The sequence below is a fragment of the Acinonyx jubatus genome, chromosome B1, assembly GCF_027475565.1.
Source record: "Acinonyx jubatus isolate Ajub_Pintada_27869175 chromosome B1, VMU_Ajub_asm_v1.0, whole genome shotgun sequence".
NCBI lineage: Eukaryota > Metazoa > Chordata > Mammalia > Carnivora > Felidae > Acinonyx > Acinonyx jubatus.
Window position 1 is genome coordinate 104008739 of NC_069382.1, and position 144179 is coordinate 104152917.

The 144179-nt window shown below is 34.2% G+C and overlaps 1 protein-coding gene across 1 annotated transcript; it reads left to right on the forward strand.

The window, feature by feature from the left end:
* The first annotated feature begins 128563 nt into the window (after positions 1-128563).
* On the forward strand, positions 128564-130641 carry TRAM1L1 (translocation associated membrane protein 1 like 1). The gene has a single exon (XM_015084772.3). It carries the CDS (start codon positions 128706-128708, stop codon positions 129816-129818), a length of 1113 nt encoding a protein of 370 aa, XP_014940258.1. The 5' UTR covers positions 128564-128705; the 3' UTR covers positions 129819-130641.
* The last annotated feature ends 13538 nt before the right edge of the window (positions 130642-144179 follow it).

Sequence of the window (144179 nt, forward strand, 5' to 3'; positions counted from 1 at the left end):
CCTGCATTCTTTTCTCTTTCTACTGACGATGTTATTTTACGAATTGCTCTTTTTTATTTTTTTAATTTTTACTTTTTTAAAGTTAATTTATTTTGAGAGAGAGAGATAGAAAGAGAGAGAGAGAATCCTAAACAGGCTCTGCACTATCAGTGCACTATCAGTGCAGAGCCTGACATGGGGCTTGAACTCGCAGTGAGATCATGACCCCAGCCAAAATCAAGAGTCTTGAGGCTTAACCAACTGAGCCACCATAGTGCCCCATGCATGGCTTTTTTAAAATGCAGTGCTCACACTTGGCCATGGTTCCCTAGATAAAATTTTCATAGTGTAAAATGAAACTATTTTTGAGTCCTGGAGATAATATGAATAGTGGCTACCATATGTACTATTTATTGAATTCCTACCAATTGACAGAAACAAAATTTTGATTGCTTAAATACAAGCAATACTCATGCTCTTTTGTGTATATCAGAGACCCAGAATATGTAACAATCTCTTCAAAACACACATCTGTGAATGAAAATAACATGTATACATAGCACAGGGTACACAACATAGATTGAGGAGGGAATCTCCATCCTGTTGCTACTAGGTCTTCAGCCCTTTGCCTAAGTAATAGCCGTGACATCCAGTGTTTCTAATTACTTTTGCAGTCAAGAAATTTTTGTTCATATATATCTAATTTTTTAGAGTTAGTTTACTTTTTCTTAATTTTCAAGAGATCAGTGATTAAACACAGTGCCTCATTAAATATATCAAAATATTCCAAGGCTATGCTTAGGTTAACATATGTGGCTTGAAACATTTTTATTAAAAAGAAAAATAGAATACATCTTCATCAATTAGATTATCCAGTAAAACAACCTACAAAATGAACAATGATGCAGCCCTGAGGCAAATATAAAGTTTTAGTATTTATTAGATTCTCTAGATAATTTAAATAAGAATATTTGAATAAATACAATTAAAATTTTTAAAAATTCAGATAAACAAAAGTTGAGAATGGGGGAAATAGATGAACACAAGTGTAGCAAAGCTATTTTCTTTTTTCCCCCAAGTGTTTATTTAAATTCCAATTAGTTAATATACAGTGCAATATTAGTTTCAGGTGTAGAATTTAGTAATTCATCACTCTCATACAACACTGGTAGAGCTATTTTCATATCAAGGACACACATGTAATCAAATTCTTATATGCTAAGTATTTTGAAAGTCTTGACATGTGACTTCTAGGTAAATAAACTAACATATTGATATAAGAAGTATGTAAGGTGATAGATTTGTTAGTTAACTCAATGTAGGGAATACTTTTACAAGGTATACATATATTAAATTATAACATTGTACACTTTAAATATTTTATAATTTTATGTGTCAATTATACTTCAATAAGGCAGGGAGGGGGAGAGGGAAGCAATAAAACGACTGACATACTTGAAAGTCAATTGTACTTTTACTGTAACTTTTATTTTCATAAGGAAAATTCAAGTAGTTTAAAACTTTAAATTCCTACATTTTCCAATATTTATTGGAAATAATAATGATCCAGAATTATTTGTACCATATAAAAATTTTATATAATTTAATGAAACACATGATTCAATGCTAGTGCTTTTGAAGTATATTCAAATAAAAGGAATATTGGAAAACCTGGAAAATTGATAAATTTACTTAAAACTTATTTTTCAGGTGAAATACAAGGATTACAAAAAAGTAGATAAATCACTTAAAAATATATCAGTAAAATTTTCAAATAAGTATTTCAAATATATACTTTCAGATAATAGTACGTATATAAATGTATCAAATATATTTTTCAAAATTATATATTGCAATATATTAAAAGACTAATAATATGGCAAATAAGGTGATGTTAACTTTTGCTTAGGATTGCAGGAATAACTTAATATTAGAAAGTATTTTTAAAATTTCACTTCTTTTGAGAAAAATATGATTAGCATGACAAGTGCTATATGTGCATATAATTACATTGAACTATCTCTTTAGTGATTTAATGGGAATCACTAACAGCAACTTTGCCTCATGATCAAGTAATTCAGACATCTTCATGCTGAGGGTTAAAACCACCTAAATCAACCTCATGTAGTTACTGAGACTGAGAACTGTGACCTGTCAGCATAGCTTACTTTATTCCAAGAAAGCATTGTCGTGGATGATAACAATGTAAACCAATATATAAAATCTACTTCATGAACCTCCTTCGAATACATTTATCCAGACACCATTTGCTCATCTGGGAAAACGGTTCTAAATTATTCATGTGAATAAGTATTTCTCTTTTTAAAATTTGCTTCAATGCCCTCACCTCCCTTGTTCAACAATTTTTACTGTATCTTGAATTTCTTCCAGTCCAAATCAGACTCTTGCCATGAAAGTCTCACTCTAAACTACTTAGGCTAAGAGCCTCAAATTCTATTTTCCACTTAATTTCCACTGTTTTTTGTTTTTTTGTTTTTTTCTTTTCGGAGATACCAATGAAAATTTGTTAAGATAGTGTTTGTTCTTTTTAATGGCTTAAAAGTTTTATTTGACCAAATTTTTTTTTTTTTTTTTTTTTTTTTTTTTTTTTTTTTTTTTTTTGCTGGTAGTCTTTGAAGGGGGAGGGTTGACACTTATTAGGTCTCATGAAGATTCCTTCACCATATTCAGAGCTCTTGACATGAAAACATTGCCTTCCTAGGCACCTGTTTTTTTCCTCCAGTTTTATTGAGGTTTGGTTGACAAAAATTTTGTGTGTTTAACGTGTACAACATGATGTTTTGATATAACTATATAATGGGATTACCACAATCGAGCTTATTCACATATATATCACCTCACATAGTTACTTTGTGTGTGTGTGTGTGTGTGTGTGTGTGTGTGTGCTGAGACTTAACATTTAATGCCTTAGAAAATTTCAAGTATATTCTACAGTATTTTTAACTATAGCCACCACATTGTGTATTTTCTCCAGAACTTATTGATCATAAATCAATAAAACTTTGTGTCATTTGACCAACATCTCCCCATTTACCCCACTCCATAGCCCCTGGTAACCCACCATTCTACTCTCTGTTTTTAGGAATTCAATTTCTTTTAGATTCCACGTGTAAATGAGATTATACAGTATATGCCTTTCTGTATCTAGCTTATTTCACTTAGAATAATGTGCTCCAGTTTCATCCATGTCACAAATGTCAGGATTTCCCTCTTTTATTTTATTTATTTTAATTTTTTTAATGTTTTATTTATTTTTGAGACAGAGAGAGACAGAGCATGAACAGGGGAGGGGCAGAGAGAGAGGGAGACACAGAATCTGAAGCAGGCTCCAGGCTTTGAGCTGTCAGCACAGAGCCCGACGTGGGGCTCAAACTCATGAACCGTGAGATCATGACCTGAGCCGAAGTCGGACGCTTAACCGACTGAGCCACCCAGGCACTCCAGGAGTTCCTTCTTTTTAAACACTTCATTATAGGAGCACCTGGGTGGCTCAGTTGGTTAAACTTCCAACTCCTGATTTCACCTCAGGTTATGATCTCATAGTCATGAGATTAAGCCCTGCAATGCTCACACGTGGGCACTCTCTCTATCCCTAAAAATAAATAAATAAATAAATAAATATTCCATTATGTATTCTATTTTGTGTGTGTATATATATGGGGATGTGTGTGTACATATATATGTATATGTATATGCATATGTATATGTATATGTATATGTATATAATATCGTATTTTCTTTTTTCATTCATCCACTGACAGATACTTAGGTTTTTCTACATCTTAGCTGCTGTAAATAGTGCCACAATGAATACAGAATTGCCAGTAACTCCTCAAGATCCTGATTTTATTTCCTTTGGTATATACCCAGATGCAAAATTGTTGGATCATATAGTAGTTCTATTTACAATTTGTTTTTAATTTTTAAACTTTTTTTCATTTTAGACAGAGAGAGAGAGAGAACATGATCTGGGAGAAGGGCAGAGAGAGACAGAGAGAAAGTGAGAGAGACAGTGTATGCAAGTGGGGAAGGGACAGAGAAAGAGGGATAGAGGGACTCCCAAGCAGGCTCCATGCTCAGCGCAGTCTATCACAGTGCTCAGTCCCATAACCCTGGGATCACGACCTGAGTTGCAGTCAAGAATTAGATGCTCAACAGACTAAGCAACCCAGGCACCCCATTTCTAATTTTTTGAGGAAACACCATACTAGCTTCCACAATGTCTGTACAAATTTACATTTCTACCAACAGTGTACAAGTGCTTCCTTTTCTTCACACATTCACCAACACATGCTATATCATCTTGTCCTTTTGATAATGGCCATCCTAAAAAGGCAAGGTGTGATATCTCAATTTGGTTTGATTTGTACTTCTGTGATGACTAGAGATGTTGAGCATATTTCCATACATCTGTTGGCCTTATGTATGTCTTCTTTTGAGAAATATCTATTCCAGCCCTTTACCCTTTTTTAAACTTTTTCTAAGGAGTTTTTGGCAGTCCTTATGTACTTTGAATACCAATTCCTTATCAGAGGTATGCTTTGTAAATATTTTCTTTCATTCCATAGATTGTCTCTTCACTCTATTGATTGTTTCCTTTGCCATGCAGAAGCTTTTCAGTTTGATGAAATACTGCTTGTCCATTTCTGCTTTTTTTGCCCATGCTATTGGGATCGTATCACAAAAATCATTGCCAAGACTAATGTCAAGAAGCTTTTCCTCTGTTTCTTTTAGTATTTTTACAGTTTCAAGTCTTACATCTATGTCTTTAAGTCATTTTGAGCTGATTTTTGTTTACAGTGTGAAGAGTCCAATTTAATTCTTCTGCATGTGGATATCCCGTTTTCCCTACACCATGTATTTCAGAGACTCTCCTTTTCTCATTGTGTGTTCTTGGAAACTTTGTCAAATATTAATTAACTATAAGTGTGTGAATTAATTTTGGGGTTCTATTGGTCTATGTGTCTGTTTTTATTCCAGTACCATATTTCTTTGATTAATGTATTTTTGGGGCACCTGGATGGCTCACTGGGTTAAGCCTTTGACTTGAGTTTAGGTCAAGATCTTACGGTTCATTAGTTCCAGCTGTGCTGACAGCTTGGAGCCTTGAACCTATTTCAGATTCTGTGTCTCCCCTTCTCTCTCCCCCTCCACCACTTGCATTCCGTCTGTCTTTCTCTGTCAAAAATAAATACACATTTAAAAATGATAAATGTATCTTTGTAACATAATTTGAAATCAGAAAGAGTGATACCTCCAAGTTTGTTCTTTCTTTAAAAAAGTTTATTTATTTATTTTGAGAGAGAGAGAGAGCACATAAGTGAGTGCGGGAGGGGCAGAGAGAGAGAGAGAGAAGAATCTTTAGGTTCGGCGCTGACAGTGGAGCCGGACTTGGGGCTCGAACTCATGAACATGAGATCGTGACCTGAGCTGAGATCATGACCTGAGCCAAAATCCAGAGTCAGACACTTAACCAACTGAGCCACACAGGTGTCACTCCAGGTTTGTTCTTTTTGCTCAAAATTGCTTTAGCTATTTGGGGCCTTCAATGGTTCCATTTGAATTTTAGGATTGTGTTTTCTATGTCTGTGAAAAAATGTCATTGGAATTTTGACAGGGATTGCATTTAATCCGTAGATCACTTTGGGGAGTATGGACATTTTGACAGTATTAATTATTCCAATTTCTTAGGCTCTGTAAATTTCTCACACAGGGGTCCCCTTGACCTGAGAAATAACTCTTCACACCTTGTACTAGTTTTTATAATACTCCTGTACTTTCAGTGAGGAAATCCAATGGAAGAAATTTGTTAAGAACCTCAGGGCTATAAACAAAATAGTCAATATTTACTTGCCTGTGGTATTGAATCCAAATACTATTTTGTAGTCAGGATCACTTGAGGCTGTATATTTTACAGTTGCAATTATGTGTTGTGCTTACTTTAGTGACCCTTTAGATCAAGAGAGCTAATACCTGCTCATTATTTCCTAGGAAGTCACAATATTTCTAAAACTTCAGTCTCAGAGGTTGACTAAGTCTCTTATTTCTTAAAAGCCACTAATGAGGAACTCAAATATCTTTGTAACTCTACATTTATCCAGTATGTGAATGATCAGTTGCTATTTTTTAAAGGTGAAGTAAAGTCTAAGATGGATTCCATTTACCTATTTACTATTTTATTTCAGAGAGACATAAGTTTTAAACAAAAATAGATACAATTTTCTAAAAAAAATAGATAATTCATGTGAAGAAGGCAACTTCCTCAATCTGGACAGACTATATGCCATTTAAAGTTTTCCCAGGCTAATCATTAGAATCAATTAAAAGTATTTGTAGGATTTATTAACTACTATAACAAATAGTTTCTCACCTTCTCTGGTGTTTCTTCAGTTCTGAAACTACTTGATGATCAAAACATGAGCAGATATTTTCAGATTTAAAATAAACTCTTCAGTACCTTTCTTCTCCGAGCCTAGCTAATTATCATAAATCTTTCCACCTATACACACATGAACAACCTGGACAATTGATTTAACCTCACAGAAATCATCAGAGACCAGTAGGTTACTAAAACCTCTCTCCTGACCCGGTGTCCATAGCCAGCTAATAATATCTGAGGACCAAAGCATGTTTATCTTCCCAGGATAGAGATTCAGGGACTGAAGAAATATGGTAACTCAAGTAAAGGAAATGTTGATGTTTGGGGCTGCTTTTATTTTTTTCAATATTTTATTTTTGTCTTAAGTTGACATTGAAAAGCATCTCATCTCCTAGAAATTTTTATTGTACTTATTCATATATAGTGATATATTAGTGGTAACTCAAGATGCTTTATGGAACAGTGATTAAATTGATATTTAAAATTGTGCTTTGTAAGCTGGTGCACACTTCTAAGGGTTTTATACAATTTTTACATAACAGTTATCAAGCAGGAGACTTAAGGGAACACAAGAGCAAAATTTGTGACAGCTTACAGCAACAATAAGTATTTTTTTTTTTTTTTTGCGTTTTAATTCAAGTCATTCGCAGTATTTCAAGAAATATATCAGGCAATATAGAAGCGGGTAAAATATTTTTTTAAATTTCTGATGATCTCAAAAGATGGTCTTTCTGTTCCACTTTGCTGTTTTTATGTATATGTAATAAACATTCATGCTACAAGCTCTGAATTACATCCCTACTGAAAGAAACTCTGTCAAAGTGATACATAACAACTCATTATTTACAGCGGCTACAGATTAGGCCAAGAATATCATTTCCACATCATTGCTCTCAGCCAGCCAAAAATGGTGACAATAAATCTTGCCTCACTTTAAAACCTCCCATAATGTCCAAAGTGCTAAACAGCACCAGTTTTACCTTACTGAAGCCAGTTAAACTTTAAAAACAAAAATTAAAAAATAAAAAAGACTTAGGGTGAATTTGCAAATGAGCGTTGCGAGCTTTCTAATTTAATTAAGAACTTCTCAATAATTTTGAATACGTCCATGGGTTTTTTTTTAAGTTTAAAGAGCTTTTTTACTTAGCACTATAAATAGCAAATCTAATATTAATAATGATAAAATCCTCATTAAGAACAATTTAAAAGAATAATTTTTAAAAGGTCATGCAAAATTTCAGTATTCTTGCAATATTTTCATCAAATAACCAGGATTCAGTAAATGTGTTTGAGAGAAAATATTGTTTTCTGTAACATAAATGTCAATTCCTTGTCACAAGAATTTTAATATTATATATATATACATACATACATACCAGAAGTTATAATAATCCTTTAGAAGAAATCCTAGTTTATTCAAGACCAGTGGAAAAATTTATTAAATTTCACTGCTATTGTATATACACATATTTATGCAATATATGGGATTTTAAAGACATAGCTGAACTAGGACAGGTATTCCATTTTTATTTTAAACATATAACAACAGTGAAAATATGCAGCCACTATAGATTCTAAAGCAATATAAAAGTATTTGAAAATTAGCATGTTCTTTTTCAAAAACTAAAGGGCTTTTTATATCTTTTATATTGTTTCTTCATCCTTTATATTTTTTGAATTGATACACATACCTGCCAGCACTGAGTTTTAACATGGAACATTTTCATACTAATTAACTGTGAACAGAATATTTAAGTGCTTACTACAAAGTTCCCAGACTTTCACATAAAATCCTAACTAACAGCCACACTTCATTAAATATAAAAAAGTAAGCTTAAGACTTTCATCTCGATATTAAATATCGAACACTGACTAATCATATAAAATGGTGTTATTTCACAGTGATTACAACATTTATAAAAAAGCAACTCAAGTAATGATGCAAATTAGAACAACTTTTGTTTTGGGAAGTTTTTTGTTTTGTCTCTTAATTTGCTCTCTGTTTCTCTTAGTTTGGAGAATTCTTTTGTAGTGGAAGTTTATTAAAAATTTCCATGAAAATAGCAAATACTATATATATATATATACACACACACACACATATATATATATTCCTGAAAGAGAAACTATATATATATATATACTATATATATATATATATAGTGTATATATACCATAGTATATATACACTATATATATATACTATATATACTATAGTATACTATATACTATATATATATACTATACACTATAGTATATATATATATATACACACTATATATATACATATATATACACTATATATATATAGTGTATATATATGTATATATATATATTTATATATCAGATAAAATAACAGACTATTAGAGAAACTCATCTAATTTACCAGTTCTAAACAATTTCCTGCTTGGACCAGCGATGACCCCACTGAAGCCTATTTCTTAAATTTCTACAAGTCTCTGTCCTGGCTATCCCCATCCAGACACTACTGAATCATTGTCAGTTATTCCTACATTGCTTTGCATGCTTGGTAAACAGCTTGTAGTCTACTGCCCTGTCACCTTTGTGGGAGTTGAACAATTTTTGGTTGTAAACAACTGCCAGGAGTCAACAGAGAAGAAATGACATGAAAAAGCAAGAATTTAATAGTAACAAAAACATTTTTCACTCTTATAGAAAGAGTCAATGGGGGCGCCTGGATGGCTCAGTCGGTTAAATGTCCGACTTCAGCTCAGGTCATGAACTCACAGTCTGTGAGTTCAAGCCCCGCCTTGGTCTCTGTGCTGACAGCTCGGAGCCTGGAGCCTGCTTTGGATTCTGTGTCTTCCTCTCTCTCTGCCCCTCCCTTACTCATGTTCAATCTCTCTCTGTCTCAAAAATAAATAAAAACATTAAACAATTAAAAAAAAGAGTGAACAATAAATTAATAATATTACACAGAAATTTTAAGCATACAGTTCTGGGTATCCTATGGGAATAATTTAAAAGTTTTCATTTATGACTTAATTTCTTTCTTTTCTAAAATGAAAATAAAACAATTACCATCTATTTCACTTAAAATCTTTCCCTCAATGAAAACTGAAGGGTCTTTACTTACAAAACATTTTTGACAGAAAAAGGACCCCAAAATTGGATTAAAGAGCAATTATATGATAATTGATTTAATCTAATTTGATCCAATTCAGGGAGCTAACCTCATGAGAAATTTAAAATTGACCAGGGAGTGGTAATTTTTCTAATTTATGCTCAGAGATTCAATTGTGTCTGTTATTATGAAATATGTGGTAAGTTTTATTTCATTATTTAACAAAAATTCTACATAGTTAGACTTTAGAAAAAGAAAACATGTATTTCAGCCTACATTAAGAGGAAGAAAAAAAAGCAGTTAGAACTTTGTATATAATACTGTGGTAGGCAAGCTCCTGGGACAAGATTGCTGTCTCCTTTATTTCTTTTGCATAGGCAGAACCTGTGAATATAATGAGCTGTCACTCCTGTGATTATTTTATGCTATTTGGGAAAAGGGATATTATTCTTGGTGCAGCTGATAATCAAAGCAGAGAGATTTCCTTGGCTGGTTTCACAGGAAGAAGAAAGAGGCCCTGTTTTCTTAGAAGAAAACAAACAGCCATGTTGTAAACTGCTGATGGGGAAGGGTAGCTTCTAGTCTCAGATAACAGTTCCAGAACAGTAGCTGGCCAGAAAACAGACAAGAAACTGAACTCTGTCAACAACCAGTGATTTGTAAGGGAATCCTGTACTCTAGATGTGACTCACAGCATTGCCAATATGTTGGTTTCAGCCTTGTGAGACTCAGTAGAGGACCCAGCCCAGCCAGCCTATCCCTGGACTCCTGGTTCATGGGAACTGAGATAATAAATTTGCTGTTTTAAATAGAGACATTTGGGGTAATTCTATATACAATGTTAGAAAACAAATATAAGTGCAAAGAGAATAAAATGTAAGCTAGACTGGCCTTTCTTTTGGCTTTTGTATAAAGCTTTTGGCTCTTTGTCCCTACTTCTTTTTTTTTCTTAATGTTTATTTATCTGAGAGAGGGAGAGAGAGAGAGAGAGAGAGAGAGAGAGAGAGAGAGAGAACGATCAGGGAAGGAACAGAGAGAGAAGGAGACACAGAATCTGAAGCAGGCTCCAGGCTCTGAGCTGTCAGTATAGAGCCTGATGCAGGGCTCAAACCCACGAACTATGAGATCATGACCTGAGCCAAAGTCAGACACCCAACTGACTGAGCCACCCAGGCGCCCTGCTGTGTTCCTACTTCTTAATGTATGCTCCTTGAAATGATAAGAAGACCCCAACACAACATTCACAGAAATGAGTAATTTTAGTGCATTTGCTCATTCTTTGATATTTGGGTTTACACATTTAGTGTTTGGAAAAGAACTGTCATGTTGTGGAGGCTTGCCCAGAAAAGCCAAGTTGTGTAACTGCCAAAAAGTCTACAAAATAGCCCCTAAACTGGTATTTCCCAAAGGATCAGGCATCTGTTATTGAACTGATTCATTGGCTGACAGTGAAATAACATATGAGACTCATATATTAACCAAAAATAAGTTATCAATTTATAAAACATCCAGTATCTCTTCAAATAACTCAACAATGATTGAGTCCCTTACCAAGATGATGCTTGTCCCTGTACCAAGACATCTAACCAGCAGCATTTGCAATTGCTTGTATAGTAAACATGGAATCAGAGAGAAGAGGTGCACAAAGTCCTGAGCATGGGTTATAAAAAGCTTGGGATTGCCTGATGATATTTATGTGTCTCTATTGAGAATACCAGTTCACCTGTCAAATCCATGTCTTCTAAAGATTGATTACAACATGCACTCCATAGTTTATTTTATGAATCCTATTAACTTCTGTATTCCAGTCTTAATCATTTCTTCACCTGACCACTTGATCTTTCTTTAGATATATTAATATTGTGTTCAGTAGATCACTGGTCTCAGTAAAGCAGCCAATACTTTAGATATGAAGACATTTCCTGTGCTTTTAATACGTACTGAAAAAATTACTTTAACCTTCAAAGGTCATCCACATAACTCATTTCAGGAAATAGAAGTCATTCCAAATATTTTAATTAAGAAGAGATTTAATACATGGGATTTCAAGCGTACAACATAATTGGAGGGATGAGGAAGCAGGTTTAGTGTTGAATGTTCAGCACACATGCCTGAAGCACATACCAGCTGTTAATGAAATTGCCTTTAAGTATCCTAGAAATTGGTGAGTACTCATCAGAAGCTTCAGTACAGGACTTTGGACCATAATGTGAATGAGAAATGAAACTTTATTGTGTTAAGCCACTGAGATATGAAGGTGTTTGTTATAGAGTTATATTAGTAGGATTGATACAAAAATATATACTTGTAGACATTATTACAAAAAATATATACTTTTAGACATTATTAGTATAATTTTTAACCTGTGGTGTATTTGAAAATATGAAAAATATATTCTTTTTAATTTTGAGATGATATGTTTGATTCAGGGTGTTTAAGTATAAGATCAAATAATGGGCTTATACATGCAGCCCAAATCCACAATCTTGCTTTGTATACCAATGTGTTATACATGGCTTTTATAATTTAATAATCTGAGAAAGAAAAAAAAACTTTTGTAATAATTCTGTAAATATTACAAATAATAAAATAATTTTATTACAGTCAGTCATATGTTCAGGTGACCCACTCACTGAATCCATTCCTCCTTGGGCCATCTTCATGACTACACATTCATCAAGTTTTCAATATAAGTAATTAAGTGTCAGTAGTGTATCATACTAATTTATATTCCTCCAAACCAAATTTAATCTAGAAATGTAAATAATCCAAGCAATTCTATGTCTCTCAATTGCATTTAATTTTCAATATTGTGTCTCAGCAAATTGAGACAGTATTTAGGATGACCATCAGCTTGAGACTGCATCAGACCCCTTTATAAATTGTTCTAAATTAGTGTTTCATAAATTGAGATTGTTTTTTGGATACTCAAACTTTTCTGAACATGGCCTTTGTTATTTGATTTAAAAAATATGTAAAATTCCAGCTCGTATTGCCACAAAATATCTGCATACATGCTTCTATTTGTCCTTCCATTTGCTTTGGATCGGCATAAAGCCAAACCATATGTAAGTTTGGTAATGGTTTTCTGTTTCAAATGGTAAATTAAAAATAGTAAAAGAACTGAGTCTTTGTATGATACATGAGTAGCAAGCTGAACTCGAGAGAATCTTTGCTATATAATCCAGGCCCTGTTAATTTTGGAACAAGAGATATTACAATTTTTTTTATTGCACTACTTTATAATAGGTCATTATATGATACTGAAATATGATAAAGAGAAAAAATTGGTTTTGGCTTCTAGCAATAATTGAATTAGATATCCATTTAATGAATATTTCAATTAGAATAAAATGCTATCTTTTTCTGAAGTGAAAGAGACAGCTTTACAAAGTTATTAAGCCATATATCATCAAAATGGAATTTGAGAATTGATGACTTAAAAAGTATTTTGTTTAGAAGTACTTATAAGGGTGCCTGGGTGGCTCTGTAAGTTAAGCGTCCAACTTCGTCTCAGGTCATAATCTCACAGTCATGAGTTTGAGCCCCAACATAGGGCTCTGTCAGCACAGAGCCTGCTTGGGATTCTCCCTTTGTCTCCCCCTGTCTCTGCTCCCCACACCAAAAACAAAACAACACAAAACAAAACGAAACAAAACAAAAAAAACCAAACTTTTTTTAAAAGAAATAATTACTTATTTCACCTAACTAACAAGTAAACACTGATTTCATTAATATTTGAAGCAGCATATTTACAAACACAGACATTTCCTGCATTATTCTTACTTCATCACATAGAGTAATAGGTTGAATGGATAGTTGCACCTTAGGTTACAAGATTTTACCATTATTACCAACATAAGTGACAATGTACGAATAGGTAACATCATCCATTACACTGTACCAGAGTGAAATGAAATTTAACTGATTACATATTTTTGTATTAATATATGCATCAATATTATTTTCCTTACAATTGATTAAGACCTAAAAGCATAAGAAATTGACAGAGTTTTATTTTTTGATGTATGTATGTAAATTATTACTATGTATAGTAATAATTTAAAAATATCAGCTGTGGGATTTGGGGAAAAAAATCTTCGCTTCTGGTATAAAAACTACTAGTTTGCCTTCCATCCATCATCCCCCAGATCCATCTTTCTTCTACCATAGTAACATATTCATTTATTTTTGGATGGGCTCAAAGCTGTCCAATGATTAACACTCCTTCTTAAGTCCCTTTGATGCTGGATATAGCTTGTGTCTTGTAGCCAAATGACTAACTTCCGTACAATGTGATGTGAATGGAGGAGATATGTACAACTTTTGCACCATGACTTTAAAGTGAAAGAGCAGACCCTTATTTCCTACCTTCCCTGTTATTTCTGTATTATATTGCAGATTATGTGGTGACCACAAGTCTCTTGTACAGTGAGGACAAAAGTAATGAGTAATGTTAAAGAAGCAGAAGTGGAATAGTCTGGGAATCCAAGGTAGTGGAGCTTCCATATCAACCCTGGAATATTTAACCATAAACTGTAACATTCTAGACAAAATTTTCTTTTATTTTAGCCACATGTTGTGGTCTCTATCATAGTAGCCAAAACTAGCTCCTAAGTAATACAGATTTTGGTACATAGTTGTAATATTGAATGGAATATAACCTAAAAGTGCCATGAGGTCGTAGAAATTGCAGGCTGGAAAATGATACTTATTTCACTGTGGAAAAAATACCTATTGGTAAATTTACCATAAGTAAGTTTTATACACTTTAAGATCTACAAATTTGGAATGCCTCTCATATTTGACAGATTTTCATAATTGTTTTCAGCTAGAGGGGAAACTTGGCCAGGTTGTTATTGCCTATGCCCCTGGATCAAATAGAAATTTCTGTATAACATTCAACTATCCTAGTCTTAGATTTGAATTAGTTGATCTGTAGAGAAAATGGATAGTTGACCGATGCAGAGGGGTTTTATGGTAGAAAACACAGCCTTGGCAACTTGAGGGGTAGTGCCGTGATGGTTCAGCAGCCAAAGAGTGGTCTGGGGCAGAGGCTGACAGTTGTCCCCCATTAGTTCTGAAATTAACTTTCACCCATAAATTTTAACATTTCTGGATGGCATTATCTTTTGGCATACAAGAGCAACACTCTAGGGAAGGCAGGTCAATGTGATAAAAGTGGTTTGGGTCTCCAGTTCTATTGGTCTGCCAAAGCAGCGATGGGCTGCTTACTCTGGAACTGTGCCTTGAGCTAGATAAATTATTGAGCTTAATTAATGGCTATTTTAAAGTCTCTTTTAGAGCAGTAAGCTATAGCCCCAATAATGTACCTTTTTACAAGGGTTCAAACATTACTCAAAGTTAACAAGACAATCAAATTTTCTTGATATTGTTATAAATGTTTTAAAAAAAACACTAAGAATGCTCAAAAGTCCAAAACAAATGATAGTATGATAATCCTTGAATGTAACAATTATTATTATTAGTAGAATAAGTTCTCCAATCATTAAACAAATTTATAAAGAAGTGATAAACCAGATATGTTGTGATTCTAGGATGGCAATTGTCTGTTTTAGGATCTGATGGTATTTCCAGTGTAAATACCAATTTTAATAAGCTTATTTATCTTGTTATTTTACACAGATTGGCTTTTTGAAATGAGAAATGTGAAGCGTTTTTGGTCCCACAATTAATTAGTGCATTCTGATCTATTCTACATGTTATCAAAAATCATAGACTAATAGCACTGAGAACAACTCATAACGCTTGTTTAACTCTTTCTTATTACTTTGATAGGAACAAAGCCATACTTAAGTTAATGTAAATGGTCACCAGAAATTTAATAATATTCCCCTCAGAAATAGTGTATATGCATTATTTGAGAAATTTCTTCTGGGGAAAGTAAGCCAAGTACATGTAAAAGTATTATTTCCTAATTTGTTGTTATGAAAGAGATATACTGATTCAGAAACTGGGAATTGTGGTAAAAGGAAAGGAAAATTTCAAAAGGAAAGTTTGATGTCACGGCAATACTGTAGGTAATAACAAGTGTGACCTTGAAGGATAAATTTATTACCAGTTGTGGCAACAACTGCAGCAGATGAAAGATATGCCTTCTATATTGACAAATCTACAGATGTTTCTAAGAAAATTTTGGTTAATAATTTATGCTTACAATTGCAATCATCAAAATGACTTCACTGGTGAAGGTATAGCATTAAAGACTGGACAAGAATATAAGTGGAAGAGAGTTTTTTTAAAAACTTGGACAGATTTATTCAAGGTGATATGGTTTTCACTGAATATGGCATATAAAAAGCGCTATGGAAAGGGATATTAAAGTGATGTGGCACAAGAATGAATTGAATTGTTTTTCTCCATGCTTTAAACTTGAATTTGGGAATATCATTATATGCTTATATAAACACTAGTAAATACAAATTTGAAATCTCATCTAAACAGAACAGTTAAAAAGGTAAATGTTATTAATTCCAGGGTACTGAATTAACTATTAGCATTTTAAATATTGTGTAAAAAACGAAATTAACTCACCACTTGTTGCTTTATTCAGAAATGTATGGAGTATACGCACACGCGCACACACACACATATACACGCATACATATATAATGTATTTATATTTGAAATACAAAATAATTTAATTTTGAAATCTGAAGTCGAACTTTATATGGCTAATTTATTTTGTAATTAGGGCTGACTATGCAAATTAGATTAAAGAGCAAACACCTCAGGGCACTTGGGCAGCTCAGTCAGTTAAGCGTCTGAGTTGAACTCAGGTCATGATACTGCAATTCATGAGTTCAATCCCCACATCAGTCTCTGTGCTGACAGTCTCTGTCTCTGTCCCTCCTTCCCTCTCTCTCTCTCTCAAAATAAATAAATAAACATTTTTAAAAAAGAGCAAACACTTCCTATTTATTTATTTATTTATTTATTCTCTAGTTAACATACAGTGTAGTCTTAGCTTCAGGAGTAGAAACCAGTGATTCATCACTTACATAAAACATCCAGTGCTCATCCCAACAAGTGTCCTCCTTAATGCCCATCACCTATTTAACCCAACCCCCCACCCCCATCAATCCTCAGTTTGTTCTCTGTATTTTAGAGTCTCTTGTGGTTTGCCTCTCTCTCTGTTTTTATCTTATTTTTCCTTCCCTTCCCTTGTGATCATCTGTTAAGTTTCTCAAATTCCATATATGAGTGAAATCATGTGATATCTTTCTCTGACTCATTTCACTTTGCATATTACCCTCCAATTCCATCCAAGTTGTTGCAAACACCTCCTGTATATTGAATAAGCAAAGGCTACTGGACTATGATTTTGGTACAAATAAATGTAAGAAAAGTGATAAGGCAAAATTAATAATCTGAAAATATTCCACTGACAAGGATGTATTCAGTTTAATGATATTTAAATGTTCACTCTTCTTGAGTATATCAACTTCAATAAGGGCTCTATAAGTGAACGTGTAAGTGGTCATTTTAAGAAACTAGTAGCTCAAAAAAATAAATAAAAGTGTAGTAGCTCTTTGATCAGCATTAGTAACATTATTTGGCATTCATCACAGAAATTGAAAGAGTGAATTATTGCAAAATTCATGTATTTTCCAATTAGTTTCCAATGGCTTGTTTAAAAAAATTTTTTTTTTAATTATGTCCAATTGATTTGTTAGGTAAAAGGTCATTGTATCAATCAGGACCCAGTCAGTAGAACAAGCCCATGGTCGTGGTGCAATAGAATGAAATTAGCCCTTCTACTTATGAAGGACTTAGAAGGGCTGAAAAGCTAAAGAGAAAACAGGAAAGCATTAGACACTAGCAGCATTAGAATACTGTTAATACTTCTAGAAGCTGGAAGAACAAAGGAAGGAGTTGTGTTAACTAAGTAAAAGCTGCCACTAACGGCTTGCAATACGCCACTTGTCAGGGGCCATTGAAATACATTCCACGACAAAGTGCAGAAAATGAATCTGAAAGCAAACAGGCAAATGGCTGGCATAATTTGCACCTTTTCTTCTCAGCATCCATTTTCTTCCTCCTACATTTATTTGACTCTCATTCAGAACAACATCAAATTTTTCCTTATCCTACTGTAACTTTCCTTCATACTTACTTTCTCATTTGTAGTCCTCACAAGATGACGGGGTCCTTCCCACCATCTTCCCTGGCCTACAAAGAATAACCACCACAGACCTTCACAAGGACACTGGCACTTCCCAAATAATCTATTTAAAGACACATCGCTGAAGAAACTAACCAGATAATATAGATAAAAAATATGTTTCATTCCCAACTTGTCATAAGGTCATGTGCCCTACCTAACGTTTACAGATCATGTGTTTGTGGATGAAGGGCAGAAATCAAAGTGAAGAATATATGACAAAATGCAATCTGTGTCAGTCTGGGTGTCACTTGGTGCACTCACATATCTACGTCTGATGGTCCCAGTGCTCCACAAGGGCAGCTTTCGGAAGCTCTTTGGCACAGTTGTGCTGAAGTATATTTGAAGAAGTATATTTGAAGTATATTTGGTACTCGTATGATACCATCCAAGGAAGCTAAAAATTTTTAGCTCCAAAATATATACCCAAATTGGACAAAGGCAAAAATCATTCATTAGCAACATGTTTCTTGGACAACAGAAGCCAAAATGTCCTTCAAGAAACTTGAGCTAAGTTGGCACAGGTCCAGGACTCACAAACTGAAGTTCCCTTAACTGAAGAGAGACATACTGGGGAAAATGACTCATTGTCATCTATTGGTTGCAGAAAATGTAACCAACCTCTTTCAGGAAATAGGGAGAGTGTGGCAAACAGCCTGGAAAATATCACACCTTTAAAAACCATATGAAACAATCTCAACAGATAGTTGGATAGCATGCTGAGGAAGAAAGGTGTAAGCAAAAAAAAGCCCAAGTATCTTCACAGCAGAAATGCAAGGAATGAACTTATGGGGACGTATGATCCTTCTAGTGCACCAAAAATATAAATGGAAAACCCGAATACAAAGTACATTCTGTACAACTGAGTGAGGATTGTCCGTCTGCCCCGGCTAGTTTTCAGATCATTCTAAGACTGCCTATACTTTCTACTCATTTCACCTTAACCTTTCTTAGGGCTTTATGTAAATATACCCTGTGGAGTCTAATAAGTTGAGCTGACCCTGTGGAATTAGAGCAGTACTGATTGTGTAGTTCTTTGGAGTCATTTCACAGGTGCTCATAGGGAATATGTGATCCTTAAATTAGGGATGCAACAAATTAAGATAATCAAGTTGATAAAACAGTCAACATTCCTCATTTATATTAAAGTCATATTCCCAGAAAATATTATTCCTAAGAGAAAAATACAAGAATTCTCCCTACTTCCTTGTGAGCCTGTGGAAAATGGCCCAAGCCTACTATTATACCTAGAGGTGTCTAAAAATGAATTCAGGGAGAATATCCTAAGGGAAATACTTAATTATTTCCTAAAGTTGAAGAAATTTGTCAAGAATAAAGCAAAATTTCTTAAAAACTAATAAACTTGTTATTTGAAATAAGTGTGCGAACATTATTAAAACAATGCACCAAAAAATAAATACCTTTGCATGTATTTGTGTGATCGCTATAGCATTTTCAACCCTAAGCTGAAAACAACCAATTTTTCCATATCTAAATGAGTGGTTAGATAAATTTTAGTGTACTGATATTATGGAGAATTGTACAACTATTTAAAATGAAAGTTATACTGAGATAGAAGGAATTTGAGATAAAATATGGTAAAGATAATATAGCATAGAAATATAAATGTAGTGTTTTACTTTATGTTGGAGAGTTTATATATGCATGTGTATGCATTTAAATATAGACCAATATCTGAAAATATGTCTATATATTGCTTGAATTTTATAGAACAGGGATATAGTAATAAGATATATAATGGTATAATAAAACTACTAAAATAAATTATTTCTTTTAAAAATATGTGCAAAGGGGTGCCTGGCTCAGTCGGTTGAGCGTCCGACTTCAGCTCAGGTCATGATCTGACGGTCTGTGAGTTCGAGCCCCACATAGGGCTCTGTGCTGACAGCCCTGAGCCTCGAGCCTGCTTCGGATTCTGTGTCTCCCTCTCTCTCTGCCCCTCCCCTGCTCATGCTCTGTCTCTCTCTCTCTCTGTCAAAAATAAATAAACATTAAAATTTTTTTAAATAAAAAAAATAAAAAATGTGTGCATGTAGCTCTCTATAGATGCGCAGAGAAATGTTGAAGTATATTATTTATAATATATATTATATATAATATAAAATGTGTTTTTCCTAGTATTATACTCTAGGTTTATAAAAATGATACAGAAGATCTGTGTGTGGCATGCGTTTATTTAGCTTTTACTTTATTTTTTATAGTTTCCACATTATTTAATATTTGAAAGCCTATGTTGTATTTGTAATAAAATATATTTTTTAGTGTGTTTTCATTTTTTTAAAACTACATTTAACATCCTTATGCATATTTTTTTTCCTGGAGAAACTTTTATTATATCCCACAGGATATACTGAAGAACAGTTTCTAGCTCAAAACATTTTACTGTTGGGGTGCCTGTGTGGCTCAGTCAAGCCACACAGTGGTTGAATCTTGATTTTGGCTCAGGTCATGATCTTATGGTTTGTGAATTCAAGGCCTACATTGGTCTCCACATCGACAGTGTAGAGCCTGCTTGTGATTCCCTCTCTCTCTCTCTCTCTCTCTCTCTTTGCCCCTTCCATGCATTCTCTCAAAATAAGTAAATAAACTTAAAAAACATTTTACTGTTTTTAAAGTTTTTATTTATTTTTTGTCAAAAGAATATACCATCTCTTCCTGTCTGATCTACTAGGTCACATGTATCAGATTACATCTTCTTATGTCTGAATGGGTTGTGTGAGGTTATGTGACTTCTCTTACATTGTCCTGGGAGATAAGTGTAACAATTTTTTTTTGTTTGCTTATAACTGTATAAAGGCAGCTCTTGTGTGCAAAATGTAAAGGATTGTGAAAAGGGGATGCGGGGTGTCATTAGAACAATGAAGCCTCCTGGGAGATGAGGGATACTGACCACGACTAGCTTTGTTAAGTATAATATTATTTACAATACTGGTAGTCTCCAGAGAGGTCTATAGTAAAAAAAATGGCCTCTAATGACCTCTAAAGGGTAAGGAAGAATTGAAGCTTGGGTTCTGGGTTCAGTGACATGATCTAGAACTTCATGGGAAGAAACTAGCATGGTTATAGTATGTGAATGATAGAGAAAATCCTCTAGATCCACTTTGTTCTAATGAACATGTTTTGAGAAAAATGAGCAAGATTTTTTTCCAAATTGGTGGTTATGTTGGGAATTCAAAAGTGGGAGCCACTGTGGTACAAGCATGGGTCTGGATAATCAAGGCCATTGCCTCAGAAGTGGATAGAAATACAACTCAAAATGTGGCAATGATATAAAAAAACAGTGGGCTAATCATGGTCTCCAGATGTCTCTGTCTCTGAATGACCTTCAGAAAAGGGGCTCATTCACACAATAGTAAAAGTATTCAGCACTCTTGTAAGATTTAAGACAGTGAAAACCTTGAGAGCGTATCTATTACTATCAGAATGGTTTAAGAAATGTATTAGTGATATCGCAACAAGATAATAATGATTCTAGTTCTTCCTATGATCTACAGTTGCATAAGAATGTCTAGAGACTTGGGGCGCCTGGGTGGCGCAGTCGGTTAAGCTTCCGACTTCAGCCAGGTCACGATCTCGCGGTCCGTGAGTTCGAGCCCCGCGTCAGGCTCTGGGCTGATGGCTCAGAGCCTGGAGCCTGTTTCCGATTCTGTGTCTCCCTCTCTCTCTGCCCCTCCCCCGTTCATGCTCTGTCTCTCTCTGTCTCAAAAATAAATAAAACGTTGAAAAAAAATTAAAAAAAAAAAAGAATGTCTAGAGACTTTTCAGTAATGGTTGTTGTGATCGTTATCTATCATATATTATTCCTCAATTTTATAGTATTGATTTATTGCTTTACCATTAATTTATTGTTAACTTTCTTTGAGATTAAGGATCCATCAATCTACTCCTTGTTTGGCAAAAGTATAAAGTAAAAATAAAGGTTGACTTTATTGCCTTTGACGTATTTATTTCAAATTAGAATAACTAAATAATTGTATTTATTAATGCATATACCAATGTTAAAACATTCATGATTATATGTGTATTTTATATATGTATATAATTTTTATGTACATTATAAAATTTTTTCTCCACCACTAGAACATAAACTGTGAAATTCCATGAGAAGAAATACATTGCATACTTTGATGAATTGTTTTACTCCAAATTTAAATCAGAATCCTGACCATTTAGACACTCAAAGATATACATATAAGTGATTTAATTATCATTTTACTGTGATACTAGATTTGGCTTTCTGGTATTATTTTAGTTTTCTTTTAATTTGTATTATTATTAAATAATTGGAGTTTAGGGATACCATCTTCATCAGATTTAACTTGAATTATATTAAATGCATTGAGACATAAAATTGTTGTACCTTCTCTTTAGATTTTATAGCTTGAGAAAATATTTTCTTTTTTTTTTTTAACGTTTATTTTATTTTTGGGACAGAGAGAGACAGAGCATGAACGGGGGAGGGGCAGAGAGAGAGGGAGACACAGAATCGGAAACAGGCTCCAGGCTTTGAGCCATCAGCCCAGAGCCCAACGCGGGGCTCGAACTCACGGACCGCGAGATCGTGACCTGGCTGAAGTCGGACGCTTAACCGACTGTGCCACCCAGGCGCCCCGAGAAAATATTTTCTAAAAACACTTAGAGACTTTTATCCATCAAACCACTTAGATTGGAGATATTTTCAAGATTTCCATAAAAAAATTACTTAATTATATTTTACATACAATTAATGGCACATATTTAAGTGTGCCATTTGAGAACTTGCATAGAGATTTCCTTGAAGAAGACAGGCAATAAGCACACGAGATGAGAAGCCACTTCACACCCATTAGGACAGCTATTACTTTAGAAAGAAGAAAATAATTGTTGCCAAGAATTTGGAGAAATTGAAACCCTTGTATATTGCTCGTGGGAAAGTAAAATGGTGCAGCTCTTATAGAAAACAATATGACAGTTGTTTAAAAAATTAAGAATAGAGTGCCTATATGATCCAGAAGTACACTTTTGTGTCCATTGCCCATGAATTGAAAGCAGTAACTCAAACACGTTTGTACACCCCTATTCATAGCACTATTATTCACAGTAGTCAAAGGGTAGAAGTTATCTAATGCCTATCAGTGGATGAATGGATCAGGAGGGGCGCCTGGGTGGCCAAGTTTGTTCAGAATCTGACTCTTGATTTCGGCTCAGGTTATGATGTCATGGTTTGTGAGTTCAAACCCCCTGAGTCCAGCTCTGCTGTCAATGCAGATTCTCTCTCTCCCTCTCTCTGTGCCCCTTCTTCTCTCTCTCTCTTTCTCTAAAAATAAGTAAATAAACGTTTTTAAAAAATGGATAAATAAAATGTAGTATGTAAATACAATGGAATATTATTCAGCCTTAAAAAGGATATAAATTCTGATGCCATCTACAACATGGCTGAATCTTAAAGACTTGATGTTAAGTGACATAAGCCAGTCACAAAAAAGACAAATACGCTATGATTCCATTTATACAAAGTATCCAGAGTAAGCAAATTCATAGAGTCAAAGTAACATGACGGCTGCCAGTCCTTTGGAGAGGTGAGAATGAGAAGTTATTATTTAATGACTACATAGTTTCAGTGTAGCAAGATGAAAAAACGTTCTGAAGATGGATGTTAGTTATGGATGCACAACAATGTGAATGTACTTAATACCACTGAATTGTACATCTAAAAGTGTTTTTAAAGCAAATGTTATTTTATATACATTTCACTGCAATTAATACATTTTTAAAAATATAAAGGAAAGAAATATTTTTATTTATTATGATAGCAAAAATATATACATTCAGGTTTCTTAAATTTTAATTAAAATTTATTATCATAAAAGCTATTTCACCTAAATTATTTATTGCTTTTGTATCTTCTTTAAAAATTTTTTTTAATGTTTATTTTTGAGAGACACAGAGAGTAGAGCATGAGCGAGGGAGGGGCAGAGAGAGAGGGAGGCACAGAATCTGAAACAGGTTCCAGGCTCTCAGCTGTCAGCACAGAGCCTGACGTGGGGCTTGAACTTGAAAACCAAGAGATCATGACCTGAGCTGAAGTCAGACGCTCAACCGATTGAGACACCCAAGTGCCCTGATTTTGTATCTTCTATTGAGGCATATTTTCATTTTATTCATCAAGAACCATGTTCCACATTTGTACTTTTTCAGTCCACATATGTCTATCACACAGGTAGTATGTACTGTCTCATATATTTAGGTAATTACTGCATCATGTACTCTCTCCTTTCATCTTGTCTTGTCTCACCAACTGTGTTACATGTCTGCTACTGGTGATACTTAGTTTTGATATTTTTCTGTAAGCAGAGAGAAGTATATTGATATTCACGGTGCATCTAAGGAAAACAAATATGTATGCATTTATTCTATACGATTGTATTATGAAACCCTTAGGATTGTCAAATTCCAAATCAAGCAACAATATTATATTACATATCTATAAAAGAGAAAGACTCAAACTATTTAAGATTATTTTGTGAATAAATAATGACAAACTGCCGATAGCATTTAGGAAAAAAATATCTGAATATGCACAAGCTATGATATCTTGCCTAAATAATAAGGAGGCATGAAATTGTTTTATTTCCTATGCATAAAGTTTACCTCATCTTTTAGTTGCTTTGTCTTTGCCATAATTTCTTCTGAGATTATGTCTTAGAAATTCTCAATCCAGAACAATTGCTGCCAACTGCTTTTTTTTTTAAATAGCAAGTGAGGCCTATAGTCATGGGAAATTTTTCATGAGTCTTTTGGTGGCTTTCATTTTAAAGTTTTTTTTTTTAATGTTTATTTATTTTTTGACAGAGAGAGAGGAAGAGCATGAGTGGGGAAGGGGCAGAGAGATAGGGAGACACAGAATCCAAAGAAGGCTCCAGGCTCTGAGCTATCAGCACAGATCCGGACACGGGGCTCGAACTCACAGATTGAGAGATCATGACCTGAGCCGAAGTTGGACGCTCAACCGACTGAGACACCCAGGTGCGCCAGTGGCTTTTAATAAGTGATCTTAATTTTACACGTCCTAATGGACCAGTGTACAGACGAAGAATTAACTCAAGGATCATAAACGTGTAGCCACTAACATTCAAGCACATGCTACATATTAATTAGATATTTTTATAATCTTTATCTAATTTAATCCTTACAAAGAAAACGTTATATCCTTCATTCTATAGATGAGGAACTCGAATTCTAAGATTAAATAAATTGCATACACACACAACTTTTGCACCTTAGATTTGTAATAAAGGGCTTTTAAGATTATTATTGTTGCTTCTGGTGTTGCTAATCCAAACTATTTGCACTTTGTACCACATTCACCACTTCCCTCAGGTGTATCAGCATGTGTGTGTGAGTGTATGTGTGTGTGCGCACACATCATGACAGCCCCCTTGAAGATATTACTTAGGAATTTCTAAATATTTTCTAAAACTTCTATACCAATAGATGGTTAGCAACAGCAACATTTATCTTTAATTTTTTCTTGAATGATTTATCTCACTTATGATATACTAGTTAGTGACTAATAGCATGTCTTAACTTGGAGAAAGTGATTCTTTTAAGAAAAAAGTATTTTTAGTGTCAATAAGCAACATATAACATGCTTAGTATTTGCTTCATGCAACTTTTAATTTAGAAGTGAAAACTTATGTTCCCAAAGGAAATGGCTCACTTTCTGCACAAAGTATTACATTTTTGTGATTTACTGAGATATTAACATGGAAATGGTGATGTTAAACAATACTTTTGATAGCTCTAAAAGTGTAGTGGGAATCATGATTTCATAAGAAGTAAATTAGTTATGTAGGTAACATTATTGTATAATTTCCCACAGGATCTATACATTGGGATAGGTTTTATTATATCCTAAAACAAGTTGCCCACATTCACTTTAGAGATAAAGTAATACTGAATACAACAATATCATAAGGCAGCTCACAGTGCCGAGAGAAGACATCTGTTAATGGTACCATGAATAGTTATGAACTGAGGTGCTCAAATGGTTTTGCCAGCAAAGCGTTGCCTCCTAATTTATTTTTATAGCAAATGGAAGCCTCATTTTTCATGGTTGGGTAGTTTGCATTCAAATGTACCAATAACTTCAAATGCAATCACTTCTACACAGGATGTTTTATTGTAGAGCATAAGACGGAATTGCTAGTGGTCTGTTGATGGGTAGACATCTCCCCCATCAGCAGTTTTGTCTCAGTCTTTATTTTTCTGTGTTTAAAATAATTTTAAAATAATATGCATTTATTTGTGGTAATATTTTGAAAAATGGATGTTATATGGAGATTTAGTATAATTTCAAATTGTGTAAATCTGAAATAAAGTGTAAATGTTACTCTCTTTGACCTGAAATTAATTAATATTTAACCCATCGTGTTCTACTTGAAACACGCTGTGAAAGAATTTTTATGTAGGAACAGGTATCTATATGCTACGGACTACATTGTGTCCCCTCTCAAATTTATGGAAGTCTTATTCCCAGTATGGCTGTATTTGGAGATAGGACATACAATGAAGTAATTGAGGCTAAGTGAGATTCTAAGGGTTGAGCCCTGATCCTATGGAACTGGTGCCCGTAGAAGAGACACCAGTGAATTCCTCTCTGCCCCCTGTACTCATAAAGAAGAGGTCAAATGTGCACACAGCAAGAAAGAACTGGCCTCAGAATGGAACCTACCTTGCCACACTGTGATCTTAGACTTGCAGCCTCCAGACTATGAGAAATAAATTTCTGGTTTTTAAGCCACTGAGTCTGGGGTTATGCCTGTGGATAAGTTTGTGTTCAACAGTCTGAGCAAACTAATATGCTATTAAAATATATTTAAGGTTAAAACTTTACTGAAGTCAGGGCTCCTGAGTGGCTCACTCTGTTGGGTATCTGACTTCAGCTGAGGTCATGATCTCATTGTTCATGAGTTCAAGACCCACATTGGGTTCTTGGCTGTCAGAGCAGAGCCTGTTTCAGATCCTCTGACCCCTCTCTCTCTGCCTGGATCCCACTCACACACACACTCTCTCTCTCAAAAGTAAATAAACATTTAAATAAATGAATAAAACTTTACTGAAGAGAATTTACTTATAAATAAGTCATGAATATGAAAATTTCATTCATAGAACAAAGCCATAGAAGCTCAGACAACTGCTACATTAGCAAAGGTAAAAACTTTAAATATTTTAATAGGTTACCATTCCACCATTTTTGAATCAGTATTCAAGAGAAATGATTTGAATTTTCACATATATGTGTCTTCATTCCTGAATTATAAAAAAAAATACTTTTAATTCTGAACCTATAACTCATGACTATCATTTTCTATTTTTTTTTTCTTTTTTATAGAGACAGAGTGAGAGCATGAACAGGGGAGGGGCTGAGAGAGAGAGAGAGAGAGAGAGGGAGAGAGAGAATCTCAAGCAGGTCCATGCCCAGCACAGAGCCTGACATGAGGCTTGATATCACAACCGTGAGATCCTGGCCTGAGCCAAAATCAAGAGTCAGAAGCTCAACTGACTGAGTCACCCAGGCACCCCAGATACTATGTTTTCTAAGAATTTTATGTTTTTAGCTCTTGTATTTATATTATTTGTCTATTTTGAGTTGATAGTGTGAGGTAAGGGGTTAACAAGTATTTGTATGTGCATTCCAGTAGTTCAAGCACTATTTGTTGCAGAGACTTCTTCCCTCATTAATGAATCTTGGCACCTGTGTTGAAAATCAATTGACCATATATGTATGAACTTATTTCTGTGTTCTTCATTCAATTTAATATGTTTGTATATGCCTATTCATATACCAATACTACACCATTTTGATTCCTGTAGCTTTGTAGTAACTTTTGAGATTTGGAAATGTGAGACCTCCAACTTTGTTTTTTCTCAAGAAAGAGATTATTTGTGACCCCTTTAAATTTGATGCTAACTTGAAGATTAGCTTTTCTATTTCTGCCAATTTTGATAGGTATTTGATAGGAACTTTAATAGGAATTGCCTTAAATCTATGGATGGCTTAGAGTAGTATTTTTATCATAATAATATTAAGTATCCAACCCATGAACATGTAATAAGTTTCTTTAGGTCTTATTTAATTTCTTTTTACAATATTTTGTAATTTTCTTTTTTTTTTTAAAGAGACAATTTACTTATTTATTTTTTAATGTTTTTATTTATTTTTTATAATTTTTTTAACGTTTTTTATTTTTGAGACAGAGAGAGACAGAGCATGAACGGGGGAGGGGCAGAGAGAGGGAGACACAGAATCCGAAACAGGCTCCAGGCTCTGAGCTGTCAGCACAGAGCCTGACGCGGGGCTCGAACTCACAGACTGCGAGATCATGACCTGAGCCGAAGTCGGCCGCTTAACCGACTGAGCCACCCAGGCGCCCCATTATTTTGTAATTTTCAACACACAAGTCTCCTTGGTAAAATTTATTTCTAGGTATTTTATTCTTTTGTGTACTATAGTAAATAGAACTGTCTTCTTAACTTTCTGTTCAGATTGTTTATTGATGATATACAGAAACATAACTGAATTTTGTGTTTGACCTTGTGCCCTATAATTTTTATGATTTTTTTTTTTCAGCCTGGTTTTCAGTCTGGTAGATTTTTGTAAATTCTCAGGGGTTTTATATATATATGTATGTATATATATATATATATATATACACACACACACACACACACACAATTCAGCATATATATATATGTGGATAGAGTTTATATATATATATGAATTTATCAGCAAACAAATATAGACCTACAAAAATCTATCTATCAATCTATGATTTTATGTACATATGAACTTATCAGCAAACAGCTACAGTTTTACTTCTTCCTTCCAAATTTGGATATTTTTTCTCTTGCTTAATTGTATGAGCTAGAAATGCCTATAAAATATTGGTTGAATGGAAGTAGTGCTAGTGGGCATCCCCATCTTATTCCTGATTTGGGGGGAAAAGTTTTTCATCAATAAGCATGGTGTTAGTATTGGTTTTCATAAATGTCATTTACCATGTTGTGGAAGAACTTTGTATTCACAGTTTTATAATTTTCTTTTGTTTCATTTTTTTAGGTTTATGTTTTGAGAAAGAGAGAGAGATTGGGGAAGGGGCAGAGAGAGAGACAGAGAGAGAGAGAGAGAGAATCACAGTCAGCTAACAGTACAGAGCCCAAAGCAAGGCTCATTCTCACAAACTGAGAGATCGGTTTGTGATCACTTTCAACTGAGAGATCACGACCTGAGCTGAAATCAAGAGTGGGACGCTTAAGGGACTGAACCACCCTGGCGCCCCAATTTTACTTTTTTCAAAGGGTGTTGGATTTTGTCAAAGGTCTTTTCTGCATCAATTGAGATAGCCTGTTTTTGTTTTTCCTTTGTTCTACTAATTTGGTGTATTTCCATTGACTGATTTTCTTACATTGAAACACCCTTGCATTATTGCATCCCTAAGGAAAATCTCACTTGGTCATGGCCTATAATCCTTTTAATATGCTGCTGAATTTTGTTTGCTATTGTTCTGCAGAGAATATTTGCATCTATATGCATAAGGGATATTGATTTGTAGTTTGTAGCTGAAAGGGGAAACTATAAGAAGCTTAAGTCTGACAAAATGTCTACTAGCAGTAATATATGGTTTGGATTTAAAAATATAATCCTGAGTAAATTACCTTGTTCTTTGAATCAGAAAAAAATGAATATGTCATCAAAAATTTTGAAAAGAAAAAAGGAACTTTGGCTCAACTTCATTCTCAGTTTGTTGCCAGTAGACTGTCCATGCTGCATCAACATCAGATAATGGTCCACCTAATGCATAAGGTTATCTTCAGTGGCAGCTGGAATTGTCTTCTTTATCTGATCAGAGCCTTTTCCCTTCTCAGAAAAAACAAGCACTTATAAAAATCTTAAAATGGTTGAGTATAAAAGCAGGAACACCTTGGGTTATATTTTTTGAAGATAATATTTTTTTATGAGAGCAAATGCAAAAAGCGTCCTATTAACAGTGGATCCTAGGAAGTTTAGTGCTTTAAGTTTCACACCCGTGTCACAGATGGAAGACATACTATCTGCTTTTCTGAAATAGCTGCAGAACCCAGCTCCAGTCCCATCTAAGTCTAACAAAATCTTTCACATTTTGTTCCTAATAAATATTCAGTTAGGGGAGACTGGGGGGGCTCAAAAGCGTTGGACTTGGGCTTAGGTCATGATTTCCCGGTTCCTGAGTTTGAGCCCCGCATCCGTCTCTGTGCTGACAGCTCAGAGCCTGGAGCCTGCTTCACTTTCTGTGTCTCCTTCCCTCTTTGCCCCCCACCACACACACTCTCTCTCTCTCTCTCTCTCTTAAAAATAAATAAACATTTAAAAAATCAGTTAAACATTTTGAACATCAAACTTCTACCCTCAGCATATACCCAAAGACGGTGAATCTGACAGCAGTGATATAGATCAGGGGTTGGGATAATGAGACTCCACTCTTTTTTTTTTTTTTTTTGGCAAATTTTAAGCATTATAAATAAATCAAAGAGAAATAAATTGAGGAATTTGAATCTGTTGTACCATACATAAGTTAGGGTCAGAGAAAAATCATGCCTCATAAAATTACTAATACTAAATTGAAGATTTTTTTAAATTAAGTACTTGGAAAATGTGCATGGAATATAGGATTAAAACAATAAGTGTCCAGAGGACCTCGGTGGCTCAGTCAGTGGAGTGTCCAACTCTTCAGCTCAGGTCATGATCTTCCAGTTCATGACTTCGAGCCCTGCATTTGGCTCTGTGCTGACAGCTCAGAGCCTGGAACCTGCTTCAGACTCTGGTCTCCCTCTCACTCTGCCCCTCCCCCGCTCATGCTCTGTCTCTCTCAGAAAAATTAAATTAATTAATGAATTAAAAAAACTAAAGTGTCCATGTTCCTACCTCTAGTTTCATAATCCCTATATATTTTACATATAATAATTATCAAGCTTCTTGATAGCATCTCAGTAATCTAGAAGTCGCTAAAGACAATACACACTTGGTTCTCTGGTAGCATAGATCATACCCTAATTCTTAAGTTTTTTGGATACTTTTGGTAGACTATATCAAGAAATGTAATGCTGTCATTTATAGGTCTATTATCTCTTGATTTTTAGGCAAAATTGTTGTCTTAATACCTTTGTATATGCAGTTCTGCAACAATATATGTCCACATGGGGATTTTATACGTTTTATATGTTGTGGCATAGAAATGACAATTAAACTGAAATAGACCCATTTTATATTCACATATCTATTTTGCTTATATGTAGAAAAAAATAATTATGGTTAAATTAGGTGGTCAATGCTGATGCTTCATATGTAATTTCACTTGAAGTTTTATTGGAACCTTTACACAGTTGGAAACTGTATAAAATGAGTTAACTTTTCTGAACTTGTATTGCCTGGATTACAGTTCTTCAAAAGTCTTTGCTCTTAGTACAATCTGAAATTCCAGGTTATGTACAATCAAACTATTCCAGAATTTTAATTTTATCAAATAGTTTCTCTAGACTATGGCTTAAAGAACGATTTCTGCTATATATATATATATATTTTTTTTTTTTTTGGGGGGGTGATGGATGTAGGTTTATCTTCCTCGAGTTTAGAGCAAAGAACAAAGTTGTTATAACTGTGAAAGACAATGACCATACTTAATCAGTGCTAGTTATAGTCTACCAGGAAATGATTAAAACAGATAATCTCTGTCCCTATTTTGTGCACCACCAGTCAGGATGTGTTTATGTGCACCACCAGTCAGGATGCAGGTCAGGACCTGCATTTTGGGTCTTCAAACATTTTGAATAAATTTAAATTTAAATTAATCTATTATATAGAAAAAATAAGTAATCTGAAATAGCAAAAAAGTAATATTTTGTGTAAATTTTGGATGAGTATGAATATATTTTGCATATAATTGATGTTTAGCTCTACACTTTTGTATTCCCAAAGCATAACATAGAATTTTTTAAATACAGGGATTTAATGCTATAAATATAACAGATGATGCTTATTTTATACAGACAATCTCAAAGCAAAAAATAATAAATGAAACAAGCCACGTGAATGCTGTATATTAGTATTATTGATACAAATAAGTTTATTTTATTATTTTTAAAAACTTAAGTACAGTTGACACACGATTACATTGTGTGCAAGGTTTCGGCCTTACGACATAGTGATTCAACTTTTCTATATGTTATACTATGCTCACCAGAAGTATAGCTATATCATCTGTCATCATACAATGCTATTGCAATATCATTGACTGTATTCCCTGTGCTGTGACTTTTATTCCCATGATACATTCATTCCATAACCAGAAGCCTGTATCTCTCATTTCCCTTCATCCATTTTGCCCATCCCACCAACCCTTCCATTCTGGCAACCATCAGTTTGTTCTTTGCATTTATATGTCTGATTATGCTTCCTGTTTGTTTATTTGTTTTGTTTTTGTTTTTAGATTCCATATATGAGTGTAATCATATAATGTGTCTTTCTGTCTGACTTGTGTCACTTAGCCTTATATTCTCTATGTCCATCCATATAGGTCAAAAATGGCAAGATCTCATTATTTTTTCTGACTAATATTCAACTGTATGTATGCCACAACTTCTTTATCCATTCATCTATTGATGGGCACTTAAGTTACTTCCATATCTGTCTATTGTAAATAATGCTGCAATAAACATAGCGGTGCATATATATGTTTTCAAATTAATGTTTTCATTTTCTTTGGGTAAATACCCAATAGTGGAATTATCAAATCATGTGGTATTTATATTTATTACTTTTTTAAGGAAACTCCATACTGTTTTCCACAGTAATTGTACCAATTTATATTTCCACCAACATGCAGGAGGGTTCCTTTTTCTCCACATCCTCTTTATCAACAAAACAAAAAGGCATCCTTCTTAATGGGAGAAGGCATTTGCAAATGATTTATCTAATAAGAAGTTAATATCCAAAATATATAAAGAACTTGAACTACTCACACTAAAAACACAAATAATCCAATTTAAAAATAGGCAGAGGGCCTGAATAATTATTTTTTTAAAGAAGACATACAGTTGGTCAATAGACACAAGAAAAGATGCTCAACATACTAATCATCAGGGAAACACAAGTCAAAACCACGATAGGTATCACCTTATATGTGTTAGAGTGGCTAAAATTAAATAAAATTATTTTTAAATATTGCCTACTGGCATTGAGATTTCAATTGGATATTATTAAAATAAGTCTAATATCATTATTTTATATAGAAAATGATGATTATTTCTTCAATTATCATGACTTCCTTTAAATTAAATCATTTAAGCATAGATGGAGATTTGTAGTACTAAAATTAAATAAGATACAAAACTGGAAAAACATCTAGAACTTTTGACTTTTTAAGTTGAAGTTGGTTTTCAATTCTTATTATTTTTTTATTTCACAGGACATCTATAATTCAAACTTTACCAACATTGAAGATATCTCCTATTTTTCAAAGAAAAGTAGATTAATTTTTTTTAAGAGTAAAGGCAGTGCACACATTATAAGATTTTAGATTGATTCTGTTCTTACTGCTTTCTGAACTTTCTCATCTCCCATCTTTTCAACTATTGTATGTGACAATGTCTGGTGAGAGTGCGAACATTTGAAATGTCAAATGCTCACCATCTATCACAGTGGCCATGTTATAGCTATGTAAATACATAGACAATTTCTGGTTCAATGTTAGTGTGCTTGGTGGCTTCTAAGCTGAGCATAAGATCTATCACAAAATTTTATACTTTTCCCAGATGTTTCTTGTTTTAGTGACAATTAAATTATAGTAATACTTTCAAAAGAATGTTTATGTAATGTTTGTAAATGTAATGTTTAATATGTGAAGTACCAAAATATGAATATCTTAAGATTTGATATCTTGGTGTATTCGTATCGTATGGCAGTTTTTCCTAGTTAAGGAACAGTCATCAGTCTGTCATAAAATGTTAGTTCTGTTGTAACCAGAGCTTGTTAGTGACATTAATAAAACCATAAATTCTAATGGTGCATTCAAATCATAAGAAAATAACCCCACATTAATCCTAAACACAGAAGAAAATAACAGTAAAATTAAAGCAAATTTTTAAGATAATTCAATTCAGTACACTTAAATAGTAGCCTTACAATTTTTAGAATGCAATTTCTTTCAACTTGGTCTACTATTAAATATCAATTAGTTTTATAGCACTTTTACCATGCTTCATTTAAAAGGAATTTTTTTAAAAAATTTAATGTTTCTTTAAATTTATTTTTGAGAGAGAGAGAGAAAGAGAAAGAGAGAGAGCAAACTGAGGAGGGGCAGAGATAGAGGGAGACACAGATCCAAAGCAGGCTCCAGGCTCCAAGCTGTCAGCAAAATGCCCCACGCGGGGATCCAACTTATGATCTGAGAAATCATGACCTGAGCTGAAGTCAGACGCTCAACTGACTGAGCCACCCAGGCGCCGATAAAAGGAAAATATTTTAGTGTTTTCCCTTTGAACACAAATAATATAACAAGAGGTACCTTACTTACTCTGAGAAAGAAGACTGTATCTCTGATTCACTTTCTCCTGAGAAATATGTATTCATAAGAATATTTTGAACATGTATTTTTAATTACTTATATTTCTGGCATAGTATTTAAGAAATGTGTTTATTAGTAACTTTTTCATTCAATTTCTGCCTTGTCAGTTTTATGCTTGAAAGATCTAAAACTTTATAAAAAGAGATATATCTTACAATAGTAGTTGATAGGTTGGATGAAGGATCTAAGTGTCTATCAAAATGCAGAGCATAGTATGAAATAGTCTTAATTTTTACTTTAATGTTAATCAATTTGGAATTTTAATTAATAGTTTTCTGAGATAGAACAAGATTAGGCATAGAAGACACTCTACTACAATAAATAAGTAGATGATACAAGTGCATTTTGACAAAGTAAACAAACACCTGAACAATATGTTTTCAAAGAAATTTCAAAAAGAGAATTGTAGACATCTGTCAAAGGAAACACCAACGTTTTTAAAGATTGCCTTTGATCAACACTGATAAATAATAATTTTAATCTAGAAAGTTGAAAAATGGAAACAAGATGATGTAAAAATAGATTACTGACAGCTCATTAAATATGTTTCACACTTTGCTTATTAACCTCACCCTATTCATGGTCCCCCCCCACCCCCACCCATTTGTAGACAGCTTTGGCTCTTCAAGTCAGTGGAAAATGACTAGTACATAATCATACCACCAATTCATTCCACCCCAATAGAAAATAAGTGTTTGGACAGCTGGGCCAGATTCTTCAGGAATTTAGTACACTGTATATGGGTCCCCACTAAGACAGTGAAAGATCTCTATGTAGAAAACTTTAAGACATTAATGAAAGAAATTAGACACAGGAGAAAAAGGAAATATATCCGTGTTCATGTAATAGAAGAGTTAATATTGTTAAAATGTTTATACTACTCAAAGTGACCTCCAGGTTCAATGGAATTCCTATCAAACTTCCAATGGTATTTTTTTTCCACAGAAATAGAAAAACAATCCTAAAATTCATATAAAACCACAAGACCTCAGATAGCCAGAGCAATATTCAATAGGAAGGACAAAGTCGGTGGCATGACATTTCCTGATTTCAAATTACATTATAAAACTACAGTAATCAGAAGAGTATAGTACTGACATAAAAACAGATATAGACCAATGAAAAAGAATAAAGCTCCTAGAAATAAACTCATAGTTCAAACTATGGTTTATTCTTTTTTGACAATGGTGCCAAGAATAAACAACAGGGAAAAGGTAGTCTTTTAAATAAAAAGTGTTGGGAAAATGGATATAAGAAAGAAAGAAAAGAAAGAAAGAAAGAAAGAAAGAAAGAAAGAAAGAAAGAGAAAGAAAGAAAGAAAGAAAGAAAGAGAAAGAAAGAAAGAAAGAAAGAAAGAAAGAAAGAAAGAAAGAAAGAAAAAGAGAAAAGGAAAGGAAAGGAAAGGAAAGGAAAGGAAAGGAAAGGAAAGGAAAGGAAAGGAAAAAATAAATCAGAGAGATGCATCAAATGCAAAAATTAGCTCAAAATGAATCGACTACTTAATTGTAAGACCCAAACGCATAAAACTGGTAGAGTAAATCACAGAGGAAATCTTGACAGTGGTTTGGACAATGAGTTTTTGTATATGACGCCAAAACATAGGCAAAAAATAAGCAAAAATTTAAAAAGTGGGATTACATTAAGCAAAAAAGCTTCTGCACAGCAAAAGAAACAATCAGCAATATAAAAAGGAAATCTATGGAACAGGAGAAAAGATTTGCAAACCGTATATCTTTTAAGGAGTTAATATCCAAAATATATAAGGAACCCATACAACTCAATAATAATAATCTAATTACTGTGGGCAAAGGATCTGAATAGACATTTCTCCAAAGAAGACATACTAATGTCAAATAAGTATATGAAAAAGCACTCAATATTAGTAATCTTCAAAGAAACATAAATTAAAACAATGAGATATCATCTCATACTTGTTAGGATGGCTACTATTAAAAAAAAGCAAAAGATAATAAGGGTTGGAAATGATGTGGAGAAAAGAACACTTGTACATTGTTGGTGCAAACATAAATTGGCACAATCATTACGGAAAACAGTATAGATGTTTCTCAAAAAATTAAGAATAGAATTACTACCTGATTAGAAATACAACTTCTGGGTGTATACCTAAAGGAAATAAAATCAGGACCTTAAAGAGATCTGCACCCACATATTTATTATAGCATTAACAACAGCCATGACAGGGAAACACCCTAAATGCTCATTGATAGATAAATGGATAAAAAAATGTGATATATACATGCAATAAAATATTATTCAGTCCTAAAAAGAAGTAAATCCTACCATTTGGGGCAACATTAATGTACCTGGAAATTATTATTATAAGAAAATAAGTTAGAGAAAGACAAATAAATAATTGTATATATTAATTTTAGTAATATAATATTACTAATACGTGGAATCTAAAATAGTCAAACTTATAAAAGCAGAGAGTAGAATGGTGATTTCTAAGATCTGGAGAGTAGGAGAAAATTGGAGGTGATGCTTAAAGGGTACAAAGTTTCAGTTATGCAAGATAAACAAGTTCTGGAGGTCTGCTATTCAGTACAGCTTTCAGTTAACAATATTGTTAAACTTAAAATACATGATATATGGGGGCACCTGAGTGGCGCAGTTGGCTAAGTTTTGAACTTCAGCTTGGTCGTGGTCTCACAGTTCGTGGGTTTGAGCCCTGTATCATGCTTTTTGCTGACAGCTTAGAGCCTGGAACCTGCTTCGGACTCTGTGTCTCCCTCTGTCTCTGCTTCTCTCCTGCTCATACTCTATCTCTCAAAAATAAATAAAACGTTAATTTAAAAAAAAATATGATATATGACATATAATAGATAAAATATAAAATATAGATGATAGATTTTAGGTTGTATTTTACCACATACATGAAAAAATATATATGTAAATATATAATAATAATTAAAGGGTTGAAAGATACTTTGAGAGAGCCAAAGCATAAGAGACTCTTAAAAACTGAGAAGAAACTGAGGGTTGATGGGGGGGTGGGTGATGGACATTGAGGAGGGCACCTTTTGGGATGAGCACTGGGTGTTGTATGGAAACAATTTGACAATAAATTTCATATATTGAAAAAAAATTAAAAAAATAAAACATAAAAAAAGAAAGATACTTCGAAAGTTGATAGATATGTTTATGCCTTTGATCGTAGTGACAGTTTCATGGGTGTATAATTATACCCAAACTCATTAAGTTATATATATGAAATATGTACAGCTTTCTGCATATCAATCATACCTCAATAAAATGGTTAAAAATGAGGTAAGCCACAATTTTAGGGGAGTTTGGAAGAAAGTAGAGTCAGGAGCTGGTCTATATACTGATTACAAACAATATATTTGTCTCTACAAAGTTTAAGTTATATGTGGTGGGAATAAGGAAAAAATAACAAGAAAAAGTGGATGACATATGGGTTAAATTTTTATGATTTCAGACTTTAAGTGATGCAAGTTGAAGACATAGGAAAGTTAGCTAAAGTAGGATTGAAGTGAGACACTTTAAGTTTTAAGGCATGTTTAGTCTAATGTTAGCAAAATTATCCAAACTCTTAAAAAAAAAAGGCATAAGAAATTATTGCCCAGTACAGTTCTGAGCATGACATTTTATTAAATAGGCAATTTAAAACTCTTAGGCAGAGATTAACTTATAGATTTTGTCTGGTAGAGATTGGAATAATACTGAAACATGGAGCCAAATACATTGTGATTTACTGTCCTATTAAACATTATGTAAGTTTGTATCCAACTCAGTAAATCTTTCTTAAAATTTATTGATTAAATTGCTTGCATAGGGGTGCATGGGTGGCTCATTCGGTTAAGCATCTAACTCTTAATATTGGCTCAGGTCATGATCTCATGAGATAGAGCCCCACCTTGGGCTCAGTGTTGACAGCAAGGAACCTGTTTGGGATTCTCTCCCTTTCTCTATGCCTCTTCCTTATGCCTTCTCTCAAAATTAAAAATAATAATAATAATAATATACTTTTATTTTTAAAATTTTTAATGTTTATTTATTTTTGACAGAGAGAGAGAGAGAGAGAGAGAGACAGAGCATGAGCGGGGGAGGGGCAGAGAGAGAGGGAGACACAGAATCTGAAGCAGGCTCCAGGCTCAGGGCTGTCAGCACTGGGTCTGATGTGGGGCTCGAACTCACAGACTGTGAGATCATGACCTGAGCTGAAGTCGGACGCTCAACCGACTAAGCCACCCAGGCGCCCCTATAATAATATACTTTTTAAAAAGCAAAGTAGCTACATGGTTGTTATTACAGTCAGATTTGTATACATCATTTTTTTTCTTGTTTGCCTTCTCAACAAATAATTTAAGCATAATTGAAATAATTAGCTTACATACAGCCCAGTGCAAATATGTTGTGGATTATTTGAGACAGAATTCATTCTAATTTTCCATTGGAAAGACAAATATTTCCTAATTTGGATTATGATAAACACCACCCTATCTATAAAGGATATTTGTATACCATCTCTAGTGTCAGATTTAGATTATTGCTAGCAGGATTATTTGAAAATAGTCTAACCTAGTCTAAGAGCAAAATGTAGTAAACCTGTGGTTTAGACTTTTCATTCTAAAACAAATACGTATAATTGGACACCTGGCAATATTCACAATTAGTTTCACTTCACATAATTTCTTTAACATTTTATTATCATCAACACCATCAAGTAACTTGATAACGATCTTTTCTGTTGTCACACAGTTTGAAAAACGATCAATTTCCATGTATTTCTAGCCTTCATGGGACAAAAATTATAAGACAAGCACAGTAATATAGAGTGAAAATATGTTTTCACTGTATCTTGTTCTAATGTGTTTTATTATATATATATATGTATACATATATGCATATGTCTACATATACATATATGTATATATGTATACATATATATGTCTTTAAGGCCTGTAAATTAAAATTAAAATTAAAATGTTTTATTACCTGCAGAACATTATTTAAGCTATAAACATTTTTTTTATTTTTTTGATATGTTTATTTATTTTTGAGAGAGAGAGTCAGAGCATGAGTGGGAGAAGGGCAAAGAAAGAGAGAGACACAAAATCCAAAGCAGGCTCCAAGCTCCGAGCTGGCAGCACAGAGCCCAACTTGGGACTCAAACTCATGACCCATGAGATCATGACCTGAGCTGAAGTCGGACACTTAACTGACTGAGCCACCCAGGCACCCCTAAATTTTTTTTTATTTTTAAATGTGTTGAATAATAATCCAAAGATGTATTGCTTTCTCTCTGCCCCTTCTACCTTACTCTTTCTCTCTTATTAGATAATCGTTTCTTTTAAATTATGGTTTTGTCTCTAATTTGAATATGATGAAATCATATTGCATCAATCATAATACTCAATATGTTGATATAATTATGAAATATATCATATATAGTATATATAAAAACATGCATATGTACGTATACATGTTTATATGAACATCTCTCTCATAGTGTTAAATGTAAACACTTTTATCCACTTTGTTGTTTTTGATTAATCATTTGCTATGAAGATCATGCCATCATATTACCTAGCACTACTCTTACTGTATTCTTTTTGTTATAGTTTACAGTATTTTATTTTCTTAATGCACCATTGTTTATTCAGTCAGTCTCCTATTGATGGTCATTTGCTCTGCTTTCAGGCTTTTGCTATTACCAGACACCTAATACTTACTGTGATTTCATATTTTTCCTTGTGGATCTTTGTGACAAATTCATGGAATAAAATTGTTGAGCCAAATAGGAAGAAGATGTGCGTATTTAGTTATTGTCAAATTCTCCTTTACAGAGATTATATAAATTTTTATTATTATCATGTGGGAATTGTCCATCATTTTGTCAAATAAGAACACTTTCAAACTTTTAAAATTTTTTCCAGGATGCCTGGGTGACTCAGTTGGTTGAGTTTCCGAGTCTTGATTCCGGCTCAGATCATGATCCCAAGGTTGTGGGATCAAGCCCAGCTTCAGGCTCCACACTGAGTGTGGAGCTTGCTTGAGATTCTCTCTCTCTCTGCACCTCCCCCTGCTCTCAATCTCTTAAAAAAATTGCTAATCAGATGGGTGAGAAATGTTATCTTAATTTATGTTAATTTTAATTTTTATTTCTCTCATGTTTAAAGAGTCTTAGAATTTTTCATATGGTTAAAAATCCATACATTTTGTTTATATTTCTAGTCTATTTTTTCTTTATGGCTACTACATGTATTTTCAATTTTTACATGTCTTTTATATATGTGAATTATTAGATTTTTTATCTCTGATATACATTGTTTCATCCAGTTTCTCATTTTTCTTATATTGATATTTGCCATGTAATTTAAAAATATGCACATTTGTTAATGTCCCTCATTGATTCTAATTTTTATCATGCAGTTTTAAAAATGTATATACTTTTGTATATATTTGCATTTTTTATAATAAAAAGGTTTCAAAAGGTAGTATACTTAGTTGTGTTATAAACATTTACATTATTTTCATTAGTGATGGCCACTGTGCAGAGTGCTTGCTCTACACAGATTTTCATACATGTCCACAAATGATTCTGCAAGTTGGATTCTATAATTATTCCATGTGAGGAGCAAGAAAAGCAAAACTCACAAATTTTAAAACAAATTGCTCAAAATCAATTGAAAAAATACAAGAATATTAGAATTTAAAATCATATGTATGACTTTTGAATCCTCACTCATAACCTTCAACATAATGAATAGAAACAGTATATATGCTATTTCCTAATTTTCCTCTTTTAAAATACAATATTAAAAATGTCTTTCATACAACCCTTATTTTGCTTAGATAATTGTGGAGTCAATATATACGTTGTTTTTTGAGAAGTCAGATTGCTAATTTAGGTTAGGTTCAGAAAATATTAGTATATGTGAAAAAATGCAATTCTTTTGCTTATATGGTTGGTTCAGCTAATGAAAGTTAAGCCTAAAAAATGTGAACAAGGATACTTCCAGATTGTAAATGAATGCTATTAATTTATGGAGTAAAAGTTATTGTTACCTGAGTTAATTAACTTCTAAATCGTAACATTTAGCTTCTTTTTAAAAACAAATTTCCAGGGGCGCCTGGGTGGCGCAGTCAGTTGAGCGTCCGACTTCAGCCAGGTCACGATCTTGCGGTCCGTGAGTTCGAGCCCCGCGTCAGGCTCTGGGCTGATGGCTCAGAGCCTGGAACCTGTTTCCGGTTCTGTGTCTCCCTCTCTCTCTGCCCCTCCCCTGTTCATGCTCTGTCTCTCTCTGTCCCCCCCAAAAAATAAATAAACGTTGAAAAAAAATTAAAAAAAAACACAACAAATTTCCAGAAAAATCAAGATCCTCCCTATATAGAAGGGCAAGTTTTAACTTGGTTTTAAAACATATTCTTCTTCTTGAATTCTTTAAGAAGCAGTGATAGCTAAAGCTTCTATAAATATTGCGTGCATTTAAACAAGTCTCTTTGTTTTCTCCAGGATTGTAAATAATTGATTAGCAGCCCATAAATGTGTTCCTAAAAGCTAACAGTGCCTTACTTAACACTACGTGTCAGTGATAATGATGCTGAACTAGGACTCAGGATGAAAAGACAGTGGGGATTTACTGCCTGTGTGATGTGTAGGCAAATAAACCTGTATAAATTTGCATTTTGGCTTCACTTTAATGCTGTTATAAACCACTTGTATCTTTAAAATAAAAAGAGGCCAATGTACTGCATATGTGATTTGCTACTTTTTTGATCTACTATGTGTAGATCATGAGTTTGGTTTAAATGAGATCAATGATAGTTTGTCCTCATTTAAAAAGCATCAAAGATGATTAGATAATGCAGCCACCATGTTAGAATATTTGTCTGTAATAAAATGTATTCTTACATTTCATAAAAGAAGCACTTGATTTGTCTGATTTGTGAGCAGTTTTGAAATCTTTCTAAAGGTTCTAAGAGGATCTAGACAGCAACTAATAATCAACAATAACAGACAAATAAGCGAAAACTTTCCCTATTTTGCCTACCACTTGAATTTAGATGCAGAGAATAAGCCTTGTGATTGATTAGAAATATTGGCTGAGCCATTAAGAAGCTACATGGCACCATATCCCAATTAGAACATAGTTCAAATGCCTTACAAACACACTGGACTCTTAAGACAGAATTGCTATCATCCCTTAGTTTTTTAGTCTCTATCTAGGGCACACAGGTACTAAATTAAGCACTGGAGATTGATTCAATTCCAGGTATTTTGGTTCCAGAGTCCATGCTCATACCATTCTGTAAATCTAAGCAAATCTCTAAAGCAATCAGTTTCAATCCCTTTATTTTTAAGGTAAATCTCATGTGCTTTGAAAGCCACATAGGCAGATGGTACAGCCACAGTACTTTCATGAAAATTAGCACATTTAATAAAGATACATGTTTTAATAGAGAGCTACCCTGCTCTCATAGAAAGTGGGGAAAGGTATTGTAGATTGTGACACTTAATAAGTTTTATGAATATTGTTTTAATAGCATTTACTCTATTAATTGGATTGTGTTATACCTTGAAAATAGAATTATGCATATTTCAAATATTGATATATAATTAACCACGTAAATTTTAAAGAGTCAAAATTGAAAGATTTTTTGCCCCAGGTGAATTTTGCCAAGGTAAAAGAGAAGATATATGATGAAGATATTTTGATTGTTTTATAGATTTTTAAAAACCATGTAATGTTCTATTAATATTAATAAAATATCAAGTCATACATATTTATAAAATTCTAACATTAAATATCTATAATAAAGGTTATTAGATTCTTATTTTATCAATCTAATGCTAAAATAGTTCTGCATCTATTAATAAACATGGAAATTAATGGATATAGGAATTTTTCCACATATAATTAGAAGACAAAGAGAAAAAATAATATTTTTATTCATTTTGAAATGTATACAATTGATAAGACTATTAGCAATTATGTCCTCGTGACCTTTACTTCTTAATGACAATACTTACCCTGTTCAGATATTTATTTTCTCCAATTGGTCTTATAGTCCATTAAATCTGCCTTCTGCTTCTCAGATTAAGATACTCCCTATGGATTGAAAAGTTCCACACATAGATTGTATTATGCTAAAAAGAAAAAAGAAAGTCAGATAAAGACAAATACTATATGGTTTCACTTATGGAATCTAAAAAAAATAAAAATGAACAAACAAAACAAAACAGAAACAGACGCATAGATGTAGAGAACAAATAAATGGTTGCCAGAGGGGAATGGGGCAGAGGAGAGAGTAGGTAAAATAGGGGAAGGGTATTAAGAGGTATACATTTAGTTATAAAATGAATAAAATATGAAAATGCAATATACACCATAGGGAATCTAATTAAAAATATTGTAACAACTTTATATGGTGACAGATGGTAGCTAGATTTATTGTGGTGATTGCTTCATTATGTACATAAATATTGAATCAGCATATTGTATATCTGAAATGAATATAATATCGTACATCAATTACACTTCAATATTAAATAAAATTAAAAATTTCCCTTCCATCCAAGTGCATTTTTGTTGCTTCTATCATCATTTTTTTTTCTCATTTGCGTCATCACCTTCCACAACAGTGTTCCTAGAGCCTTCACTTTACAAATTTTAAGTAGGTATCATGACTAATATTTTTGTAATAGGTCATGAGCAAGGACTTACATTATAAATTTAAATTATTTTTTAGTCAAATAATCACAAAATAGACAACCAAATTTCAATGTCTCAGAGTCCATCAAACTTATGAATAAATTTATAAGTTTCAAGATATCTCATTCAACATGATGCCTACTATGAATCTACCAGTTGCGTTTTATCAGTGGAAGGATATCTCAGAAAATGTAAGTCACCAGTTTTGCCAGTTTTTATGAGCCAATTCCCCATAGAGACCTCACTAGCTCTATTACATCCGTTCCTAGGTGACTGCATCTCTCCTTGGCACCACCTCTATCTTTTACTGTTATTCTGAAAGAAAAGAACACAGAATGCTAAATCTTTAATGTTGTCAACACGGAGTTAACTGCTGTTCCACCGTTTCTCGATATTCTCCATGCCTTATCCAGATTACCAGCAAAGCATTTTTTTTCTATTCTCATTTGTAACTAAGTTAATCAGAGTAGTTATTATCGAGTAAAAGTAAATGAAATATATTCTTCAATATAAACTGTGTAAAAGCTTACTGTATGTTTAATAATTATTTCCTAAAATCCAACACAAGGTTCATATCAGCAAGTGGCTTGGTTTAAAGTTTGATTTGTGTTAAAATGTCTAAGCATTCCAAAATACAACATGCATGGCATGGTTTATTTATTCATTGTTTAATAGAGAAGAATAAGTTGTATTTTCCTTAAAGATTTAACATCTTTCCAAAAATGAAGGCTGAGATATTTATATTTTATTGAGCCAACTATTAAAAATAATTTTGATTATGCATTAAACTTCCGAGATAGAGCCCCATCCCTCTCCTTATGAATACTCAAAGTCCTCTATACTCAGCTTGTTGCTGTGTCTTTTTTTTTTTTTAATATTCTAATATAATTTCAACTGGGTATTTAGAAATCCATAAAAGAAGCATTTTATCAATATGAATTCCCTGAAGAGTTTTAATTATATGAATTTGATTTTTATATGTCAAACTAATTGAATACTGATTATAATTGAATAAATTTTGTCATAAATCTGAACACTTATCTTTTAGCTTTTCATATGACACATGAAAGGATAATGAAATCTAGAAGCTGTATTCCTTAAATAGTAAATGTGTGGGGTACCTGGGGGATGAAGTCAGTTGAGCATCCAACTCTTGATTTCTGCTCAGGTCATGATTCTAGGATCATGTGATTGAGCCTCACTTAGAGCCCCATGCTTAGTGTGGAGCCTACTTGAGATTCTCTCCCCCTTCTCTATCTCTCTCCCTCTGTCCCTTTCCCTGCTCCTGCTCACTCTCTCTCTAATATAATAAAATAAAATAAAATAAAAATAAAAATGAATAAAATTTAAACGTGCAATTGCTTTGTTAAATGTACTTGTAAATTAATATGAAAAATTATATACTGAACATTACAATCACAAAATTCATGCAATTTACATGAATAAATTGCAGAAAATCTTTTTTTTTAATTTAATTATTTTGAGAGCGACAGAGTGCAAGTGGGAGAAAGGCAGAGAGAGAGATAGAGCAAGAGAATCCCAAGCAGGCTCTGCACTGTCAATGCAGAGCCTGATGGGGAGCTCAAAACCATGAATCCGGAGATCATGATCTGAGCCAAGTTGGACACTCAACCGACTGAGCCACGCAGGTGCCCTTGCAGCAATATGTTTATATCTTGTTTTTAGTTTTACCCTTTTATGTTTGAAATGCAAATATATATTAATCATATGCAAATGAGCATCAAGCAAATATGTAAAAATTATGTTTTTCAGTTATAGCTGGAAAATTTTACATGCAAATCTTTTATCTTCCAGCCATCAATCTATTTGTGAGCTGGCAAGCAAGAAAAAACCAAGGCAAGGTGGATATGTTTTTCTGAATTCAGGGAAGCCAGACTTAAATTGGCCGAGGCTCCTTTACTCTTAAGCAAGTTTTAATAATATTGGGTCAAAAATTTTTTTCAAAGATAATGGTAATATGTACGAATCTTTCAATTTTGTGTTCAGAGTTTTAAGACCAACAGCTAAGTTTTAAGAAAGAAGAAGAAATCCATGAATCATTACTAGAGTTTTACTAATGTAATGCTGAGAAAAGCCTTTGTTAATTAATTACCTGGCTATCCAGTGTTATAATGCCCTGGCCAAATGGAAATATAAAGAAATAAGTAAAACTTCTTTTATTAACCAAACAAAAATATGAGGAAATAACTAAAAGTCGATCAACTCTCCATACATACATTGAATATAAAATGTAATCAGATGGTATTATTTGCATGAAATATTAACTAGCAAACCCAAAATGGAAATACTGTTCTTTTCTTATTCATAGTGGTATGAGTTAAACAAAATACTCTTGGATATTCAAATTGAGAACATAAGTGCAATTGTAAAAGTTAAGTGTTCATCTTTCCTGTTATTCAAATTTCAGTTTAATCTAGCCATCTAAGAAAGGTTTTGCCTGAATACTCAATCAAATTGGTCCACCAGACACTATTTATTATCTTACTTAGTTGTGTTGTTTTTGTGTGGTTTGGTTGTTAGTGTTTTTCTCTGCAGCTCTTTTCACTGTCAAATTTTTGTTCAATCTGTTTACGTGTTTGTTTAGTGCCAGTTTCTAGATACTAACCTCTATGAGGATGTGGAACTTCGTTCCAGACAGAAATATGGAACATATCTATTTTAATTATACTTCAATCAAACTGTGTACCTCATTGTGTGCTTATGGTATGTAAGATCTAGAAAGCTTATGTTTGTAAGCAATGTCAAAATATCAAATTCATTTCACTGCTTCAAATAATGATAGCATCAGTCTATTCAGTCATAAAGCCATTTTAATCAAAATGTTTGAAGAGAAAAACAGTGACATTTGGAAAAAAGAAACTATGGATTTTTTTCTACCATTATAAGTCTACATTTAATTTTACTATACTATGAGAATAATAAGGGAGAATAGTAAATAACAATATCATTAGAAAAAGTAAAAATTTTATTAAAATCTAAAACGCATTGAATAATTGCCTGCATAATGAACTTTTTAAAATATTACGTAATTAATGCAAAAATGGCAGAAAACACATTCTGCATCTTCTAACCTAAAACTAAAAATAAGGGGCGCTGGGTGGCTCAGTAGGTTGAGCGTCGGATTTTGGGTAGGATCATGATCTGGCAGTTCATTCAATCTCCGCGTCTGGCTCTGTGATGACAGATAGGAGCCTGGAGCCTGTTTTGGATTCTGCGTCTCCCTCTCTCTCTGCCCCTCCCCCGCTTGTGCTCTGTTTCTATCAAAAATAAATAAAACGTAAAGAAACAAAATAAAACTAAAAATAAAATCTGATGTTCTTAAATAAAAGTGTTATTTTAAGAATAAGCTATGAAGGTTTTTTTTTAATTTAATTTTATTTTTTTTTAATTTTTTTAATGTTTTAATTTATTTTTGAGACAGAGAGAGACAGAGCATGAGCAGGGGAGGGGCAGAGAGAGAGGGAGACACAGAATGTGAAGCAGACTCCAGGCTCTGAGCTGTCAGCACAGAGCCCGACGCGGGGCTTGAACTCACAGGCTGTGAGATCATGACCTGAGCTGACGTCGGACGCTTAACCAACTGAGCCACCCAGGCGCCCCGGTTTTTTTTTGTTTTTTTTTTGGTTTTTTTTTTTATACAATGAATTGGTACAAAAAACTATTCTACTATATTTTTTTCTCTTCCATAGATTTTTAGTCTCATCTTTACTGGTATTTTTTAATGTACATTTATTTAAATATTTGATATCTAATGAAGTTGTTTTAGTCTTTGAATGCAAGAACTAGCTTTCTCTCTCTTTCCAAAGTTAATTGTTCTGTTGTTGTTGTTTGGTTGGGGTTTCTTTTCATTTTTATTTTGTCTTGTTTTTGCAAAACACTGTGATCAATGCAGACACAATTAGCTTAATGTGAATCTGTCAGACAATTTGTAGAAAATGCATTATTTTATAAAGGAAATACTTTAATTAGTGTCTGAATTATTCAAATTTCACAGAACAGGTTGATTGTTATGACATATACATGTTGATACTAACCATGATTTATAGAAAAATAATGCTAGGAGTGCCTGGGTGGCTCAGTTGGTTAAGCATTAGACTCTTGATTTCAGCTCATGTCATGATCTCATGATTGTGAGATAGATCCCCATGTTGATGCCCTGTGGCATGGAGCCTGCTTAACATTATCTCACTCTCTCCCTCTACACTTCTGCTCGTTCGCCTGTGTACTCTCTCTCTAAAAAAATAAAAAAACTTAAAAAAAATAATGCTAATTAAGAGTAAGCAATTTCTATGTCACTTTGTAAGTTTGTTTGCTTCACTCAGATTCAGTATAAAGTAATAGAAAGTAGATAAGAAAATTATTCAAGCATATCAATAATATTTCATGCAATATGTATCCAAATATTTTTAAAACAGAGATATGAATACATTAATGTATTAATGTATTAATAATATTTTAATTTATATGTTAGTGTTATGGTGTTTAATAACAACAAAGTGTCCTATTTGTTGCCATTATCATAGTGGAAATGCATTGTCATTAATAAGTTGCACCTTGTGAACACCTGTTGGTTGCCATTTCAATATTTTCTTCAAGATATTAATTTTTTTTAGAAAATTTCTATACTTAAAGTATCTTATTACATAGAGGGACATATTAAGAATATTAGGACGGTATGAAATCAGTAATTACTTCCTTTGCTTCAATTTTTATTTAATTATAACCTTAAACTAGGATACTGTATGTAGATTTCTACGGTTTCTTTGTTTTTCTTTTTAATGAGGCCCACACTGATGATTTTGGTGTCACTGTGATTTGTGAAAACGTGGGAATAGACTTAGTAAGCAGGCTTGTTTTTGAGGTTGCTCCAAGACTTCTAGGCTTCTAAGCATAATTAAAGTTAATGAAGAAAAAAATTAATTGCTCTACTTAAAATTGGTATATAGGGCCTTATAATACTTGAACAAGTTTGTATATGAGATACTTAATCTCTTAACAATCTCAAATGATTTATTTCATATGGAGCTGCTCTAAGTTCACATTTCCTGTTGCTCAGAATGCCGTACACATTCTGAAAACCAGTGTCAGAAGCTCACCTGTGCTACCCACTCTTTTTATCCTTCTAATTTTCATAGATGCTTTTTGTTGATAAGTCCACTATTGAGTATTCCTCTCCTTCAAAGGAAACATATTCAGTTTTACATAACTACATAAGGAAATTCTGTGTGCTCTTCCATTAGATAAATGTTGAAAAGATCAGCAAGACAAATCAGCCATAACAAGTAAGTTGCAAAACAAAAGAAACGTGTTTAAAAAAAAAAAGGAACTGAGTGAAAATGATGTCTATACATAAATATTTTCCTTAGATGCAAATATAAAATTGTTCAGAAAAAGTACAGAGAAAGCTGTTAACTATGGTTTTGAAGAGGATAGTGATATTGTATGTGTAGGAAGAATGAGTTACAAAAATGTTGAAGGACATTTTTACAATTATGCTTTTCACATGTTACATTTATTTGGATACGTTATGATTTTATTAAATTAATATTTGTTAAGTGAATCACAGGGAGCCTGATAGTGAGTCAAAATTCAACAAAAGACCACAAGAGAAATAGAAATAGAAAAATATTACAGGCCCTGGCAAAAGTACACAGAACAAAACAGGCAGAGCGGAATAGGACCTGGGATACATGCATTTATTAGGGTCTATAGGTGGAGTGCTTTGGGGTTCCCAGGCTAAATCCAGATTGGTCAATTTATTTTTTTATTTTTTAATTTTTAAAAATTTATTTAGTTAAATTCAAGTTAGTTAATATACAGTGTAATATTGGTTTCAGAGTAGAACTCAGAGATTCTTCACTTACATAGAACACCCAGTGCTCATCCCAACAAGTGCCCTTGTTAATGCCCTTCACCCAGTCAGTCCATCCTTCCACCCACCGGCCCTCCAACCACCCTCAGTTTGTTCTATTTAAGAGTCTCTTATGGTTTGCCTCCCTCTCTGGTTTTGTCTTATTTTTCCTTCCCTTCCCCTATGTTCAACTGTTTTGTTTCTTAAATTTCACATGAGTGAAATTACATATGTGTCTTTTGTTGATGGTCTTATTTTGCTTAGCATAATACACTCTAGTTCCATCCATGTTGTTGCAAATAGCAAGATTTCATTCTTTTTGATTGCCAAGTAATATTCCATTGTACATATACACCACATATTCTTTATCCATTCATCAATAGATGGACATTTGGGCTCCTTCTATAATTTGGCTATTGTTCATAGTGCTGCTATAAACATTGGAGTGCATGTGCCCTTTGAAATCAGCATTTTTGTATCCTTTGGTTAAATACCTAATCGTGCAATTGCTGGGTCATAGAGTAGTTCTATTTTTAATTTTTTGAGGAACCTCCACAATGTTTTCCAGAGTGGCTGCACCAGTTTGCATTCCCAAAAACAGTACAAAGGGTTCCCCTTTCTTAGCATCATGGCCAACATCTTTTGGTTCCTGAGTTGTTAATTTTAGCCATTCTGACAGGTGTGAGGTGATATCTCATTGTGTTTTTTATTTGCATTTCTCTGATGATGAGTGATGTTGATGAACATCTTTCCATGTGTCTCTTAGCCATCTGGATATTTTCTGTGGAAAAGTGGTCACACCTTTTGGTCATTTCTTCACTGGATTATTTGTTTTGGGGGTGTTAAGTTTAATAAGTTCTTTATAAATTTTGGATACTAACCCTTATGTCAATTGCAAATATCTTTTCCCCTTCTGTTGGCTGCCTTTTAGTTCAGTTGATTGTTTCCTTTACTGTGCAGAAGTTTTTTTTTATATTGATGAGGTCCTAATAGTTCATTTTTGCTTCTGTTTCCTTTGCCTCTGGAGACATGTCAAGTAAGAGATTGCTGTGGCTGAGGTCAAAGAGGTTGCTGCCTGTTTTCTTCTGTTGGATTTTGATGGTTTCCTATTTCACATTTAGGTATTTCATCCATTTTGTAAGTTTTATAGGATCCTATCTAAGGGGTTCACATGGGGAAAAGCCCTAGGAAGCAAAGGAGATTTTGATCACGAGGGCTTTGGGGGAAGTCATATCAGGAACTTGCATTGTTTATGACTCTGCAAGCTGTTATGTAGAGCATGGTGGATATGTATGATGGGCTAGTGTTAGTTTAGGATCCCTGCTGGCCACTTGTCCAAACAAATGATTCCAGGGGGGCATTACCATGGAGTAGTTTAGCTAAACTATCCACAATAAGTAAATATGTATATACACATGTATAAACAAAAATCTATTTTAGTTAGTATTTATTTATACATATATAAACCAAAATAACATCACGGCCAAGCAAGATAACATGGTATCAAAAAAGGAGGAAAATAAAGAATAGCAAGCAATTCTTCCTCTACCTACATTCATTTGTTCTGTTTTGAAATTTTCCTCTCCAGGTTTTTACTGTCTACACTATAGCATTTACCAGACAAAAATATATTTGCCAACTTTAGCACACATTTAACAAAAATAGTTATGTTGCAGCTTTCCCTATACAAAGTGTTTGGTTGAGAAGACAACATGCCATGAATACTATAAACGTTCTTTTTATATTGTCCATTTTCAAGCCTCCCAACAGAATGGAAATTCTGCTTAATAGCATCTTAAATTGACTCAATTCATGTGTAGTTTTTAAAAACTGTGATTAGACGCAAGCATAAAGACCCTGGAACATTTTATATCTATTCTTTCTAGCACAGATTAATTACTTGTTTCTAATTGGTTCTAATCGAAAAGCGATTCTTTTTATTAACATTTCCCAAGCACGATAGTTTCAGAAATGGTGGAAGACCATTAACTTCAAGAGTTAGAGGAGATTCAAGTTAGTTAATTAACTTAACTCATTATCAAATGATGACTGTGAGGCATAAATGAAAGTTGAATGACTCTACCACGACATTCCCTTTACAAGTTTAAATATCATAGTGATAGTAATAGGCAACGTGTATTGAGTATCATTTGCCACTTTAAGCATTTTTAATATATCACCTGCCTTAATGCTTGAAATACTGTTTTGAGGAAAATACAATTACTGTCTTAATTTTAGAGACAAAGCATAAAGTACCTTGTTACTGAGTAGATTATCTTTTTATCTATTTATCTGGGTCCTACACCTTCAATTTTACCACTGTGTATTGATCTGGTTTTAAATGATTTGGGTTTTAAATATGTAAGATATGACAAACTTTTTTAAGGCAAACTTTTTAAAACTAAAAGAATGTTTTTCCTTCCATATTTAGTTTTATTAAAATTTTTAAAAATATTTATTCATTTTTGAAGGAGAGGAACAGAGCGTGAGCGGGGGAGGGCAGAGAGAGAGGGAGACACAGAATCCAAAGCAAGCTCCAGGCTCCAAGGTGTCAGCACAGAGCCCCATGTGAGGCTCAAACTCAAGAACCACGAGAAATCATGACCTGAGCCCAAGTGGGACGCTTAACTGACAGCCACCCAGGTGCCCCCAACATTTGATTTTCATAAAGAAATGATCCATAGTCTAGAGTTTCTGGAATCATGATTTTATTGATGGAGTACCACATTTCATCCTTCACAAAATAATTTTCATTTATGTATACATATTCTAGTCACTCTTAATATAGTGTGTTTATTTTTATTCTCTTCATAAACAGATTCCCAGATTAGTTTATATGAGAGATTTCTGGTCTATAGAGAGTTCAATATTCGACCCTTATCTCTAGCTCAGCATTGTTCAACTTTTTAAACACACGATAAATCTGCCACATCTCCCAGGCCCCAACACATATAAGAAGTAATGTCCTGGGTATGACTTCCAAATAGGATGCATTCATTATGTGTGTTTTAAATGGATGTTGGCTGAGAGTAGTTATCAAGTGTGAGAACTAAAAGTAGCATGTTTCACTGTGTAAACTGGTGTTTGCCAATACCACCATGACAACGACAACACTACTAATGCTGGTGATATTTTAGTAATTCTTAAGAATAGATTAATCTATCTGGTACTGCATTTGAAAGATGGTGCATTTGATCTGCAGGGATTGTGTTTATTATATGAGAAAGGGCACTAGGTAAAAAAACCAGGCCAGCAAGATTTTTTTCCCTACTTACACTACTTATTAGTTATGTGAACTTCGGCATAAATTCGGCCCACATTGGTTAATGTGTGTTCACAGTTTACAAAATGATTTAACATACTTGAATTTATTTGATTTTCAACCAAATTATTTGCACGCCTACATATTTGAAACCTGAAGGTTAGAGACTTTATATGATTTCATCCAAAATTTTACCCAGAGTAAGAAGTGAGCCCAGGCAAACTGCTGGGTGTGTGGAGTGCTTCCTTGGCCATACCACACTTTTCTTGATTTTATGGGGTTGGAGTTGATAATCAAATGAAATACTATATCTAGAAGGAGTAGGTGAACTCTGAAATATACAGAATACAGTATTTTTCTGTCAATTTGTAAAAAAAATGCATTTAATTTTTATATTATATGTGCACTAATTAAAAAATAAAATTAAAATTTATTTCTTATAAAATCAAACCCAGTACAGAAGGGCTAAAAAATAAAGTTGTCTATCACTTCTCATTGTTTACTCCATAGAGAATTTATGGTTAGTCTACAATCTCTCACACACACACACACACACATATACACATACACACAGGCATGTCAGTGCTTAGTTACTGAAATATTAATATCTGAAAACAATTTAGGAACTTCATGTCAATAATTTGTGTTAAGATAGCTATCCTGATAACTGAATATTGCCCAGTAGTCTGAGAATGTGAGTTAATTTTATGGATCAAGTTGGAGTGTGTTTTTTGCTGTGATTAATTTTTAAATTGGTGAAATTCAGTAAGTAGATTGAGTTCTACAATGTGGGTGGACCTTCCCAAATCAGCTGAAGCCCTGAATAGAACAGAAAATGACCTCCTGGAGAAAGAAAGTATTCTCGAATAGATTACTTTTGGACTTCAGCTGCACAATCAGCTCTCTGGGATCTCTGCCTATAAGCCTTTGCACTAGAACTGCAGCATTGGGTTTCTTGGATCTCTGGCCTGCTGGGCTACACTACAAATTTTGGACTTACCAACCCCCATAATCATGAGTCAATTAATTATAATAAATCACCTTTTATATAAATATAGATAAATCTGTTTATATCTATTTATATATCTATCTATATCTATATCTAATCTATACCTATACCTATATATATCTATCTATCATCTATCTATCTATCCCATTAGTTCTGTTTCTCTGGAGAACATTGGCTAATATAGATGATAATATTTTGTAATAGCATCCAATACTTCACAGGCAGTAAGCATTTATTTCTGAAATAATTTTCTACGGCTTTTACTTGTACAATTTGAATTATAATTTTAGTTAAAAATTCTGAAAATTACTTATATGCGTTTATGCTGCTTTAAAGCCCAAGTCTTAATTGAATATTTACCACATCACAAAGGCATTTCATTTTTAGAGATGTTTTCTTTTTTAAAAGTAGATGTAAAAATGAACTAGAATGATTTATGGAGCATGTCACATGAATTTTAGAGATTGCTGTTTTCTTAAGATTGCTTTTTTATGAAAGCATTTTTCTTACATTCCCTCAAAAAGGTACACCTCTTTTACTGCAAGTAAAGGTTTCTACTTTTTTTCTATTTTTGTATATTTATCTTTTTTACCCTTTAGTGGTTTAGTAAAGAATGTCATTGGATCACCACATAAAAATTAAAAAACAAACAAAAATGGACACAAGCATGAATGTCACCTAGTCTTACAAGCCTATGAGAAATTTTTAATCTTTTGGAGATAGGCATAATTGAAAGGAAAACAAAAAACCAGGAAGCTTTGGAGAGCTAATGACCTTAAAAATAGTTTTTAAACTATTCAAGTTTTTTTTTTTTTCTTGAATGTAATCACATTGTTGGAGCTGGATTTTTTGAAAACTGATATATATTGCAAAACCAATTTTAATATAACCCAGCTTATGTTTCTATCCAATGTAATATAACTATTATTATAAAAGTAACAATGATATAATAATTTGATATGATGGTAGATACAAAGTACATTTCTGTATCATTTTTTTAAATTAGATGCCCAAAAAGCTAGACTCCTTCATTGCCATACTGAGAACAGGCTTGTATCTGCTCCATAACTATTTTATAATAAAAAAAAATTTTGCTGGCTTTTATCATGATTCCTGGAAGGGAAACTGTAAACCCTTGTTATTTCCTGAGTGATAGATCATCTCTGTTATTCACAGTGAGATACTCATGATCACACATTAGTCTGTGCTCATAAGGTGACTCTTGGTGGGTACCTAGATACTTTATGTAAATAAGATGGTTGGGGGTAGGGGGTGGCCTGCCAGAAAGATCAACCAAGTGATTAGAAGTTTGGAGCTCTGATCCAGGTGATATAAACCTGACCTCCTTGGAGAAGGGGCTGGAGATTAAGTTCAAATTATGTGACCAATGATGCCATCTAGCCTGTTTTTGTAATGAACAAAAGTCAGCTTCCCTAGTTAACAATATTCTGTGCATACTGTTATGCATCAAACTGCTGGTGGGGGAGGGGAGGGTGACATGTCTTGACACCAAAGGGAAAACATGGAAGCTTCAAGTTTGAGCCCTCCTAGACCTCACTATGTGCATGACCCTGACCTGTATCCTTTTTGTTTTAATAAAATTGCAATTGTAAGTCAAGGATGTCTCTGAGTTCAATGAGTCTTTCTAGTGAATTGCCATACCTGAGTGATCAGTAGGAAGCCCCAAATTTGTAGCCAATTGGTCAGAAACATTCTATGAATACTTGAGTTAGCCCCTGGTTTCTGAAGTTGACCTAGGGGCCCTGGAGTCAGCACCTGGTCTCTGAAGTAAGGGCAGTCTTGTTGGAGATTGTGCCATTGTAAGCAAAGTTAGGGGTCCTCCAAAAGAAAGAAAGACATAGCCTTTATGACACATACAAGACAAGTCATTCTAGACCTCAAGCTATTTTCTATAATCTATGCCTTACTGTGTCTATTTTCTCTAGCACAATTATTGCAGAACTTTCAAGAAGGCATTAGAATTACAAAGGAATACAAAACCTTAATAATTAAAGATTTTAAGGGAATAAAGGGAATACAAAAACTAACAGTCTCTTCCAGGCCAGGAAATAGCCTAACCATATCAGAGACAATAAATCAGTGCTAAAACTCCCAGTGCTGTTTCAGAAGTAATCAAGACTCTTCATTCCTTACTTGAGATAAGGAGCCCCAAACCCCATCCAATTCATACCAGCTCTCAGAGCATGCCCATAGCCCCTTGCTCTTGTCCTACAATTACCTCTCCTTCAATACAATGTTAAAATCACCACCCAGCAGAAGAACAAGTTTCATTAGCATAACATAGCACAAGTGTGTAGGCATGCTTTCTAAGTAACCCTGTGCAACCTTACACCCAACTTTACATATGATAATAAAACTCCTTTACTGAATATCTATCCTAATCCTAAATTAAAGAAACCTACTCACCCCCACTCAGAGAGTCACTGCTTTGGGAGCTATTTCCTGTGATCTCCTTACTTGATCCCAATAAAGTTTCCTTTGTGTGACAACTCTAGCTGATATAGTCTCTATCAGTAATGCATCAGGAAGCAAACTCACATTAATTTGGTTACATCTTTAATCTGTGGAGTCTGCACTAAGTCCTGCTGGTCAGTATTGGAAGTCATTGCAGCTACCAGGAGGTTTTCTATTCCCCACCTTATACACTGTAAATCTGTGGTCAAACACAATTTGGGTCATATCGCTTATTATTCCCATTGTCAAATCAGGGACATTTAGTTCAATAGTGTATAACCTTGTATTTGATTACTTTAGATGCTAGTTTGGATAACTATCCATAACAGTTAACAGAATCAGTCAAGGCAAGTTTCATTTTTACACAGCATTAAGTACTCTTGTCTTTTCCAGTTTAGTAGACTGCCCAATATTTTGCAGTTACTAAACACACTCTAGTCTATTCAAATAGTAGAGTCAGAATCAGTTAGATGTTTTTGAAGCTGAATTTACATTGCTAAAACATGAAGGTACAATTCTCTTGATCAGGCTCTATTAGACACCTGAAAGGCTTAGTAAAACAGAGAGTTGAAAATACATTTGTAGTATTATTTTTTTAATTGAAATTTCTCAGTAAAATGGAGCAAAGCATTATGTGCTAGATAATATGAAGTTTAACAAATAGAATTAACCTTAACTTGTGAAGTATACTTCAATATATTTGACAAGACAGTTGATAATAATTGCAACTGTAAGTATAACCTTTAGAAAGTTCCCTTGACATTTTTTTTCATCTTTTAATCTTCATTCTCTTTGATTAATTTGTAATTGCAAGCCATTTACTTTGTTTTTAGTCTAACATGTTTACCTTATCAATTTTTGAAACCCCATTTTTTGCATGTTTCCTAATTATCTATTCAGGGACAAAATCCCTGGGATTTTACAAAAGTAGCATTGATTATGTATTACATTATCCCCTGGAGGAAAAGTGTGAAAGCCATTGACTTTGGTTTTTGCCTCAGTTTGACTAAGATGAGTAAGGTAGTGGTATCAGTACAATCTTTTGGAAATACATAAGACTATATATATAAGAACACTGCTATACGCAAGATGTTAATAATTTTGAAAAGAAGTGCTAAAACTTTCCTCTGAGGTGGCAAAGAGCTGTTCTCTCACACAGACACAAAATAAACACACAGGGATGGTAGTTCAGTAAGATATTTTTATGAGCAATATAATACATTATATTTACAGTAGAAATTCAATGCAATTTAATCAATCAACCAACTAGGACCCAAAGACAAAGAGAGTCATCTCTAAGTAACTCAGAATCATTTGATTAGGAATAGCCACACCTTTAGACAAAACAGTCTACCATTTTACCATAATGGGAACAATCAGAATAACTGATTTTTATTTTCATTCTTTAACAGAGAGCAGATTCTTTCAGCTGTAGGTATATTCCATTGAAATAACTCTGTGGAAATGCATACTCTCATTCAGACTGATGAAAGAAAGTACTATTTAAATGGAAAAATATTAATTTACTGAAACCATATGGCTCTCCTACATTGCCTAATGCAGAACATGAGACCCTTTTGTAGAATATGGAATTGTGCTAATGTAACATAGGTAAATATAATTCTACAGGTAAAACTTATGTCCTCCATATGTTCCATTACTTTAATTTTTGTTATTGTTAAAATGGAGAAAATGAGCTAATATTCACATTTTTGCAGAGTGCTAAAAAATAAAAAAGCAAATTTACAAAAAAAAAAAAAAAACAGAACATGAGAACATGATAAGTACGCTACTTCCTTAGTAGGGAAAGATAAAAAATTATCTGTCTATCTATCTACATGTATATATCTGTGTGTATGTGTATGTATACAAATATATAGTAGATATGTTTGCAATGGAGGATAATATCCATTATCTTTTAAATTACACTTAAGATTGATAAACAATTTTTGTAGAATCTGTGTGTTTTTAAAAAAGAAAATAAAACCAAAGCAGATCTTCAGAGAATATTATGACCAAATTATTATTATTAAATTATTATTATAATTATAATTATTTATTAATTATTATCAATATTATTCCTGGCATGCTAGTATTGCTAGTATAAAATAATCCATTCTCACTGTATTGATATTCTTTTTCTAAATAATATGTATATAAGATCACTCTAGCTGTATTCTTGCATTATTTTGTTTTTCTACTCTATTTTTTATTATTTTTTTATTTAAAAAGTTTTTTTTCACTATATGAAATTTATTGTCAAATTCATTTCCATACAACACCCAGTGCTCATCCCAACAGGTGCCCTCCTCAATACCCATCACCCACCCTCCCCTCCCTCCCACCCCCCATCAACCCTCAGTTTGTTCTCAGTTTTTCAGAGTCTCTTATGCTTTGGCTCTCTCCCACTCTAACCTCTTCTACTCTATTTTTTAAAGTCTATATGATTATGGATCAATCGATTTGAAGACCGAGTATTTATCAATAAAATGTTAAAAGATAAACTTATATATAATTTGTTAAAGGAAAGAATCATCATCCAGAAAGAATAAATTGATCTTAGTAGTTTAGCTTATATAATGTTATGCATTTTTCATTGCTTCTAGGTGTCTATGAAGTGAATGTTTTCAATCATACCTTTAGTAAATCCAAATATCTTCTGAACACATGCCAATAGATGACATTCAATTTCATGAGTGGTGCTATTGATAGAAGAACATTTATAATGTGATTTTAGAAATTCGTTTCCACATACATTCTAAACTCTTCACTTTATAATTCTTCGTAAAGAGAAAGAGAGTTATCATATGTCTCGACGGTGCCGTGCAGAATTACATCGAAATTATTCTCCTGAAAGACATTATGGCTCACATATATCATCATTATCTACAGTACTGCTATGACAATAAAGTGAAAACTTTTATTTTAACATGCTCTACAAAATTACAATAATTATTCAGAAAAGATGATCAGGAAATACCATTCCCATTTTAAAGAATGTATTGTGCATTTCAGGGAGAACTGTTTCTCCTGAGATTTTGCTTACCCTTCTGCCCCTTTGAGGATAATGTGTCCTTCAAATTGATGAAAGAGTATCAGAAAAATAAATTTCCATTCTATGGGAAGCAGTCAAATTCATGCATGTGAATCCTTAAAGCCTATATGATGACAAACTCTTCCTGACTAGGATAGGTGATGGCAAGAGCACCACTGAGAAAAGATGAAGACTGGTGGGTAGGCGTGGACATGGGCGTGAGGAGAAAGAATTAAGAGATTATACCAAGCCATTTGACTTTTTTTTTCCCAATAGAAACAAAATCTCATGTGTAAATGGAAAACAAGAATGATTAAAACTCACCCACATGAAAATGTTGAAATGGGAGCTGTTGGGTTCCGTTAAGCCTTTCAAAAACCAATATACACAGGGTCCATTGTCATGATCTAATTATTGTTTTCTGGATAAATGATATAATGCCAAGTGGCAATTGACAATGCCAGTTTTAATAAAAAATAAATGATTATAGAAATTTAAAATTAAATGGACATATTCATTTTAATATAAATAGCAACTTAACATCTGCTTTGTTGCTCACTTTAGCTTCTTCATTTTGTATTTTAGATCTCCTTACTATAAAAGAAAAAAATCATTCTGTAGCTATTTTATAAAGTTACGCAAAAGGAAAACCTCTGTCTTCAGAGTGTTTGAATTTTGCTATTTCAGTTTATTTTTTAAATTGCATTACAAAATTACAAAACACTTAATTTTTGTAATGAGATTATAACATTTTAAAATGTGTATTATGATAAAAAAAATAGTCTGCATAAACCCCCTTTTAAAATCCAAACTCTTGATCTATGCTGTATGCATCTATATTCAGGGTCACATCTACTTCCGGAATAAAAAATAATGCATGTTTTTATTCTTCCTTATAAAGTTTATTTTTAAACAATATTTAATTTCCTCAGATTTTGTTATTATGTAATCTAATCCTTTGTCACTTTATCACCCACATTGCCTATTGTAAACACTGTAGAGAAAATGAGGTTTAAGGGACATAAAGCATCTGAGACCACAGTTACATTGTTTCTAAAGTGTCAGGATGTGTCTTCAGGCTGAGAAGAGCTGTCTTCAAGTACTCAACGCAATGTAAATTAAGGGAATTATTCAGGAGATTACTGAAAAAAAAGATTAGTGGTAAAATTAGGCAGAACTGTGCGCCTCTATACCTACTTGATTGCTCTACACTCTCAAATGCCTGAATGACAAAGATAACACCGTTTCTGTACTGTGCTTTTTGAAGTCATTGAATAAATCAGAGTTCTGTTTTTCTAAAAGATTAGTAAAGTAAAAAAAAAAAAAAAAGAATATGATGTCTATATGGAGTTTCCTCACCCAAGAAGAATCATTATCAATATATACCATTACATATAACAGTGCTATAACATTGTCAGCACTTAGTACATATGCAGTTATAAATGTGATACACTCATTTCCAAAATCAAATAAGTATCAATGACATCTTATGGGGTTTCCCTCAATTCCAATATCTGGAAATACTTTCTAATATTCTACTTTGGTCCTTGATAGGAGTCATAGGCGTCTGTAAAAAGGTGTCTCTTGTTCTATGGGATAGTAATACAATCCTGAACTGGTTAGAAAAGAAAAATTTGGGTTAATATAATGACAAAATAGAGTGCAAGCGTCTTACTGTCACAATGATTGAGATCAACACAGACTTTCTTTACTGTGGTAATTGGTACCTATCATGAAGATACTTGAAATGTAAGAATCAGTTGTGCCAAAGGCAAATTGACCACTCATTAGTAAAATAGGCCCACTAAGGAAGTTGTACCAAGGAATTTATCAAAAACACTATCAGTTAACATCCTTGACATTAACCCACTATCCACATGACTATGTATGCAGAAAAGACAATACACATTTAAGAACTGGTGGATTAAAAATCACATAAACTAAACATTACATGAAGCAAAACAAGGCAAAACAAAAAACAAGTTACAGCCTGTCTGTCTGAAAATAAAAAGAAAATCCTAATACATATCATTAAAATTCTTTATATTAATGCTGTTTGGGTTTTAATTGTGTTGCCATTATTTATCTATATAACAATTACAAATAAAGATTATTTGCAATTATTTCTTTATTAACTTGTTTTACCATCTTTACTGTTTGGAAAATGTAGCATCATACAGTTTCATACAAATCACTCCCATCATTTTGTCTAGCCAGTTGACTAAGGAAGGAGAGCTCTTGGATCACCTGTATGTGGATACTTTCAAAACATATTTAGGGAAGAAATTTAGAGTGTAGTGATTGTTCCAAATTCCTTATATATCATATTGGTTACCATTGGTTCATTGGCACATTAGAGAATCAAATCTGGAAGGGCTTGAGCTCCCTATAGAACACAAAAACAAGCCACCATGCAGGTAGACATCCCAGGCTTTGTTCAAGTGAACTCCACAAGGGCACCAGGTTCAGATTCTTTCTGTGTTTTCTCTATGGTTCCTAAGGCTTGACGATTGTTCTTATGGCCCTAAGAAACGTTCTGTTCTCCTGGTTTGATAGTAGTATTCCAAGTGGGAAGAATGAGGAAGATAGTGCCTGCCAGATGAGTCTACCATCTGCCCCCCAACCACTTCTGTGGGCTTTTGGAAATGAGCCAGCATCCAATCATTTCTGCTTATATCATTAGTCAGATCTGTGTCACTTGGTCACCATTCTTAAAAGAACCTGGAAATGTTTTCTGAGACGAGTACATCACTACTTCCATCCAAATTGCAGTTCTTCTTTCTAAGAAGGAAGAATAGAAAAATGGGTATATGACATATGGCGGTCCTTTGGCAATATCTGCAGCAAATAGGGTGATTCATTTAGCCCTCAGAAAAACCCTATAGAGGTTACCCTACATACAAGTACTGTTATAATACTCATTTCATGTCTATATATTACATGTAATATACCCATTTTATACTAATATTTATATACATATATTATAAGCTTCATTTTGCAAATAATATATTTGAGGCAGAAAGAGATCAAATAACATAAAGTCATAGAGTAACAAGAAGTAGAGATAAGATCCCATCAAGAGTAGTTTGTTTCAGAGCCATGGCAAAACTCCACATTCAGGGAATTCTTCCCAAAGTCTTTCAAGACAATATTTTAGTAGATTTTAGGTGTTTTTGTGAATAAAAATTTAACATCAATAATTTTTGTCTCTAAAAAACAAACCTCTCTTCTAGCCACTACATCCCATTACCAATTCGCCATTTATATTAGTGTTATTGCTTTAAGTTTCTACATCAATCATTTTTCCCTTCTACATCTCTCATGTACTTTTTTCATTTATCTTTACATTATATTGGCTCCTTTTTATCTGGTTGCCCTCCTTCAAGTACTCATTTATAGTTATGGAAAAGAACCTTTACACTAGGATTCATTTGTTTATTTTCTATGGTGAACAGCATATGTGTGAGGTATTATGCTAATACACTTCAAAAAGAGTTAAAAACATTTGTTAATTCCTTCTTTTACTAAACTATTGGTAATTTTATTCTAAAGAAGACACACACACACACACACACACACACACACACAATGAAACCTCTTATCAGATACATGGTTTGCAAATACTTTCTTCCATTCCTTTGGTTGCCTTTCACTCTGTTGATTGCTTCCATTGCTATACAAATGCTTTTTAGTTTGATGTAGTCCCACTTGTCTATTTTTGCTTTTGTTGCTGGTACTTTTGCTGTCATATCAGAAAATGTATTACCAAAACCACTGTCATGAAACTTTTCCCCTATGTTTTCTTCTAGGATTTTTACAGTTTTCAGCCTTATGTTTAAGTCTTTTTTTTTTTTTTAACATGTTACTGTCTTTTGTTTAATTTAATTTTATTTTTTAATTTACATCCAATTTAGTTAGCATATAGCACAACAATGATTTCAAAAGTAGATTCCTTAATGGACCTTACCCATTTAGCCCATCCCCCCTCCCACAACCTCTCCAGTAACCCTCCGCTTGTCTCCAAAATTATTAGTCTCTTATGTTTTGTCCCCCTCCTTGTTTTTGTATTACTTTTGTTTATTTCCCTTATGTTCATCTGTTTTGTCCTCATATGAGTGAATTCATATGATATTTGTCTTTCTCTGACTAATTTCACTTACTATAATACCCTCCAATTCATCCACATAGTTGCAAATGACAAGATTTCATTCTTTTTGATTGCTGAGTAATACTCCATTGCATATATATATGCATATATATATTATATATTGCATTATATATTATATAATATATATATTATATATTATATATATTATATATTGCATTATATATTATATAATATATATTATATATTATATATATTATATATATATATTGCATATATATATGCAATGGAGTATATACACCATATATATATATATATATATATACCACATCTTCTTTATCCTCTCATCCATCAATGGACATTTGGGCTCTTTCCATACTTTGGCTATTGTTGATACTGCTGCTATAAACATTGGGGTGCATGTGTCCCTTCAAAAGAGCACACCTGTATTCCTTGAATAAATACCTAGTAGTGCAATTTCTATGTCATAGGGTAGTTCTATTTTTAGTTTTTTGAGGAACCTCCATACTGTGTTCCAGAGTGGCTGCACCAGCTTGCATTGCCACCAACAATGCAAAAGACATCCTCTTTTTGCCTTATGTTTAAGTCTTCAATACATTTTGATTTGATGTTTGTGTATGGCTTAAGTGTCCAGATTCATTCATTTGTATATGGATATTCAATTTTTCCGACAAAATTTGTTGAAGAGACTATTCTTTCTCCATTGTGTATTCTTGGAACCCTTGTGCTAAAGTTGACTTAAATGTGTGGATTTATTTCTGGACTCTCTCTTCTGTTCATATAGTATATATGTCAGTCTTTATGCCAGTACCATACTGTTATAGTTTCTGTAGCTTGGTAATACATTTTGAAATCAGGAAGTAAAATGTCTCCAGCTTTGTTCTTCTTTCCCAAGATTGTTTTGGCTATTCATGATTTTAACCCTTACAACTCTATAGCAATCAAACCAAAACAAACAAAACAAAACAAAACAAAACAAAATGAATAAAAAGACTAATGACCAAAATAAAAATGAGCAAAAGACTTGAATAGACATTTCTCCAAAAGAGACATACAAATGACCAATAGGCATATGAAAAGATTCTCAACATCACTAATCATCAGGGAAATGCAAATAAAAAACAAAATGATAGACAAACTTACAACAGTCAAGTTGATTATTATCATAAAAAACAAGTGTTGAAAATGATGTGGCACTTAAAAACTGAGAACAAACTGAGGGTTGATGGGGGGTGGGAGGGAGGGGAGGGTGGGTGATGGGTATTGAGGAGGGCACCTGTTGGGATGAGCACTGGGTGTTGTATGGAAACCAATTTGACAATTAATTTCATATTGAAAAAATAATAATAAAAAATAAAAAATTTAAAAAAGGGAAAAAAAGAAAATGATGTGACAAAGTGGAACTTTTTTTTTAAGTTTATTTATTTATTTTGGGAGAGAGAGAGAGAGAGAGAGCATGCTTCAGTGGGGAGAGGCAGAGAGAGGAGAGAGAAAATCCCAAGCAGGCTCCACGACATCAGTACAGATCCAGACTTGGGCTCCATCTCACTAATAATGAGATCATGACCTGAGTTGAAATCAAGAGTTGGACACTTAACCAACTGAGCCACCCCGGTGCCCAAAGAAATTGGAACTCTTGAACATTGTTGGTGGCAATGTAAAATGGTGTAGCTGCTATGTAAAACACGATGACAGTTCCGCAAAAACATTGAGAATAAAATCACCAAATGATCATAACACTTCTGGGTTGAAATCAGGATTTTGGAGAGATACTAGCACTCATATATTCATTGCAACACTGCTCAACATAGATGACACTTGAGGACACTATGCTAAGTACAATAAGACACAGAAGGACAAATATTACATGTTTTCACTTGTGCGAGATATTTAAAATAGTGAAACTCATAGAGTGGAGGAGTATAGTGGTGGTTAGCAGAACCTGGAAGGAGGGGGAAATGGGGAATTGTTAATCAGTGGGAATAAAGTCTCAGTTATACAAGATCAATGAGCTCTATCAAACAATTTTCTGTACACTGCCCTGTAGTAACCCACACTATATTTTACATTTAAAAATTAAGAGGGTTCATCTCATGTTAAGTGTTGTTGCCACAATTTAAAAAAATTTTAAATAAATGGCCTTAATGTTAGCATAAGGAAGTTTGCCTAACCAATAATCGTCATTCTCTGTCTCTTGTTTCTTGTTTCTGTGTCTCTCCCTCCCCTCCCACACTCCATTCTCATAATATTTTATTTGAATTTAATTTACCATACCCATTATATTTACTAGATTAGCATAGCTACTTTTATGAGACAAGTTTTCTCTAGCATCAGCTATTTGAAAGCAGGGCAAGCAGGGCATTGTTGAATATGTTCTCACAGCAACGTGTAGTTTCTGAAGTGATAGTGATGTTTGATAAATGTTTGTTGAGTGTATGAATTTTGAAAATGATTTGTTTATATCATAAATTTTTTTACTGGAGTGACACTGACTAACTACTGAAGTATATATTTTGGACCATTATCTAGCTATTGGTCAGAATATATAGGAATACATATTTTACACACAGGAATGATAACAGAATATAATCTCATATTGAACTTTCATTTTGCATTATCATTTTTTCTTTCTCTACCTATTAAAATTGCAAAATAAAAAAGTTTTCTTAGCTCAAGTTGCTGATTTTAACAAATGAATGCAAACAAATGCAAACTGAATTTGTATTCAAGAAACTATAACTTTTTCTAGGGAAAATTTTATTTCAGTTACAATCTGCATTCCACAGTACACAATCCATGGCTAATGTGTATTTATTTATTTTTATTTTTTATTTTTATTTTGTGGGAGGCACGCAAGTCAACAAGCAGGGGAGAGGGAAAAAGAACAAGCAGGGAAGGGGGAACAAGCAGGGGAGGGGGAAAAACAGGGGAGGGGAGGGAGAGAATGTTAAAAGCAGACTCCACGCTCAGCCCTCAGTCCGGAGCCCCAGGCTGATCTCACAACCCTAAGATTATGACCTGAGGCAAAATCAAGAATCAGACACTTAAACAACTGAGCCACCCAGGCACCCTTAACTTGTCTTTACAATGATTGGATCTACAAAAATGAGAGTAAATTCATAAGCACCATATTGTCTAGGAAACAATCTCATTCTTGAAAGCTTGAACTATCAGAATGTTTCTAGTGAATGACAAAGATAAAGGTTTACATCTACTAGATCATTTATTAGAAATAGTGGTCAATATTAGTTCATCTAACATTATTAGTAAGTCTCTGTCCTAAGAAGATAGCATATTTTGAAAAACACTTGGCATGATCGTGAAATCCAGACAATATTTGGTAAAACTCAACAATTTTTTATTTTAAAATGTATGTTTACAATAAAATATATTTGTTAATTTAATACAGATTGCCTATTTTAAGCTAAGAATGAAAAATATACCAAATATTAAATTTAACTTGAAACAGTGGCTTTTAACCTTGTAGCTTATGTCTTAACTATAATAAAATAATAAAAATAAAATATTTTTAATTAAAAAGCAATAGAGTATGATATAAATTAAAAAGTAACTCTATAGTTTCCTACCACCATAATACACATATGCCCACACATACAAATACACATTACATCCTATCCACCAGGCATCAGTACTATTTACAGTATGGATTGGATTATATCTCTTTAGACATTCCTTCCTGACCTTCCTTCCTTCTTTCTTTCCTTTTTTTCTTTAATTCATTCTTATTTCTTTTCAAATTAACTTATATAAGGGCATATCTTTGTCTTTAGGTATATGTGCACTTATGTAATATAGACATAATATAAAAATAACAGTATATATTTATATACTGACATATTTCTATATCATTTTACCCAAACTGTGTCATATTGTACTTCTTTTTCTACAGGATTTTTTTTTTATTCAACAGCATGGTAAGGATAACTTCTCATATCAATACATACAGGTATTTCTCATTCTTTTTCGTATTCATTTATTTATTAAAAATATCTTTTTCATCAGTGTGTTTCTACTCATAGTTGCTGGGACTATGGCAGTGCGCAAAACAGAAAAATGAACACAGGTACTGGAAGATTTCTATTTTATAAAGAGAAATAGAAAAAGCCTATTGGCGCTTCTGGAGAAAAGTTGAGGGTGAGCACATGTAGATATGGGGCGGGGTAGGAGAACTCCAGGTGGAGAAACACAGAGCCAAATCCCTGACAGCACTTTTGTTGTGTGAGATTGAAGCCTGCTGACCAGAGTAGCGGAGGCACAGTGGGAAAGGGGAGAATAGTGCTGACCAAGATCAGAGACATAGACGAGTGGGTTCATTTAAGGCTCTGAGCATGATAAGGGTTTTGGATGTTGGAAAGTCTGAGTGAGATGGAAAATCACTGAAAGATTTGAGACAGCAGTGACTCTGATCTGGCTGCAGTTCTGAAACTAGACCCCAGGAACATGAAAGATAAAATAAATCTCTTTAAAAGGGACTTAGGTGAATTTATTCTGAAAGAATTAGAAGTTACTTTAATTAAGGGAATTGTTTTCCATATTATTAGTTTAACATGTGCAACTTAAAATGCAATGTATAAATTACCCCAAAACAACGAAGTGAGGGGACTATGCTTTTATATGATCTTTGTCCTAAAATATTTAAAAAATGTTTACCCTATTCTACCAATCTTGAGTTAAGAGGTATTTAGAACAGCATGAATTTAAAGCATCTGGAAGAATAACGAAAGAGTCAATGATCACATGTAAATATTCACTTTTTCTGACTGATTTGAAAAAGGAAAGCTATCATAATCCAATGGCCAATTGTACTATATCAAATAATCATAACCTAGACCGGAGATCAAACTTTTACTGCAAAAGGCTATTAAGAAATATATTGGGTTTGAGGGCACGTGGGTGGCTTAGTCAGTTGAGTTTCCGACTGTTGATTTCGGCTCAGGTCATGATCTCACAAAAGGTGAGATCAAGCCCATGTTGGGCTCTGCATTGAAAGCATGGAGCCTGCTTGGTTGTATCTCTCTGCCTCTCTCTCTCTGCCCCTCCCCTGCTCACGTGTGCCTGTGAGCACACTCTCTCCTCTCAAAATAATTACATAAACATTTTTTTTTAAAAAAAGAAAAAAGGTATATTGGGGTTTGCTGACCATGTTGTCTCAGTTGCAACTACATGACTGCCATTATAGTGAAAAAGCAACTCGAGATGATACCAAAACAAATGGATGCAGTTGTTATCTACAAAAGCAGTGGTAAGTAGAATTTGGTCTGCAGGCCACAACTTGCCAGTCCTTGATCTACCAGATGAATCTGGTGTGAACTAAGGATTCTTTTCTGTAAAGCCACAGGACTGTATGTCACACATGTGTGTTGTATGATTGCAGAGGCTCTACAGCCTTGCCTTCACTTAGGTCAAATAGCCTATGTGTGTTCTTGCCTACCTGTTGAAAGATATTTGATCTTTAGTAATTACTTTACCTTCCTCTGCCTCACTTGCATTTGTAAATGGACATAATATTCATGCCTACCACATAGAATTGCTCTAAAAAATTTTATTTATTTATTTATTTTTAGTTTTTTTAAAAAAATTAAATACTAGAATGAACTTAAAGCATTTGGAAAGTGTCACACAGTGCATGCTCAACAAACACTGACTCTTATAGGTGTTACTTTTATATCATAGATTTATGATTTTAAAAATGCCATAAAATTCATTGCTAATACTACACAAACATATATAAAATACTTTTCAGAATCAACCATGTAAGCAAATTAGTGCATTAGGTACAAAACAGAAAGATCTTCAACAACAGAACTAGAAATTTTAAACATAGGTCTCAAGGTGATTTGAAAAATATAGATTTATTAGATTAAGAAAGAAAATCATCAAACCAATATTTTATTATGTGCAACCTATATTACCGGTTACTTGTATCACAGTGTAGATGAGACAAAGGTGGGAAGGACCCTACATCTATGTATGGCCCAAATCAATTCCCCAGAGTCACAGGAGGGTGCACAGCCCAGCTGACATCTTGATTTCACACTTCTGGGCTCTAGATTGTGAGAAAATAAATTACTGCTGTTGTGGTAATTTGTTATGGAAATCAAATCAGTTTCCCGAGAACCTTAAGTGCAGAGTATATTAATTCCTAAGTATCAGTTAGTGGATATTTTTATTTTTTGTCCATATTTTAGGCTTACTCTGACTTAGAATATAGCTCCTGCAAAGGGGATATAGTCTATGTCATCGCAAACTTGCAACAAATTATTTGGTATTATATTTGCTTTGTGCAGTATTAAATTAGTCCTATTACAACAGACTTGTTAAATACCTATTTACTTTATGCCATTCATATTTTTGCAACTAATATATTTTTAAAATTCCCACTGAGTTCCATTTAAGATAAGAATAGGATGCTTTTCTGTCAGAATAAGTTTTATTTTTGTTTTCAGGCTCTCAAATTTTCACAATAGAATGTTAATGTTAGCATCTGTACACTAAAAAATAAGAACATATCTTCAGTCAGTAACACAAAATATCTATCAGGATATAAGGCATTCATGTGATGTGACAATAAATTAATTGATTTTCAGTACATGGCAAAATTGTAACTGAGATCATTATTATTTGAAACAGTCTGGATGGATTGCTAATTATCTATTCCTTCAGATCTCTAGTTGTCAAGTGTAACTGTGTTTAAAAATCATCTGTTACTTATAAGTATTCAAAACCTTTGTTCTCTGATTTAATAAATGTTGAGGAAGAGGATAACATTGATGATCTCTCTCATTTTTTAATTTCCACCTTGCCCACAGTGGGGGAAATTTGTTCCCTCTCTCATGTTTGCCCTCATGCTCTTGCTTCTGTCTTCCTCTGTGGGCAGCCATCCACTACCAGCTGCTCTAGTTCTCTAACTGAAATGTACCTAAGACACTCATTGTACAAGGTTTTATTTATTAATGGGTGGCAACACTGCCTCATAGTTAAGAACAAGTTTCTGTTACCTGACAGAGAACCGGTTCTGATCTCACATTCTGCTGCTACCAGCTTGAAAATCAATACTCAAGAGAAAAGTGATGGTAGGAAAGAAAAGTATGCTTCATTCAGGAAGCAGGAAACCTGGGAAGATGATGGACTAGTGTTCCAAAGACCATCTTCCCAGTCCTGGTGAAGCCAGAGCATTTTATTTATTTATTTATTTTTCTTTTTTTATATATGAAATTTATTGTCAAATTGATTTCCATACAACACCCAGTGCTCATCCCAAAAGGTGCCCTCCTCAATACCCATCAACCACCATCCCCTCCCTCCCACCCCCCATCAACCCTCAGTTTGTCCTCAGTTCTTAAGAGCCTCTTATGTTTTGGCTCTCTCTGTCTGTAACCACTTTTTTTTTTCTTCCCCTTCCCCATGGACTTCTGCTAACTTTCTCAGGATCCACATAAGAGTGAAAACATATGGTATCTGTCTTTCTCTCCATGACTTATTTCACTTAGCATAACACTCTCCAATTCCATCCACGTTGCTACAAAAGGCCTTATTTCATTCTTCCTCATTGCCACGTAGTATTCCATTGTGTATATAAACCACAATTTCTTTATCCATTCATCAGTTGATGGACGTTTAGGCTTTTTCCATAATTTGGTTATTGTTGAAAGTGGCTGCTATAAACATTGGGGTACAAGTGCCCCTATGCATCAGCACTCCTGTATCCCTTGGGTAAATTCCTAGCAGTGCTATTGCCAGAGCATTTTAAAGGGGAAGAAGGAAACAGTGGGGTAGGGAAAGGTTGGGGCCTACGTTTAGAAGAAGATTAGGATACATGACTGTAAACAAACTTGCTGTTATCTGTTGCAGCTGTTTTTGAATATAGTCAAGCCTTATCTTATGGCAAGTCTGGCCCTTCTCCTCAAGGCCAGTGGTCTGCAAATCTCAAGGAAAGTAGGTTAGTTCTGCCACAGAGCAAAGGGTTTAGGTCAGCAATCAAGGAGTTTGAATCAAGTTAACCCTTAAGACCACTTAGAGTGCTGTTATAGTTCTACCCTTCCTTTTTTACCTGTTGGGATCATGTTTCACAGGATCTTCTTTCATTTTCTTTTTCTCTCCATATTGTAATATCACTCTGGATACCATTTGACAGAGGTAAACCCAAGCACATGTGTTAGGTTTATGTAGTGGATTGAGCTATGCGGGAGGTGGAGATGAGTAAGGTAGTATATGTGAGTGGCTTGTCTCATCCATGATTTGCCTATATTGGAGATTTATTTTCCTGTGTGCATTCCTTTCCAAGACTGCAGCAGAAATGAAATGTAGAATTTGGGACTTAAAACTCGACGCTCTAACTTGAACATTCTTAAAAGCTATACCTTATTATTGAAAGAAATAACTAATTGAAGAACATTTCTTGATAGATATCAATAAAGACACCACTATATTAGTTAATATTTTGTTGTGTGCATATGTGTGAGAGTCTGATAAACCATAATCAAAAATTACTCATGAGTTTTTCTCATGGGAAAGTTTATATCCCCATGGGCCCTGTATACTGATGCTTATGAAAACATTGATTTTGTATTACAGATGAGCTTGAATTTCTGCTTTGTTTTCTGGGAAGGAAAGTTAAATATTCTCAATTTGAGTAGCAAACATCTGACAAGTTACATGTAGACATTTCTCTACTCTTTCTAAATGTTTCTTGAACATTCTAGGATTTCAATCTCAACTGGAATCTGAACTCACCTTGCAATCTTCCTGGTCACCACTCTCATTTCCTTATCAATTGTTTCCAATTATTTTCCATTTTTATCAAACTACACAGGTTCTCAATAGACAAGCTCAATTTCTACATCTCAGGCCATTATACAGGACCTTCTAAATTCCATATATATAAAAATCTACATCCGCCACAGGTATGACCCCTCTCATTTTATGTAACAAAGGAAAAGGCTTTTGTCCACTGTTTGAAATTAGTCTCTGTACCTTTGTCAAGACCACATGCCCTCCTTGCTCCACACAGATGTTGCTCCATCTGTTACTTCGTTACTCTTAATCTTCATTCTGTCTCCACTCCTTTTTAGCAGCAATTTGGTTAGCTTTTTAAAACTTTTTTTAATTTTAATTTGTTAACCACAATATACTTTTTACTGTAAAATAACAATAGGAAAACCATCACGTAGATATTCACAAATTAGAGAAAACAATTACTAACATATTTTAGTTTGGGAAACAGAGTTAATTCAATTCAAAGAGCCAGAGAGCTAAAATCTAGAGATCCAAAATGCAGCAAGAGTAACTACTAGTGGGATTCCTAAAAGTAGCATTTAAGTAATATTCCAGGAATGAAAAAAGGGAAAAGAACTCTAGAAGAATTTTGAGTGTCAATCTGTAGGACAAGCCAAAATATATGAGTATGAAAACAAACACATAAAAACCCTATAACTCTAAGACCAGAAATCAATAATAGCCAGGAAAAGGTAGGACAAAAATTTGGGGTCCAATAAAGTCAGAGTTTTGTCTGAGTTCTTCTCTTGTTCTCATCAATATAAACTCAGGGCCTAGATCAGAGGCTGACATATAATATGTTCAGCAGATATTGTTTAACTGAGTTATCTCAGAGGATAAGTGACTACAGATTAGCTGGTTAAGAGTAGGGGAATCTGGAATGGGTGCTGGGGGAAAGATGTGATGACAGTTGGAACAACTGTATCTTGTTTGTATCTTGTCTTACCCTTTTCTTGCAGCTCGAAATTTTGGGACTTAAATAAATTATGTAATAGTTATTTTTTTTAATATGAAAGAGTAAGAAAATACTCATGGCTCTAAGAATTCAATACCAAAAAAAAAAAAAAAGCGCACACATGAATGTAACATTCCCACTTGAAAATGGAGAAAGTCTACGTCTTTTGATAAAAAGATTTTATCATTTTATAAATTTTATGGATCTCATTTCTTGAATAGTCAGGCCAAAAAAGGTATTTTAGAATTATGAATTACATTTTGAAGTATATTATTAAGTATGTGAAGATGTCATATTTATCATTGGTCAAGACAATATATAGATGAAGATAGTCTAAAATATATAGATGATCAGGATATTATTCTAAATTTTTGAACATTCCAGTAACTTGGATAGAGAGATTTGGGGGAGAATTTTTTTAAAACTTTTATAAAAATTTAAAAATACTTGTTATAGGCACAAATAGTAATGGCACAAAAATAGACACATAGATAACTACAACAGAATAAAGAGCCCAGATAAACCAACAATTATATGGTAAATAAATCTATGGCAAAAGAGCCAAGAATACACAATGGTGCTGGGAAAACTGGACAGCTACATGTAAAAGAATGAAACTGGACCACTTTCTTACACCATACATAGAAATAAACTCAAAATGAATTAAAGTCTTAAACATGACACATGAAACTATAAAAGTCCTAGAAGAAAATAGAGGCAGTAACTTCCTGAATATCAGCCATAGAAACATTTTTTTAGATATGTTTCCTCTGGCAGAGGAAAGAAAAACAAAATTGAACTATTCGGATAAATAAAAATAAAAAATAAATAAAAATAAAAAATAAATAAATAATAAATAAATAATAAATAAAATAAATAAATTATTTATTTACTTAATATTTTAATATTAAATATTAAATATTTTAATATTTAAAAATAAAAAAAATAAATAAAAATAAATAAATAATAAAAATAAAAAATAAATAAAAAATAAAAAGGTTTGCACAGTGAAGGAAACCATCAACAAAACAAAAAAGCAACCTATTAAGTGGGAGAAGATATTTCCAAATGACATATACAATAAGAAGTTAAAATCGTAATATATAAAGAACTTCTACAACTCGAGACCAAAAACGCCACAAATAATCTAATTAAAAATGGGCAGAGGAGTCTCCTTATGCTTTGGCTCTCTCCCATCTGCTTGATGGGGGGGTGAGAGGGAGGGGAGGGGAGGTGATGGTTATTGAAGAGGGCATCTTTTGGGATGAGCACTGGGTGTTGTATGGAAACCAATTTGACAATAAATTTCATATATTAAATAAATACATAAATAAATAAATAAATAAATAGAATCAACAACTATTTTCACTTGATGTCATTGTTTCTACTCATAATTCCACACATTTTTATTTTGATTACCCAAATCATATGTAAAAATATATTATGGGCAAAGTAAAAGTCTCTTTGAAGCACTATAAAAAAAATGGGCAGAGGAGCTGAATACACATTTTTTTTTCCAAAAAAGACATACAGATGGCCAAAAAATACATGGAAAGATGCTCAACATTACTGATCATAAGGGAAATGCACATCAAATTCGCAATGATATATCATTTTACACTTGTCAGAATGGTTAAAATCAAAAAAACAAAAAAATAACAAGTGTCAGTGACAATTTGGAGAAAAAAGAACCTTGTGCCCTGTCCGTGAGAATGCAAGTTGGTGTAGCCACTGCGGAAAACTGTATGGAGTTTCCTCAAAAAAATTAAAAATAGAATTACCATATGATCCAGTAATTCCACTACTGGGGGTTAGCCAAAGAAAATTAAAACAATAATTCATAAATATTTATGCACCACTATGTTTATTGCAGCATTATTTACAATAGCCAAGATATGGAAGCAACCCAAGTGTCTGTTAATAGATAAATGGATAAAGAAGATGTGGTATACATATAACGGAGTATTAGTCATAAAAAGGAATGAAATCTTGCCATTTGCAACAACATGGATAGACTTAGAGAGTATAATGCTAAGTAAAATAAGTCTGAGAAAGATAAGTATAATGTGATTTCACTTATATGGGGAATTTAAGAAACAAATGAACAAATGAAAAACACAAGACCAAAAACAAAACAAAACAAAACCCAAACAAAACCCAAAACCCAAAAACACAGAGAACACACTGGTGGTTGCCAGAGTACAGGTGGATGAAAGGATGGATGAAATTGATTTAAAACAATTGTTACGAGGGGCTCCTGTGTGGCTCAGTCAGTTAAGTGCAGGATTTAGGCTCAGTTCGTAATATCACGTTCATGAGTTCAGGCGCTGCATGGTGCTGTCTGCTGTCAGTGAGGAGCCCGCTTAGTATCCTCTGTCTCCCTCTCTCTCTGCCCCTCCCCTGCTCATGCTCTCTCTCTCTCTCTCAAAAATAAACATTAAAAAATAATAAAAATTAAAAAATAAATTGTTATTAAATAATTACTATTTTCCATTGCAGGTATTTTCTCAAATAGAATTGGGACAAAGTTGAAAAGTGATACTTCTTTATAATTCTTATATAAGGAGAGATGAAGATTTATCAAATATGTCAATGAGTATAATCTTACTGGCTGCTTACCTTACTTCTAGTAATGTGACAGATATTCTCTTGGTTTCCTCTGAGCTTCCACTATTTCTTCCTTGCTTTTTATTTGAAATACAAACAGCAAGAGAGAAAGTGAGCAATATAGACAGCAAGGCAGCTTTGGTTTTGTCATCACAACTGAAGGAACAAGAGCACAGAATAACACAGACAAGAGAAAGATGCCATAAGGAATACTGGCTTAAGTAGGTGTCGGTTTATATTAACACTCTTTTTCTACTTCTGTGTAGTACATTCACTAATTAACATAATTAGAAAAATTGTGATAGTTTATCATCCATGACTTTATTTTTTTTCAATATATGAAATTTATTGTCAAATTGGTTTCCGTACAACACCCAGTGCTCATCCCAAAAGGTGCCCTCCTCAATACCCATCACCCCCTTTCCCCTCCCTCCCACCCCCCATCAACCCTCAGTTTGTTCTCAGTTTTTAAGAGTCTCTTATGCTTTGGCTCTCTCCCACTCTAACCTTTAAAGCTTCAGTGTATTTTGTGTGAGACCTCATACTTCCAGGGAGTAGAATGGCAAAAATAAAGCTGTATTATTATTCCATTTTCTTTTAAGTTAGTGAGAAATATGCCTTAGTGAGGACTACTTTTAATTTTGTCTATAGATGCTGTGCAAACACAGAAACTTGGTTGGATAGCATCTAAGTGAATAAACAAGAACCTGTAAAGTGCCTCAACTTTTGGAGAACTGTCCTAATTCTCATTTAGAGATTTAATACACTGCCTAAGAGCTATTAGATAGAAGAAAATACCGTAAAACTATACAGATTGATATAGTTTTGGTAAAATGTTCAATTTTTCTCAATATGATAGTAAACATACTGATTCCCTTGAGTTAGTCAAATAGTTTGGTGTAATCATTTAAGAAAACAAATGCCACATCAATAAGAAAAAAAATAAAATCTTTAATAAATTTAAAATTTAGTTGAGTCAGTAAATCTAGGTGTTGGACGATTCTAATATGCTATATTACAGATATGTACTTTGGTGTCTTTTTTCCATATGTAACATTCTTAATGTCTTCCCAAGTATATTCCTCGTTTATTGTTCTGTAATTCAGAAAGGGTTTGCACTTCCAAGAATTGATTGACCAGAAGAAGACGATATGTTCTGAAAGTGATGACTAGGAGATTAATGTGTGAGGCACAGTTTTCTAAGAAATCTTTGGGAAATGCTGGCGTATCCTGACTAAACAGTGGGAATAGGTGAGCGTAGCAAAAAAGAGACAAAGTAGACCTAGTCCCCAAAAGAAAGTGATCCAAACGTGGGTTTGCTGTGGACTAATGTGAGAAATTCTGCTCCTTGAACTACCATAAATATGTGTTTGCTTTCTTATGCACTGCTGAATATAATAAACCTGCTAATTTTGATATACTGATGTTTATTTAATCTAGAAACAAATCTTCAACAAATCTGGTACATAATATACATACACACACGTACATACACACACACCACACACACACACACACGCGTGTGTATATATATATATATATATATATATATATGTAATCACATGCAGGATTAATGATCAAAGAACAAGATTTGAAAGATGACTTCAAGCCCACTTTGTCAGAAATACATTCTCTTGAAAATTCTTTTACTTTTTAAAATAAAATTGATGGGAAGACTGGCAGTACAAAGTGGAAGATTTACCCAGATCTGATCTGAAATGTGTTCTAAATTTTGGTAAGCTGTGCTTTGTGATTATCGTTCTGAGTGAAGTTCTTTTCTGTTGTTTTGGCTACAAGGCGATGCAGCTGCCTCATTGTCCAATAAAATTGCACATATATTAACTGCCTTTCAACTTACGGGTGTGACTACTGGCTAAACAGTGTGGGCTAAACAGGATGTAAGATACATGTTGCTGATTAAAGAAAGCTTGTTGGGGGCGCCTGGGTGGCTCAGTCGTTAAGTGTCCGACTTCCGGCTCAGGTCACGATCTTGCGGTGTGTGGGTTCGAGCCCTGCGTCTGGCTCTGTGCTGACTGCTCAGAGCCTGGAGCCTGTTTCAGATTCTGTGTCTCCCTCTCTCTCTGACCCTCCCCCGTTCACGCTCTGTCTCTCTTTGTCTCAAAAATAAATAAACGTTAAAAAAATTAAAAAAAAAAGAAAGCTTCTTGTATTACATGAAAAACTATGATTGTGTAGATACTATTACATAGATACTACTTTTCTTAGGTATTTATAACTGTGGCCTAACTTAGATGTTTCCTGATGTGTTTATAATGTTTCTGTTTTAGACTGAATTTATTTCTAAAACAAAAAATCAAAATTTAGTGCAACTGAAATGCGAATGCCCCACAGGCATACCCTGTACACACAATAAGTAGTGTCATTCACGATTCAAACTCTGAACCCAGCGATTCATGTTAATCAGGTTAGAGTCATCATTCATTAATCAATTGATCCCAGCTTATAGTTTGACCATTGCATGAATTTAGAAAAATAAATTGGTTTTAAAAAATCAGTCCAAAGACTCAAGGAACAATAAGTGATTTTCTCCACAGATGTTCTGTGCAACCTCTTAGCGATTGTTCACTGCAGACATGTTAACATCTTGAAGCTCTCTCCTCATTAACAAAATAGAGTTTAGAAGATTAAAGTCGCCCATATAAATGACTTAGCATATTGTCTGGTATATAATGAAGCATATTGCTTTTAATGGTATTAATTTTTTAAATGATTACTTATTGTCTTCCAGACAACTATTTTATAGTATTTTTTTTTCCTCAAAGAGAGTTCACCTATTTTATTTTTATTTCTCACTATGCCTTTATTAGATAGAATCATCACAATTTTTTTTTCCTCTCAAGATATACATCATTTCTCTCTGAACTTAATTGAATAAGTATTTAAGTGAATTCCTACTATGTACAACATAACACCAGGCACTGGGATAACCAAGATGGCTATTACATAGCTTTGTTGTCAGTCCGTTGGCAAACACAGATCCAAATAATAGTTAAGAGATGCATTTCTTTAGCAATGGAGACCTGCATAAATGCTTCCCTTCTAGAGAAGCCTTTACTCATTTACTCATACTTCAAATTGAATTTGAATATTTACTCATATTTTAAATTGAATTTGAATGTCTGCTGTGTTTAATATTGTAAAAAGGAGCTTATAGGTATAACTAAAGTGCACACCTCAAGAACTTAAATAAAAGATTTAGAGACTGTCCTTGGTGAAAATGCCACAGGAAAAAAGTAGAATGACATCAAAGCTTATTGAGTGATCTTATAGAATTGATCTAGTTTAAGAACAATACCCAATCCAGTGAGATAATATTTACATAGAAATAAGTATTTTTTTGTAATCAACCTCACAATTTTCCTTCATATACCAGCAGTAAACACAAAATAAAAGATATAATAGCATGAGAATTCTAAATTACCTGAAAATCGGTCTAAGAAAAGTTATGTGGGACTTCTTTGTAGAATCGTATGTAATATTATTGACAGAAATTTAAAATGAATAGCACAAATGGAGGGCTATGTGGTAGTCGTGATCACTAAGGGGTCAATGCAAGCAGCAAAAGGAAGTCTTCTGATAGAGTCAAAACATCAAATGAGACCAAGAAGGAGAAGCCAACATAGAAATAAAAGTTTTAAAGTAATCATCACTTTTGTTATACATCATCAAATAGACATTGAGGAACTTTGCACCAATATATATTCTTGTAAGCCAAGCAAAACGGCTGGTTCCGGCAGCCTCACTAATACTACTAATTTCACATCTATAAAATGTGTGTAATTATTGTTTGAATTTACATTTTTGGTTAGCTGAAATTTCTCCTATAACAAATGAGAAAGCTTCTAGTTTTCATAAATGAGTAATAATAGAATAACAAGTTATTTCATAATGTTCAAAAAACTAAAATGCATATTAAATGTTAAGTAAGGCTCACTAAGCATAAAGTAACCATATAATTTTTTTTCATATTCACTGATGTAATATTTTAAAAAACTCATAAAGCAATGTTGATATTTCTGGAAGCCACTATATATTCTGATATGACAATAATTTATTGAATGTAGTAATTATCACCTATTTATATTATAATTAATACATGTGCACATATGTTGATAATTGAAACTATTCAGTAACATGAGTTTATGATATAATTGTCAGGTGCTAGTGTAAGGCTTTTCCCTCCTATTTCCTGCCCATCATGCTCAACTGTGACTCTGTCATAATTTGCTGCCTCATTGAAGGTCCCAGAGTAATGCTAATGGAGCAGTCTCTATCTGGAACATCATCAATTGCCAAATAAGAAAGTTTTGATAGCTAATTTTAGAAATGTTGTAATTGTTAAGATTTTGAAATATAATGTTGTCATAAAAGAAAAAAATAATTAGCTACCAAATTGATTAGCTGGATATTTATGTTTGTCTCAGGGTAATATGATATACTTGAATTAAATTTTGAAAGTGATTGGGGCACCTGGGTGGCTCAGGTGGTTGTGTCCAACTTTGACTCAGGTCATGATCTCTGGGCTTGTGGCTTCAAGACCTGCATCAGGCTCTGTGCTGACAGCTCAGAGCCTGGAGCCTGCTTTGGATTCTGTGTCTCCCTCTCTCTCTGGCTCTCCCTGTACTCACACTCTGTCTCTGTCTCTCTCTCTCAAAAATAAATAAACATTAAAAAAATTTTTTGAAAGTGATTAATTTCCTAACATAAAAAAGGCATTATTTTGAATAAAATTCTTAGGAATTCTTATTGATTCTCAAAGTATTATTTCAGGAGCTGATGTTTCAGTTAATGTTTTCTGATCATCAGTAAATTGTTAATATTGGTTGCCCTTGACATTTTATATTTTATGACTATGGAGGGCATGGCAGAGTGGTTGAACTCCAGAACGCCGAATTGTAAAACATTCAGAACATATCTTTTGTTGATGTAATTAAAAGACACCTGTGCATTTTCAATGGAAAGTCCTCATTATTATTTATTTCTGTACTCTAATAAAATGTGTGTGTGAAGGGGAAGATTTCACTTGAAATCATTAATGACATAATATTTTCAGAGAATAGCTAAAGTGAAGGTAATTCATACCTAGATAGATCAAATCCCAAATTTCTTCTATGCAAATAATCAATTATATTTTAATTAGGAAAGCTCTAGCATTATCCACAACATCAGTAACAATAACTATAGGTATTTAAGAATAACTTTGAACATTAATTAGTACTGTGTCAAAGGTCAAAGTAGACTAAAAGGAAGACATCTGTCAGCAAATTGACAAATATAGTTTGATAATACAGGATATAATCTTAACAGAGTCTTCAATATAGATTTGAAACAAACTCAACTGTTAGCATTCCCCCTTCTTATAATAGTTTCATAAATATTAAGCTTTTAAAAACATTTTATGAAAAGGAATATTTTTATGCTCCACAAATATGATCTTGCCTGGATATAAAACAATGAAATATAACTGCTATAGGGACACATAACATTGCAATGAAATCTAATATATCCCATTGTGTTACTATTCTCAAATCTATAACAAAAGTAGCTCATATCTCAGTGAGGGATGAATGTATGCCAGTAAATGGGAAGCCTCTGCTAGGAACCCAACTAAACCCTGTGACACAATGTCTCAGCAAATGCATCATCAATCAGCTAGAAATTCACAGGGTCTGTTCTGAAATATTGTTTTCTGTTCTCATTCTCCCTACGTGGAGTCTGAATTACTCTATGTGTGGAAGGGGGTTGCTGGTTACTTACTAAAGGTCAGAGCATTGATTCAGACAGCCCTTGACAGTAGTGGGTGCAATAGGGTATAGTCAGTTATAGAGAGAATAAAAATGATGTAGTGTCTAGTTACAAGTGCATGGCCTGCAAGTGGGATGATGGGAAGTTATGTTTTGTCTTACCAACACATTGCTTAATGTATTCTGAATGGCAATGCCTTCACTCTTTCACCTTACCTGAGTATTGAATTACTCTGCATTTGACAAGTTACTCTAACTCCATTGTGATTGGCCCTGAAAGGCATCACATTCACACCTCAACAGCAGGGAAATGTTTCCTTTCATTAAAATTTGTACTTTCTGTAAGTTCAACCACTAGCAAGTAAATAAGAGAACTAAATTTGTTACTTCATAGTGAAATTTAAATGGAAATTTGTTTTTTACTCACATTTATGCAATGTTATATTTAATGTTTAACACTGCTGAGATACTTCAAATCTAAACCTTTGTCTGGAGTATCAATGATGAAATGATAAAGAGTGTGACTTTTGACAATATGGACAGGTATAATTCTTAGTGTAATCGATAAAATAATTGAGTACTTCATTAAACAAAAAATTACCAAGCATATACTAAATACATGCTAATTGATCGGGCACATGAATATGAACACTAAAAGATATTATAATTTGGGTTGCCTAGGTGACTCAGTCAGTAAGCATCTGACTCTTGTTCTCAGCTCAGGTCATGATCTCACAGTTTGTGAGTTTGAGCCTCGAGTCCGGCTCTGTACTGTCAGCAGAGCCTGCATGGGATTCTGTCTCTCCCTCTCTCTGCCCCTTCCCCACTTGTACTCTCTCTCTCTGTCTCTCAAAATACAGAAATAAACGTAAAAATAAGATATAATAATTCTGAATTATGCTTAAGGATTTCAAGGTGCAGTGGCTGAGTGACGTTTTATTTTTAATTAAAAAAGAAGGGTTATGAAACTAAACAATGAATTGGTTGTACCTAAACAAGTAATAGGATATCAAGAAATGTTTTAAATTACAAGTAATACTTTAGCTTAGCCTTAATTACGTTTAACCCATCAACAGAGCAGAGTGGGGTAGAAGTGTTTTCAGGTAAAATAAAAAGTAAAGAATGGAAGGCTATGGAAATTTTCCAAAGCATGAAAAGGTACATAAACAAATTGATTTGGAAGAAGAAACGAGTGAATATTGGCTTCATGGGAGATGAGATTAGAGGTTAGGTGAAAGAAGGATATTAAATCTAATTTATTAAAAAGCAACAGACAATATGGAAGCATTTTTAAGCCAGGGAGTAACATGATTAGCTCTTCATTTTTAAAGAAATTATGCTGGCAGTGACAGGACAAACAAAGTAGGAAGATCTTCAGTCTCAGGGTAGTTTGATATTAAAATTTTAATTAGCTTTCACTGGCAGAAGATATCATAGACATTTGTATATAGTGGTTAATGAAATGTGTTGGCTCTATGGAAAAGGCTAGAAAAAAAGATCAGAAGCCTCTGTCTATCTCTATTTTCCTTGCTCAATTATTTCCTCTAATTGGAGAATGGACATTAAGTACCAAACTATAATTGTCTTTCTCCCTGTAAACCTAATAAATTAGCACTGTTTGATCTGCCTTCCCTGTAAAGGCCAATGACAGTACAGCCCAGGAAGCATTCTATAGTGATTATAATGGCTGGAAAGAAAGCCACACATCCATTATGCACTGTTTATCGCTACCCTAAAAGTGAATTTCATTGCCGTAATAGTCCAGTTTTGCTATTACGTGTATTGATTATGTGATTTGGGTCATTTAATAGTTTAACTTTTGTGAAGGCCACACAGTTTCTTTTACCACCATGCACCTTCATCTGTTCTACCCAACTCATTACTTTGGGCTTTAACAGGTAGGAAAATTGAGAGATGGGCTATTGTTGGCCCTAGAAATGGATGGGATGGATAAACACCCTTAGGATAGTTGTAACTCATAATATTTCTTAAATAAATAAAAACCTTTTTAAAGGTTGAGAATCCAAGGCAGGGTCCACACTCTCAGCTCAGAACCCAGTGTGGGGCTTGATCTCACAAACCTTGAGATCACAATCTGAACCAAATTCAAGAGTCAGATGCCTAACTGACTGAGCCGCCCAGGTGCCCCATCATAATATTTATCCAAGAAAATATTATGTTTGAAAATATTTTCATCAAGAAAAATGTGAATGTTCAGCCAGACAGCATGAAAGTCTACTCTGGTTCTAAGATTTTATTTTATTTTATTTTATTTTATTTTATTTTATTTTTAATTTAATTTAATTTTTATTTTTATTTTATTCTTGTAGATTGATTTTTCTGGCATATTTAGTATAAAGCAAATGAGACTTTCTCCTCAATAAACAAAAGAATGTATTGAAATATTTAGAGAATATATAATTTTTTCAATTGTGAATATAAATCAAAGAAGGGCCTGGAAATGGAACCCAGATTCAAATTCAACTTAAAGAATGTAGTAGAAGGGTTAACATCTGTACCCAAGAATGGTAAATACTAAAGGAAATCCAGTTAACAAATAATTTTTTTCAGAAATAATTATTGATGTAAATTTATGACCAAGTTATTGTTTATAATCAGTTTTGTGGTATAATTGTTTTATTTATTCCTCAAATACATTTTAAGAAAATACTAGTCTTCACAATATAGTAGATAACAAAAGAGGTTAAGATTTTATTCATAAGAGAACTTACACTTAGGCAAGTAATACAAATATGTATAATGTACAGTATATGATGATAAACTGTAATAATGAGAAGAATTCTAGGGGGAAAAAGTAATTCTAGGGGGAAGTTCTGAGGAAGAAAGTGTAATGTATCAGGTAGTCAAGAAAGGGTCAATAATGTAACTATTAACTAGAATCCCAATGTAGCTGAGAAAGTAAGCTAAAAGTGTTCCTGAAGGAAAAGTATTATAGGCAGAAAAATGAGCCCTAGGATGAGGTTACCTTGTAATATTGAAGAATGACAATGTTAACAAATACAAGTAGGAGGGAGAATATTAGAAGATGAGGCTAAAACATAACAAAAAAGTAGATTATGTAGGGTTCCATTGGTCAAAGTAAAATTCTTTACTTTTTACTGATTTAGGTGAATTGGAAAACTTTGACCAGGGCAGCAAGTTGATATGGTTTATGTTTTAACAAAATCACTGTGGCTGCTATTTTGAGAACAGTTTGCAAGGTGGTGGGATGACAGAAATTGGAATCAGGAATACGATGGTGGTGTGGTCCAAAGTTGTAGTAAAAGAGGTGATAAGAAACACAGTAAAGGTTTGGATTGCAAGCAACTTGTTCTGCGAGTGTTCCACAAGATGATCAAACATTTCTAATAAATTTTAACCTGATAAACGAGCATGTCTAGCAATATGAGACCAAACATCACGTGATTACAACTGAGCCAACGGTTCTTGAAATTTGCTGTGATATACAAGTGCTTTGAATTACAACCATATTTCTGGGATGAATTATGTTTGCAAACTAAGGTTTTACTGTACTGTATTCTGTATATCCTTGAAAGAAACAAAATCTTTTAATATATTGTTTTGGCACAGGATAATTTCAAAAATTTTGATTGAGTTAGTAAAAAGTAAGATTACCTTAATATAATAGAAGGAAGATTATGACAGGAGCAGTTTCGAAAGGGAAGTTCAGGAGATTAGACAGGTTATATCTGAAATCATAAAATGTCTGTAATTCATATGTCTGAAGTTCAGAGAAGAGATCTAGACTGTGCATAAATTTGACACATTTCAATATGAAATTGGATAACATCACGTTTGCAGTGAGTGTGGATAGTATATAAAATGATTCTGTAAGTAAATGCTCAAACAAGAGACTTGGAAGAATATTAAGGAGCAGTATAAAAAGAGACACCAACAAACTCAAAAGAAAACCAGACTGTGAAGATCTGGCAATCAAATAAATGTATCAAACACTATTTTTTTCCATTTACCTACTGAAGGAGATCTTGGTTGTTTCCAAGTTTTGGTAATTATGAATGAAGTTTCTATAAACATTTATGTGCAGGTTTTAGTGAGGACATATGTTTTAATATTTTGGGGGTAAATACTAAGGAGCATGATTATAAGATCATATGATAAAAGTATGTTTTGTTTTGTAAGACCCACAAAATTATCTTCCAAAGTGGCTATACCATTTTGCATCCCCACCATCAATGAATGAGAATTCTTGTTGCTCTATATTCTCACCAGCATTTGGTATTATCAATGGCTTGGATTTTAGCCATTGTAATAGATGTGTACTGATATCTCATTGTTGTTTCAATTTGCATTTCCTTGATCTTTGGCTCATTTTTAAATTGTGTTATTTCCATGTATATTTTCATTATAATCCTTTATCGTGTGTTTTTACAATTACTCCCTTTCAGTTTGTGGCTTGCCTTCTCATTCTCTTGACATTTTGTTTCTCAGAGAAGAAATTTTTTAATTTGAATAAAATCCAGCTTATCAATGACTCCTTTCATGGGTTGCGCTTTTGATCCTGTACCTAAAAAGTCATCATACTCAAAAGCAACTGCATTTCTTCCTAGGTTGTCTTCTAGGAGTTTTTTTTTTTTTTTTTTGTATTGTGTTTTACATTTAGATCTGTTCCATTTTGAGTTAATTTTATGAGGGGTATAAGGTCTATGTCTAGATTTGTTATTTTGCATGAGGATGATAATTTGCCTTAGAACTATTTGTTGAAAATAGTTCAACAAATTGAACTATTTCAATGCTCCATTGCATTGCATTTTTTCCTTTGTTAAAGGTCATTTGTTTATATTAATGTGAATCTATGTCTGGATGCTTAATTCTGTTCCATTGATCTGTTTGTCTATTCTTCATCAATACCACACTGTCTTGATATTGTAGCCTTACACTAAGCCTTGTAGTCAAGTAACATCAGGCCCAGTACTTCTCTTCAATATTATGTGAACTATTCTGACTCTTTTCATTTCCATGTAAAATTTAGAATCAATTTGTCAGTATAAAAAAATAATACTTGCTGAAATTTTGATTGGCAATGAATTTATAGTTATAAATTAATAAGTACTGAAACCTTGACAATATTTAGTCTTTCTCTCCATGACCATGGAATATCTCTCCATTATTTAGTTCCTCTTTGACTAATTCATCAGTTTTATAGATTTTTTTCATATATATCATGTACATATTTTGTTAGACTTTAAGTTTAATTTCAGTTTTTGCATGCTAATTTAATGGAATTGTGGTTTTAATTTTGAATTCCATTTGTTCGTTGTTTTTATATAGGAAAGTAATTGAATTTTGTGAATTAATCTGACATCCTGCAGCCTTGCTATAGTCTCATTAATTTGAGGAATTTCTCAATTTTTGAATATTCTCTATAGATGATTATGTCTTCTGTAAACAAATAATTTTATTTTTCTCCTAATCTGTATTTCACTCATGTGTGGAATTTAAGAAACAAAACAATCATAGGGAAAAAAAAAAGAGAGTGGCAAACCAAGAAATAGATTCTTAACTACAGAGCACAAACTGATGGTTACCAGAAGGGAGATGGATGGGGGGATGGGTTAAATAGGTGATGGGCATTAGGGAGGGCACTTGTGATGTGCACTGTGTATTGTATGTAAGTGTTGAATCACTAAATTGTACACCTGAAATTACACTGTACATTAACTAATTTGATTTAAAAAAAACTTTAAGAAAACACAGGCCATAGTATGTAGTGAAATGGGAAATCATTCTATAGTCCTATGATTTGGGCTCAGATTTTGGTAAGCCTATGCACTGAATTATGAACTTCACCATTGCCTTTCAGGGATTTTCCCCTTTAGGTGGAACAAAATGGAAAGAGGAGGCTGAAATTGGGTATTTTCCCTTTATGTGGAATATTAGAATCACCTGGAGTTGAGTATTACCATGCCTCAACTGGATTAGGTTCTGAGACAACCCTAGAAGGTTAGGCTCTGGTAAAAAAATTTCTTTTGAAGACAGGTCTTATTAAAAACAGAATGCTCTAGGGGTGCCTGGGTGGCTCAGTCAGTTGAGCATCCGACTTCGGCTCAGGTCATGATCTCACGGTTCGGTTTGTGGGTTTGAGCTCCGCATCAGGCTCTGTGCTGACTGCTTGCTCAGAGCCTGGAGCCTGCTTCAGATTCTGTGAATCCTTCTCTCTCTGCCCCTCCCCTGCTCATGCTTTGTCTCACTCTGTTTCTCAAAAATAAATAAAAAATGTAAAAAATAAAAATAAAAAAAACCACAAAAAACAGAATGCTCTAAGCACATCTCAAAATGGTTCCTTTTCCCTCACCTTGCCAGATGCATGAGCACATTTTTCTCCAGTATTCACTGCAAAGGACCTGTAGTACTCCTTTCCATATAAATCATAAATTTGGGGTCCTCTGATGACTGGATCCCCCTGGAGATTTTAATTATCAGACTTGCCCTCATTGAGACTCTAGAAATTTGTCAGTTAGTTTGCTTTCCCTACCCAAAGAGTGCTTTCTGCAGAAACTGCTGCTCTGGTTAGTTGTGATACTTTATATATACTTGTCTGTTCTCCAATGTTGGAATCCTATGACCTCACTTCTCTAATAAATCTAAGAAAAGTTGTTGAGTGTTCAGGTTTTTCAGCTTTTTACTTGTTAGGATAGAATCATAACTTCTAAGCTCCCCAGCTGCTTGAGCAGAAACCAGAAGTCAGACAGTTTATTTGTAAAGTTGGGAGAAATAACCGTCTATTTGAACATTGTACAAAAAATACAGTAGACAGAGAAAATTTGATGATTCAAGAAAATCCTCAAACTAAAATAATTGAATAAGTGATATAAGGTGGTTCTAGGGAACAACTTGGATTAATTGATTAATAATCTGCATTGAATCTTTTGGAGTTATCAAAGTATTAACTTCTCAGACAATGCATTCAAAATAATTCATACTGGAATTTAAATGCTGAGTTTCATTGTAGATCTTACATTCTTTACATAAACAATGATTACTTTGAAATACAACTTTCACTGTAATAGCAAGCTTTTTGTGTCTTTATTCAAATTACTTTCTGCTCTTGGAAAATAAAAATTTAAAAGCATATTTGCAATATTTTCTTTATGAATAATTTTATGATAGAGTTAGGATGCTTTTAAAAACTATTCATCTGGTGATCCATTGCTACCTTTAGCATTTTGTTTTCATCTTTAAGATTTTCAGATTGGAGGCACCTAGGTGGCTCAGTAGGTTGTGTCTGACTTCAGTTCAGCTCATCATCTCACAGCTTGTGAGTTGAGCCCCACACCAGGCTCTGTGCTGAAAGCTCAAAGCTTGGAAGCTGCTTCAAGTTCTGTGTCTCCCTTTCTCTCTGCCCCTCTCTGGCTCGCGCTCTCTCTCATTCTCAAAAATGAATAAATGTTAAAAATAAAAACAAAATCCCCGAATTGATTTGTTAAAGAAGATTAGCTCACATAGTTAAACCCAATACTTAAAAAAAAGATTAATTAATTATATATTTCTAAAGTTCTCTCTTCTCCAACTTAGTATTTCTTAGAAGAATATCTTTTTAAATTAAAGATATTAGAAAAACATTTATGTGAAAACTGAATTCTATTATTTATAAAAAATAATGTGAGTGATAACTGAATACTACAATGATTTTTTAAATAAATTTGATGTTATAATTACTTGGGAGAAATAAAAACAAACAATATTTTGTATTTCAAAGTTGACTTGTTTCTGAAGAACAATTGTGGGAATTTCCAAAGCCATGTTGTATAAAACTACTAAAATAAGAGAGTGAAACAATAATCAAGGATGATAGATAAATGTACACTTTTAATAATATCAATCTTTAGCATGTCTTGGATTTCTGCTCTTGGAATGATTTCTTTTTTCCTTATGAAAAATAAAATGAAGTTTTTAATATATTTATAAGATCACTCAAAAGCGATGAATTGTATATTTCCAATGCTTCAGGCAATTTTATACCATGTACAAAATGAATAAGAATTGATCTCTGCCTTCCTAAAGGCAGATAAGGACTTGTCTTTCAAATTTACATTACTTCTAAAACATAACTTTTACATTTGATGTTTGTGTCTTGATCGATGCTAATGCTGCAAATGATTTCTAAAACTGAAAATTAGTTCTAAAGATTTGTTCCAAGGGATTAGAAAACTGCCATTGAAGTGTGGAATTGGGGTCCAATAACTGTGAGAGCAGAGAGGGGGTAAACATTTGTTGTGATCATTTCCCAAAGGTGCTGACACCTTTGTCATCAGTGGTTGAGAAGCTACGAATCTGAGAAGAGCTTTTGACAGACTGAGGAACACAAATCAAAATTCAGAGTTCACTAAGGAGTAAGGTCAATGGAAAACACTTAACGTTTTTGTTGGTCTCTTAGCAGCAGAGGTGAACAGGACATATAATAACTTTTCTGGGTCAAAAGCCCAGGTTTAAGTTTGAATTTCTTCATGATTTAAAGTAATCAGGCAAAACTAGTGTCTCCAAACTAGGTACCAATTAGAAGAAGAGAAAATTGATATTGGGATGCAAGTAGTATACCAAGTTTCAATTAACAATAAAACTTTTCATGTAAAACATCAAGTGCACAATCAAAATTTGTCATTCATATGACAAAGATGAGCCGTGACAGAGTAAGAAATGAAAAAAGAGACAGTACAGACATGACTTTCTCAGGATTAATCAGATACTTTAAGTTAATTATTATATTAAGCAATGAAATTATAAAATTGAAATATCAAGAAAGAACCAGAAATTATAAAAACAAATGGCTGTTGAAATGAAAAAATATATATATTACATAAATTCAATAATGCAAACAGAATTTTGCTTCTGTTTATGATGTAAACAGAAGTGTTTAGAGAAGTGCTAAGAGAAACAGAAGTGCTAAGAGAAAAAAACTAAGATAAGTAAAGTGATGGATACATAAAAGTCTTGGTGCACTAATTTGAAGTGGGCAGAGTATTTCACAGATGAGTAACAAGCTATTGTAGTTCAGATATTAGGTCTGTGTACTGGCAAAGCAAAGAGGTTTTTTTTGCCAAACACTGTGAGGTCATTGCATCTAGAAGAGGCAAGTGAGATATAAAATTCAGACTGGGACAAATGCAGCAGTACTTTGCGTGGCATAACAACCCTCCATGCCCTTTTAAAATTTGCCTAGATAATGGAAGAGTAGCACTGATAAGCAGAAATTGCCTATAGGGTTTTGCATATTCATATTGTGCCTGGAATGTCTAAATACAAGGATCTTATGAAAGTTCAACTCTCTTCAGGCATCAACATCAAATATTTAAGTAGATATACTGTTAGGCAATTACAGTCAAAGCAGGGTAATTTTATGAGTTTGATGAAAAATGTACCTACCAATCCAAGAAGCTTACTGAATCCTAAATACTATACAACCTCAAAAAAATCAAACAATATATTTAAAATACTAAAAGAAAATGTCAACCTAAAATTCTAGATGCAGCAAAAAAAAATTTAAATTCATGGTAGAATAAAGACATTTTCAGAGAAACAAAAGCTCAGAGTATTCATTACCAGCAAAGATGTATTATATTAAATATTAGAAAAAAATAAGATCAAACTCTCTGGATTAAAGAGAAAGCATACCAGCAGGAAACTCAGATATTTAGGAAAGACTGAAGAGTATCAGAAATATTACAGGAAAAAGTAAATATAAAAGACTCATTGAATATTTTTTTTTAGTTTTATTGAAATACATTTGATTTCTCAAAGTGAGATCTCCTTCCAACAGCCTCTCAATTTGTTAGTGTTGTCAGTGAGTCACTTTGCACCTCAAGCCTCCAGCCTCTGTCAAGTCTTTAGATGACTGTGGTCCCAGCAATTATATGACTGCAGCCTCATAAGATAACCCAAGTTAGAACCACCCACTCAATTTGTTCCAAGTTCTCAACAAAGGGAAACCATGAAAGTTAAAATGGTGGTGGTGGTTTTAAGTTTCTAGTGTGATATGTTAAATTGATACCTAACACATATATCTCTGCTGATAATGACTTTTATTTTTCCTTTCACATTTCAATCATTTATTTTCTTTTTCTTGTCTTATCACACTAGCTAAGAACTCTTTAACAAGGTTGAATATAAGTTGCAATAGCAGAATACTTGTCTTATTCCCAATTTTAAGAATAAGTCATTTCACCATGAATTACGATGTTTTCTGCAAGGTATAGTGTATATGCTTTATTGTATTATGGAAATTTTTTCTATGCTTAGTTTGTTTAGACATTTATAATAAAGAGATGCTGAGTGATATTTTCCCATTTATTAGAATGTTTATTTAATGTATTTTTTATTTATAAAGGTAAATGTCATTGATGTTCAAAATGATACTATCATTGCCTTCCTAGAATAACCCCCACTTAAAGTGAATTGACATTTCTATACATTCTTGCAATTAAATTTGGAAAGCTATGTAGAAATTTTGCATCTATACTTGTATAAGTGACTAGTCAATGATTTCCTTTCCTCTTATCATGTCTTTGTCAGTTGTTATCAAGGTTTTCTGGCCACATAAATTAGATTGAGAAGTAGGCCTAATATCTGTATTTCTGGAAGAATTTGTATTATAAGATTAGTGTTGTTCTTTTATTTATTTATTTATTTTTTGTTATTCGCTCTTAAATGTTCAATAGAATGTACTGGTGAAGACATCTGAGCCTGGGTTTTGTATTTTATGTATTTATTTTTTATTTTTATTTTTTTGATGGAAGATTTCCAACTGGAATTACCAAAAATTCATGTTACCTTAGTCAGGGTCTTCTGTGGTTAATTCTTTAAGTTTTCTCTTAAATAACGTTAATTTTTACCATTTTAAAATATATGATATTGCATAAAGAATTTGAGCTTAGCAATTGTTTTATTTCAGTACTGGCAAAAGCTCTGAGACCAAAATAAAATAAAAGAAGATTTGTGGCAAATAAATCCTATTTGAGGAGAAAAACTTCCCTCTCGGGTAGATAAAGAAAATGAAGTCATATTTACAGTGAAGCAGGATTTCAAATAGCCACATTCTTGGGCAGAGGACAGACATTGAATAAGATATAATTGAATATGGGAAAAACATTAGAGATGATCTGTTCTTGTTCTTTTATTTTAAAGACAAGGAAAAGAACATCAGACAAATAAAATGACACTTTAGAGTTCAGATAGCTTGTTAGTGGCAAAGCCTGAATATGAACTCATGTCCTCAATTCATAATCTGAATTGAGAGTAATTTATTATATCATTGGTTTAAGAATATGAGTCAATGAGCAAAATGTGGCATTAGATATGAAAACAGTAGGGAAAAACTCAAAATTAATCAAGAGGCCCTAGTGCTAGGAACTCTTAGTAATGTTTCTATCTGAATTTCCTGTAAGGAAATACATATATCAAGGTAAGTTTTATGCATGTGGTCCCATACATTATATATTTTAAATTAACTCTGTAGTAAAAATATTGACACTTTTATACTAGCAGACTAATGTAGTATGTTAATCACAAATGAGCATCATATGGTACTGAGCTGTGTTTTGGAGGTTAGCACCATTGGTCATACGAGCATATCGCAAAAACAAACACATATTAAGAATTAATTACACCAATTTTTAAAAATGCAAAGGAATTCAAGTAGCTGGAAATTAATGACTCTTCTTTTTAATTGCTTTGAATATTAACCAAGGTACTGGGCAATCATTTTTTTAAATAGTTCTTTCATGATGATTTCAGCTCATTAAGGAGTCATTAGGTGCCAAAATTACCACAAAAGGAAAGACAGTACTTTACTGTGTGAAATTTTGAGAAGTGAATTGAGGTTTGCTGACATTAGCACCATAATATGTTTGTAGACAACACCAAGTATGTCATTTGAATGGTGAGTACTATGGGCTGTATTGTGTCCATTCCAAACTTTATACAGCCTTAAGCCCTCCTGGGACTGGATTGGAGCTAGGGTTTTGGAGAAAGTGAGTACAGTTAATGAGGTCCTAAGAGTGGAGCCCTGATCCAATAGATCTGGTGCCCTTAAAAGAAGATAAAGAGATACTAGAGCTCTCTCTCCCTCTGCCATGTGAGGACACAGTGAAGAGGAAGAGAGTCTTTACTAGAAACCAACCATTCTGGCACCTTGATTTCAGACTTCTAGCTTCTGGAACTATGAGAAAATAAATTTCTCTTGTTTAAGCCATCTGTCTATGGTTTTATTATAGCAGCCCAAGCTGACTAATATAGTGAAGTATGCATTATGTTTTCTGATATGACTGAAATATGACTCCCTAAATATACTCTGTCAATCATTCTAGCTATGATCCTAAGTACAAGCCATGTCTTTCCCTTTCATTTTGTGTTTATCAAATTGATTGGTTATTTTTAACTTCTCATTTATCAGTAATGACAGAAAATCACAGTCATTCATCCAACAGGCAGAGGATGTAATAATATTTGTAATTTATATGTTATGTGTGTTATGCACCTTGATTTTAAATCATGTAGTCAATTAAGGATAACTCAGAAATATTTCTTTGCAAATGGAGCACACTTATATGCTTTAAAAATAGCAGCATCAAAATGAATAATGTATATTGATAAAAATATATTTTCATGGTATTTCTATATTATTGACTTGATTGTCTTTAGAGGTTTAGAATATTTTTGCATTAAACCGGGTTTTCTGTCTTATTGATCATTTGTTTTGATGCATACAATTTCCTGGAAGAAATAACATAGCATATTTCGTCTCCAATTTTTCAATTACTATGCATTTGGAGCTTTTTTCAAAACATAGTTTGATGTAATGACTTATCTAATCTTGAGTCACTACAACTTTCATAATCTTAGGTAAAGTTTAATCAAATTTTGTTAATTTTATCAACTCACAAGATGTTGAGTGCCCACGAAACTTATAAAAGAGACTTAGAAAAACAACCTAAATAATTTCCCTAAAAATTTTAACATAGGTTCATGAATAAACACTGTCTGCCCTACGCATCCCAGATTTCTTATTAATATCACTTATGTATTAACTCTAAATAATCCTTAAGAATTAACACCCTGATTCATATGCATGCTTTTTAAAGGTATCTTTGATATTCAGAAGAAAATGGAAAAAGAAAAGATAAATGCAACATAGGGCGAAGTGTAAACCTGTTTTCAGTTTGAAGTGCTTGCTAAATGGACTGTAAGTCTTCTACCTGTAACAAATTGTTTATATTTCTGCTAGGTGTTCCTTGTAAAGATAGGAAGCTGCAGGGAGAGTGCATGGCTAGAGCACAGTATAATGACTTGGTTCTTAAAAGGGCAGACGGAGAAAACCTAGAAACAGATGATATTAACAATAAAACCACACCAAACATCCTAGTTAACAAACGAAGACAATTAAGTGAGTTCTCTTTTCTATCTACCCACCAGCTGGGAGAGCTGCACTCTGCTCCAGGGAGCCCACACTATGTAACTGTTTTCTAAATAAAAGTTAATGCATCCACTAAAAAGACTACAGAGAGAATTCATTTTCAGATCTCTAGGGGTAGTTACTCTGATGTATTTCACAAATTGTGTTATTATTTAACAACTATATATTTTTTTATATTTAGATGGAATTGTTTTCAAAGCAAGACACTCAACCTATATAAAATCATTATTTAAAGTTCATAATTCATAGGCTACAAATAAGTGTTTGCTGAACTTGAAAAATTTGTTTTTCTAAGCAATGGCAGTAATAAAAGATCTTACTTTAATATTGTACTAAGCTACCCTTAAAAATCCTGCTTAGTGCTTGGACCAAGTTCAAATACTCCCTTTGCCTACATATAGTTTAAAATTTTCATACAGTTTTTCAAGTTTCATGCAGCCCAAAAAGAGCAGCATAACATGTTAAAATGTGAAATACTTCTTTTAAATTAGATACATCTTTTGAATAAATATTAAGTAATTCAAGAAGAAAATAGTATAAATAAGCAGAGGGAAGACTAAGTGAATTATGTACATTTTAATAATTTTACTCATATATGGCTGAATCTTATGAATTGAATTGTGTTCTCCCAAATTTATATGTTCAAGTTTATACCCTAATGTGATTATGTTCTGAGATAGGGCCTTTAGGAAGATGATTAAGGTTAAACAAAGATACGGTGTGGTCATACTCTGATATGTCTGGTGTTCTTTTATGAAAAGAAAGAGACACCTGAGCTTGCTTGCTTTGTCTGTCTGTCTGTCTCTCTCTCTCTGTCTGCACATGTGCACAGGGGAGAGGCCATGTAAGTCAGGAAGAGAGATTTCACCAGATACCAACCCTGCCAGTACCTTAATGGTGGACCTCCAGACTCCGGACTGGGAGAAAATTAACTTTTTGATTTAAACCACCCAGTCTGTGGTATTTTATTATGGTGGCCCTACAAGACCAATATAGTATGTTCATCACAAATGAGTATCACATGGTACTGAGCTGTGTTTTGGTGGTTAGCGCCATCAGTCTAGCTATTTTCAATACTGCTGTCTATCAGATAATGCCTAGAGACAAATTTGATCATGGTACTACAGCTGCTTAAAGGTTGAAAGATTCATGATTGGGTGTTTTAAGCAGAAACTGTGCTTTCTTCTGTGTGTTTATCAAAATCATCATCTCTAGGGATCTTGTGTCAGGAAAAGAAAAAGAATGTTCACAAAACACTGGGTGTTAGTTACAGCTCTTTATAAGTGGGCCTCTAAAATAACCACTCAGGGTGCTAGAGGAGATACTGTAGTGGCTTTTAAAAAATGGGGAATAAATGGTCACTCTGTTTAATAAAAATGTTTTCTATTCATAATTACAGAGGTTATTCAATAATAATGTGACATTGCCATTCCTTGTAGTCAGCCAAAGATACTGATTACCAAAGCAAGTTATATGGTAAGCGTGTAGATCAGTAAGCACTTAAGTATGCTTTTTTTGTATGAACCAATGGTTCTAATTCTGGACAGCATCCAGATTTGAACAGAGCACTGACTACATATGGCACCTGCCCTCCTTTATGTCCCAGATATTTCTAGAGAAAGTCTTCTTGTTAAATTGACTGAACTTCCAAGTGTGCCTAACAAAAAGGATATTAATACTGCCAAATGAAAGAAAGGACTAGGCATGCACTGTGTGTTAAAACCATACAGAACCTCATGCATGGATAAATCTCATTAAGACAATGGTAGGCACATAAATGCAGAAGGGAATAGATAAGTGGTGTTAATTTATTTACAGTTCAAAATATATATAAATGTTATATATGTTATAATATATACAAATGTAATAACTGTTACAAGAAATTTATAAAGCATTCCAAACGTATCTGTGGTCTCTAGATAAGGAGAGAAAGGATGGAGTTGAGGATATATATATATATGATCATCACAGGTATTAGAATTAATTCTATCCTTTAAAAATGTTCGATGCAGGGGCACCTGTGTGGCTCAGTCAGTTAAGCGTCCGACTTTGGATCAGGTCATGATCTCACAGTTCATGAATTCGAGCCCTGCGTTGGGCTCTGTGCTAACCTCTCAGAGCCTGGAGCCTGCTTCAGGTTCTGTGTCTCCCTCTCTCTCTCTCTCTGCCCCTTCCCTGCTCACACTCTGTCTCTCAAAAATAAATAAACATTAAAAAAATTTTTAAATGTTGATACAAATATAAACAATCAATAGAATTAAACAGATTTAAATAAAGTCTGTAATGTTATTCTTTGCACTGAAAAAACTAAATAACTCAGCAATGAATAAAAAAATACACTAATGCACATGACATATTACCACAAATCTACCATTTACTGATTATTATTACCATTTTGAAATCACATTACTCTCTCAAAATAAGATTGTTGGTAATATAGTTGTTATCATTGTTACTAAATCTATTCATTGCTAAAATAAGTTTTTAAATTATTTAAACTTCCAGTTCAGTTTAACCATACTCTCTAACCTTTCTAAAAATTTATCATTTAAAACATAATTTTTAATTGTCAGTCACTTTGTTTTTGTTTTGTTGTAGTTCAGGTAAAACATAAATAAGATAAGGTATGTAGCTTGGAAGTGCAAGACTCCATCCAGTTTGGTAAAATTTGGCAACCCCTGCACTCATCACCATTTACATCCAAATAGAAGCTCTTCATCATTCCAGAAAGTTCTCTCAAGGGCCTTTCCACAAAATAAGTGTTTATATGTGCGTGTGTACCTTCAGATACTTTATTCTGTTTTATTGACCCATTGTCTATCCTTACAACTTGTAATCAGATGTTGTAGGATTGAAAATAATGATGTTTTTCAAGATCATTTTCACTTCTAGGTCCTTGTTTCACTATGTAAAACAAATCAGTTAACTTCTCGATTTCTGCAAAATCTCTTGTGATTTTTATAGGATTGCCTTCAATCATGGATCCATTTCATCCCATGAGTGTTATTTTATAGTTTTCAGTATACAGTTCTTACGTATCTTTCTTTAACTTTATTCTTAAGTAACTGGACAAGGAAAGTGTTTTGGCGATATTTGTAATTGAAATGTACTATTTTAGTTTGCTGGAAGCATAAACAAACAAAATATCAGCAGAGTGTGGAATTGGCAAAGCAGAATCTGTGAAAACCAGTCAGTTAAACTCTGACAGTACAGGGTTTGCCCAGCTTATCTGATCGTAAAAATATAGCAGTGGTATTCATAAATTCGTGGTCACAGAACACACATAGCAATGGCACTCAAGAGAAAAACATTTTGCAGTTCCAAGAAGTCCTGGTTATTTTCTACATTGCTCAGCTCTTGCTACCTGACTGCAAGTGCAAATTGCAAGACTGCAAGTGCAAATTGCTCTTAAAACTGCCAAAGAGAGAGATACAAGGAGTTCTGTGCTTTGGATGACATAATGAAAATAGACATAGCTATAACTGAATTAAGTTGGCTCCAGATCAATAATGTAAATCAAAGGAAAATAAAACAAAAACAAGGAAGGGATAAAGAAGTAGGGCTCAATTCTGTTGGAAACATAAAAACTATGATTAAAAGTCCATTCCAAAAGAAAGCAGAGAATAACTTTAAGCAAAGGAGGTATTTGATCACCAGGAGGAAGTTAAGTGCAACATGCAAATACAATCTGTCTGAAAAGATTGTTGGCAATCAAATTTCTAAGGTTTTATTGTCCACTTGCTGGTCTGATCTATTAAAACCATAACACTAAAAGGGAGAAAATAGGAATCTATTATTTAGACAGACTTTGGAGATATTGCAAGTTCAGTACCAGACTACTGCAATAAAGCAAGTATCACAATAAAATGAGTCAAAAGAAAAGTTATGTATACAATATACTCTAGTCCACTAAGTGTGCAGTCATATTATCTCTAAAAAAAGCAATGTATATACATAATTAAAAATACTTTTTGCTAGAAAATGTTAACCATCATCTGAGCTTCCAACAAGTCCTAAACTTTTTGCTGGTGGAGAGTGTTCCTTCAATGTTGATGGATGCCGACTGATGTCAACCAAAATTCATGGAATGCAAAGATTCAGTCAGAGGCAAGGAAGAGTTGTATTGCCATACAGTTTGCAAACTGGAGAGACGTAGCCTTCGGCTATAAATCTGAAGTATGCTCAAGAGGGGATGGTTTAGGCTAGAGGTTAAATAGGCAAAACCTGCAAGTTCTGTGCCTTTTAGGTTGGTCAGACTCAGGTCCCAAACTACAAACTTCAACAGTGAAGTGACAAATAAGATATAGCCCGTTATTTCTGATAGCAGCGTCAGGATGTGGCAGTTTCTGAAAAGCATGACAGAATGGGTTGCAGGGGTCCTTCTGTGAATTTTGCTGAATTTTGTGAAAGTTTTTCACCTCAGACTATGCTGACTGGTTTTGTTTTCCATGGTCTTTTGGCCTGATTAAAATTTTACTTTCTCTCCCTTGACATGAGCAAACCCATCTTGTCTATTAGCTGTTGCTAATTATTGGAGTCTTGTTTTCACTGATCAGGGTAGTGTTTGCTGAAGGTTGGGGTGACCGTGGCAACTCCTTAAAATAATCCAACAGTGAAGTTTGCCGCATCGGTTGGCTTTCCTCTCGTGAACAAAATCTCTGTAGTATGTGATGCTCTTCAGTAGCATTGTACACAGAGAACTTTCAATATTAGAGTCATTCTCTCAATCCGTGACACTGCTTTATCAGGAGAGTTTATGTAATATTCTAAATCCTTTGTTGACATTTCAATAATCTTCACACCATCTTCACCAGTAGACTCCAACTCGAGGAACCACTTTTTGTTTCATCCATGAGAGTAACTGCTTATCCCTTAAAGTGTTATCATGAGATCTTACCAACCGAAGCAAAATTGTATTCTTAGTTCTCCTGTGATGTCTACCTCATCTGCAGTTACTCCCCCCATTGGTCTGGAACCCCCCAAAGTCATCTGTGACAGTTGAAGTCAGCTTCTTCCAAATTCCTGTTCTTGTGTATATTTTGACCTCTTTCCATGAATTACCAATGTTATTTCTATCATCTAGAAAAGTTAATCTTTTCCAGAAGGTTTTCAATATACTGTCCTCAGATTCATTAGAGGAACCTCTGGCTTTATGGCCTTACAACATATTTCTCAAATAATAAGAATCGAAAGTGAAAATTACTCCTTGATCCATCATCTGAAGAATTGATATTTTGTTAGCAGGGACAAAAAAATTAATCTCATTGTCCATCTCCGTCAGAGCTCTTGGGTGACTAGGTGCATTGTCATTGAGCAGTAAAGTTGTTTTTTTTTTTTTATTATTCCTTAAAAGTAGTTTTTAAGAATTGTTTTAAAATATTGGGTAAATAATGTTGTCAACAGTTGTATCCTCCAGACTTTGCTCCACATAAAATAAATAGCACAGGAAGAGTAGATTTAGCATAATTTTTAAAAGCCCTGGGATTTTTACAATGGTACATGAACACTATCATCAACTTCAAGTCACTAGCTGCACTCACTACTCCTTAACAAGAGAGTCAGCCTGTGCTTTGAAGCTTTGAAGACAGGCATTGACTTCTCTATAGCTGTGAAAAGTCCCAGATGGCATCTACTTCAAATATAAGGCTGTTTCATTTACACCAAAAATCTGTTGTTTACTATAGCCACTTTCGTTAATTACTTTAGCCAGATCTCCTGGAGAACTCGCTTCAGCTTCTACATTAGCACTTGCTGCCTCACCTTGCACTTTTATGTTATGAAGACAGCTGCTTTCCTCAAACCTCATAAACCAACCTGTGCGAGCTTCCAACGTTTCTTCTGTAACTTCCACAACTTCCACCCAGGTGCCTCGAAACTGTTTCACTTTCTTATCATTTGTGTGTTCACTGGAGTAGCACTTTTAATTTCCTTCAAGAACTTCTCCTTTGGGGAAAAAAAAGAAAAAGAACTCCTTTACATTCACAACTTGGCTATTTGGCAATTAAGTCCACTGTCTTATCTGGGTGTGGTTTATGGTGCCCCAAAACAGTTACAATAGTAACATCAAAGATCACTCATCACCCATCACCAAAACAAATATAATAAGAAGGAAAACGTCTGAAATAGTGTGTGTGTCCTGACTGGTCTACCAAAGGGCCATTCCCCTATCTCACTCCCTTGCCTGGAGCCTCCCTATTCCCTGAGACACAGTAGTATTGAAATTAGGCCAGCTAATAACCCTGCAATGGCTTCTAAGTGTTTCGATGAAAGGGTCACACATCTTTCATTTTAAATGAAAAGCTAGAATTAATTAAGCTCAGTGAGGAAAGTTTGTTCAAGCTGAGATAGGCTGAAAGCGAGGCCTCTTGTACCAAACAGCAAAAAAGCAATACAGTTTTTTTTTTATGTAATCGTGTATTTATATTGCTCTTGCATATATAACAGACTACAGTATAGTATAAATATAATTATTATATGCACTAGGAAACCAAACGATTTGTTTAATTCACTTTATTGTGATACTTGCTTTTATTATGATACTCTGGAACTGAACCCATGATATCTTTGAGGTATGGCTCTAGTTCTCCATTTTCCTGGGGAGAAAAGAAAACAATTGAAATATAACTTCTGGAGTTTTCCTGTGTTTTGTTTTAATTATAATTGAAGTCTTTGTCCTGTCATTTATTACCTCTGTGACATATATTTAAAGAAATGTTATTAGACAGCTGTTACAATTTATAAATGTAAGGAAGCATTCCTGAGTAAAAAGATGTTTCTGTGAGGAAATGTGTCCTTTTCACACCCACTACTAAAGCAGCAATACAGATTAGTTTAATTTTCTGAGTAGATGATCCATTGCTACAAACACTTATTTTCCTTTTCACTCTGGTGTTTTCTTGTGTATATGTGTGAGCTGGTTAGAATTGACCCCACTGAGGCAGTTCCATGCAAGGCTGAACTGATCCTCCTCTGGATGCACCACCACCACTCCTATTTCCTTCTAGATCTAGAACTAGACTCAGAAATTTGGGAAAGATGTGTGGGAATGAAAACTAAGAGTGTTCAATGTAGAACAATTATGGAAAGAACATATAGGTTTATAAATTAAACAAACAAACAAACAAACAAATAAGAGGAGACCCTAGTTCACTCAGTCGGTTGAGCATCAGACTCTTGATTTCTGTTCAGGTCATGATCGCAGGGCCATGGGATCAAGCCCCATGTCAGGCTCTGAGCCAAGCATGGAGCCTACTGAAGATTCTTCCTCTCTCTCTCTCTCCATCTCCCTCCGCCTCTCTCCTCAACTCATGCTTTTTCTCTCTTTCTCAAATTAAAATATATATATACATATATATATATATGTACATATATATAAAATATTAAAAAAAGGAATTTGGCAATATTAAAAAAAAAGAAAGAACATAAGCATGGATCAGGCAATACTTCTTTATGAGGGCTCCCAAAACAGAGATTCTGCACTTAATTTGCAGCTGGGCAGTTAGAAAGGACTCTAAAAGTTGTTTTGCATGCTTTGCTGAAACATGGACCAAAAGGAGACCTACCTTTTGGTGAAATAAGAAATGCAGACGTTAGTGGAAGGAATTTGAATGGCTTAGGGAAATTGGAATTTTAGAGTAAAGTAATTTTAATTTGTCATTTAAGACCTACTCACAGTGGGAGGGTACAGACATGCCTTTCACCAATACTGCGTGAACTAAATTTGTGAGGGGAGCCTGGGAATCTCTGAAGAGCTCCATAATCACTCTTCTCTGTAGGACTGTCCTTACAATGGGAACTGAGGCCACTGAATTGAGAAACCTAAATGCAGTGGGAGTAATTAGATTCTGGGGTAACAGGGGTAAGCGGTGGTGCTCAACTGCCCAAAACAGGCATGGTATATTTACTGTGATGCCAGCAGAGTCAAAGTAGCAATCAGAATAGTCCAATTCACCCAGACCTACAGCATTGGCTGGTTGATCACAGTATTCCTAGAAGTGAAATAGAGAAGAAGCTTACTAAATTCTTATTTGATATGTTTAAGCAGAAACATTCTGGGTCAAATAAGCAAAGGTCTGAATCTGAATCAAAAATAGATTCAGAGCCCCTCAATCAATTCCCGGAGCTGTGCCAGTTTACAGACCCAGAGTTCCTTAAATGAAGGGGAGGGTGGGTCCTTTTGAGGAAGGACTTGGACCCCAGTAGGTAAACTACTGGAAATTCATTTTGGTTAATCTTTTACCTGGCCTACCCCCAAAAGGACCTACAGCCTCTTACCAGGCTAACTGAACTGCAAAAATGAAATAATTAAACACTTCAGGGACTACTGGACACTGGCTATGGACTGACACTAAATCCAAGAGACCTGAAGCATCACTGTGGTCCACCAGTGAGAACACGGAGTTTATGGGAAGTTGGGTGAGTAATGGAGTTTTGGCTCAGGTCCATTTTACACTGTGCCTACTGGGTCCCTGAATCCATCCTGTGATTATCTCTCTAATTCTGGAACGCATAATTGAAATAAATATACTCATCAGATGGCAGGATCCCTGCGTTTGTTCCCTAACCTGTGAAGTGAGGTCTATCTTGGTGGGAAAACCAAGTGACTTTTCCATAGTCCTAGAGGGACTGACGTGATTAGCGCTATCATCAAGGACTTGAAGGCTGTAAGGGTGGTAATTCCCACCACATGCCCATTTAACTCTCCTATTTGGCCTGTGCAGAAGACAGATATCTTGGAGAATGGCAGTGAGTTAGCATAAACTTAAACAGGTGATGACTCCAAATGCAGCTGTGGAAGCAGATGTTTCATTGCTTAAGCAAATTAACACCCCTCCCCCCCCCCAACAGTACCTGGTATTGCAGCTATTGGCCTGGCAAAAACTTTTTTCTTAATAAGTATTATTAAAGACTACCAGAAATGGTTTTCAACTGGCAAGGCCAACAATGAGCAGTCACTCTTCTACCTCAGTGGTATATCAATTCTCCAACCTTATGTCACAATTTCAGTTTGTAGGGATCTTGATTGCCTTTCCTTTCCTTTCCTTTCCACAAGATATCACTCTGGTCCATTACATTGATAGCATTATGCTGACTGAGACATGGTAATCAAGAAGAGGCAACTATTATAGACTTCTTAGTAAAGCATTTGCATGTCAGATGGCAGGAAATACTGTAAATCCAACAAAAGTTCAGGGACGTTTTACCTTAGTGAGGTTCCTAGGGGTATAGTGGTATGAGGCGTGTCAAGATATGCTTTCAAAGGTGAAGGGCAAGTAGTTGCATCAGGATCCTCCTATAATAAAAAGAAAAGGGGTACAATACCAGATGAACCTCTTTGGATTTTTGAGGTAACTTATTTTTCATTTCAGTGTGTTACTACATCCCATTTGCCAAGTGATCTGAAAAGCTGCTAGATTTGTGTGGGGCAAAAAGCAAGAAAAGGCTCTGCAATAGGTCTGGGTTTCTGGGCAAGCTGTTCTGCCACTTGGGCCTTATGGTCCAGCAGATCCACTGGTGCTTGAAATATCAGTGGCAAACAGGGATGCTGTTTGTTGTGTTTGGCAGGTCCCTGGAGGTGATTGTAGTACAGACCTTTAGGATTTGGGAGCAAAGTCCTGCCCTCCTTCACAGATAACTACTCTTCTGCTTGGAAACTGAGCCTGCTACAGAACCTTGGTAAATATTCAACACTTAAACATGGGCCACTGATGAGCTGCCTAAGCTGCCCACTGTGAACTTGATATTGTCTGATGCACTGAGCCATCATGTTAGGAGTGCACAGTAGCACTTCATCAACAAATAAAAGGGGCATATATGTGATAAGGACCAAGCAGGCCCTGAAGGTGCAAGGAATTTACATGAAGAAGTAAACTCAGATGCCCATGGTCCCCACTCCTGTTATACTGCCTCCTGTCTCACAGTCTGCACTGATGGCTTCAGGGAATGTTCCCTACAATCAGTTGGAAGAGGAAGACAAGAGACAGACAGGTTTACAGTTGGTTTCCAGGTAAAATACCATGACCAGCTTAGGTACTTGCTGAAGGCAAAGGGAATATGGAATAGATTGTAAAAAAAGGTAGTTATGAATACCAGATATTACCACTAACTGGTTATGGAAATAAAAACTATATTGTCATGAGTATTTCCTCTTATTTTGTTATGCATACATTTGTGTGTGTGTGTATGTGTGTATATTAAGCAATTTTTCTCTCCTCTCTTATTCTATTATGTAACAGAAGATGTATTACTGTATATCACAGTATTTAAGTATTTTTTAAATTTTTAACAATATTTTTAACTTTATTTTTTTGAGTTTATTTATTTTGAGAGAGAGAGAACGTATGCGTGAGAAAGCAGAGGAGTGGCAGGGGTGGGGGGAGAGAGAATCCCAAGAAGGCTTCGTGCTGTCAGTCCCAAGTCAGATGCTGGGCTCGATCCCTTGAACCGTGAGATCATGACCTGAGCCAAAATCAAGAGTCAGACACTTAACTGATTGTGCCACCCAGCTTCTCCCTGTATTGTCAACTTTAATAAGGTATGAGATGACAAAAAATATCACTCAAGGACCTTACCTGTTTTCTGTGGATGAGGTTAGCATGTTTTCAGTTGTGTGCAGGGTAGTTGTACCAGGTTAGATAGAATTACCCTTGTTATTGTGTTTATTTAGGTATTAAGTATGGTTTTCAGAGATCAGTTTGAATGTAATTAACCACTAAGATGATTAATTTTATGTGTCAACTTGACTGGGCCAAGAATGCCCAGATGTCAGGTTAAACATTGTTTCTGGGTGTGTCTATGATAGTGATCAAAAGAGATGAATATTTGAATTCATGGACTAAGTAAAGCAGATTGCCCTCCCCAGTGTTGAGGACATTGGTCAACTCATTGAGGACTCAAGTAGAACACAAAGAGGAAGGTTGAATTCTTCCTCTCCACCTGATTGCTTGAGACATTGGTCTTCTTTTGCTCTTAGGCAGGAACTTACACCATTGGCACTCCTGGTTCTCAGGGGTTCAAAGTTGGATTGACATTTATTCTGTCAGCTCTGCTGGGTCTCCAGCTTGTAGATTAGATGGCAGATTATGAGACTTCTCAGCCTGCATAATCATGTGAGCCAATTCCTTATGTTAAGTCTCCCATGTCAATGGACATATGTATACATATATTTTCTATTGTTTTTATTTTCCTCAGTAGAACACTAAGTAATACAGTGTGGGGGGCCGGGCCCCGGTGCCAGGCTGAGACCGGGTCGAGCAACGTTCCCCGTTGACTCAAGCCAACCCTGTGGTTCTCCCTCCCATTCCCCCACTTTCAAGGGCATACGAAAGCCTTGTCAAGGCTGAGAAAGTTAATTCCTGAAGCCTGTGGTCTGCAGGTGTTGGCAGTAATGCTACCTCCATTTTTCTACCCCAAGTCAGATAGAAACAAACATGGGAACTGTGTTTTGCTAGCAATCTATCAACAAGGTCTTGTGACCTGTCTAGAAAATGCACAAGAAACACAGAACTAAATGTTTTGGCTGGCAGTGATCATGTGAAACCTATTTATTCTTAGAATGACCTGATCCATAAGAGTCTTATATTATAAAAGATTGTGTACAGCAACAATAAAGCCGTCACTTGGGCCATCAGCCCAGGGGACCCTCCTGTTCCCAAACTTTCTCTTCTCTCTTTTTTCTTGCATTCCCCTACCCTCAGGACCCCGACCTCGGTGAATGTCGCGCCGGTCGCGACAATACAGCATGTGTGTGTGTGTCTAGAGTGATGGAGAGATAATGGCAGGGAGATAGCAACGATAAGGAGTTATATATACACCAAAAATTAACAGTGAATGGACTTAAAAGAAAAAAATCTATTTTCACTTATGTAATTTCCCAAGGTTTTAAAGAGTATGATGTACAATGCTATCAGAAATATATAACCTTCATTTTTTAAAAGAAAAATTGGAGAAAGGGATGTTTTCCCATGAAACTTGATGGATAATAATATCGTGAGGAAGATAAAATTCATGTATACCATCCATCTGTATAGAGAAATTCAGAAGAGGTCAAGAGCTATTAGATTTCTATTTTCTAATTATTTAGAAAATATTAACTTGTCTCTATTTAAATGCCTTCCTTGGAAGACAAGGACTCAATTAATTACACTTCTGTAATAGAAGCATGAGTATCTGGTTAAATTTTATCAAATGCTTTACTGTATCTATTGACGTGGTAATGTGACTTTTATCTTTCATTCTGTTAATGTGCTGTGTCATATTGATAAATTTCCCTATATTGAACCATCCTTGCATCCTAGGGATAAATCCCACTTGATCATGGAGTATTATCCTTTTAATGTGCTGCTGAATTTGGTTTTGCTAATATTTTGTTGAGAAATTTTTTCTCTCCATATTCATCAGGGTTATTGGCCTGAACTTTTTTCCTGTGATGTTTTTGTCTGGCTTTGGTATCAGGATAATGTTGACCTCATAAAATGAGTTTGGAAGTATTCCCTTTTCTACTCGTTTAAAAGGGTTTAAGAAGGATTGGTATTAATTCTTTAAACATTTGATAGAAGTCACCAGTGAAGCCAGAGTTTTTCTTTGCTGACAAGTATTGAATGTTAATTCAATCTCCTTATTTGTTATTAGTCTGTCAGGTTTTCTACTCCTTCATGATTCACTCTTGGCAGGTTTTTGTGTGAACTTATCTATTTCTTCTAGGCTGCCTTACTTGTAGGCATATAGTTATTAACAGTGGTTCTTTATAATCTTTTTGTATTTCTATGGCATCATGTGTAATATCTTCTCTTTAATTTCTAATTTAACATATTAATTTAAATGAAATACAGCTTTTGCTGTATCCCAGAAAGTTTGGCATGTTGTGTTTTCTTTTTTGTTTGTCTTGAGATACAAACAGAATGGTATAGCAAGGCCTCTAGGAGCCAATGTACTATTATAAAATGATTCAGTTATTTTACTAATCAATTTGCTTGGGGGAGCTGCATATAACTTCATATGACTCCCTAGTTCCAATTATATACCCCACTGTATCAAGAAATTATTTTTAAAATACCTTTTTGTTTCTTGGATGGAATATCTAACCTATAGCATCTCTGGGTTATTATGAGGAGTGATTTTTAGGAGCAAGGTTTTTTGGTCTTCCCTAGAAGTCTGCGTTTACATCAAACAGGCAATCTGGGACTGGAATGAATTTTCCAGAATTTACAGGATGGGTACTCTGGCATTACACAGGGAAGAAGTCTTATAATATTCTAAGTTTAAGATATGAATCATACCCTCAACTCTTTTTATTATATTCACAAATACTGGCCCACATTTAAAATAATAAAAATAAAAGCTAAGTGGGTTTCCACTCCAATCATGAAAGAACAACAGGGATAGGAGTTAAATTCCTGCTGTACACTGCTAAACAAACTGGCCGAAATATGTGAAAATAACATTTTTCAACATTGCTGTGAGCTTTACTTACTTCACCTCCCTCGATGACACAATCCATGCCAGGGAGCAGGGGTGGGGCTGCCAAACAGAGCTTGGTGATCACCCTAAGTTGAGATGATCAGAATTCAGGGAGGCTGAAGTGACTGTAAGTTGCAAAGCAGAGTTCCAGAGAGAAAGAAGCAATGCTAAAATATAAACGGGGGATCTCAGCAAGGCAGCTGAATACGAACCCAGCCATAGAGGCATCAGGCAAGATTCCCCAAGGCTGTGAAAAAAAAAAAAAAAACAAACAAACTCACGCATGGTAAACAGTTGTGTAGTTGGAACAGAAAATGCTCATTCATCACCTGAGGCTTTGAGGGGAGATCCTAGAAGAGTTAAACATTGAATAAGAGAAAATTTTCCACAGATTGAATACTGCCCTAGGTACACTCAGCAATAGGTTTAAAGTAAATCTCTAAAACATGAGTGCACAGCCTTTTCTTACCCTCTAGTAAATATATTATACTTTGCAGGCCACATATGATGTCTGCGACATATTTGTCTGTGTTCTGTTCTGCTTTGTTTTAATAACCCTATAAACATATGTATTAGTTACTAAGGGATGATATAACAAATTACTATAAACTAAGTGACTTGAAATAATAGAAATTTATCCTCTCAGTTCTGGAGGCTAGATTTCACGGTGTCAGTGGGGGCATGCTCCTCCCCAAGGCTCAAGAGAAGAATCCTTCCTTGCCTCTTGTAGATTTTGGTAATCTGCTGGAGAGTCCTTGGCTTGTAGATGCATCACTCCAATCTCTGTTCCTTCTTTACTTGGCCTTCCTCCCTGTTTGGATGTATTTCCATGTGCTTGTGTCACTTCTTATATGGAAACTGGTGACTGGATTTAGGGCCCAGCCCAATCCAGTGTAACCTCATCTTAACTTGATTACATCTGTAAAAAAGTATTTCCCAGTAAGTTCACATTAACAGGTACCAGATGGACATGAATTCAGGGCGGGCGGACACCATTGTGAAACCATTCTTAGTTCATAGGCCATAAAATAGCCCATGGGACTAGATGTTGTAGTTTACTGACCCCTGTTATAAGTTAGAAACATCAACTCAAACTACAGTAAAGCGAAAGGCTTTATTTTTTACTATGTGACTTAACTATGAAAAGTCCAGATATGACAAACTTACTTTTAGATGCCAGCATATTTTGTCAAGTATAGCATACCAGGGGCTATCTTATTAAAGAAACAGAGTAAGGTAGAGCACACCCTAATAATATTTAATTAGAAAAGATAGTCCTGTCAAGTTCGGCAAAAGGCACCATAGTTTGAAACAGTTTGTGTTCTTATTCTTAGTTAAAAAAAAAATAAAGAATTCACCACTACAAAGTTTAGGTGAAAAGCAAATTCTAATTTTAGCACGTTGTTTCCCTGACAGAGTCAGAGAGATATTATCAAGTAGTAATAAAGTACAATAGAGAAAAAAAGCTGGCACGTCCTTTTTAATAATAATTTCTAACCTTCATTGTCCCCTTCTCTTCTCCAACAAGGTAGCTACTTCCTTAACTGCAAATTTACACTAAAGAGTTTCTTGATTTTAGCCTAATTTCATGCCAGTAAAATTTTAGATGAATACACTTGGGTTAACATCACTATGTTTTAAAGTAAGTTTTCTTATTTAAGAACATTTTTACATTAGCATAAAAGTTGTCAGGCTATTACAGCAATTTCCAGCATACCCTATATCTTACATTCCAGTACTATCTCTGTCACAACTAATGAGCCAATAGTAAAACGGGATTATTAACTAAAATTAATGCTTTATTTAGATTGTCTTTGTTTCTGTGAAAGGACCTTTTACTGTTCTATCTATACAGGTTGCCCTGCTGTCCAAAAGGAGAACGTTCCTATGACACCTTGCATAAACTGAAATGGCATAAAGTAAAGAAGCAATTGCCATTAATTTTTTAAGCACATATATTTATTTTGAGAGAGAGTGCAAGTGAATAGGGGAGGAGCAGAGACAGAGAGAGAGAGAGAGAGAGAATCCCAAGCAGGTTGCACGCTGTCAACACAGAACCCTATGCGAGGTTTAATCCCATGAACTGTGAGATCACGACCTGAGCTGAAATCAAGAGTTGGATGCTTAACTGACTAAGCCACCCAGGCACCCCAGCGATGGCCATTAATTTATGTAGAGACATTTTTAAGCATTGCCAGAGCTCCAAAATAACCTCTTAGTTTTTCTGATACCTGAGGACACATCTTGCTAAGAGATGCACAAAATCAATCAATATCAAGCACAGATGCTCACAGGCACAGTTCTAAGCTATGGTGGCTTGATGCTGAGATGCTGAGTATCATTCCAGTGGAAGGAGCTTGGTGGTCCCACTTTTGGTTTCCAGGATGTGCACTGCCTTTATGACAGCTTACTATAAAATGAACACTAAATGCTATTTCTTCCTTTTGCCTTTTTTCAAACAAACAAAAAAAATCACCTTCGGATTTCTTTCAGTTAACAGGTACTAATATATGTCTTCCAAAAGAATAAATAGCATAATCTGAACTTTCAAAAATCAGGGGTTACCTAAATGTAATACCATACTACTTTTAGTTATTATGCTTCCTTAGACTCCTCTGGATTATAAATGTCTTTCAGACGTCCCTTATTCTTATGACCTTGAGAGTTTCAAGGAATACTGCTCAGGTATGGTGTGCAACGAATTTCCCTCTATTCATGTTTGTCTGATGATTTTTCTTTCTTTTTTTTGTATTTTTCCCTTTTTTTAATTTTATTTTTATTTTTTTTTTTAATTTCAATCCAAACTAGCATATAGTGCAACAATGATTTCAGGAGTAGATTCCTTAGTGCCCCTTACCCATTTAGCCCATCCCTTCTCCCACAACCCCTCCATTAACCCTCAATTTGTTCTCCATATTTATGAGTCTCTTCTCTCAATATGTTTTGTCCCCCTCCCTGTTTCTATATTAGTTTTGTTTCCCTTCCCTTATGTTCATCTGTTTTGTCTCTTAAAGTCCTCATATGAGTGAAGGCGTATGATTTTTGTCTTTCTCTGAGTGACTAATTTCAGTTAGCATAATACCATCCAGTTCCATCTACATAGTTGCAAATGGCAAGATTTCATTCTTTTTGATTGCCGAGTAATACTCCATTGTGTGTGTGTGTGTGTGTGTGTGTGTGTGTGTGTGTGTGTGTGTATACACCACATCTTCTTTATCCATTTATCCATCGATGGACATTTGGGCTCTTTCCATGCTTTGGCTATTGTTGATAGTGCTGCTGTAAACATGGGGGTGCATGTGTCCTTTCAAAACAGCACACCTGTATCCCGTGGATAAATGCCTAGTAGTGCCATTGCTGGGTTATAGGGTAGTTCTATTTTTAGTTTTTTTGAGGAACTTCCATGCTGTTTTCCAGAGTGGCTGCAGCAGCTTACATTCCCACCAACAATGCAAAAGAGATCCTCTTTCTCTGCATCCTTGCCAACATCTGTTGTTGCCTGAGTTGTTAATGTTAGCCATTCTGACAGGTGTGAGGTGGTATCTCATTGTGGTTTTGATTTGTATTTCCCTGGTTATGAGTGATGAGTCGGTTGTTTTTTCATGTGTCGGTTGACCATCTGGATGTCTTCTTTGGAGAAGTGTCTATTCATGTCTTTTGCCCATTTCTTCACTGGATTATTTGTTTTTTTGGGCGTTGAGTTTGATAAGTTCTTTATAGATTTTGGATACTAACCCTTTATCTGATATGTCATTTGCAAATATCTTCTCCCATTCTGTCGGTTGCCTTTTAGTTTTTCTGATTGTCTCCTTCGCTGTGCAGAAGCTTTCTATTCTGATGAGGTCCCAGTCTGATAATTTTTCTAATAATCAGACTGAGGTCATGGTGATACTGGAGACAGGAAGTTCTCTGTGCAAGAGCTCTCAATCACCCATTGGTGCCAGGTTCTTGACTTTAATGAAAGAAAGGATTCAAGGAAATGTCAAAGTAAAACATAAAAAGCTTTATTGCAAAGCAAAAAGTACACACTTGAGAGGGGAGTGTGGGTGCACTTAGAGGATCTGAGTCATGCCAGGTATGTGTGGGATTCTGGTTCCTATAGGCAGTTGTAATCATGGAATGGAATATCCATATAGGGTTCTGGAAAGAGGCGGGGATTTTTAAGAATTCTCTATGCCGTTACACCTGCTGTATAACAGTAACTATGCATAGGTGCAGTCTGAATTGTTTTGCTTATACTCCAAATGTACTCAGGATATACTAAGAGTCTGCTAGCACCCCAAGTAGAGGGATAATTCTCCATCAAGCTAACTGGGACTTCATGTGTGTGCCTGATGGCAGTTGAGGAAACTTGTGGTATTTCTGGGGCTTCTCATGGTCACACCTCTTCTATATTGTCTTTCTCTCTCAGACAGTCGAAACCCTTACTGTGATCCCAGGTTGAGTAACTAGCATGTTATACCTGCTGACAAAATTCTTCCTATTATTACAATACTAATTTACCCTGAATTTCTAGCATCATGTTGCACATGCCTATCACACTATGCGTCTTAGAACTTGTTATTTAATACTCAAATATGCTCCCTATTAAAAAGTAGTTATTCTACTTCAAAAAAAAATTATGTCATGGGGTATTATCAAAGAAAGATGCTTAAAGCAATCTTAATTTGCAAAATAAAATACACAATGACCCATTATTTCTTATCCAAATTTTTTTTGCAATTTAATTAGCTAGTAAGAATGCATTGGTTAAAAGATAAATTAGCACTGAAAAAAAAACAGCTTGTGGTTGTGAAACCATAAATAATTTCACATTAACTTAATACTTCCAAAAAGCATGAATTATTGGAAGGCAAGAGTCACAAAAAGATACTGCACAAAATTAGAGCACTTTTAGTTGCATTATTTGCAAAATTTTAGGTTTTATAACAAAAAATAAGGATTTCTCTCAGCCTTGGGACCTTTATTGTAAAATATTTCTACTTTGCTTTTAAGATGTGTGTTTTTCTCTATTATTTAATTATCAGATTGTGTGAAAAGATGCAACTGTCCATTTTGTGACATTGTCAATAACTTTGTGGCAAGTGTCGGAAAGACAATAACATCAAATGGTGGTGAGCCAACAAAATGGGTACAGAAATGGATTTCTGTTCTCCTGCAGTGATAGGCTGTAACTGAACCTGTATGAGGGCCTGCAAGGTGAAAGAGTTTCCAGGAGGTCTACAAACCATGACTTCCACAAAAGTGATATCCTCTGATTGATGTATTCTATAGAAAGGAATTTGTGAGAAAGGTGGTATGTTAGGGATATTAAAATCAGTTTTTCTTGTCAGAAATAAATGGTGCACAGCCTTCTTGGCCCTTGCTAACATATTGTAGACTTGGGTTTTCAAGGTATTTGTATTTCATGGTATTGTATATAATACAATTTTTTTAAATTAAAATTAATTACTGTCCACAACCTAAATCAACCGAGAAAAAAGTGGACATTGGTAATTAATTGTTCCTAGAACTACTACATAAAAAATAACTTTCTTCTCTAGGTTAGACTTCAAACTTCACTTGTAGATTCAATCTACCAAAAACTGGATTTTCATACCTTGCATTTTAACCAGAAACTTGGAATACCTTCCATGTCACTTAGTGCCATGAGAGCTGTTTTGATGGAATAGAACTCAGTAAGACCAAAATGGTGTGTGATGTCAATGGTCGTTTCAGCAACAAATGTTTGTTCAACAAATAAATTGATTAAAGACCAGAAGAAACCTAACTTCCCATCATATTTTGTAGACATCAAATAATCTATACATAGCAGACTTGAACAGATTTTAACATCTTCAAATCATTTCTTTCTAAGATAGAAGAAAGTTACAACAATCTTCTCCACAATCAGAATTTGTATAGCATCCCTTTTATTGCATTCTATTCATCAAAGAAAATTGCATGGTGAGCACAGAATAAAGGGTTGAGGGCAACACTGTCCCCTGAGGAGAGGAGCTGCAAACATTTGTGGCCATTTTGAATAAACCATGCCCACTGATGAAGGCATCAGTATAAGTATGCAGATGTCACTATTCAGGATTTTATTTTCTGAGCCAAAGCTGTTAAATTGCCACTACTCTCCTACTATTTTCTCCCTATTTTGACCCACTATCTAATCTACATTATATTCTTATGTGAGGAACATTATTGGATTATTTTCTTTCCTTTGTCATTAAGACAACTAAAAACCAAAAGGCAGCCGCTCAAGATATAAATAATATGTTTGCAGTACAAAAACTTCATTTTATTTTTTTCCTCAATTAAATCTGGGAAATGTGTAAATGTCCTAGAACAAAATATTTTAAACATGCATTGGGTTGTTTTAGTGGAAGAAGCCGGACACAACAGGCCATATATTGCATGATTCCACTTATATGAAATGCTCAGAATAGAGTATTCCATAGAGCTAAAAATAGGTAGTTAAAATAAAAAATAGATGGGTAAAAATAAAAAATAAATAAAATGAAAAATTTTAAAAGATGGATAAAAATAGATGGTTATTATAGGCTGCTGAGATGGAGAAGTTGTGAGAGACTGCTGTGAGTATGAATTTTTTTAGGGCAGTGATATAAATATTTTAAGATTAGTTGGTGTTAATGTTTGCACACCTCTGTGAATATAGTAAAATTTGCTGAAGTGAACACTTTACAGACATGAATCTTATGTTATGTGAATTATATTTCAATTAAAAAATATATGCTAGATTCTGGGGTGCCTGAGTGACTCAGTTGGTTAAGCATCTGACTTTGGCTCTGGTCATGAGCTCATGGTTTGTGAGTTTGAGCCCCCATCAGCCTCTGTGCAGATGGCTCAGAGCCTGGACCCTGCTTCAGATTCTCTCTCTTTCTCTCTCTCTCTCTCTGCCCCTCCCCTGCTTCTTCTCTCTCTCTCCCTCTCTCTCTCTCTGTCTCTCAAAAATAAACACTTAATTTTTGAAAATAGTAATAAATAAAAACTATATGCTGGATTCTTTCATGATGAATGTTGCAATATCTTTTAAAAGACCATTGTTGGACTTTCTAATTAAAAAGGACATTTTAATTTTTTAATGGTTCAGCAAAGTTGAATGATGTGTCAGATCAGCAGTTTGACTAGTATCTGTGATTATATGTCTATAAAATGAACATGTAGTCTGCTAGATAATAATATTAATTAGTGTCATAAAATCATTGAACAAGGTGCTTTTAACAATAGGAAGAATCACAACAAGGTGTTATAAGATTTGACACTTTTCAATAATTTTAGACTTACTGAAAATCAAAACTAAATTTTAATGTATTTATCTGCATTACAATTTTAGTAATTGATTTTTTCTTAGGGTTTATTGCAAAAAAATCTGTTTATCATAAGCTTATGCTTATTTATGGCAAAAACACTATAGAAAATTACATCTATAGACGATAAATGTTCAGCCATAAATGGTGTATCAGTCAGTACTTACTTAGGAAAATACAGCAAATGTTTTATGAGAATGGATGATTTACAACAGAAATTAGACCTTACATAAATATAGGACATACTGGGGAAGGGAAAATCTTGGTAATTGAAGGGATTTGGAGCATCAGAGACAGTGAAGGGCTGAAGCATCGGTGGGAGATAGTTGGTTTGAGTTTGTAGGAAAGTTCCAGATGCTTTGCATGTCTGACCATCAAAGAAGAATCAGAAAGGAAGAACTCATAGACAGGTGTGTAAAACCTGCCAACGCTAAAAAAAAACTTACAGCCAGATGCTTAGGGAAATGCTGCTGGTCAGTGGAACCAGCAGTTGGGAAGAAAAGCTGAAAGCCGGAGTCGGCTGGCATGTCCACAGTTGCTGTCACTCTGCCTGAATGCTGTCATCTTCTGAGAGTAATGGTTTCTTCTTACTCACATTCCATTTAGTAGTTAAAAATGAGAACGACGTGGATGGAATTTTTCATTTCTGTAAATGAATGTTGGGTAAATCAAAATTAAATTGTGCGATAAAGTGTAGTATGATATCATATGTAACACTTAAAATACCAAAAATACTATTCATTGATTATGGTACAAAGGGTTTAAACTGAGTTCATAATGTTATAGCTCCTTAAAAAAAAAGACCATGAATATATAAGAATGTTAAAAAAATTAATGTGTGCATTGGGAATATAAATGCTCTTTCTATTATATTCTCTAAATTTATTTGCACATTCAAAATATTCTGTAAACATTTAAAAGAAAATTCAGATGGGAAAACTTTATATTTTGGTTTTCACGACATCTTATTATAATCAAAACTATGAAAATAAACATTAAATAATATGGAAATTGTACATTTATATTATAGTCTATTTCATGGTCATTAAAAGAGTGTTTTGAAAATTATATCACAGAGAAATGCTTATTTCATAATGCTAAAGTTAAGCACAATTCAAAATATTCAAATTCCATTCTTAATTATGTATGTATGTGTATGTATATATACTCATATATAATTAAGGATGGAATACCCATATATGTATATATATGCATAAACATACACACATGTATGCACACGTGTATATAAACATATATATACAGACCTGCACATACACATATATTAATATGTACTGAAATGCCTAAGAGAATGTATATTTCAGCAGGGCAATTTTGAGATAGTGTGCGGGAACTTCAAAATTATTTCAAGTATTGGAAATGTAATGAACTGCCAACTAAAGGGATGATTTTCCTCACTAGTAAGTAACCCAAACAAAACTTACTACCTACAGGGGTGCCTGGGTGGCTCAGTCAGTTAAGTGTCTGAATTCAGCTCAGGTCTGTGCTCACAGTTCTGTGCTATCAGCACAGATCCCACTTCAAATCCTCTGTCTCCCTCTCCCTCTGCCCCTCCCCACCCTCTCAAAAATAAATAAACATTAAAAAAACTGAAAAAAAAAAACCTTACTACCTACAGCAGGAGCTACGGAGAAGATTCATATATTACGTGAAGGTTTTGATCATAAGATATTCTTTCTAATATTTCAGCCAAATTGCAACAGTACTACCATAATGATACTGAGTTTGATGTTCTTTACCTGATTAGGCAATTAATATGTTGCCAATCAATTTCATTTATTTATTCACATATTTCATTATAAAGACAGTTGTAAATCTGATTCTCTGCAGGCACCATTTAATTTCTAAAACATTTACTCAGCAATATGTACTAAGGACTTTGTGCCAGGCACTATTCAATGCAATGGGGATACCAAAATTGATAAAATTGTGATTCCATCCAGTTATTGCTTTTGATGAAATATAAATATAAAGTCTGCAAATAACCTGTTGCAAAAATTATTGCTAGGCATTCAAAAACTTAAACATAAAGGGAAACATCACTTTTGAATGTAGAAAGCATTTCCCCACCTTATGGATCAGTATTCAAGAGATAAGGTTGTGCAGGCTTATTGCGATGCTCACACAATTTCTATGCTATTTATCACTATGGTATTTTGCATGTGTAATTTCCTATTATTCTCTCTCATCACTGACCCTATCTCAGTCACTGTTCAGTTGCAGTTTGGTTCCATGATTATTTGCTCCTTTAGAATTTTTTTTTCTATAATCTCTAAAAGTTAAGGCATTTTAGCATGTATTAAAGGCTTTGATTAACTGCAAAAATGTTCATAATACACAGTATTCATTATTTAAAAATTACTTGAAACTTATTCATTCATGTAAATACATGATACCTCAAGGCAAATGAGATTAATATAATCCATAAGGGGTGCCTGGGTGGCTCAGTCAGTTAAGCGTCCGACTTCAGCTCAGGTCATGATCTTACAGTCCGTGAGATTGGGCCCCACATCAGGCTCGGTGCTGACAGCTCAGAGCCTGGAGCCCGCTTCAGATTCTGTGTCTCCCTCTCTCTCTGCCCCTCCCCTGCTCATGCTCTATCTCTGTCTCAAAAATAAATAAAAACATTAAAAAATTGAAAAATATATAATCCATAAATCATAAGCACATTGTTTTTTTTTTTTTTTAATTTTCAAGTTAGTTAACATATAGTGTAGTCTTAGCTTTAGGAGTAGAACCCAGAGATTCATCACTTGTGTATGACACCCAGTGCTCATCCCAACAAGTGCCCTCCTTAATGCCCATTACCCATTTAACTGTTTCCTCCACCCCTCATCAACCCTCAGTTTGTTCTCTGTATTTAAGGGTCTCTTATGGTTTTTCTCCCTTTCTATTTTACTTATTTTTCCTTCCCTTTCCCTATGATCACCTGTTAAGTGTCTCAAATTCCACATATGAGTGAAATTATGTGATATCTGTCTTGCTCTGACTGATATATTTCACTTAGCATAATGCCCTCCAGTTCCATCCACGTTGTTGCAAATGGCAAGATTCCATTCTTTTTCATTGCCGAGTAGTATTCCAGTGTGTGTGTGTGGGGGGGGGCTCTTTCCCTAATTTGGCTCTTGTTGATAGTGCTGCTATAAATATTGGGGTACATGTGTCCCCTTTGAGTCAACATTTTTGTATCCTTTGGATAAATTTCCTAGTAGTACAATTGCTAAGTCACAGGGCAGTTCTACTTTTAATTTTTTGAGGATCTTCTATATTGTATTCCAGAGTGGCTACACCGGTTTGCATTCCCACCAACAGTGCAATAGGGTTCCCCTTTTTCTACATCATCACCAACATCTGTTGTTTCCTGAGTTGTTAATTTTAGTCATTCTGAATTGTGTGAGGTGGTATCTCATTGGGGTTTTGATTTGTATTTCTCTGATGATAAATAATGTTGAGCATCTTTTCATGTGTCTGGACGTGTCTTGACATCTGGACGTCTTCTTTGAAAATGTGTGTATTCATGTCTTATGCCCATTTCTTCACTGGATTGTTTGTTTTTTGGGTGTTGAGTTTCATAAGTTCTTTATAGATTTTGGATACTAACCCTTTTATCCAATATGTCATTTGCAAATATCTTCTCTAATTCCATCCATTGACTTTTAGTTTTGTTGACTGTTTCTTTTGCTGTGCAGAAGCTCTTTATCTTGATGAGGTCCCAATAGTTCATTTTTGCTTTTATTTCTCTTGCCTTCAGAGACTTGTCAAGTAAGAAGTTGCTGTGGTCGAGGTTAAAGAGGTTACTGCCTGTTTTCTCAAGTGGAATTTTGATGCTTTTCTATCTCACATATAGGTCTTTCATCCATTTTGAATTTATTTTTGTGTATAGTGTAAGAATGTGGTCCAGTTTCATTCTTCTGCATGTTGCTGTCCAGTACTCCCAGCACCAATTGCTAAGGAGACTGCTTTTTTTCCATTGGATACTCTTTCCTGTTTTGTCAAACAAAGATTAGTTGGCCATACATTTGTGGGTCCATTTCTGGGTTTTCTACTGTATCCCACTGATCTATGTGTCTGCTTTCATGCCAATACTATACTATCTTGATGATTACAGCTTTGTAGTATAGGTTAAAGTCTGGGATTGTCATGTCTCCAGCTTTGGTTTTCTTTTGCAACATTACATATTCTTAAATTATATAAGTAAATGAATACTAAGAAAGTCACACTCAACTACATGTCCCTGTGACTGCCAACAGTTAAAAATTATTAGATATATTTTTCAGGGGCAAATAGGGGTTTATAGGACATCGAAGGTGCCACCAATATGATCTATGTGCTCAGTATGCCCAGAACTGGGGCTGTAGCTGGAGTGGTCAGTGGATAGTAATAGCCAGAAAAGCTGCAGCAATCACAGTGTATAAGTTCTCCCTGCACTTGGCCCCAGCCATCTGGATACCAGACGCCAAGGGAAATCAGCCTCCTCCCCATTCTGCTTTCCTTCCAGTGTTGTCTTCATATTTATACCAAACACAGAATGCCACAGGAAAGATCCATCTCTGCCCGTAAATTGCCTTGTGCTCCAGGTGACTTAGGTCACAAGAGCCCCTTCCCCTCTCCCCAGTAACCCTGAAATCATTTAACTCTAAATAACCTCAAACACAGATACCCATCACTCGTCCTCGCCCACATGATGTCCTTTCCACAGAGCTGGTGGTAGGCTGACCAGTTTTCTGGCAACAAACACTCCATCCTGAGTTAGACTGCTCAACTTCCTGCTTTCACTCTGGCAATTTGCGATCCTCTATGAGCTTCAGTTTCCTCATTTTTAAAGTGGAGGGAATGGTACCTACTTTAAAGAATTATTACGGGAATTAAATGAACTCTACCATACATAAAGAACTGAGCAGAGTAGAAGGCCAGAGTAATCTCTCAATAAATGGTAACTCCCATTTCTTTCTATCTCTATATAGTAAATGAGCCTATGCTTCCTTTAAGCTCAGCTAGGGATAGTTATGCTTCATCATTAACTGCTTGCACACTCATTGGACAGAATTAGCACGTGAAACTAGGAAATCTAAATCTTGGAGAAATAGGTCTGAGAAATTTTTGTGGAGAGATCAGGTGCAATCTATGTTGCCATTTTGTTCTGGAAACAGGAATCAATTTCATATCATGACTTAACTCTCAAAGCCTCAGGAAAAATAAACTTAAATATATTTTTTTTTCATTCAAGCTCACTAATAATCCATTTTTATGCTTACTAGCATTGGGATATTTGCATGAGAAAGCTTCTTCTAACTGAGTTTTGTTATATCATGTAGCAGAGTTTCTAGATGGGGAAACTCAGCACTAGTCCATGTGTAATAAACGGAAGAATGAAAGAGTTGACGAAAGACTCTCACTGAATGAGAAAGTCCTCATCAAGAGAAAGGACAGTATAATGTTCCAGTCTGCTTAAAATTTCCTAATATTATTTGGGCAGTTATAATTTTTGGATATTCCTAAAAATCATTATTCACTTTTAAACAATTAGGAATAAGTGTTCTATTACCAGACTTAGCATATCTAAATTAATCATATAAACTAGCAATACATAAAGGAATATTAGTCTCTTTCAGCGTATATTTTGAAGCATTGTTTAAAGGATCAGAATACAAATAGATTAGAAATAAAACACAACAACAAAACAACATAAAACAAAAACCCAAAAAACACAAAACTTCAAAGGATATCCACCTCAAAAGATTCTCAAATTACTTTAGTGTTTTATGACCCTTAGGTCAACATGATAAATCTCTCTAAAGGAGAATTTGTCAATGCTTCAAGTGACTCTAAGAATCATTTCTTTCATGCAGAAATATAAAGTAATGACATTTACAATGGGTATAAAAATAATGTTTATCATATATGTGGTTTATTGAAGTTAGATTAACTCTGTTCACAAAGTTTTTAAAACAGTTAAGATACTATGGAATTTTCCATCTATATTAGCATCAAAATAGAATTGCAACAATACTGCTAAAATGATCATTTACTTTTCATGGCACTTTAACTTTTGAGTTCCTTTTGTTTTTTCTCTAAAGAGAGAGAGTGCAAGCTGGGGAAAGGGACAGAGGGAGAGAAGGAGAGAGAGAGCATCTTAAGCAGGCTCCATGCTCAGCGCAGAGCCCAGTGCAGAGCTCAATCCCACAACCCTGGGATCATGACCTGAGCCAAACTCAAGAGTCAGACGCTCAACTGACTGAGCCACCCAGGGTTCCATGAATTCCTATATATATAAATATATATATAAATATATATATATATCATATATATTTATATTATAAATACTATATATTTATTTATATATTTCATATATATAATATATTTATATTATAAATATTATATATTTATTTATATATCTATTATATATATATATATATATATATATATATATATATATATGTACATACAGACCCCTAGAGAGAAAAAATTTGGGAAATCCTATAGAAATCATTGGAGAGGGATTGATTCTGTCAAAGTAGGTCTTTTGAAGAAGTCATCTAGGAAATGGCTACTGGTCAATTGAACATGGCTACCAAAGACATAGACATAATTGTATCAGCATTGTTTTCTAAATGTAGAAAATCATATAGGGGGTTTCCTATTATATTCCAAATGAGTTTTAAAAAAATAGAGGAATACTAGTATCACGGGAATATCCCTCATCTATTTAATGACTTCATAGGCAGCACCAAATTTAGATATTAAAACAAAAAAAAAAAGGAAAGGAAAAAAAGAGTCATGAAATACAGTAGTTCAATATTAATGTTTACAAATTGCAGTGATACTTTTGTACTTTTGTCCCTTCCACAAATAGTTATTTCATGCAGAAGCCAAAGTGCCCCTTTAAATTAATGCTCAAATAGTCTTCTTGTCAATCTTAGACCAAACTTCAAGGTCCTTACCATGTTCTACAAGGCATTGTATGCCCCACCACTCTACCTTTGTCAGCCCTCTCATTCCACTCTTATTCTGGCCTCTGCTGTTTATGGAACAATCATTCTTGCTTTTGCCTCAAAGCATTTGGACTGCTATGTCATAGGACATTCTTCTCCAGATACTTGTGTGGTATTCTCTAACTTCATGCATTCTCTATTCAAATGTGTCCTATTCAAAGAAATTTTCCCTGTCCTCTGTCTACCCTATCCAAAGCAACCACACACATTCTGCTTCATTGTCTTATCCATCTTCCTTGTCTAGCATTTTTCACTATCTTTCTGACAATTATATGTATAATGTTCAGGTCCTCTAAATCTCCATGTAAGCTCCATGAAGGTGGGTTCAAGGTCATTTTGCTCAATGAAAGTGGCACTTGACCAAATAAATTACTAAATATTGTTTTTAATTGTTATCAATTATTCAATTTTAGTGAGAGACTGCCTTTAATAGCCTATTTTAGGAGTTTATCCTTAAACAATGCTTCATATTATTTTTACTTGCTAGGTAACTAAATAAAAACATTTGCAAAAAGGTGTTTTAGAATTTAGAAATGCTATGTTAAGGTTTTTCCTTAGAAATTAAATATTCAATCATATTGCAGAATGTGTTTTTAAACAGTCTTTGTTTTCACATGTCTTATCAGTTATAAAAATGAGTTAAATATAATAAATATCTCTTTAATTGAATTACTCAAGACTGAATCAGTCAAATCTCAAGAGACTGTAATTTCACGCACAAGCTAAATTGTATTATGCTTTGCTTAATGGAGCTAAAAATTTGGTGATCACAGTTAATTATGACTACTTGTTATGCTAATTACAAACATTGATTTAAAGTGACTAGGGTCTGATTTTTTGAAGCAGTTATTTTCCAATATATTACTTCCTTAAATGCTATTAAATTCTAGTGTGTTTCTTTTTTATAGAATTTATTGTCAAATTGGCTAACATACAGTGTGTAAAGTATGCTCTTGGTATTTGGGGTAGATTTCCTGTGGTTCAATGCTTCCACACAACACCCAGTTGTCATCCCTAGTATTTGGATATCTATTTCATTTACTTGAGTTATCTAAATTTGAATGATTAGAAGGTTTTTAGTACAGAGGTATACAAACATATTTTTTACATTGTGAGATAGAAAAATATTAAAAGATGAGGCAAAGTCTATATGATAAAGTTCCGAATGTACTTCATATCTTATCAAAATTCACAATCAATGTCAGTTTATCTATTTTGGAAAATCACATTTCAAAAAGACACATAGTGTGCTCACTTCAGCAGCACATATATGCTAAAAAAAAGACACATAAGTAATTGAAAAGAGGTTTTTAGCTAAGCTATTTATATAAATAATAAATGATAAAATACTAACATCAAAATGTTATATTGCATACCTAATGAAAGGAACTAATTATTAGTATTGATTTAAGATATAGTATCTAAATTATAGTGCAACTTTCTACCTACTTTTTTAAATCAAGTGTTTCATATAACAAAATCAATATAGCATTTTAAAACATACTTTTCCCAAGATTTGACAATAAACATGGAGCCTTCCATTCTTCTCCTGGTTCTACTGGAAGGTGTTTGATGGAATGTTAATTTCTTGATGTACTGTGGTATATTTGATACGCCATAATTAATAGTATAATCGACAATTATATCAGAAAAACAAAAATTAACATGAACAAATTAACATTATTTAGCCTCTAGGGTCTTTTATCTTTTATATATATATCTTTTATATATATATCTTTTATTATATATTATATATTATATTACACACTATATATATCTTCTATATATATCTTTTATATATATGTATAATACATATATGTATTATACATTATATATATATAATGCATATGTATATATATGTATATATAATGTATATGTACATATGTATATATAATACATATATGTATTATACATATATATATATGTATATACATATAGTATATACATATATATATATATATATATACATATATGTATTATCTTTTACCATTTCCCAGGGAAGGGGACTGAGTTCACATCAAAGATTTCGGGATTTTGGGGAATTTAAGGATAGATCCCATAATTATTATTGACCATTGAGTACTGTACATCCCATTTGCCTACATCTTGAATATAACTGTCTATTGCCTTTATCCTATGCCTTTGGTGTATGGGTGCCAGAAACCTCTCTTTAGTTCACAAGTCTTCAGATGAAGAACAAGTGTAACAAAGGAAAGAACCCAAGGAGCCCTTCAGTGCCTGGATCAAATTTAGCTTTCAAGTTCCTATGTAATAAGCAAGACTGTGGCTATATTGGCAAGACACTTTTGTTTGCAGAAGGGAGAAACAGTGTATATTTAATGTGAAAGTAAACATTTGTTACCAAAGGAAAGAAGGTAGATACCTAAAAATTACCCACAAATACTGTGGGATACTACTTATTGAGGTGATGTCTATGTTCCCCACCTTCCCCTGATACTACTATTCTATACTACTCTACCTTGAGCCTGAAAGTTTTGTGCCTACTTTGACCAGAAAAATGCTATGATTTTACTTCTAATGGTAGGTCACAAAAGGCCATAAAATTCCTGCCTGTTTCACAAGAAAACTCATTATTGGGGCCTATAGCCCCTGCTCTATGACAGTACCATATGGAGAGGCCACATACAGGCATTCGGATGGATAGTTCCAGCTGAACAAGCCTCTGCTTCGTAATTTTTATTAGATACTAGACAATGTGAATTTCACACTGTTGAGGGCTGGATCTTTCTGGCAGAGTAAATATCCTTGCAGGGCACCTTGATCCTTTCAAGACTTCTTAAAAACTTCATGTGGGCAAATGTGAATTAGCTTTTTCCTTAGGGCAAGTTTTGCCTTACATTTTCCTTGGGTCTCTACTGAAAGTAGAGTTTCACAAGTATTCCCAGAAAATTCTAATTTCTTTTTTTATAGTGTTTATTTATTTATTTTGAGAGAGAGAGAGAGAGAGAGAGAGAGAGAGAGAGTCCGTCCCAAGAAGGCTCCATGCTGTCAGCACAGGGCCTGACAGGGGGCTCCATCTCACGACCTGTAAGATCATGACCTGAGCTAACATCAAGAGTCGGATGTTCAACTGACTGAGCCACCCCCTCTGCCCCGAGAATTCTAATTTTTAACTGTTCCAAACTTAAAAGTCTCCTAGTCCTGTTGGGATTCTTGGAAACTTGTATATTTCCTCCATCGTTCTTTGGTTGGCTTCATGTATTTTAACCTTATGCATGTAGGACTTAATACTAGTAGCAGAATCTAGAGAACACTTATGCAAAGTTCTGGAGCACTTGAATCACCTAACTTTCTCTGCAGTTACTATGCCTAGCAAATACCAGTGGCTTCAGCATCTCCTAACTCCTGTCTCTCCTCAATTCAGCAAGGTTTCCAGGCTTTTCGTAGGTGTTCCCTCCATGTGTAAGTGAACCAACACAAGTTCTCTCCTTGGTGAGCCAGAAACTGCACCAAGTTAAGTTGGAGCTAAAGTCGGATGGTAAACCAACTGAGCCACCCAGGCACCCTTATTTATACACAATTTTAAACTAATTCTTAATGACCTTCCTTTTAGTAATAAAATAACATTTCACATCTATGCATAAGTATTTATGCTCTTCACTTTGATATGTACATTATCTGAAGGCAAAATCTATTGCATTTGCAGAGGTAGAGTTGGAAAGCCTACCAAAAATAAGCCAAACAGAAATATAAACAGAAGTTTCAGCTCAGGAATTATACAAGTATTTTTTATATTTAGTTAGTATGCCACAAAACGGTCACAGCCATTGTATACTCCTATAGAAAGACTGATGAATTCTATATTTAAAATTAGTTTCAAAAAGGTAAGTATGTATTTTTCTGAATAAACTCTTGATAATTTCCATAAGGCACTGCTCTTCTCTTTCACTGTTTCCTCCTGACTGCTTTCAACAAATTTGATCTTTTTTTTTTCATTTCTTGATGTCCTAATTTTTGCACCTCTATTTGTCATTCCTCACTGATTTAGTTAACCTCAAATAGTACTCATAATTGAGCTGTCAGAACCAAGAGCTGAGTAATAGCTAGGAAAACCAAATAGAGACTTCTTATTGTGGTAAAATAGGTAGTACTTTTCCTAACTCAGGAACACTGTCCGCAACAAATTCCATATGTAACTGTTTGGCTATTTTAGGAAATGCAGGCACACTGTCCATTGATCAGAGTATTTTGTTCAGTATCTTAAAAGTAATTGCACCAGTTGGACTGCATCTTTTGTTAGTGCACAGCTTGCAGAGAAACAGTGATAAAAGGCATTTGGCCATTCTAAATTTAACGTGCGCTTTATTCTTTGTATCATGTAGTACTTTCCTTCTGAAATGTATATTCCAAACTTCAAACTTTAACTATCAGTAATGATAATGTCTCATGGGACCCAGAAGAAACAAGAAAATGCTGTGGATTCCAAGAGAAACTTGAAGACCGACAAGAAATTTGAATTGAGCAAGGCATTAGCATTTAAAAAAATGAGCTGTTTTTCAAACGTGTATTTTAGCAAATTTATATACAACAATCATAAAAAATGAAAAATGAGGTTCTTATCTGCTAGAGTAGGTAAAATCAGTTTGGGGCTTTACAGCCAAAATACTTTCCTATGAACTGATAAATAGCTGTCTCCTTCCAACCATCACTCCACCTTTAAAATTATAATAAATACAATTAATGCCACAATTGTTATTGCTAACAAGGGAGTTATTTTTTAGTATGGTTTGTTGTTGCTGTAATAAAATATTTCCACGAGTGAATGATTTACAATAATAGGTAAACTATTATGTACAATATTATTATGTACAATAGGTATATTATCATGCACAATACAGTACAATAGTCAAGAGCACATGCTGTCTCTGGATCCAGACTGGATTCAATTACTGGTTCTGACATTTACCAGCTGTGTGATCTTAGGCATCTCACCTAACCTCACTGGACTTCAGTTTCCCATCTGTAAAAAATAATAATAATAAAAATTAAAAAAAAAATGATTATCACCCCGTATTTACCTCATTGGGTTTTCCTGAAATGATACATTTATAAATATAAGCGAAGTGCTTAGAACAGCACCTGGTAAATGCTAAGCACTAGGAGAGTTTGCTTCTGTCATTATTACTATTATGCTGTTTTTATAATCATCCTGATGAAGAACAACCAGAGTGCTGCCCTGCTTTGTCATGACTACTAAGGAAGATGCCATTGGAAAATAATTCAGGAGCCTCTCGAAGGCGGCAGTGGCTATCAAGAGGCGACGATCAACGTGCGAGATCAACGCTCGCAACCCCGGGCCTGACGCCGGGCAGGGGCGCGGCGCTCGATTTCCTTTCCTGCCTCCGCCGTCCCCCTGGTGCGCATGCTCAGTCCTGCTCGGCCCTTGCCTTTGATTTATTTCTTTCTGGGCGGCCGCGGCGACCCGGGACCGGCTCAGGGATGGGAAGTGAAGCCCCCGGAGCTGCGGCAGCGGCGGCGCTGTGAGGAGCAGCCAGGGGGAGGCAGCTGCGGCTCGTCGGTGAGTATCTGGGAGGCGCTACCATGGCGTTTCGTAAGAAGAGCACCAAGAACCCCCCAGTCCTGAGCCACGAATTCATCCTGCAGAATCATGCGGACCTCGTCGCCTGTGTGGGGATGTTCTTCGTGCTGGGGCTTATGTTCGAGGGAACAGCAGAAGCGTCTATCGTTTTTATTACTCTTCAGCACAGCGTTACCTTCCCTGCAGCAGAAGACCGAGCCACAGAATCAAAGTTCCTTTACTATTACGGCATCAAAGACCTGGCCACGGTTTTCTTTTACATGCTAGTGGCAATCATCATTCACGCCACAATTCAGGAGTATGTGTTGGATAAAATTAACAGGCGAATGCAGTTCCCCAAACCGAAACAAAGCAAATTTAATGAATCTGGTCAGTTCAGTGTATTCTACCTTGTCTCTTGTATTTGGGGCACATTCATTCTAATTTCTGAAAACTGTCTGGCAGACCCAACTCTCTTATGGAGGGCTCATCCCCATAATATGATGACATTTCAGATGAAGTTTTTCTACATATCACAGTTGGCTTACTGGTTTCATGCCTTCCCCGAACTCTATTTCCAGAGAACCAAAAAGCAAGATATCCCTCGTCAACTTGTCTACATTGGCCTTCACCTCTTTCACATCGCTGGAGCTTACCTCTTGTACTTGAACCATCTAGGACTCGTTCTCTTGATGATGCATTATTTCGTGGAATTACTTTCCCACATTTGTGACCTGTTTTATTTTAGCGATGAAAAGTATCAGAAAGAGGTTTCTCTATGGGCAATTGTGTTTATTTTGGGTCGACTTGTGACTTTAATTGTTTCTGTACTGACTGTTGGCTTTCACCTGGCCGGAGGGCAGAATCGGAATCCGGATGGCATTACTGGGAACGTAAATGTGTTGGCAGCTAAAATTGCTGTTCTGTCCTCCAGTTGCACTATCCAGGCATACATAACATGGAATTTATTTAATGTTCAACTTCAGAGGTGGATGGAGGAAGATGCTACTCTTCAGGCCCCAAGTGTGAAGAAGAAACGGACCAAAGGGAGGTCTTCTAGAAAAGGGACAGAAAATGGTGTGGCAGCTTCACACAGAGTAGACTCTCCCCATAAAAAGAAAGAGAAATCTTCATAATGAATTGCAAGCTAATCGATTATGGTCCCCAAAGAAGTCTGCTCTTTACTACAAGATACCTTTCTGTGCTAGAGATTTTTCTCTTCTTGAAAATAGTTTGTGCTGTCTTTGGTTTCTGATATTGTACTGTGTAATGTATTTTTTTTAAAGGTATTTGAGGAGAGGATGATCATCATGAGTGGAAAAAATTTTGATATAGATTAAGCGACTCATCATCAAATGGTTCAGGGATCACCACCATAATTTGTTTAGTTCCCTTTGAACATTTTCCTAATGATGTGTAGCTATAACTACAAAATTCCACATATCAGCGGCACAATTTCTGGCTCCTGCTAATCTTTTATAACATTAGCAAGGTGGTCTGTTATAGCAATGTCGTATTTTTTAAAGTTCTCTTTTAGGATAAAGTGGAAATATTATGAAGGTGGAATTCAACTTTGTTATATTTTCAGTATCCTCTAACTCTTACAATTTTTTTTATTTCTATTTTTGTTTTTATTTTTATTTTTTTAGAACTTACAACTGGAGAAAAAATTTGTAAAGCCACCAAAATAATGATGCGTTTTATAGGTAGTGGTTGTTAGTGTTACATCGCCCTTAAAAATAAAAAAAAAATACTAATGGGGAATGTGTGAAGATTTATTACCATATATTAAATCAAAATATCTTGAATTAATATAAAAGTATTACTGAAGAGGTAAAAACATTCTTGTCCATTGTAAACACTTGTAAACTAGAAATGAAAAAAAATTAAATATTTACTGTAAAAGGAAATCAGACTTAGCTTTTTTTTGCTATGTTTATTAAAAATTATTCCTAATGAGGCTTGTTATAAGTTTGGTATCCACAGCATCTTGGAAAAATATTGTTTAACCTGTAAATCATTTTGAAAACCAATGCTTACTTGATTTATATCTATAAAAAGAGTGGATAATTCCGTGTGGAAAACACAACACATTAAGTAACTTACAAATTAGGGAGATATATAGTCTTATGAAAGGCTTTTCAAAAATAATGTTATAATGATAGTGCTGTTTCCATCTTTAATTGGGAAATGTTCATCTGTATGAGCCTTATTTTGGATATCTGTGTATACTAAAGTGTATGTGTATATGTAGATATATAGGTAGTATCTTTACCAAAGCCAATAGAAAGAATGGGCTGTAGTGGGTATTTATTTTATTTATTGCCTTGTCTTAACCTTCATTTTAACCACCATAATGTGAGTGTTTATACTTTTCATAGGAGACAATGTTTAAAAACTATGCTAGAATAGGGCCATATATATATATTTTAATGTTTTAATGTTTGTTTATTTTTGAGAGAGAGAGAGAGAGAGAGTGAGTGGGGGAGGGAGGGCAGAGAGAGGGAGACCCAGAATCTGTGGCAGGCTCCAAGCTTTGAGCTGTCAGTACAGAGCCTGATGCGGGGCTCTGAGATCCTGACCTGAGCCCAAGGGGGACCCTCAACCCACTGAGCCACCCAGGAGCCCCAAGACTGTATATTTTCTGTTTCTCTCTGTTTTCCCCCACAATGTCTCTCATCTCTCTGCTTTTGATAGCCTTCTGTTGTGGGTAATTCAGCTTTAACAATTATGGGGGTCCTTGAAAATTAAACTTACTATACTGGTATTACAGAGGAAAGACAGGGGAGCCACTCTTGGCCAATCTTTCTTTTATGTTTGGTTTGAGAAGTGCATAACAAAGCAATATTGTTTCTTTTTAGGCTATAGAATCCATTGTCCTACTTTTCCCCTCAATTGCCTAATGCTCTCTTGTTAGTAGCACATGCCTTGAGACCCAAATTACAATAACTCCACTTTAACCAACCATTGTGCACTTGTAAAACAAAGATCTTCGACTTCTGTCTAGAGTGGTCTTTCTCGCTTCCCTTACTTGGAAAGAATTCTAGCCTGTTATTGAAACCGCACTCCTGGTAACAAATTTCTTATGCATTATATACTCATCTGAAAATAAGTGCAGGACTGACTTAAACTGGTAAATGATTACAAGAAAATCGTTATCTTATGTGACTAACAATGCCAAGAGTTAAACTGGGTTTGACGTTAAATATGATTAAGGCCCAGATGAATTTCCTTGGGATTCTCTTGACTTTATCCCTCTCAGATTAACTTTCTGCTTGGTAGCAAATGACTACAGCTATTCTAGACTTCATATCTGCACACTACATGGTAGAGAGTAAGAGAGAAAACCAGATTTCTGGAATTCAGAATACTGAGAGTTACCTTTAGTGAACGCATTTAGATAAAGGGGTATACTGGATTGATTGGTCAAGTGAGGTTATATGCTTCACCCGTGGAAAAAGGCACAGCAAATTTCTTGTAAAATATGGATTCACGAAAGGCAGCAAGGTTACTGAAAGAGAAAAGGGGAAAGATGTCATGTACATCTCAACTATTCGTAAAAATTAAATGAGTTGCCAGAATATAAATGTATGCCAAATATATGATGAAAGCAATGTTACAAATGACATTCTGCAATACAAATTGTTAAGTCCCTCATTAATAGTACACTCCAAAAAAACCATGCTATAATATATCTCATTGTGACAATTTGGTTCTGTCAAAATGGACCACATGGAAACAAAATTTCCATTATGGTTATGCCAGATATTATTAAAGCAGGCATTTATTAACCCTATGAAAACTCAACTAATCACCAAATGTTGCAAAAATCATAAAAGTATGTGTGATATTTGAATTTAGAGATTCTGTTCTGATTTATTGGCCTCAGTGATTGCCAAACTTTATTCCTTAAATAAGTTTACAAGAATAGATTTACTAGGATGGATTTAAAGTGAATTTTCTTTACAAAAAAATATTCTAGCATTTAGCTAAAATTGTATCCCATTTTTCTTAAACAGTGTAAATGTGTTTCTCGACATACATATTTGTAAAAGACAAGCAAGTTTTAGGTCCTATTATTTTCCTGGGGTCAGTATAATTCTCCATTTCTTTTCAATAAAAATAAACGATAACCTTGTTTTCCTCATTTACTCTCATAAGTATTTGTTCACCTGTAGAGGAAATGTATAGCCAGTAGTGTATTAACCTGGAATAGATTCAAGAAGATTATTTACAACATTATTTTAAAGCTTTCTTGAAGACAGAATATATTCTGATATTATTTTAATTTGGAAAAACAAGGGAAAATTTTTAAATTCTCAATTAGACTAAATGAGAATCTTTTATATAAAGTAATAAAAGACTACTGATGATTTATACTAGAAATGACATTGGAGCAGTTCCTACGAGGAAGTGCTTTCAGAGAAAGGATGGTTGAGAATGTGGCATATGGAGCAGGCTAGGATTTGGGTACTTGTATTATGGCAGAGGATGCCAGTTGGGCTCTCTGTTGGGAGCCCAAATCATTGTAATCTGGAGATAGAAGGGTGGCTTGGAGGGCAGGAGAGGGTAAACATTATGAGTGGGTATATGGAGGTAATTGAGATTTAATATCAGATCAGATTTCCAGAGAATTCACAAATACTCCCATCGCTGAATTTCTCTGGAAATAGAAGAGTTTTTGTTTTTGTTTTTTTCACTGCTATCTTTCAAACAAACCCATATCCTAGAGGAACTATCCACACTGAATAAAATAGTAGTACCTACAAATTCCTATCAACTATGTAGAAAATTATTCTAAATCCATCATACAAAAAAAATCACACTCCCAAATATTAGAATTTTCCTCATGATTCCACAGTCATGTGACTGTCTAAATTTTAACATCTAAATCCATATAAACAAACCTTTTTAAATCCCTGCACCACCGCTGGAAGTTTTAAGTATTCAATAAATGTGAAATAAGTCAAAAGTTGGGATATTGCCCAAGGTGATTCACCTGCTTCTTGCTCAATCCTGGCAGGTGCCATCACCGTGTTTGGGGCTATGGCATTGGGTCATGAATCTATTTTTTGTTTGTTTGTTTGTTTTACAATTTGAAAAATACGTTGATGTACAAACTGACCAATAGAGGATATTTACCTAATTTAAGAAATGAAAGTGGAATGTGACATGTGGTTAAAGTTTTGCTTGATTTAAAAATGAACAGTTAAATTAACATCACAGTAACAATATACTAGCATTGCTGTTAAGAGATGTGGCTACTCAATAATTCAGGCAAAATATCTATTTTATTTATTTACTTTTTTTTTCTTTAAGTAAGCTCCATGCCCAATATGGGGTTTGAACTCACAACCAGGGAGTAAGAGTTGCATGCTCTACCTGCTAAGCCAGCCAGGCACCCCAGATAAAAAATCTATTTTAAATCAAGGGGAAGTGAATATCCCAAATTAAAGGTAAAAATTCCTCAGTTTCAACACCACCAGCACAATTTAACAAATCAAGTTATGTCAGTGCCTAGAATCTCATGATGTGAGAAAACATGAGAAAGCAGAACATTCCTAGTGCCCAGTAGAGATTTCACCTAAGCCATCACAGACTTGCATACCACCATAGAGTTCATATTCCCACCTCTTGCTGGCCTTATTGTTTCATTAATATAAAAAAGCTGTCCCTTAAATGAACCAATAAATACAAAGTTGCCAAGAAAAATATTAAAATATACTTTGTAAATTTTAATACTTTTTAAAAAGATGTTTCCAGTTGTATGGATATAAATTCAGCCAAAGAAAGGTAATAATATGATTATAAATAATGGTCAACAAAAGAAATCAGAGTTGTCCTTGCTGTGGTCCTCAGAGCTGTGTGAGCTTTGGAAAATGCCTAAGTATTCTAAGTCCTGGATGGCATGTCACTAAAATGACAAAGATGTTTATCTCAAAAAGCTGCTATGAAGATTAAAAATATATGTCTATACACTGTCATAAACTGTGTGTGCATAGACTGATTCATATAACCTATATATATAAACACTTAATGGTCTCATTTAACATATACATATGTGCATTTATGCATACATATATATGCTTGTATGCACACACATAAGTAGATATTTCCCCCTATACATTTTCTTGTTTATTTTTTAATAGACTTTACTTTTTAGAGAAGTTTTAGTTTCATAGCAAAATTGAGCAGATAATACAGAGTCCCATATAATTATTAATTCCCTCCCCCACACAACTTTCTCCATTATTAACATATCCCCTGAATTAGTATCATACATAATAGTTGCGTTGTCTAAAAGTCCTCTGTGCTCAATCCATTCATCCTCTCCCCTATTCATTTTTAAACACTATATAAATGTATGGCATTGAGTTTTCCCGTCTTAGCAGGAGGAATTGGGAAAGTATGGTGATAGTTCAAGTATAGCAATAGCTCCCTCTGTATCTAGTTGATATTTTATAAGGAATATTTTCCTGAATGTATGATTTATTGTTGACTAAATAATGCACATTACAAATACACATATTACTATATTTAAAACAAGTAGAATTGTCTTCTGAGTAAATGCACTTATTTTCAAGAGTTACTAAATTCATAGTAACTATTAACTATTTTTCCTACATAAATGACAAAATACAAATTATATCATGTGACAACTTTTGAGATATATATATATATATATATATATATATATACTTTTGAGAGAGAGAGAGAGAGAGAGTGTGTGTATGTATGTATGTGCACGAATGGGAGAGGGGCTGAGGGAGTGGGAGAGAGAGCATCCCAAGCAGGCACTGGGCAGTCAGTACAGAGCCCCACGCAGGGCTCCATCTCACTATTATGAGATCATGACCTCAGCCAAAATCAAGCGTTGGATGCTTAACTGACCGAGCCACCCAGGTGCCCAAGATATACAATAATTCTGAAGATAGATCTTTATACTTATTTGAAAACATTGGTCTAGGTAAATTACAGTACCAATAAAAACTCAGTTCTTATGTATTCAAAATTACATTTCAGACTGAGTAAATTATCTAAGCATTTACATAGGAAAATTCAGGAAAGCATCAACAACCATTTCAGTAGTTATGAGTACTAAACAACAAGCTCTTTGGTACCAAGTAGTATACATTTTTCATAATTGCATTTTCATTAACTGTCTCTAAGTATCTCTTAGATAGTAGTTCTCAGAATTTGGTGAAGTCAATGGAAATAAACTTTTATCTCATAATTAAAACAAATAAGCACACCAAACTTAATGTAACATTCCTTTGCTGTCTTTTCTAATATTGACTTCCTTTCCCTTTTAGACCCTTTTGCAGTTTTAAGTATTACTTATTGATTTATTGCCTGTCTCCTATGCCAGTTTGAGATCTGGGGTCATGAGTCTTTAAATCACTAGGGTAAAGTTAGCATCTACTACACTGGATGCACACAATAAAAATGTGTAGTCTGACAATGTACTTGATTTGTGGCAGAGTATACATTATTTATTGGCCTACACATAGCTTACAAAAACGAACATATGTAAACAAATAATTTGTTCTTCAGCCACATAAATGAAAACCATGGTTCCAAATATGAGACATTTCTTTAGAAATGGCTGAAAGTCATGTGTCGTCCTAATGGTGTTTGTGATTTGTCAAAGTCTGAAACTTGAATGCTTTTTCTAAGAATTAAGCTAGTATTGCTTCTAAATGTGAAGCTACTGTTAAAACCTTCAGTATACGGATCAGCGTGCCATCTTTAATGCACACGTGAGTAAAAGCATTGCCACATCCTCAAAAGCTCTTTTGTAATGATGAAGAACGAGGATAACAAAGCTATTTGAAAAGATGAAAGGGGCTCCTGTGTGGCTCAGTCAGTTAAGCCTCCCTCTTGATTTCAACTCAGGTCAGGATCTCACAGTATGTGAGATGGAAGTCCTTGTAGGTGCTCTGCACTGGCTGCCTGGAGCCTGCTTGGGATTCTCTCCCTCCATCTCTCTTTGCACCCCCCCCCCACTCATTCCCCCTCTTCCTCTCTCTGTGTCAAAATACTTTAAAAAAGAAACAGCTGCATACAACACACACATATAAGCAGATTTACACATCGTCTTGCCTTTATGCTATATTATTGCATTATAGTAGATATTAGATTTTCCCATTACAACCATTAAAATCCAAGCAGAGGTAGTAATGTAAAATATTTTCAAGGATGCCATTAGTAGATCCTTGTCCGTCTTTTCAATATGTGTTGTTCTAACTTAGATAAGTTTTTTTTTTTTTCTCTCAGAAGTGAAAATTGAAACTGATTCAAATGGAGAAGACCTTGAACTAAGCATTTGCTTTTTCTTTGGCTAACATATTGACAAACAACTCCTATCATTTTGTAAGGGTTGGGTGGATGTCTATTTCAGTCAATTAAAGAACTTGTCAACCCAACAGAGGGTAATTATCCCAAAAGAACAGCAAATTGCCATCCAAAGGGTTGTGAAATGTGTGCAAATACAATTTATTCAACTAAACAAAATTTATTGCTTCTATTAGCATGTATTCCACACTTCTCAAATCCTAGGAGTACTTTAGATGCATAGAAGTCCTCTTAAATTATTTTTAATGATGCAGCACATTACTCATATTAGTAACTATATGTCCATTATAAGATTTTAAAGTTTTATTTAAAAAAAAAAAAAATTCTAGGGGCAACTAAGTGGCTCAGTCAGTTAAGCGTCTGACTCTTGATTCCAGTTCAGGTTATGACCTTATGATTTGTGAGTTCAAACCTTGTGTGGGGCTCTGCACTGAGAGCATGGAGCCTGCTTAAGATTTTCTCTCTCTCTCTGCGCACCCCCCTGCCCCCCACTCACACTCTCTCTCTCAAAATAAATAAACTTTAAAAAATATTTAAAAAAAAACACAATTCTAGAATTTCATGGGTTCAACGATCTACGTTGTTGTTTGGGAAGCTAAGCCATTTGTTCAAAGTAATTCAAGCAACCAACCACCAAATATCTTTAAACTCTTATCAGAAAATAGCTTAACCCAGGCAACTACAATCTCAGAACCTATACAGTGTTTTTAATCACAGAATTACTGCTGGAGTTTTTATATATGTTACCACATTCAAAGTTAGAATTGAAATCAATATAGACCTGCTGAAACTGGATGAAATCTAATATCCACAAATTTTACACTCATGATACTAGTAATTAAAACCATTTTCAAGAACAAAGTGTACATTTATAAGATTTTTTTGTTTAATGCTTCATATCCTTAAAATACCTATAGCAAAGTCTAAAGTGCTAGATCCTATTTATATATAGCAGAGTCAAAACTGTAACTAAATCTGTAATTTTTAGGGGAAAAAGTCAAATAGTTAAAAAAAAATGCCAGCAAGCTGAATTTCAGCAAATACTGTATACATGTATGGCATCAGCAGATAATGAATAGATATTTGAAAGTAACATATCTCTAGCCTTAATGGACAGAGATCTTTTTTGCTTTATTTTTGCTTCTTAGTCCAATTTTTTTTCCTCTTCATCTCTATTTTTCGAACAAATTCAAATAATATAATGGATTTCAAAGGCACCAGGTGCTGTTCATTTGATTCTGAGAAAACTGGAAATCTGAGCTGTTTTTTTTCCTTTTAAGTGAAGTTTCTATCTTTCCATTCAATTATGATAGGATTAACCAGAGCTAATGACAATCAAAAAAATAAAAGGAAAGAAAAGAAAGTATGCCTTATTGAAAATCCACACCAAGAAGAAAAAGGCCAGCTGATGTTTTTAATCAGCTTCATTATTCCTGTCATTAATGCCAATCCATAACAAAACATCCAAAGACTCTGAGATTCATTAATGCCACTTAAATATCTAATTTTACTACATTTTGGAGGCTGAGTTTTTAATATCATTATGTGTTCACAAAAGGGATATAATTTGAATGCAATTCCTCCCATTTGAAAATAGCCTATTAGTCACATTCTATCAAATACATACATATTAGTATGAAATAAAACAACATAAATTTTATGAATAGCTGACATTTATATAACATGTCTGATAAATTTTATGAATAGCAGGCATTTATATAACATGTCTGATAAAATAATTTGATTGCGTAGAGAGAGAAAGAGATCTAAAAGATAACAAGAAAACAGCCAGTAAGGGAGGGCTTCAGTGAACCTCTGGGAAGTTTCCTTGGGTATTCAGTTACAGTGCATAAGTAAGTGTCACATGAAACAGTCATTCCAGTTAAAACCGCACGGCTGTTACTTGAACTTGCTCCAACTTTGGTGATAACAAAGTTCTGTAAAACCAAAGAACTGTTCTCCTAACCTAAACTTCTTAGGCCTAAACTTCTACTCTGTTTTCTTTAGAAGAAAAGTCTCAGTAACCACAATGAAGTGCCCATTCCTCAAATATTTATTAGGCATTTTCCAGACTTGGTGGTAGGCAGTGAGGATGTAATGATAAGTAACATTCCCAGTGACAGACTGTAGTCAAGTGGTGTGTACAGCTTGAGAATCAGCCACTGTGCAATATTCCGAAGCTGTCTAGACAAGCAGCCTGTCAAGTGACATTACAAAGACAAATCCAGTAGTGCAGTGTGCATCGTCCTTGTAAGGCCTCCAATAGCAATGCAGAGGTAAGTGACTCTGAGGCAAATAATATATATCATGACTTCAGCACAGTCTTGAACTAGCTGTTCCAAAGAATAAAGTCAGTAACCTCAGCATTGCTACCATATGAGTCTTCAGCTTCAGTGTAGACAAGATGGCTGGTGCTGAGGGTAGTGGGATAGCAGAGTTCCCCGGCTGTGCAGAGGAATCAGTGGACTGGGTGGAAGGGTAGTGGTGGAAATGGCACAAAAATTTGCTCCAGGGAACATCATGTGCTGACCTGAGGCAAAGTGGAAATGGTAGAGGAAAGAACAGCTGGAACCAGCTTGGGAGAGTGTGTGTGACAAGACACTAGAGAGAGGAGGGCAAACTGAAAGCAGTCAACAATTGCTGAAGCTATGCTTGTTGGAGTTAAAGTCACTGATGAAACTCCCGCTGGAAGGATGTTGTTGGTGAGATCTGGAGATAACAACTAGCTCACCGAAATATATCGTACTCAAGACACAATTTAGTGTGATACATCACAGGAAAGCCATTTTGAAAAAAACTCTGAGAACAGGTCTAATTTACCGAAGCATAGGCATATCTGAGGTTTCATGTATAAGTCTGTGAGAATAGTTGACAACACAAGAATATTTGTAAATCAGAAATGTAATCACGTGCATCCACTTCAAGCTTCCTAGGAAATTTTATGACAGCTGTCTGAATTAATCCTTGGTGCCCTGATGGCAACATCTCTGTGCTACATCACTTATTATCTCCCTGCATGATGGTCCTTATATGAATAACTAAGCCCTTCAATAGTCTCCTCATTGAAGTCACTCTTTGGAATGCGACATTATTAAAGAGATACTTGATCTCAGTTTTCAACCTTGGAGAAAAGAAACCATGACTGGGTCAAATGAAAGTGTCAAGCAGGAATAGGCCTGGCAGGGAAATCTATAGTGGAGTGCCAACTCCTTCTCCACGGGGGTGGTGTTATCAGGATGACCTCCAACTCACTCAGCAGCATTTTAAATGTGCAGTGCTGCTGGCCAGCCGCACATATCCTGTGAAGTTCTCAAAGATTGATTTTGCTTCCTGGGGAAATGCTATTTATTCGCATCTGTTTTCAAGGTTTTTAAGAAGGAATAAAAAAAGCAAAAAACACTTGCCTTCCCACTGCCTGTAGGCAGGCTTAGAGAAAGACATTACCATGCCTTTTAAAAATATTGAATTAGTTGCCTAATAATGTTTTCTTTTAAATTATTCTAAAAAGAAAAACAGTTGGCATATATTGGGGCATGTTTTACATAAAAAAGCAATTTCAGTAATGACTGAACTAATTTAAATCAATTGTTCTAGTTTTAAACAATAAAACATAAAAAAGGGAAGAAAACTTCTCTTTTTAGTTACTTCTATGCATTTCACTTAAGAAATACATTTTCCATGTTAGAAAACTTGTAAGAAAGTAATGTTTCACTATATTAACACTGATATTGAGATATAGGTAGATAGAGATAGATACAGATCAATGTATCTTCTATCTATCTATCTATCTATCATCTATCTATCATCTATTTATCTATCTTTAGTTTCTACACTCTAGAGTTAATCCTCGTGGTGATTATGACAATTGCCTTAAATTCTTTAAGTTACTATTATTTCCTCATTATTTAATTTCTCCTTCTCCCCCCTCCCCCTGCCACTGCATTATTTTAAAATATTGGAAGAAAAAAATCCCTGACTGTTAGGGATGGAAGGTTTTGCTGAAGTCAATCTATGTATGAAAATTTATGAGAAAAAATTATTCACAAGTAATTAAGACTTAGATTCTCCATTTTCATTATAATTCTTGAAATCTGTTTTATCAACTGAAATACATATAATAGAGAGGTCAGAAGATTTATATGACTGTGCATATCAGAAAAAATACACAGCTAAATTTAAATGGCATTTTTAGAATAATTATATTTAGATTTGTTTTATGTTATTCACCCGCTAGATTCTGTACATTATTATAACATCAAATATGTCAAAGCCTCGTAGCTATTCAAGCTAGTTCTGATGATTACATACTGTTACATTCTGATTAGGGGCGTCATTGCAATCACTATGCTGCTTTAAATTACATATTTTGATCACTATCTCTCTCACTAAGCTGTAAGCATGTGAAGGAAACTGAAAATGTTTGTGGAATTGAATGTGTTTATTTACAAAATGTTTATTTTTCAAATTGGATAAGGATGCTCTTATTTATCATGAAAATGGTATTCTTTACAGGCAAGAAATTGGGCTTCATTAGGGGTTAGCAGAAGAGAGGCATGATAAAATTTCAAGGAATCATTAGGATAAATTGTCCAATGATGTCCTATTTGAATTGTTCTCTGTAATATGTATTTGATGGGAGTAAACAGCTTATTGTTCATTATCTTTATCTGCTTACATTCATAATAGGTTTATGTAATTTATGGCTAATTAAACTATAACCACTTGAGTAAAGAGATCTTATGTTTCATTATATGCCTTAAATTCCACAACATACAGTATGATGACCTATTAAAATGACACTTAAATTATATATTTTATTGATTATATAATACATATATATACTCGATATAAAAGTGTAATTCACTCTCAACTCAACAAATGTTAACTGAGTGCCTACTGTGGCCAACGCCATGCTCAGGCCCACAGGTAAGATTAAGGAAACACAATCCCTCACTGAAAGAGACAAGTTAGGAAGCAGGTATAATAGTCTACAGCCAGCAATGTAACCTGGTGGGTTATTTATGATATGAGACATACTAGTCTCATCTTACTGGTTTATGGAAGAACATCAAAGAGCTAATGACTATGAAAAGAACTTTAGGAAAGGTAAAAGTTAGGCAGTTTAAACAGTGGAGTGCACAGTTTCCAGACAGAGAAGAGCATATGGAAAGGTTCAGAACTGCAAGATGACAAGAAGGTCTTGAGCACTAATAATCTTGTCAGAACATAGAGCACAGCTGAGGGAGGAAAGTAAGATCTTGAATATTGTATTAAGAAATTTATACTAATCTAAGATTAATTTCTTGTCAATATCTTCTTTTGACTCTTTGGCTTGGGTAAATGAACCACTGGAGGTACTGTTTTCTGAGATAAAATAAAAGGGAAAAAGTCAGTTTGTGGCCTAACAGCAATTGAGTTTTTAGATATTTTGTAATTGAGATGCTCTTGAAACAACAAAAATATCAAAATAGAGAGTATCAATACTACCAAAATATACCAGACTTGAAATGAGAAAGAGCTCAGATGGAGATACATACACTTTGTAAAGTCATCCTTATGTGGATGACAATTGAAGTCACATAGGTTGAAATCTCAAAAATGAGTATGTAGAGGAAAAACATTCAAGGGTTTATGAAGTCTCTGTGGATTGATAGGTCAAGAAAAAAAATGTGAAATTACCTATGAAGAATCCTTAAAACACTGAGCAGCATTTCTAGGAATGGACAGACAGTGTCTTTACCAAGGCAAATGCTTAAGCAAATCAATAAAACCAACAGGCTCTATTCCTGGGAACTATCTTCCATGTGGGTCCAACAAAATGCAGCCTGAGATAAGAGTTTGAGACATTAAATTGGCTACATTATTTAACAAAAGAACTTCTTTCATTCAGTTTTCCAGGGAATTGTTTAAATCAGTGCCAAAAATTATTTTACAAAGAAATATGCATCTCACAATAAATCAAATAATAACTAAACACGCAAGGAAGCAAAGCATCATCAACATATGGTACATGACTAACAGACTTTTTATATACTAATGTTAACAGATTTCTTGTACTAAGTACCAGAGATTTTAACACTATGATAGTATGTTAAAAGAAATAACACAAGTGTAAACATATTTTCAAGCAACAGAAAACTACAGAATGTGATGTAGCTGATTTGGATAGAAAACAGAAGTTGAAGGAAAAAAAAAAATATATATATATATATATAATGAGGAAAATATAAAACTCAATGAAAAAGTTGGACAACAAATTAGAAACATATAAATCTGGAGGAGATGTCAAAAAATTATGCCAAAATAACACAAGGGAACAGAGAACATAAAGACTATAATGAGAAGGTTTAATGTGCATTTAACTGGAATTCCAGAAAGAAGCGAAAGAAGAGACAGAGAGCATATTTTAAAAGGTAACAGCTGGAAAATTTCCCAAATTGTCAAACAACACCAATCTTCACATCCAACAAGCCTAATAAATTTCAAACACAATTAAAACACACACATACACACATAGACATGCCTCATCAAATCATAGTGTCACTTCAGAAGATTAAATGCAGAAAGATGGTCTTAAAAATCATTAGAACAAAAAGAGAAATTAAACACAGAAAATGGACGGTCTGAGAAGAACTGATTCTTCACACTGATGGTGATGGAATGTAAATCTCTGTAATGACAGAAACTGTCAAGCAAGGAGTCGAATCCATAAGAATGTTTTTCATGTAGAAATAGTACTACTCTCAGATGATTCGTAGGCAACAGTGACTCCTGCCCTGACCCTGTGGCTTTAAGGTTTCTTTTCTGGGCCTCTTTTCTTTTTCTTTTTTTTTAATGTTTTTTAAATTTTGTTTTAATTTAATGTCTTTCTTTCTTTCTTTCTTTCTTTTTTTGAGAGACAGAGAGACAGAGCACGCGTGGGGGGAGGGGCAGAGAGCGAAAGAAACACACTCCAAAGCAGGCTCCAGGCTCTGAGCTGTCAGCACAGAGCCCAGCGTGGGGCTCAAACCAAGGAGCTGTGAGATCATGACCTGAGACAAAGTCTGATGCTTAACCAATTGAGCCACCCTGCTACCCCACTAGGCCTCCTTTAGTATGATGCTAACTGACAAGGCTGTGAATCTATAGGGACCCAGGATATG

What these genes read in the sequence shown, in the direction of transcription:
- TRAM1L1 (XM_015084772.3), top strand. Translation starts at nt 128,706, where the DNA reads ATGGCGTTTCGTAAGAAGAGCACCAAGAACCCCCCAGTCCTGAGCCAC.